Genomic DNA, 144,179 nt, shown 5'->3' on the forward strand with positions numbered 1-144,179 from the left:
AAAGAGGAAACAGTGTAAGGATGTTGAGAAAAAAAGACTGAATCTGGTAAGATAGCGCCACTTCTACAAAATACCTTGTCTGAATGTGATGCCCATTTCACGTTAAGGCCTGTGGACCTCGTACGTTGTTGTGTATACTGAACATATAATTTAACCATATCATGGACCTTGCCACGTCACCAAATCAGGAATTGAATGTTGATAGTCAACTTATATAAATTTTGTTTTGAACATATATCACTATAGGATTAGGTACAGTGTGTCAGACCGAGCATACCACGCCTTCTCCCTAACAAATAAAGTTTGTATGTATATCACAGATCAACTGTTTTCGAAAATATTAAATTATACTGAATTTGGTCCATTATTAACGCACAATGATTTGATATTAGTTCAAGGGAAAGAAATAGAAAAAAAATCCTAGGTATTGTTACTCATAATACTTACAGTAACACGTGATATAACCTATTCAAGACGTGACAACGGTTTATCGAAAGTAAGTGATATCACTCATTCGAATAAGTAAGTGGTACAGCTGACACGAATAACTCTTACAAATGACACCAAAGAGTAAGTTTTACAGCTGACACGAATAAGTAAGTTTTACAGCTGACACGAATAAGTAAGTCCTACAGACACGAATTAGTAAGTCTTACAGCTGACACAAATAAGTAAGTTTTACAGCTGATACGAATAACTCTTACAGCTGACACAAATTCCATAAATGGCTGCCGTTTCTTGAACCGTCAGGAACTATTCCTGGCCTGGATTTCTCGAAATAAATTTAATTCAATACTTGGATTTAAATCTGAAATTTTACTAAGATATAGACAGTTCAAATAAATGAAAACTCAAACTTAAATTTGAGATTTTTCTAGAAATCCAAATCTGGGCTCAAGAATTCCAACATTTTGGTAGAAGTCCGCATGTTCTTCATAACCTTACACATGAAAAAGATGAAGATAACGAACAGTGATCAATCCGAAAAGTACTAAAGCATCATAAGTAGAATAATTGAATTTAACAATCTAAAGCTATAACAAATGAAAAGGGTGACGATAATAAACAGTGATCAATGAAAGATAAAGATAACGAACAGTGATCAATCTCATAACTCCTATAAGCAACACAAAATAGATCGTTGGGTAAACACGGATTCCTGGACTCACCAGAGGTGGAATAAATATAATGTCAAAGAATGATTTACTTTTCGATGGGCAATACACGTGTATTCCTTCATTTTATATCTAATGATAAAGAGATGTTGATATAAGCAATATGCACATTGGAGTTTAAAAGGCCCTTGACCATTCGTGTCTACTATATTCACTCTAATACGTGTATGGTTTTCCCTTTCTTTTTTTTTATCAATTGCGAATATTTGTCAGTTGTTTCCCCTATTTCAAACATAGGTGGCGCAAGACTCGTTTACGTCCTTGTTGACTTCCGGTGTACATAAGATTTATGAGAGATTGTAAGGTTTTTGTTGTGCAAATAGGGAGCGGGGGTAGAATTCCCGAGATATGAAGCTTTTATAAAATTCAACTGGTTCATTGCCGTCATATGTGACAGCGACAACGATCGTTTTAAGTTCCATTCAGCGTCGTGCGCTATAAACTTCAGTCTTCAGTTCAGTCCACGTCCGACTACACAGATATCAGATGACGACTTTATTGCAGAAAGTATTTACGGGGGATTAAACATTTGCTCTGTAGATCGTAATATTCTGCATGAATGTTTTATGCTGAAATTTTATCTATCCTTAGTGATACAGTCATCAATGATCTTATAATTCTATGACCCCCCCCCCCCCCTTCTAGACTAGATCTATAATCGAACAGGGGAAATTTGAGTCATCAATGTATAAACGAAGTATGGTACAAAAATATATTTCAGATGTCATTTAAAAATTAATTTTAGAGTTAACCAAGGTAATCAAAATATGAATTATTACCAGCCCCCCCCCCCCCCCCCCCCCCCACCTCCCTCGGTACGACGACGCGACTGTAATGGAGGGGTGGCTATAATCAGACTGTAACTGTAAGGCAGTGAATATTCCTAGCTCTTGTTTTCGTTTTTGATGACTGGATTGTAAATTAATTTCAACACTTTACTTTCATTGTTAATTTTGTTATAATTCAAAACGTGTTGTAAAATATTGTTTGAATTTCAGGGAAAACGAGTCTAGATTTTTCAATAGTCAATACGTATGGAATTAATCAAAATATGGGATGATATTGTCAAACTTTCATAACTTATCAAAGTTTGCATTATCAAAATAGTTATGTTGTTATGTCATGTTTATCAACTGACCCACGGACAGTCCTAGCCTATTTTAACTGTTGGCGCAAACCAGAAGAAAAATGCAGCTCAAGAGATTAAGATATTTCTGAATTTTTTAGAAATAAAATTTGAATCATATCTACTTTTATCAAAATTAAATGCAAATTCATAAAGCTATAAATTTATCCAAGTGAAGTAAATACAAATTTCACTGTCATATATACAATGTTGTGTTTATATAAAAGCCACACACAGGCCTATTGTTCATTGTGGTTTTTTATTTTTAAAAAAATCATTGCATTGCGTTTTTCAATATTCACTTGTAACTTCGATTTCAATCTGAAGTATGAACATTCAAATTGACCTTCAAATTGAAAAGTGTACTACATTTGTTAAGTGATGTATTTTAGTATAAAATCACTCATACCATGAACTGTCATGGTACAAACATGATAAATCCTTATACGTGAAAGTAAACACGGGTCAAATTATGTAGGCCTACATCAGTTTCCTGCAACACCATGGACAAACGTCATTTGGATACAACCATTCCTATACGCAGGATACAGTCGTGCTTTTCACGCAGAGTACAACCAACTCATAGTATATCGGTCATAGTATATGGATGGAGACGTGAATTTAGAAGTTGAAAGAAAGCTTGAACTTCCGTCTTATTGCAATCCAAATTGTAATATTCAATTAAAATGTAGAAACTCGAAATTTTGAATCATTATTGTACACCTAGCATATGGGGTAGTAAAATTTATTTGACCTGCCAATTTTTATGCTCTCGCTTGCCCTATAATATGGACTAATAAAAAGTTAATCGCAAGGACTGTTTACCTACCGTGACGTCATCACGTAAGTGATATAAGTTAAAACACGCAAATAAACTGTTAAAGAGAAGTTATACATATACATTCACTATTACTACACATTTTAACAGCTTAATAATAGAAATTCAGAGGTATATGGATATATTTCATGATTGATATTCTTAATCCTCGATCGAGAGAGAGAGGGGGGGGGGGGGTCCGCATCTTACTGTTTTAAACATATGTAATTCAACAACTTATAAAGAATTCTGATGTATTGTATATTATATATTCAACCTAAACTACTGTTTAAGCATGTAAACTTAATTATGAAGTAGTTTATAATGAAAAACGTTCAATGTGTATTGAATGTCTTTATTTAATCGATGTGACAGAGAAAATTCGGTTGCAGCTGAAACTCTCAACGTGCTTCCCTTTCCGCCCAGAGAGTCTTGCAATGCGTTTTCTAAGTTCGTCTCTAAGCGCAGTGAGGTCTTACGAACCGTAATCCGCCATCGTTACTAAATATTCAACAACTTTCTAATCTAAACGTGTCCTTCCGACGCTCTCTTAAATCTGAGGTTAGAAACGCCTTGGACGTTAACGGATCGTGCGCCACCTGTAATCAAGGGCGAGTAATTTGAAGTTTTATTTGCCATTGTTTGATATAAAAACACTTCCTTCGCATAAGTAAGGACTATTGAAATTATTGTATGACTACAGTTTGAATTATTGCATGATTACAGTTTGAATTATTGTATGATTACAGTTTGAATTATTGTACTATTACAGTTTAAATGATGCATATCTTTCCTTTCAGACGTGCTCTTTTTCTGGTCCTGGTCTCCTACGTGATGTTCGTAATATACATTTATATTATCAAGGTAACTCTATATTCGCATTTTTATCTGATAAAAGTAGAGAAAGTGTATTTATTTCCATTTATTAAAGTTAACACTAATAAATTATCAAATGAAATATTTAGGTCCTCACACCTTTTAAGAAGCGAGAAATATATATATATATATATATATATATATATATATATATATATATATATATATTGGGATAAATCTCCGATATAATCTTCTAGAGTGCTCGACGTGGCCTCACGGAGCTACATAAATTGACGATCAGATGGAGTTCAATCACATAACATTTATTTCTCTACAGGCTGTTTCGTGAGGGGATGGTTTCCCCTCACTCGTCGGGAGAAAAATGACATCTAACGAAAAACATCCGCGTGGCTGAGAATATGTTACACAGAAACATACTGGATAGTTGCTAAGCATGATTACACACAGGATTGAGTAAATAGAAATTTATGGGAATGACGGCAAGTGCTGACAAGTTCTGAACGCTTATTCAATGAAGATTTTTCGGGATGACATATTATAAAGAATTTCTCTAGAATACAGAGGTTGCACTTTTTTGAAATGTTTGAGTATGATGATGTTTTTCCTAAAATTTCCCACTTGATTTTGTAGTCAATATTTTTGTCTTTCAATGTCCATATGAATTTGCTGAGCTCGGTGGTATTCTTTTTCGTGGAATTACGGAATGAATGAGTGTGGTTGGCGTATCTTAATTTGAACTCGGTGTCTGCTAGTCCCACGTAGCTCTCTTCTTGTCCATTATCGGCTCTGACTCTAGCTAAATACACAATTCCGTGGGCGCGACATTCACCGTTGAGCGGGCATTGGTCTTTGTTTCGGCAATTACACCTGTTACATGTATCTCCGGTCTGGCGCACTTGTTTAATTGAAGCGTTATGCGAGTCAATTACATTTTGTATGGGTGGCATACAACTGTATGATATTTTAATAGTGTTTCTGTTGATAATCGGGCGTAGAACATGGCCTATCGGGAAACACTCATCTATAATTTTGAGAAACTGTTTACCCAAGTTTGTTTTTACGTTACTATCATATGGGGGGTTAAACCATGTGATGTTACGGGAACGATTTCTTCTGCTGTTCTGTTTAGTTTTGGCTGATTCGTCGTATGTTAGCTTGTATTTATAGCCGCTTTCATCAAGTGCTTTTTGGTATATGCCGGCGGCTTTGACGAATTCCTCTTTGTCCGATGAAATTGATGACAATCGGTGATTGATGCCTGATGGTATAGCTTTAAGTATGGAAGGCGGGTGGTTACTGCCGGAGTGTACGTAACGCGGAATGTTGCCGGGTTTCAAATACGGGGAATGTTTACTTGTATGTAAGTTCAACGTTACGTCCAAATAGTTGACCACCTTCTTGTTGGCATCTATAGTGATACGGAGACCATGATCCTCAAATATCTTGCACAGACGTTGTTTTATCTTCTCTGTGACTCGTGCGCTGCATTTCGTAACGCCTAAATAATAAAAAATAATAAAGGAAATCTCTCGCATAATGGAGTTGATAATGAAATCAATAGAACAGAGTTATGCAATTGGATTCAAGATTATGAAACATATACTTGATTATTCTCATAAAACTATGATTTTTGAACAACGTGTTTTTCATGTTAACAAAAATATTGACTACAAAATCAAGTGGGAAATTTTAGGAAAAACATCATCATACTCAAACATTTCAAAAAAGTGCAACCTCTGTATTCTAGAGAAATTCTTTATAATATGTCATCCCGAAAAATCTTCATTGAATAAGCGTTCAGAACTTGTCAGCACTTGCCGTCATTCCCATAAATTTCTATTTACTCAATCCTGTGTGTAATCATGCTTAGCAACTATCCAGTATGTTTCTGTGTAACATATTCTCAGCCACGCGGATGTTTTTCGTTAGATGTCATTTTTCTCCCGACGAGTGAGGGGAAACCATCCCCTCACGAAACAGCCTGTAGAGAAATAAATGTTATGTGATTGAACTCCATCTGATCGTCAATTTATATATATATATATATATATATATACATATATATATATCAAACTCAGAAAACTGCAATTTTCCACAAACACTGTTACATGTATCCGAATTTCATAAAAACTGGTCATAACACTATAATAGTATTGATAATAATTTCCTGAAATTGTTTCTTTACAGAAATGTACAAAATGCATGTGGAAAAAAATAATAAAGGAAATCTCTCGCATAATGGAGTTGATAATGAAATCAATAGAACAGAGTTATGCAATTGGATTCAAGATTATGAAACATATACTTGATTATTCTCATAAAACTATGATTTTTGAACAACGTGTTTTTCATGTTAAATAAGATTTTTACAATAACTATCGGAAAAGAATCAAACCAAAAGTATGTTCCTATCATGCATAAATCTAAATAAACGATTTTGCAACATCTGATGACATCACAGGTGGATGAATTTCATGACGGATGAACGAGACAAATTATATTACGATCTAACAATGATAGACTGCTAACAATGCTAATGATGAATAAGCTACTAATACTGCATATATTGATGGCATAATGAAACTCCAGGGTTTAATGAAAGCAAACAGAAATCGTCCACCAGAAGAGGAATCCTGTGATATTGAGTATGCACTTTCTAAAGCGAAAATAAATAGATCTGCAACCATGGACAATTTCTATCCTGCACACAAAAGTAAGAAACTTTATTATTCTATTTGAGATGATAATTCAAATATTGATGCTTTATTCCGTTGAAAATGAAAAAGTGATAATTATATCAATTTAGATATTCTTGCTTGAATTTGTTTTTATTCTATTTTAGTTACTAATCTTAGTGTTCTGAGATACTGCAGGAGATATTTATGTTTTATGTTCTAATTAAGATACTATACTTTGAGATGCCTTAACTTTTAAGTGAGATTCTAGTCTACGTTTTCCCGTTTTATACTTTAATTGAGATATCAATCATGTTTTCTGTTTTGTTTGAGATACTAATCTTTGTATATATGCTTTATTTTTGTCTAAGATACTAATCTTGGTATTCATGCTTTATTTTTGTCTGAGATACTAATCTTTGTATCTATGCCTTATTTTTGTCTGAGATACTAATCTTCTTATTCGTGTTTTAATTTTGTCTGACTTTTAGATATATCGATGACGTTTTGTCTATTAACAATGATAGCTTTCATTCATATGTCGATTTGATATATCCCTGTGAGCTCGACATAAAGGACACCACAGAGTCGTCCACTTCTGCTTCATACTTAGATATTTTATTGAAAGTAGACATTAACGGCAAACTGACAACTCAACTGTATGACAAACGGGATGATTTCAGCTTCTCCATCGTCAACTTCCCACATTTATGTAGCAATATTCCATTATCACCTGCATATGGTGTTTATATATCTCAACTGATTCGATATGCAAGAGCTTGTTCTGGGTATAGTCAGTTTTTAAATCGAGGTAAGCTACTGACAAACAAGTTGATGGTACAGGGATTTCAACAGTCTCGATTGAAGTCAGCATTTCGCAAATTCTATGGTCGTTATAACGATCTAGTTCGTCAATACAACCTATCATTGGGTCAAATGCTGTCTGACGTGTTTCATACCGATTGTTAAGCCGTTCTTGGCAAACTGATTTGACTGCGGATAACTTCGTTTACCTGATCAGGATATGGGGCGCACGGCGGGTGTGACCGGTCAACAGGGGATGCTTACTCCTCCTAGGCACCTGATTCCACCTCTGGTGTGTCCAGGGGTCCGTGTTTGCCCAACTATCTATTTTGTATTGCTTGTAGGAGTTATGAGATTGATCACTGTTCGTTATCTTCACCTTGCATCTGGTGATCAGTCATCTATAAACTTACTTTGTTAAACACCACTCTGATTCCACGCATAAGTACTCTGAAGTTGAAGTAAAAAGTATTCTAGAGTTCCTCATTGACAATATCTTCGTGGTTTTTGGTGATCAGGTCTTTCAACAGTCTGTTGGAATTCCCATGGACACGAATTGTGCTCCTTTGTTAGTTGACATGTTTCTATATTCATATGAAGCAGAATTTATTAAAAAAAAAACTTGTACGTGAGAAGAAGAAATCTTGCTGTGGCCTTCAATTCGACATCTAGATATATCGACGACGTTTTGTCTATTAACAATGATAAGTTTCATGCATATGTCGATTCGATATATCCCTGTGAACTCGAAATAAAACACACCACAGAGTCGTCTACTTCTGCTTCATACTTAGATATTTTATTGAAAGTAGATATTAGCGGCAAACTAACAACTCAACTGTATGACAAACAGGATGATTCCAGCTTTTCCATCGTCAATTCACAATATTTATGTAGCATTATCCCATTATCACCTGCATATGGTGTTTATATCTCTCAACTGATTCGATACACAAGAGCTTGTTATGCGTATAGTCAGTTTTTAAATCGAGGTAAGCTACTGACAAACAAGTTGATGGTACAGGGGTTTCAACAGTCTTGATTGAAATCAGCATTTCGCAAATTCTATGGTCGTTATAACGACCTAGTTCGTCAATACAACCTATCATTGGGTCAAATGCTGTCTGACATGTTTCATACCGATTGTTAAGCCGTTCTTGGCACACTAATTTTGACTACGGGTAAATCCATTTACCTGATCCGGATATAGGGCTCACGGCGGGTGTGACCGGTTGACAGGTGATGATTACTCCTTCTAGGCACCTGATCCTACCTCTGGTGTGCCCAGGGGTCCCTGTTTGCCCAACTATCTACATTGTATTGCTTGTAGGATTAAAGAGATTGATCACTGTTCGTTATCTTCACCTTTCATTCTCGAATGGTGATAAATCTAATAAATCCTATAAAGGATAACAAATTGAGACAAGAGGAATTATGGACACCTGGAAATACTAGAGGTGAGATCAGGTGCCAAGGAAGATATTTATATCAAATTAAAGTATAAATGAAAGTGAATGATAACAACAGATAAGTAATCGATGCATCTAAATATCGAATTGAAGACCATAGCAATATAAATTTTCTTCTCATGTGGAAGCCTTTAAATAAATAATGCTTCCTAAGAATACATAACAGATCTAAAATGGGATCACAATCCGTGCATGTGGAGATTCCAATAGACTGTTGAAACCTAGTCACCAAGAACTACATATCTATCCCAGCAAGGCCGCCACAGTGTTCTATTACGGGACCTTTGTTATTTCCATTGTGTATCAATGATCCACCCTTACAAACCGTGCCATATAGACTTTTTACTGGCATGCGTTTGACAGAAATGCATCGTCAGTTTTTTTATTCAAATTGACATTTTGGAAGTTGAAACGTGGTGCTCATCGTGCCAATTTATTTTGAATTCATCAAAAATGCATGCTAATGGGTTCACATTACGGAAAATCTAAATTAAATTCACAGTGATTCAATGTTCAATTTTTTATCTTTAATTCTATTGAAAATGTTAGTACTCAAATACTTCTTGGGGCTCATATCGAAACTAAACCAGTTAACAACTCACATAGACTAAAACTTGTAAATCTGTTGCTTCAGAATTACATCTTTTGTGAAGAATTAATATTTCTATTTTTCTGACCAGAAATTATTCCTACTACCATGCATTAATTATTGATTAATAATCAGTTTTTCAATTGAAACCGCTTTTTAGAACTTTAGAAGCCGTTGATTCGACCATTGATGCACTCTCATCACCACTATGTGTATTATTGGTTGGTTGACTATATCTGAACAAACATATTTGTATACATGCATATTATTATATAAAATTTTCGCTGGCATGCGTTCCAGATTTCTCGGTAGAGTTATATTTTACGATCTCTATCACGATCTTTCTTTATCTGTATCTAAAACTAGTGTGTTAAAAATCTTTCCCATACTATGGTGTGATATTTTGGGAAGAAATTCCGTTGACGTACACCACTCACCATCAACATCTAATTAAAATAAAATGTCAAATATCTTATTGTAAGTACGATATCAATCCCCATGCCATGATTGTAGTATTCATTTTTTTCATCATGCGCAATTTATTTTACCCTTGTTCAACATATTTGTGTTTTATCTCAATTTTTCACTGTATTTATTATTGTATGCAAGGTGAAGATAACGAACAGTGATCAATCTCATAACTCCTACAAGCAATACAAAATAGATAGTTGAGCAAACACGGACCCCTGGACACACCAGAGGTGTATGGAGTGTGCATTATTGTAGAAGTTCTATTGTATTGTATTGTATTAATGGAACTACCTTCGTCAAATAAAATATCTTTTTTATTACAATATGGTTGTAAACGTATCGATATTCGACTGCTATGGTAAGTCATGTCGAAATAGATTGTGAAAACATTTTTCAGAATACATCTATTAGTTTTGTGGCAGCTTGTAAAGTAGAAAATTGGTGTAAACTGTTTGGTTCCATCACATCAACATTTCGGTTGAGCATCACTGAAGAGACATTATTTGTCGAAATGCGCATCTGGTGCATCAAAATTGGTACCGTATAAGTTTTACATTTGCAAGATAAAAATATTTTCATTACCATTTTAAAAACTTTTAAACAAGCACAATTCTTACAGTACTGCTGGATCAGCCGTCTGTGATACCTTGGTTTTGTAAGATCTAAGTTTTTGATTAACCGTCCACATGCGTGACTAGATATATATTCAAAGGAAAATAGGAAACATTTAGCTACTACACAATTGTTTCCATACTATAGTATATCATGAAATCGTAAAGATAACGAACAGTGATCAATCTCATAACTCCTTTAAAGAATACAAAATAGAGAGTTGGTCAATCACGGACCCCTGGATATGCCAGAGGTGGGATCAGGTGTTTAGGAGGAGTAAGCACCCCCTGTCGACCGGTCACACCCACCCTGCGCCCTATGTCCTGATCAGGTAAATGGAGTAATCACTAGTGAAAATCAGTATGTGAAGAACGTTCACAGGGATATATCTAGATGTCCAGTTGAAGGCCACAGCAAAATAGTTTTTGCTACACTTTGTTCCCGAATCCTGTGTGCATATTACTTATTGTGTATGTAAATGCTGACTTATTCAAATGAAATAAAGTTTAAACTAAGAACGACCTATCAATCGGTATGAAGCACGTCAGGCAGTATTTTACCAAGTGATAGATTGAATTGGCAAACTAGATCAATATACCGACCATAGAATTCACGACATGCTTAACATCAACTTGTTTGTCAGTAGCCTGTCCGTCCATTTAAAAACTGATCATGTGTGGAACAAGCTTTTTTATTATCGAATGACTTGATATATATTAACACCATATACAGGTGATAAAGGAACAATGCTACATAAATATGGAAGTTGACAACGGAGAAGCGGAAATCATCCCGTTTGTCATAAAGTTGACATATCAGTTTGCCGTAATCATTTTCAATAAAATATCTAAGTACGAAGCAAATGTGAAGGACTCGTGTGACACATTGTAGTTTAATAACCCAAGGTTAACAGTACATGTGTTCTCTATATAACATGCGTATTTGGCAGCAACTTGTTGGAAACAGCTTTGTAACATATGTACCACCGCGGTGGCCGAGAGGTTAGAGCGTTCGTCCCGCATGCGGAAGCCCGGGGTTCGAATCCCGGTCGCGACAGACCTAAGTCGTTAAAACAGGTAGTGACAGTTCCATCGCCAAACGCTCGGCATTATGTGTGAATGTCACGGGTCCTCGGAGATGACCTTAAAAACGGATGACCCGTGTCACAGTAGGTGTGGCACGCTAAAGAACCCTCACTGTTCAATGACCGTAAGCGCCGAGCATAGGCCTAAATTTGAAGCCCTTCACCGGTCTTGGTGACGTCTCCATATGAGTGAAAAATTCTCGAGCGAGACGTTAAGCAAGATACAATCAATCAAGCATGTAACATATGTAGTTTTAATATAGCATCTAGAAAACAAAAACAAGTGTTTTGTGTATAATATTCAGGAGTGGTTTTGGTGGAACGTTGAAGTGTGTGTATTAAACACATGTGTACATCTTGTCACGTGAACATATGCAAAATTATAGGTACATGTAGGGACAACAATTCTTGATAGAAATAGAGAGATAAGGCAACATTTAAATGATATTTTTGATTAAGAGGTTATCAGATTTCTATATTTTTTCTAGACTTCGTTTCCATTGGCGGAAATAACTGGACTTTTGAAGTTACCAAGAAGTGTTTGGACTTGCAATTTACCATCTTTAATCGTTCGATGGAAGAAAGGAGGCAAATAATTCCTGTATGCAGAACTTCAGAGGTTTATTTTGAAACAAAATTCAACTTTCACCAGCCCCTACCTGAGTTTGGATTCCCAAGTCAATGTTTACAAAGGGCACTGCAGAAATTATGCAGGGACGGATTCCTTGTACCCAACGTTCTTCACTATATTTGGTTTGGAAAAAGACATTTTGATTTCGTACATTTTATCTCTTTTTATAGTGGATATAAAAAGCAAAAGCCTTGTCTTATTTTTCTATTCGCTGATGTCCTGCCGTACGGCCATTGGTGGAACTACCTGCTTGTTTTAGTCCCCAATATAATGTATATCAAAGTGAATCAACCGACAGAAATAGCTGGGAAAAGGATTAAATATGTTCAACATGCTGCTGACATTTTCAGAATTTGGATTTTGAAAGGTACCTCTTTGTCATTCAACATCTCTGTACTTCTTCTTCCATTATTTTAGCCATTGCACAACCTACGTCTCTGGGCGTCTGATCCCATCACTGAGGTTTTCAGGGGTCAGTGTTTGCTTTATACTCAATTTTGTATTCTAAGGCATTTATGAGATTGATCAATGCTCATTTTCAATTATTTTGTCAATTCACTGGTCATCCACTGTGCATATAGAATTCAAACAGATTGATATTTATGTTTGAATGATGATTGATATTTATAGTAAATTAATTTCTGCATACTTTACAATACTGATAGAAAAAATTGTAATGCATTCATCTAGACGTTATATTACACCTGCATATAAATCTCGAGACATTAAGCACCCAAAATGTACTTTTATCCTATTTTTACACACATATACACATATCTACATATACAAACATACAAATATACATAAATACTCATACACACACAAAAACATATACACATGTATACACATACGTATACAAACACACACATATATAATATATATGTACATGCATATATATAACATATAACTTTGTTTTCCAAATTAATTTATAATACAATACGCAATTAATTTTATGCAACTCGAACATTTTTTTACGATCTGCATACTGCACATAATTTGATTTTCGTGAAATCTAGATATATTTAGCCATTACATCTAGAATGATTTAACGTGAGCATTTGTCTTTGATAAATAGGTGCAGTGATTTTCGGTTACGAAAAATAATTCTTTAAAGCAATGGATATTTTTTATTCGTATAAATAATTTTTGAACCCACTATTCACATTTGCAGTTCTGCTAAAAGCAATTTAATTTTTTACGAAGTCTTATTTGTTAGAAATCATAATCCTGTGATATAATTTGCCCTATTAGGATTTGTACTCACATTTTAGTATATTTTTAAATTTTTCATTGTTATCATATTTTCTTACAGAATATGGTGGAATATACGTCGACACTGACGAAATACTTTTACGATCGCTAGACGACTTTAGAGATAGCTCATACACTATGGGTCTAGCACACGATGGGTCCGTAGGCAGTGCGCTGATCATGGCTGTTAAAAACGCCCCTTTCTTATCTAAATGGAATGAGAGTTACAGATCGTTTCATCCAAATGAATGGGGAAATAACTCTGTTCTCATGGCAAGGACACTTGCAACTAAATATCCCAAACTAATCAACCTCCAGGACCATCACTGTGTGTTTTTCCCCCATGGTAATTTATTATATGATAGTAATTACAAATGGTCACATAGTTATGCAATTCACGTCTATCATCAAGACCGCATGGATATACTTAACCAGTATGACGGCACAACTATTCAAACATTGAACAATACTTTAGGCGCTGTTGGGCGGTATATCTTGTACGATGATAAAGAGTTATGTGCCTAAAACTACAGAACTGTTATATTTATAGTGCGTAACGCGTATGCGTGCGCGCGCGCGTGAGCTTGTGCATGTGTGTGTGTGTGTGTGCGTGTGTGTGTGTGTGTATGTGTGTGTGTGTGTGTGTGTGAGAGAGAGAGAGAGAGAGAGAGAGAGAGAGAGAGAGAGAGAGAGATTAAATACAACAATTAGACGAATAATCAAAGTACTAAGAGTACTGATAAGCATGTTTTTTAGAAGAATATTATACTTCACCTTTGATATTTTGACCTGGAAATCAATAAAGGTCATATACTCTTTAAGAGCAAAAACTGTCTCAAGTTTACTTACTGTCAAATGCTTCTCAAAATATTGAACAGACGATGTTTCTCGGTATTGTCGTAGTTTGACTCAATAATCAACACGGGTCTCTGTAGGGACAAACACGATGTGAGATATGCTAACTATCAAGCAAGAGGTTCTTTGAATAAAAAGCAGACAACACCTCTATAGACGGAACCAAGATTTTTGTCTGAAACAAAATTACTTCTTTTATAAAATGGTCATAAAAATAGTAACTACAGACAAGTTTTACATGAAAATGTTTAATGCATCTAAATGTAATCACGTAAATAGCAAGACGTGTATCAACTAAATTGCAGGAAAAAATATCAAAGGTTGGAATACCACATGTTTTTATTTGAACTTCAGAGTACTTGTTCGTGGAATCAGAGTGGTGTTTAACAAAGTAAGTTTTTGGATGACTGATCACTAGATATGAATATTTCCTTTTTCCAATTTTGTTGAAGAAGCAACTGTCTATGATGTCAAAAAGTCTAGTCCTTAATCTATCGTGAGGAATGGTCGTGTATAGTATTGAAAAGTCATAGCTTTTGATTTTATTTATTTGGGAAAAGTTTTGCGATTTCAAGTTTACTAAAAGTTCTTTAGAATTTTTAGAATCCACATTTGATTAACACCACTTCTGGCATATGTAGTGTTAGCTAGACCACGTGTTGAGTTATTCATTCATAGAAATCAGTCTGATTTCTTAGCGTAATCCAGCTACCGGATTATCACAGTATGTAAACTTAATTTCAATATCCATTATATAAGGTTAATGTCATTTGGCAAAATATCAATATCTCCCTCAAACTGAAGAAGATTATATTCCAAATACGTAGTTTGTCAGGGAAAATTGCTTGAGCGTAAGTAACACATAATATGTCCTCCGACATCTTTCTACACCTCAAAACATTAAACGATTGTGATTTCAAATACGGTACCAACTTTAGCTGAGAAATTTGGCGTTCATTTGTAGTTCCAAACATATAATTCAACAACACTCTCTTCTCTGACTTTTTCTAGGATTTTCGCATTGGCGGGAATGTCTTACTAAGAACAAGGTACGGTTGTATATATAAAAAGGCCCAAAAAATTTCTCTCCATAAAATGTGTCTGGAATTAACCTTAATCAGCGTTTTAAGAAAGTAAAATAAATGCCAGGTATACTATGTCAACAAAATCAGAATGATAGTCCTAAATGGATAGCATTATGACATCATGAATAAGACATTTCCCGCCTTTTTCTCAAAATAAGCCTGAAAACTTTCAAATGTCATACAAATCATTGCTCAGGAAAAGATGTGCGCATTTGTCGAGCAAAATGAAAATGATATATATTGTGTATTATTTTGAGATGAAAAACATGCTTCAATATGAATTTGCTCGACGCATGCGCTGTGTGTTTTCTAAAAGGAAAACCACCTGAATTTGTGGATATTTTCATTGAAAATGGCATTTTTGCAATTTTATGCCAACTTCAAGCTCTCGTCATATGACACAAATCATTTTGCTGATCAAACTGAGTGAATTTTGGGTTTGCTAAACTATTCCTTAATTGAATGCCAGAATTTGAGCTCCATGTGAAATCATCAATATTTTGGGCCAGATGACTGTAGAAACTGTACCTACTTCTTTAACTGACCTCATTAACTTGATACACTACGAATTTGCCAAATGGCATTAACCTTAGTGAATATTTTAATTATGTTTTAAATAAATATACTATATGCTCGCTGGGATTTCCCACTGATAACAGAATTTATTTTTTAGGCAATAACCCAACGAGTTTCGCCCCTGTGGTTTACATGCTATTGAAAATGGTAAAGAAATGCAATCCTGAAACCCTCTTGAAATTTGTTTCTCCTTTGGAACAATTAAAATGTACGTCGTATATCTTGTAATGAATAATGAAGTTCAATATTCAAAGTTTTAAAACATAACGAAAACGCAAAATTACATCACGAAGGACATTAAAATCATGCATCATTGCTAATTGTCAATGTATCAGGAATGGTTGTATTCCAAGATATACTTTCATAGAATGGTTACATCTAGCGTTTTGATTTCATTATCATTAGGGACTGGTCAATATTTATTGGGGGTTGTGTGTTGGAACCGGTGCAAAATGTGATAGGACGTAATTTTGGACTCGAACCATTTTTATTTTTAACACTGGTAGGAGAGAAATATTTTTATTGCAAATGTATCAATGAAAAGAACATATAGATAACAAAGTATTTCAAACTTTTAATCAAAATTCTAGAACTTATCTATCTTATAAACAATAATATTGAAGTCTATGCATGCTTTATTTTATGTACAAGTTGAATATACTAGAGACAATTTGCAATAAAATACTGGACCTTTGAATTTTAAAAAAAAAATTAAAACATGTAATTAAAATTCACAAAATAAGTATCCAGCTGTGAATAAAGTTACAGCAATTACATGTACGGTTTGCATGGAATATTGATTTCAATCAAAGAAAATAAAAATGGTAAATCATGTTGGTCATATCTTGAAGGATACAGACCAGAATTCAGCTAAAGTCTAAACCCATCTTTAATAATTTGAGAGAAAATGCTGAGATACAGTACTGATGACAGTAGTAGTGAAAGTGAAAAGGAAATTTATACATCATTTTCAAGGAGAAGAGTAAAGATTCCAGAAAAATTCAAGGACTATCATATGTGATCTGTAACAATGATAATGAAGTAAAATGGTTGTTAAAACATACATATATACTTATTTATCAGATAGGAAATACACTTTTTATTACAAATCTGATATAGGACAGCATCTTATTGTGTATTCTTAGGAGATAGGACATAGGGGTTTTTTTTAAATGGTAATATGAAATGCACCGGTCCCAACCCCCAATAAATTAATAATCGTCTTAATTGCATTTGTAATGATGTTGTCTTTTCACTGATGTAATTGAATTTTGGTGGGGTTTCAAAAATATCTAACTGTTGAAGAGTTTGAGCAAGTGGTAGGGGATTTGACCACATGCTTATATCATTCAAACAAGAATTTGTTGCGTCATCTGATAGGCTATACTACTCTTAGAATTATCTGTATAAAGAAAAATATGAGCCACTTTCTCACCCCTCCTCACGGACACCTATACACTTTCCATAGTAAATTGCCATAGGGGTTGGTTGTACTCTGCGTTAAAAGCACAATTGTATCCTGTGTAGGAATGGTTATATCCAAATGGCCACGGTGATAAAGTTAACTCATCTTTACCATTACCCAATCCTCGGTTGAATCCGCGACGTTTCACACCTCGACGTCAACATCACGTCACAATGAGAGCTGATTGTTGAACATTTTCATTTAATAATTACATTCATTCAATCTTTTCTCCTACATTTCTTTTATAATTGGTATTGCTTTCATCATGCAGTAAATACATATTTGTTGCAAACTAGTTCGACCCGGTACTATCTGTCTGCAAAATTATTACCAAATATGGAGTGTCATCAAGGTCAAAGGGTACATTGTATGTTCCATTTAATGTAACAAATGCGTCAACCATATGATATTTTAGATCTTAATTCTAGTTATTACCTGCATATGGTGTTTATATCTCTCAACTGATTCGATACGCAAGAGCTTGTTCCGCGTATGGTCAGTTTTTAAATCGAGGCAAGCTACTGACAAACAAGTTGATGGTACAGGGGTTTCAACAGTCTTGTTTGAAGTCAGCATTTCGCAAATTATATGCTCGGTATAACGATCTCGTTTGCCAATACAACCTATCATTAGGTAAATGCTGTCTGACGTGTTTCATACCGATTGTTTTACCGTTCTTGGCACACTGATTTTGACTACGGATAACTCCGTTTACCCGATCCGGATATAGGGCTCACAGCGGTTGTGACCGGTCGATAGGGGATGCTTACTCCTCCTAGGCACCTGATCCCACCTCTGGTGTGTCCAGGGGTCCGTGTTTGTCCAACTATCTATTTTGTATTGCTTATAGGAGTTATGAGATTGATCACTGTTCGTTATGTTTACCTTGCATTGATCACTGTTCGTTACGTTTACCTTTCATATATAATACTGCATGTACTTAGTAATGAAATATACATTGTGAAAACTGACGGAGCTCTAGGTAGCTCCACAGCCTATGGAAACCCTGTTAAATGATTGTAACAGGACGCATTGATTTGTTGTTGTTGTTTTTTTCTCTTAGTTATACGACAACTGCTAGATGCATAGTTATACGTATCTATCAGTCTGACATAACGCACCTACCGTTTTAACGAATTAACGAATACAGAATCTAAACAGAAAATATTTCCGAAACATAGAGTTACGGGACTTTGTCAAGTATGGGAGATATTTGGCACCTAGTTATACACCTTCCTACCAGATAGAAACAAGGCGCGAAAGGGGGAAGGGGGAGCGAAAGAGAAGAGCAATTAAATCTTTAATTGAGATTCCGTTGACTCTTTCCATAGCTTTTATATCAAGACACATAAAAGCGGAGGTAAGATTTAGAGGGATTTCGGACATATAAATCTGACGTCAGTACACGCTTGACGCTTTTGTCTTAATCATCATACCTCAGGTCTTATACAGGATGTTTATATCTTATATAAGCTTTTTTTTTTTTTTTTTTTTACATGTTTCATTTCTGTGGGGATCCGGGTTAGAATAGTTCCTCAGTACCCCTTACTTATCGTAGGAGGTGACTAAACGGGGCGGTCCTTCGGATGTGATCGTAAAAACCGCGGTCCTTTGTCACAGCAGGTGTGGCACTATAAAGATTCCTCCCCGCTAAAAGGCCGTAAGCGCCGAGCATAGGTCTAAATTTTGCAACCATTCACCGGCTATGGTAACGTTTCCATATGAGGGAACAATTCTCAAGAGGGACGATAAAGAATATACAACCAATCAATCAATTACATGATTCAGTATGTATTGTAATGATATATAATGTTACCAACTTACCACTATCAAGAGCACTGCTTCAAAAGTGGTGGGTTATTTCAAGAGTCTATAGAGCTTTCTAATACCCAATGCAAAACAGAGAGGTAAATGAAATGCAGTGTTATATTTGGGCAAATTTGAAAAAAGGTTTACATTCATATATACTATGGCTAATAGGTTGTTTGTTTGTTTTACATCCTGTCCAGAATCTTTCATTCGTATTCAGATGATGTAGACCTAATGATGCTTAACTCTCAGAAGTCTTTCAACGTGCTAACGCCTGCCGCAACACGGGACCTCCGTTTTCATGGTCATGTCCAAAAGACCCATGATTTTCACTTGCTAATGTCGATTGTTTGGCGAAGAAGCAATCACTACCTAATTTAACGTCTTAGGTTTGACACGGGCATGGCACGAGTGGGACACGGAACTCACGTACTTCCGGTTACGTTGGAAACACTCTATGTACAGCTGAAATGTTTGATTGGTTGATTATTTGAGGTTACAGCTGAGTAGGGATTGAAATGAATCAAAGTTTAAGTTGGGTCGCTTGACCAAAATTTTACTGAATGGCTCGTTAAACATATCATATGGAGTATAATTTCACCATCGAGTCATAAAGGCTCTAAATTATTTCATATGATACTTTGGTGTTTGTAAAATAGAAATATAGGAGTCTTACTTTCTCTGCAATTTGATCCATGATATAAATATATTTAAAATGCATGCTTCAAAGACTCAGATACCCATTCTAAAATTATAAATCGTCATTTGTTAATTTTTGTCTTTTTTAAATCTACAACTAAAATCTTTTTAGAATATGTCAGTTAGAAGAAAATAATTATGTTAGGCAAATACATATGTATAGTTTGAAAGAAATTGAAAACAAAATGACCAAATATCAGAAATATTGGGATTCTTAAACGAACCCCGATCAGAATTTTTAGAATTGGTAATACACATGTATAAACTCGTTAATCAAAAAACAAATTCTCTCGTTGTAAAGTGATTAACTAATCCCATTACTTTATAAAGAAAACTACTTTCTTGATGACAAGTGCATCACACAAGCAGCAATTGGATTATTTCATAATTGTCCATTTTTTTTTTATCGGGATCGGCACTTTGTCCTTTGGTTTGATTCAAATTTGAAAAACAGCAAAATTTCTGCAATTTGGTCATTTCATTTCAATAAGTTTGGAAGATGTGTTTGTTTGATATATCCTATTTCAATCGAAATGTTTCTTGACGATTGTAGCCATATATTTGAAAAATATCAACAAATAAAATTCATCATTTTCATAATTATTTTCTGTTTGAAAAATTAAAGCGTCTACCTGAATATTCTTTGCATGTTCTATTAGATATTTATATCATGCATCAAATCAAAGTGATTTGGATTTTGAAGTCTCTTATTTGTAAATAAAACATCTATTTCGGTATTTCGAGAAAAATACACAAATAATATTAAGTAATTGAGAGTTTGTATCACTCATTCAATGGTGCAATCGTACTTCATACGGGGTGATTTGCGAGCTGTTAAATAAAAGTTTTATTTAGCCACCCAGCGTATGATGAAAATCATATCTTTTTTTCCAAACATGTAAACCTTACTTGATTGAATTGGCCTAGTATTGCAAAACTGTATAAATGTCATGTGTATTTCATGTACCAAATTGTCGATGAGGGAATATACTGAATTTCAACTTTAACTTCGGAGAGGGCAGTAGATATTATTGAAGCATAAAGTATGTTCCCAAAAACACAAATTCACACAGTATTTAAAAATGATATTGAAAATAACCCTCTACTATTGTCTACGATAGATTTAACTCATATTCTGATTTTTCAAAAATGAGAACTTGTTCTTATACCACAAATGTTTACATGTACATATGAAACACTTCTTAAATGCATGCGAGGGTTTTCAATATGAATAAATTTGTCAGTCATTTTCATTTTGGATTATGATATGCGTTTTTGTTTCTTTTCACTTTAGCATCAAATTAAAAGGGACTGTTTCACGTTGTGTGTGTTTTTTTTATATTTATTTATTACGGGCCGCCAAGAGGCGGGCCGTTATTTGATATACATTTGTATATTTAAAGATTTACGCTGTGTTTCTGCGGGATGAAACCGTTTTCTGTGGTATTTGTTGATAAGTTATTTTTTATGTAAAAGCAATTCTCTTTCATCTGACTAACATTCAAATTAAATATCAGTAGCAGTAGTGTTAAATAGATATTTTCAAAAAGGTGTATTAAAATGTTACAATAATTTTATACACAGAATCCACTGTACCTGATATAAACCACATGGCACAACAGAGTAGATGTAGATTCAAAGATGTCTGAAAGTATCGCGATTAACACTTTTAACAGTGTGTACCGGGCACTTGTAACAGTGTGTACCGGGCTTTTTGTGACCCATTTGACGCTTGTGTTAATGTTTTCTTGTGTTTGATGTTAAACATTCAAGATTTAACTCATTTAATGTTGACAGACAAAAATTTGAGCTTCTGAATGCAAGGATAACAATAATAGTTTAGCCTTAATTCTTTGTTATGTAAACAAAGATTAGGGTCTTTTTATGTCTACAAACAAACCAGTGAAATGTTAAGTTTGTAATTCAAAGCATCTTAATATTGCACAGTCATAAAGTTTAGCTTTTAAATGACACAATTCACCAAGAGAAAAATGGGAATGCGACATATATAATAAACTTAGGTCAATATCCATTTCTTTTGAAAACGACGTAAATAATAGCATACCGCAATCTTTGTTTACAAAAGCTCATAATGAACTCTCTAAAATGAGCTTCTGTGATAATGTATAACCTTATTTTTTGTGAAACTTTTGAAACACCCCAGACAGCAGATTTTGATCATTAAAAGCGAAAAACAAAATTTGGGGGAAATCGTGATCAGTCCCTTTAAATCACTGTAGGTAATCAGGCTCCAATGCCATAAACTGAGAATAGACTTAAGTCAAAATTTTAATTTCTTATATCTTAAAATTTATCTAGCACAGGTATTTAAAAAAAACCTGCGGGTTCATAAAAAATTCAAATGCAAACATATACTGAAAACTTTATTTGTTGTTCAAAATTATTTCAAAAGTTACCTGGATTTGAAATTTAAACTTAATGTTAAGAATATTCTCAGTTTATGGACTTGAGGTCGGTTCTTTAAATAATTCACATCATTACATCTAACACAACCACGCAATTACAGCCCATTTTTAATTATTTAACTACATATATATATCTTAAAACCAAAATATTTCCACAAGCCTTCCATGTTAATATCATACGGCAATGAAGCTAAATGATCCAACATTGCACAGCCTTGCTCAAAAGCCTTTATGATCATTATATTTCTGTCAAAATATTTTTGCTGAAAGCCTTGTATAGGTGACCTTGATCATCCTCCACAAATCAACACGATGACTAAACGATTTTAAAAAATGTCTATATCAAACAGTACTATCTATATCATCCCCTTTAAAGTAAATCAGGTTATCTGATAGATCCTCAGATCTAGAATTTCGAAGTTTGATTAATTAAATAGATTCATATTTAGGGACCAGTGCAATACCAAAGTCGTGAAATATTTGTTTAGTTCCAAATACAATCATGTAATTTCCCAATACGTATCAATTATTTTTAAAACTGGTAATAATCTGTCAGAAAAGAAAGCTCTTAAAGAGAAAATCGAAAATATAGACTGGTAATCTCTAAATTGACGATATTTTTTTTAAAGTTAGGAATGCAAATTTCACTTTTCAATAAACTTTACTCTTAATGATGTACAGACTAAAATCGAGGAAGGGAATACTATTATATAACATATTATTATATATTCTTCTGACGTCAGTTACTGCGATGGACTGTTTTCTCATCACGCTGAGAAAGTTACCTGGCTCTATTTTAACACTCCCATTTGGAACGTTTTCTATAAAACGTAAAGATGATAAACAAGAGAGAATTCAAAATCGAGAACAGTAAAAGCACGGAACTTTGGTACCATTTGAGTCCCTGTGTCTTGGGGGAGTTAGCACCCCCGGTTGACCAGTCACAACCACCGTAACTCTCAATCCCAGTCACAAGTGTGATGTGTTCAAATCGAAGCAGGATACTGACAAACAAGTTGATGGTGCTTTGTTTCCAACAGTCAGAATTTCGCAAATTCTGTGGTCGTTATAACGATTTAGTTTGCCAATGCAACCTATTATTGGTTCAAATGCTGTCTGACGTGTTTCATACCGATTGTTAGACCGTTCTTGGCACACTGATTTTGACTAAGGATAGCTCCGTTTACCTGATCAAGATATAGGGCTCACGGGTCCGTGTTATCCCAACTCTCTTTTCTTTTTCTTGTAAGAGTTATGAGATTGATCACTGTTTGTTATCTTCACCTTTCATTTGGAAATTGCTGATGCTTTTTTTGTATAAGACTGTCTTTTCGACATCGATATGTCTAGCCATAAAATTCTGACTACCGCAATGCGCAAATTTTATTTGATCGATATAATTTTTTTCTAATTTCTAATTTTGTTTATATTATGATATGTGTTTTGTATATGAAACATCCCCTTTTTCGGCTGCTACATCACCAATGGTGACATCTCCAAATGAGTGAAAGATTCTTGATCGGGACGTTAAACATTATACAACCAACCAACCATTACCATCATATTTGTATCCGTGAATGGTACAGACACAATTTGAAGTATCGTTAATAGATACACAACAAACATTTGTTTTCAAAATTTAATATGATTATTAAATTTTATTGAAAATTGGAAGTTACAATTGATGCTCCTTAAGGTAAGGTATTTTTCCATGCTCCATCTTCCACTTTTTTACGGCATAGTCACAAATACATGTACACAATTTAATCAACAGAGTACTGAAAATAGCAATATCACGTTCGCAATGTAGAGGTCCGAGAAAAGGGAACCACAAATTAAACCATTTGCCTATACTTAAAGACGAAACTGAGAACAGTCTGCATTCCTTGACCATCATGGCTTCATTCTAATCAATGTGTTGGGGATCCGGGTTAGAATAGGTCCTCAGTACCCCTTGCTTGTCGTAGGAGGCGACTAAATGGGGCGGTCCTTCGAATGAGACCACAAAATCGAGGTCCCGTGTTACAACGGGTGTGGTACGATGAAGATCCCTCCCTGCTATAAAAACGTAAGCGCCGAGTACAGGTCTAAATTTTACAGCCCTTCACCGGCAATGGTGATGTTTCCATATGAGTGAAAGATTCTCTAGAGGGACGTTAAAGAATATAAGGTCAATCAATCATTCTAAATGGGAAAATACTAAACGCTATATACGCTATTTCAACCCTGTATATGATATTTCAACACTGTATACGCTATTTCAACACTATGTACGCCATTTTAACACTCTACGGTATTTTAATATTGTATATGCTATTTTGACACTGTATACGCTATTTTAACACTGTACATTTGTATATGCTATTTTAACACTGTATATGTTATTTTAATACTGTATATGCTATTCTAACATTGTATACGCTATTTTAACACTTTATATGCTATTTTAACACTGTGTACGCTATTTTAACACTACACGATATATTAACACTGTATAGAAATATTTGTCTTCAGTAAGGATCTATTTCTGTGATAACTGACATTACTTCATAAATGTCGTAATAAAGGAAATACACGACAACATTCATCAATTGAAATAATAGCAGTGCCCCATCAAAGTTTTATGGTCATTATAACGATCTAGTTCGGCAATACAACCTACCATTGGGTCATATACTGTCTGACGTGTTTCATGCCGATTGTTAGGCCGTTCTTGGCACACTGATTTTGATAACGGATAACTCCGTTTACTTGATCAGGATATAGGGCTCACGGCGGGTGTGACCGGTCGACAGGGGATGCTTACTCCTCCTAGACACCTGATCCCACCTTTGGTGTGTCCAGGGGTCCGGGTTTGCCCAACTATCTATTTTGTATTGCTTGTAGGAGTCATGAGATTCATCGCTGTTCGTTATCTTCACCTTTCATTCGAGTCGTGGGTTTATCGTTAATGTCGATTTCTATCTTCATATTGCTATATCTATTACTTTACAATGAATGTTCTGCTATACTCCATAGAGGAAAGAAGAAGACCAAGCATGAGATGATATGTCAAAATTCAGTTCCCATTTCAGAAAGATTGTCCTTCCCTCAATACTTTATATTACACATTTTCTATACTGGAGTTTCAGTTGAGTACTTGATATTTCTAGATATCCTCGAAAACAAATGAAAATATGAAATCAGTTTAAGAAGTTAACTCGAATTGTCTTAATTCCTTGGTCATCTTTCAAACGGGCAATTATTTCTGTTCCGGCAAACTCCAGTTCAACAGTACATTCATAATGAACCGGAAACCCGTTCTCAGGCACTTCAATTTCTATTATTCCACCTTCCTCACACCCTTTATCAGTGACATATCTTGGGTTTTCGGACTCGGATCTGAATAAAATGCATCGAATTGGTTGGAATTGCTTATTTTTTCTGCCTTCTTCGTTGAAATATTCTTCCAATTCGTATGAATTAACATCGCCTAGTTTTATCATATCACCTGCATGATAAAGCGCTCTAAAACAATGTTTACACCACACCTTTCCTTCCTGTTTAACTTTCTTCTTTTCATCATCTCCCTTTTCAAAGGGTCTCATTGTTTGGATACCATAAGAGTGTTTACAAACCCTAGCTTTGATTACGTTGTTATCATGTCCATAAAGCACTGCCCCGTTGAGAACGGCTACGGATGAATCAAACGGAACAAATACAGGTATATCTTTAGCATATTTTCGTATTTCTGTCGTCATAGCAGCAGATTGAGCCAAACCTCCTACAGCCAACACACTGCTGATATCCCCATGTTTTTTAAGAATTCGCTCCATATCTTCCAATACGATTTTGGAAATCGGCAAAATGAAATGTTCCACTAAAAATGAGGACGGGAAGAAAAGTTTCCCTCGTTTTTTAACTTGAACACAGGGATACTGACTCTCTGGTTTGCTGAAATGATCTTCTAATTTGCATTTCCATGTGTTTTCTGCCAATTGTTTTAGGGCTGTTGGAATCTGTAAAAATAGAGATTTGTCCTCTTTGGGGTCAATTGGACGTTTCTTTTGCTCGAAATCTCTGATAAATTGCATGTAATCCGCTCTATGTTCTGTTTTAAATTTATTCATGTTCTCTGCTCCAAATACTTCGTCCAACCACTGACAGAATTTTTCATTGATGTGCGTTCCACCGAAAGGTCCTCCGCTAGCTCGTTCTACAATATGAATCTCCTTCTCACTTTTTATATCGATGACGCTGATGTCTGTAGTGCCCCCTGCAAATCAATAAAAAGAATTAAATTTCATGGTATTGTAATTAAATGTGTTGTTTTCATCTATGTTGGGTTTATATTGCACTCTACAGAATATTATCAAAAATCCAGAAAAGGATAAGAAATATTTGATAAGTCTTTACCTCCCATATCAAACACTAAAACTTTCCTTCCTCTCTCTAGGGCTGTATCTCCTTTACCATCTGATTTGCTTGTAGCATCATTTATAGCATGCAATTTCTGTAATCTACAATAGAGAGCTGCAGCCTCTGGTTCATAAACAAACGTCATATCGCCTGACTTTATCCCGGCCTACAAATCACAAATAATATAAGTATTGAATTTATGTTCTCAATCATAGTCTCAATTCTCAATCAATTAAATATCTTGGTTAATAATGTCGAGTTAGAAAATAGTTGTGTGTGGAGCTGGCCATATTGCTCTACACCAAACGAGTACCAACATTAATTGATATATACCCAATAACTTCTTTATCATATAGTTAAATGGTATTGGGTTGTTTATGTTTATGATTTATTAATTTTCAGGAAGCTAGAAGGATGTTGTCTAACTTTTGGCAAAGGGGAATGAAACGGATGCATCATTGGCACTAGTATAAATCCACACCATACCACAGTCACGTTCATCCAATAACATTCATAAATGCAAGAGGAAATGTTTTGAATTTTGAATAATCTTTTTTCCTTAAGGGAGTCTTACTATTTTAAGAAATTTATTTGGTATCCAATAGATAAATCATCAGGACCGGTTTCCACAGCTAACCAAACGTCTGTCTAGAATACAATAACATAAACATGCACCTGGAGTGTCTCGTTACTAATTCATCCCGTGGGGATCCGGGTTAGAAGATGTCCTCAATACTCCCTTGCTTATCGTAAGAGACAACTAAATGGGGTGGTTCACCGGATGAGACAGTATAAAACGAGGTCCCGTGTCACAGCAAATGTGGCGCGATAAAGATCCCTCCCTGCTCAAAGGCCATAATCGCCGAGCATAGGCCTAAATTTTGCATCCCTTCACCGGCAATGGTGACGTCTCCATATGAGTGAAAGATTCTCAAGAGAGACGTTAAACAACATAAAATCAATCAATCGTTTCATATTATGTCATTTTACGAAAAGACCAATGATATCTCAGATGTAGCAAGTCTTTTCTTGAATAATAGTCACTTAAATTGAATGCCAATCAGACAGTGAAACTACCGTATATCGGATAATTCTGTCCAACAACAACTTTTGGTTGTTTTTTGTGGAAGAGGAAATGTCACCAAAATGTAGATTTGTAGATAATTATAATTATGTGAATTGAAAATCCACCGGGAATCACACCAACAATATATCAAGCTACCCTAACTTAGAGAAACCCCGCTATACGGTGGTTTAGCAATCAATTCTCATGGCAATATTCTACTTGTTCTGTGGCTTCTCTGGTAAGTTGTTTAGCGGCATCCGACCAAATGGCAGGAACTGTTAACACCCATATGATGTCTTCATCTCGCACAAGCAATCCCCTGAGGCTTAATTTCTTGTAAAGATCTGCTTTAAGATGCCCAATTATAAAGCTGAGAATGGTCAATCCAGGCATAGTTTTTCCACATTCGTCTTCAATGGTGTCCGTTCGAGATATTTTCTGTAAATACTGTACATTGTTAAAGCCATATAACCTGGGTGGTTTTCTCCAAGGAGCAAAATCTATTTCAATGAAGCTGAATGAGTCATCAAATTTCTTAACAGGTTCATTTAAAGTCAGCATTTCACAAATGCTATGGTCGTTATAGCAATCTAGTTTGCCAATACAACCTATCATTGGGTCAAATATTTTCTGACGTGTTTCATATCGATTGTTAATCCGTTCTTGGCACAATGATTTTGACTACGGATAACTCAGTTTACCTGATCAAGATATAGGGCACTCTGAGTTTGACCGGTCGACAGCGGATGCTTACTCTTCCTAGATACCCACCTCTGGTGTGTCTAGGGGTCCGTGTTTGCCCAACTCTCTATTTTGTATTGCTTATATGAGTTATGAGATATATCACTGTTCGTTATCTTCCCTTTTCACATATATGCCTTAAAGAAATCGCATTTTAGAGAATATGATGGAAAGACGTTATGTTAATATTAAAAAGACGTTGGAGTACCTCATTTACAATATTTAGATAGTTTTCGGTAATCAGGTCTCCCGACAGTTTGTTGCAATTTTCACCCTTCATTGACTGACTTGTTTTTTGTACTCCTATGAGGGAGAATTTATGCGAAAGCTTCTACGTACGAAATTGCCTCAGCATGACATTTAAAGACAACAGAAGTTTTATCTATTAACTATATCTAATTTCATTCATATATGGATTCGATATACCCGAATGAATTCGAAATAAAAGACACCAAGGAGTCTGAATGCTTTACTTAAGAGAGACGTTGAGAGCAAACTAACACCTCTACATTATGACGAGAGGACTGGCATCACCTTCCCCATCGTCAACTTCTCAACTTGATGATCAAGTGAACATAACGAATAGCGACCAACCTCATAAATCCGACAAAGAATACAAAATTAAGAGGAGGGTAAACATTGAACACTGTTCGTTACTTTCACAGTTTTTCATCGCATAGACCACCGTAAAATGACTGAAATATTGCCAAAAAGGCGTACAACCATAATCAATCAACCAATCAATCATCGTATAGAAAGTGTTGTGCATGTCGAATGTACGTATATATATATATATATATATATATATATATATATATATATATAAATGGCATATATATATATATATATATATATACGTACATTCGACATGCACAACACTTTCTATACGATGATTGATTGGTATATATATATATATATATATATATGCACTAAAGTTCCAACAACACCCGATACCTCAAAGTGTCGGATCCACAATGTGATTTAAATATATTTTGGAACTGCATATTTTCCTGCTTTTTTATTAAATTATATATATATATATATATATATATATATATATATATATATATATACATGCCCTTAATGCTAAGTATATATTTACCTCTTTGTAAAGTAGTCTCATTTTGATCTTTGTGAAGAAGAACCAGTCCTGATACTTTCCATTTTCTACAAGACTGGCATACTCCTCTTCTGCTTGATAACCAAAGGAATGGAAAGTTTTGTCGGGATTCAAAAGAACAGAAGACGGAGCTTTCGATGACATTGTTTGTGCACCCTCCCCAGTCCAGTGATTAATCTCAATTTTAAGCGGATCCAGTCGATAATCATTCCGAAAGGAAAAAGCATATCCACTGTATGCTGTTCCAAAGTCTATGGCGACCACCAGTAATTTGCCGTCCAACGAACTCGCTCCTCCTGCCATCACTTGCTTCAAAATAGATCCAAAAAATCAAAAACTATTCGTATCAAGTAATTCACAAAGACCAAAGGGTATTTTACCACATATTAACATACGAATGTACAGTAATTTTATGACTTTATGAAGGAATCGAAATCCCGAAGATGATAAAAAGCAGTGTCTTTCAAACAAAATTCCCAAGCCACTTTAAAATCTTACACTTATATTGTCCCGCTTGAATAAAGCATGTAAACTTTGCCGAAATGAGGTAATTACTAGGGAACCGTGGATATTTTCCAACGTTTTAAAACTTTATGTACCGATAGATAGTTTGTTTCTTCTCAAATATTTAGACATTTAAATCCAGTACTTGGCACGGTTCAAATTTAAACATTACCTTCGAAACACCAGGAAGAAGCAGAAAAAGGTTTGTTTATTTCTTGTGTCCAATCACGTTCTTTATTGGTTTTATTCTTCTACTTGTGCCATCCTTTTAAGATAAGAATATTTTCGGAAACGCCATCATTAGCAGTTATCGCGATACATTTATAAGTATTTTTTTTTTCTATCTATTCACCAGAGGCTAACAGAATTTTAGATTCTTCGAACCCGGTCTTGTGAAGGAAAATGGCATCTAAGGGAAGAAATCCCAAAAAAGGTAAACTTTATACTTCTTTTGTGCGGAGTGAATATTTGCCAAAGTCTATCACATCAGCTATATTGTAAACCTATTATAACGTATTCAACATTTTTTTAATTGATTAAATGAGTCAAAATTAGATACCAGGATATGTTTAATAGTGAAACTTATAATATGCTAATAGGAACATATGTTGTACATTAACAATTAATATGCTATATATGTTTTAATATATGTTTACATATATACCTTCATTAACTCATAAAAATCACACCTCAGATTGATATGAAAATCCATTTGATTATAGCATGTTGTTCTTCAAATTCTTTTGAGTGAAAGTCAGTGATAAGTAGAACCCTCATATCTTGTACCCGCTCTGAGTTTTATTCATTATGAACACTAAGTAGAATGTGGTAATAATCCTAGCTGTAATTTTGATTTGCGCATTGTAATGTGTGACCAGCCATGTGATTTTGGTTCCAAATGAGGAATTTATCAAAAATGAGATTTTCGCTTTAAAATGACACACATGTATGCCTAATTGCGCATTGAAAATTTTATGGTCTTATCTTGCATGGTTTCGGAGATATGACGTCACGAATATGATATATTATGGTGTAGAATTTCATTCATTTAGAAGTAACACTTGAAACTCAATGATGCACACAATTTGAAGTCAATTCTAAACAATGTTACGATATTTATTAAGAACAAACACGTTTTGTCAACATTTTCTCTGGTGTATCATACAGACATTATCTTAACTAACAGTTACCATAGGAAACATTCCCAGAATACTGTCAACATGGCAACCATTACAAATATATAATTATAAATGAAAAATCGTGTTTCTTTAACTTTCTCAGTAAGTAAAATTATTTACAGGTAGAAAATATACGTAGCGCTATGTTGCAAAATATTTCAACTCAATAGATAATAACTACCAATATCCATGCAGTCAAACTCCATACACCATACTATCAAGGTTATACAATTTATCTATATATAATACGGTGAAATACGGCGGCCTAGTATTGTATTAGATGTAGAGAGTTCTCTCTTACAATCATATAATTATTCGTACTTGATTCTAAAGCTTGCATGGTAAGTTTGTATTTTAAACTAACTCATCATGATAGATTTAAAAGCAAATAAGAATGATAACATATAAATGCCTGAAAATTGTTGTATTATACCGGGTATCAAGTTTTATTGTAACTATGATCATTTAATCATGATTAACATTATAATGTATAAGTAACAAATTAACTTTGTGCAACTTTGACTAGTCAATGTTGTCAATTTATAATTGAATTCATTCAATGCAATTAAGTTGCATTTTTCATCGCAATTAATAGGCTCACCAATATTTCACAGACGTACTAATTTGTTTGGGGGGGGAATGAATAAAACTGATACATGTACTTATATTTCAAAGTATATAGTATGCACTGGGACTTATGATACTGTATGATATTGAAGTAAACATTCAAAGCAATTTTCATAAGTAAAATCAAGTGTTATAATATTTTTTTCTCTACTGAAATGATAGGTCGTAATAAATTGCTGTCGTATATTAAATTATAATTAGCACTGACAAATTAAATTTATAAGAATTTAGTTTAATTTTCTCTTTTCAGGCAAAACTGTTTCTATAGACCTGATTGGATTTCGCGTTGATTTATCTTTGCGAATTAAATCTTAATATATATAATCTTTCTATCATGAGACATTAACTGATATTCAAGAATGTAAAATGCCAAATTCCTATGCACAAATGACAAAGCTCCTACACTTCTTTGATGTTTTAAAGAAACGAGTGTCCCAACTTTCTGATCATAATGTTAGTTGTTTGTTAACGTCCCGTCGAGAATTTTTCACTCATATTAAGGTTGATCGATCCTCATGTGATGTTATAGGTTTTTGCAAAAATCTTCATTTAATTAAATTTTGTGCATGATAGAAATATATCTTTCAGAGGAATTTCATTCACTGAATAAAATAAAAAAAAAAATTGGTAAACTTTGATACCGAAAAAGTTTTTATTTTTCATAGATAATCGATTATTTATAATTTTAAAAATGTTGTCAAGGGCAATAATTTCTATGCTTGAATTTACTCTACTGCATGTCTATGACACAATGATTTCCCTAATATCCACAATTCATTTTTATATATCTATGAATTAGCAGTTTTCTTAAACTGTTGACATTTAAAATTTGTCAATTCAACAAGTTTTTATTATTTTCTCTGGGTTTTATATTAAAATCATTAAAACATGTATACATGAATGCTGCCTTAACTGTGACTTGTTTAACCTTTGATGCATGACTTGCTCTCAGCAGTCGACTGCCTCTACTTTCCTTTTTTCTACTCTCAATCTTTTCAAGTTACTAATTGTATGATAAAAATGCCCAAACCTTTCAAGTTTGTAAAACTGTGTTTAAACAGCATTGCCTTTGAACATAAAACGCATTTCAATATAATGAACCTTTAAAAATAAATCGATAAATTCAACTATAGGGCATGTATATGGAAATAACAAGTACGTATTTAGATCCGACACTGTCAGTCTTATTATGATGTACGTCAAAACGTAGACATGATGTTACACATCATCTTAGCCTGCCTTTCATAAACTTCGTTAAACATTTCGCCTAATGGTGCAATGAATTTTGGAGCTAGGAGACCACAAGAATAGGATGATAATCCACTCAAGTTCACAATCATATTCTAAAGTGTGACTTTGCGAGATCTCAGCCATTTTTGACAAGGCACTTCTGGAATTGGCGTCAAAAACTTTTCCTTGTTAGAGGTTTAGATTTAGCTCGGATTATTTCCCGCGCTCTAGTCATTAGAGCTCGCAGTACGAGCCAGCGCTCGCTATTATACATTTCCACAACCATTCATACTCGGACTTGGGGAAGGGCGATACTATTCCAAACACGCACGGCTGGATTTCATCTGTGTCGTTGATGCTTAATGAAGGACGAAGATAACGAACAGTGATCAATCTTATATCCCCTAATAAAATCTATACTTATGAATAAACAAATTTTGCCAATCAACTCCGAAACGTTTGCTCCAGAGTTACTGCTTACACCTTTAATTTTGTTTCGTTTGTGAGGTGAAGTCCGAAAGCTATAACAGAATCTTACTTGAATAGTAAATATAATTATTTAATTCTATAAAGAAAAATCTAAGGGAAAATCCGTACAGGTTGTTGTATTAATGGGCTAGACTGAATTAGGAATAATTTGAAAGAACCCTTAAAGCTGACATGAATTAATAAATATAGTAGAATTCTATATGTCCACCATAGTTCTCTGCTTATCCGCCATATCAGTGGGATATTATATTGTTATATGTATCAGGGTTCGCATGATATATATAAGGGGACGATATTTGCTACGCTTCACTAAACATCAGTGTCTTCGATTTACCTTGTGCGGGTAGCTTCGACAGGTAGCACGTACATCTCCGATATTAATTTATAGGACATCAAGAAGAAATGAAATCTCGTTTGGAACACCACGCAGTGCTCAAAATTACAATAAACATATAGTACAGTAGTAAATCATTCTAAATGCTTTGGATAAATCAATCTAGAATGGTTTTTCTTTACGTCAATGTACGTACATTTGCAGTAAATATGACAAAACTATACAAACACGTGAAGAAATATTTCATCTATTATCTATTGATAAAATGGAATAAGCAAAGGGTATAAAATCTATACCTTTCACACTTACTTCAAGCAAAATGCAAACACCTAAATACTACTGTACTTATGCACATAACATGTATACTCGCCATGAAAAGGCATCGAATGCGGACGACTATTTACCTGCGTCTACTCGTAATATATGTAAAGGACCGCAGATGTACGTGTACACTTGTCGAAAATACTCTTAGTAATAGTAAAACTCCCTTTATGAAGTAAACAACATTGTACAGACTGCGACACACTTAGTCTGTGCCGATCAGCTATCTTCAATCAGGGGAAGTATCAGAGTATGATATTTACCCTGTGCTGTGCATGAATCATTATACCGTATGATTTACTGGTCAGAGTATTGCAGGAAATCATTTAGGTACATAAACTGTTCATGCATATATAATTTGCATACACAATACTGTATCAGAGAGAAAGGGAGAGAGAGAGAGAGAGAGAGAGAGAGAGAGAGAGAGAGAGATTCAAACGATGATCCTGTAATAATCGCGCTCTTATTAAGATACTGATATCGTTAATTCAATAAATGAGAACAGTAACGTAATATTGCTCTCATTAATTGATAGTACAGATTTATTTGATTCATTCAAAGCACGCAATAATTGATAATTAAACATATCTTTAAATAATGTTATTTTCAATTACATGTACTTCATTTTATGCTAATTTGGCGCTCAAAAGATCTTATATATCTATTTTATTTTGTGTTATTACATTTTGCATTGAACTAATGCAAAATGTATTAATTGAGTTTGTCATATTATGCGTCGTTATCAGGTACTTAGAATCAAGGGGGGAGGGGGGGGCAAGAGGGTCTGCCCCCCCCCCCCACTTTTATTAAAAATATCAATTTTTTTTTTATTTTGTAATGTAAATAAAAGATGTATTGGGTAACCCCCCACTTGACCCCAGCTTGAAAGTTCTGATATATTAGTAAAAGACACCACCAATTAAGAAAATGAAGATATTATTGGGCACTCATGGTAGAGGACTCTAACCACCCCATCCCACCCCCAACGATAGAAGAAAATGAAGTGTAGGGGAAATTATTGAGGCAGTCAAATTAAAAGACTCTTTAAAATCGGACAAAACATCTTGGTTTGTTTGGGTTTTTTTTTATTTTTTTTTAGTTTTATAGCTGTTTTCGTTCATCCTTTTTTAATTATTATTTTGAATGGCAAGAAATTTTTAAGAATCCAATTTTCCATTTTTTTTTCTTCCTCTTGCACCCCCCCCCCCGAAAAATGACGATACATGCCTGGTAATTATATTTTGCTTTGCCACACATGCATCTAATTGTATGGTGTAGAATTACACCCATAACCAAATTTTCCTTCATTTACACAATGTAAGGAATGGTAAACCAAAATCACAAAACAAAATGCATGAAGACCAAGATATATATAAGCGTAGGAATTTCATTCACGAATACATATATACATAAAAATAGCATGCATGCCTTGCAGGACTATAGCATATGTGTGTTGTAACATTTCTGTAACATGCAATAATGATTACTTTCAGGCTTGAGTGTAATTTATTCATAAATATTTTCATTTCATAGATCTGGCCCAATGGATGTATACTGAAAATAGACATACCGCTGTACGTCGAAATTTCAAATTCAAATGTATTCGATAAGATGTTAGTATTCATAAATCAGTAAAATTCGTGTTCAGGTTTTATTTGATATGATACAATGTTAATATACTATATACTGCACTAGTAGGATTTGCAAAAGACAAGGGTATAAACATTTTATTTTTAGTAGTATCAATATCTATATGATCACGAAAAGACATTATAAAATTTATATCCGGATTCATATACCGATTTAAATATCAATAAAAACAAAGCTGCATAGTTTGGGGGAGAGGGTTCTAATGAGTCTGATGAAATTAAAAGAAGGAACCCTACATTTGCATTCAAACTAGATGTACTTCAAAATGAATTCATTTCTGCTCTGACTGAAAGCATATTTCTCAATTTTCGGGAACTTTCGGGAACGAATCTTGCACACAAAATAATTAATAGGGGAACAAATAAATTCGAGCTCCTTTGGAATTTAATGAAATGTATATATGCACCTTTCTTTCAACACGAATTGAACTTGTGTAAATGTTGTATCAGGCACGTATACAGGGGTTGAGGTGGACAGGGAGGCTGGTCTGCTCTCCCCACTTTTTGACAATTTTAAAGTTTGCTTGTAAGCTTATATATATATCCGTGATCATTTTTTTTTCCTTCTATGAAATGATTTATTGTACATCGAAGTAGGACGCTCTCTCTCTCTCTCTCTCTCTCTCTCTCTCTCTCTCTCTCTCTCTCGTTTAGTCAATGGACAAAGACCGTAAATAATTATGTGGTTCCTAAAGAGACAATAAAACTATATTTTCGTATATATATTTTTGTCAACACAGTGTGTGCTAGTTTGGTGGGTCTGAATGACAAAATCTTGTTGATGTGAAAAATGTCATTTATTAATGTAAATGACAGATAATATGCAATGGTAAATACAACCAATAATAAACAAGATATACATGATGAAACATCACAATCAACATACATTTAATATCCACAATTATATGGCCCACCAACGATGGGGAACTTAACACCCCCCTTATCAAAAATTAACTAGCTTCAACATCATCTCAAGTTTCATCGATCAACTGTCAACTAGACTATTAGCATATCTACCCCCCCCCCCCCCCAATTAACAAATTATGCATCAGGGTGGGAGGTGGGGAAATTTTGTTTACTCTGGACTTGTCCAACCATTAATTTAGAAATTTCTAGAATGCGCCAATATGCGCCCTCTATATGCAAAGTTGATTAACTCAACAATCAAAATTACCTCCCCTTGCGCTAAACATGAACAGTACAAGAGAGATAACTCTAATAAGATATACAAGCCTACAGTTTGCCAAAAATTAGTTTATTTCATAAACTCTATTTTCCTTTTATATATGTCGTTGTGTAATCAACTGTTTATTATGGATTGCAAATGTAATACCCGTATTTTCAGACACATGTATATTTCCGATCATTTTATATATCCAAGTCTGTATATAATCATCGATTATTTTTTTTAATTGTGCACGCATATCCAACCAGATGCTCAGTGTATATGTACGTACATGATTAGATTCCCAATTTCTATAAACTGCAAAACCCCTGACCAGACAAGCATTCAATACAGAAAAAAAATTCGACTCCGATATCTCCCCTACTTGAAGACACCCTGTTTGGCACGGGTGAAGTTTGTCGCAGTCTGTATAATGGAATGACGTGTTGTAAAGTTCTAACGAGATACAAACGGAGTTTATTTTATCATTTTGTTTCATGGATTTATCAGAATAAAGAGAATCTAATATTTTCGGTAAGTGCACATCTCCGATACCTATTGAATAGATGTCCGCATTTGATACGGGTTTTCTTCTTTTTCTTCTTTATTTTCTTTTTCTTTTATTTTTGGCGAGTATGCCGTGTGCCTTACATATTATGCATATGGCACGCACCTGTATTTTGCAAGAACTGATATCAATAATTCATTTTATGATCTTTGCTTATTCCATTCTATGAGTATGTAATTGGCAAATAATTTTTTCGCATTTATTTGATAAGAAACTGCAAATACTTGCATGCACTTGCAGGTATGCAAGAAAAGCTTCTTTTTTGTTGTTGTCTAAATTATCTAAACATTGGTATACAATAAATATTTTGTAATTTTGAGCAAAGCATAATGTTTTAAAATGAGATTATATTTATTTCTCATTCCCTTTATCTTACTATCGGAGATGTGCACTGGTGGAAGTCCACCTAGAAAAATCACTCAGGTGTGACAATCACATTTGGGGTATATCCGGGTTGAGTAAATTAGGCTACCTGAGAGAAATATGGCGGATAAGATGAGAAATGTATACCTATTTATTAATTCATGTCAGCTTTAAGCTAAAATACAAATTAAATGTACGTTAGAGATTTTTGATTATATTTTATTTGGAATCATTAAATGCGGACGGGTTTCCTTATCAATTCCATGACATTGTCTGCGCATCTATCGGAATTATATGATTACAGATTTTAAAAAAATCAGTTTGACCCTATGGTAATAACTGACCTAGCATATGCCTAAGACACCCAAAACTATTGGACAAAAAGTGATGTTGTTTTTTTATGTTTTTATACATGTGTATTATCTATTAACAATGATACTTTTCCTTTATATGTCGATTCGATATATCACAGTGAACTCGAAATAAAAGACTACAGAGTCGTCCACTTCTGCTTCATACTTAGATATTTTATTGAAGGTAGATATTAATGACAAACTAATAACTCAACGTTATGAAAAACGGGATGATTTCAGCTTCTCCAACGTCAATCCATATTTATGTAGCAATATTCCATTATCACCTGCATATGGTGTTTATATCTCTCAACTGATTCGATACGCAAGCGCTTGTTCTGCTTATGGCCAGCAGGCTACTGCAAAAACATGTTGATGATGAAGGGGTTCCAACAGGCTCGTTTAAAGTCAGTTTCGCAAATTCTATGTCGTTATAACGATCTAGTTTGCCAATACAACCTATCATTGGGTCAAATGCTGTCTGATGTGTTTCATACTGATTGATAGGCTGTTCTTGACACACTGATTTTGACTATGGAGACCTCCATTTACCTGATCAAGATGTAGGTCTCACGGTGGGTGTGATCGGTCGACAGAGGATATTTACTCTAGCTAGATACCCACCTCTGGTGTGTCCAGGGGTCCGTGTTTGCCCAACTCTTTATTTTGTATTGCTCATAGGAGTTATGAGATTGATCACTATTCGTTATCCTCACCTTTCATGTGCAAGTGATTTTGCCTGGACAAAAGATAATTTCGTTACTGGATCCATTTTGACGAGTGGATTATGGCGACATCGAACTCATAGTATTGTTTTAAGATGAACTGTTTCTTTAACATTAAGGTGGAGATCAAAAGCGAGAGAAACTACTCATTGCAGCCATCGATTTTGGGTCAACGTATTCTGGATATGCGTTCTCTTTTAAAGATGATTTCCAAATCAATCCCCTGAAGATTTATACTAACAACTGGTCTGCTGAGCAGTCCGGGGGAATTTCTTACAAAGCACCTACCACTGTTTTGTTGAAGCCGGACCAGACGTTCCACAGCTTCGGTTACGATGCTGAAGACAAGTACGCCACATTGACAGAGGCAGATGAACACGAGGGCTGGTACTACTTCAGCCGCTTCAAGATGAAACTGATGAATGCATTGGTAATAACGCGATATAAATATCTAAGATATCTCTTAAATATCAGTTTCAATCATTACATCATCATTTTGGACTAGTCATACGAATGTGATTATCAAGCATTAATCAAGCTAGAAAGAATGTTGTTTTGTTTTAGGATATTTCTAGAGATCAGTCTGGAAGTGATCGTCTATTTACTGAACTGAAGAGAGACATGGAAATAGATGATATTGATGGAAAAAAGATGTCCTTCATGACAATCATTGCTCACGCTATTCGTTATCTGAAAGAACATTTACTCAAGCAACTAAAGGAGAAGAATGTATTAGACGCCATCACAGTGGATGGAATCTTCTGGGTCATTACAGTTCCGGCCATTTGGACGGACTCGGCCAAACAATTTACAAGAGAGGCAGCAACGGAGGTGAACGAATAGTAGTTAATTTTTTCCCACCCGTGCACCATTCTCATGAAATATCGTATATATTGATATATCCCCGTGAGCTCGAAATAAAAGACACACTTCTGCTTCATACTTAGATATTTTATTGAAAGTAGACATTCACGGCAAACTGACAACTCAACTGTATGACAAACGGGATGATTTCAGCTTCTCCATCGTCAACTTCCCATATTTATGTAGCAATATTTCAATGTCACCTGCATATGGTGTTTATATATCTCAACTGATTCGATATGCAAGAGCTTGTTCTGCGTATAGTCAGTTTTTAAATCAAGACAAGCTACTGAAAAACAAGTTGATGGTACAGGGATTTCAAGAGTCTCGATTGAAGTAGGCATTTCGCAAATCCTATGGTCGTTATAACGATCTTGTTCGTTAATACAACCTATCATTGGATCAAATGCTGTCTGACGTGTTTCATACCGATTGTTAAACCGTTCTTGGCACACTAATTTTGACTGCGGATAACTCCGTTTACCTTATCAGGAAATGGAGATCACGGCGGGTGTGACCGGTCAACAGGTGATGCTTACTCCTCCTAGGCACCTGGCCCCACCTCTGGTGTGTCCAGGGGGTCCGTGTTTGTCCAACTATCTATTTTGCATTGCTTATAGGAGTTTTGAGATTGATCACTGTTCGTTATCTTCAATTTGCATGTTTGCAACTTTGATGTAGTTGTGAAAACTTTTACCTCATGTACTTTTCATTCAAACATTAACACGGTTCTCTTGAATACACTGTACAATTGATCAATCAAGTGACATTGTCTTGAGAAAATTTATCATTTTTACGTTACATAGACAAAATAATATTTTGCTGTTTTTGAACAGGCTGGTATCCATGACGATCAGTTAATGCTAGCCTATGAACCGGAAGCCGCGGCCTTGTATTGCCGTCTTCTCCCTATTGACAAATTTGAAAGTGGAGGAGAACACAAAGAATTGGTGCTTCAGACGTTTGAACGAGGGAAAACATTCATGGTGTTAGATCTTGGTGGTAGGTTTCATTAGAACAATACCCATAATATGTGGTTTCTTTTGGTAGCCTAATTTTTAAGGTGTTCACTACGCAACCGATATAACTGGGTTTGATTTTCGATGCCGGTGCCGCATCAAACGATAGAGATAAGCTTGTGATTTTTTCATTTGCTAGACGCAAGGTATTAAAAGTAAAAATCACTGGGTTTTTTCGGATATAAACGAAGGCCATGTCGGTGGCACGATACCATCCTGTGTACCATGCATGTCAAATTTTGTGAAACTTTATTAAAAATCTGAAGGCTCATCTCTGAAAAAGGAAAAGTTTCGAAAGAGACGTAAATTAACATAAAAACAAACAAAATACGTGTAATGTATGGGGGGAAATTAACAGATGTTACTCGATGTTCTACTCATAGTATTCGCTTTAGAAACCATGAAGACATTCATTTAAGCAGCTTTGCCAGCAAGACCTTCACGGAAAATATCCTTTTTGGTTCCATACATGCAAATGTGCATTTCAAATAAAGATCGTGTCGTAGGGATCCGGGTTAGAATAAATCCTCAGTAGCCCTTCCTTGTCATAAGAGGCAAGTAAACGGAGCTGTCTTTCAGATGAGACTACAAAACCCGAGGTCCCGTGTCACAGCAGGTGTGGCACGATAAATATTCCTTTCATCTAATATCTACATGTAGCCAAGCTTCCCCTAATATTTACGTATTGGGCTAATTATGTACCGTATGTCTCTGCTCTCGCAAATCCTTGGTAATGCATATACATGTATAGCTACATGTATCTAATCCACACACACACACAGATATATATATATATATATATATATATAATCCAAATAGAAAGAGTTGATATCACACAGTCAAATTAATTCAATAAAAAAAAGCAGGAAAATATACAGTTCCAAAATATATTTAAATCACTAGCGCTTTCTGGATTTTAACATCCATCCTCAGGTGAATACAAATTTTAAATCATATATATATATATATATATATATATATATATATATATATATCTTAGCGACATCAAGACCTTTAAATGGATTATTCAACAAAATAAACAGAATGTGCGCGGGGTTATCAAAATATGTTAAAACCTGTGTCATGAAATTTAAAACTATAGAAGGGATGTCTGTTTGCCTTTCGATCCATTTGAAAATTTGATAGGTAGATGAATTTATCAATAGGTTAGTCAAACGCTTAGGTGACGTATCAAGAAATTTGACCGAAAGTCCGAACGTACTTGTAGGGGTCAGGATCATAATTGGTCATCAGTAACCCTTACTTCTCGAAAGAGGGGTGGTCCTTCGAATGATACCATAACAACCGAGTCTCTGTGTCACAGCAAGTGTGGCACGATAAAAAAAACCTTCCTGCTCAAAGGCAAGTGCCAAGAATATACCTTAATTTTCGAGTCTTTCACCGGCAATGGTGACGTCTCTATACCAGTGAACATTTCACAAGAGGGACGTTCAACAATATACCTATAACCATCCACCAGAAAGACCCATGATATCATTATATGATAAGTAATATGTTAGGGTTTAGGAAATATTGATTTACTCAAGCCTATGAATAAAAATCGAAGTCGCTCTGTTTCTGTGCAAGTTCTGATGCTAATTTAACGTAACTTTCTGAAAATTAATTTCCTTTAAATAAATGCTGGTGCCAAGATATATATGATCCAGTATCAGTATTAACAGATGTAGATAACGAACAGTGACCAATCTCATTAACAAAATCAGTATTATGGCAAACACAGACACCTGGATACATCAGGGGAGGGATCAGGTGTCTAGGGGGAGTAATGTGAGACTTATTTTGATGCACCAGATGCGCATTTCGACAAATAATGTCTTTTCAGTGATGCTCAAGCCGAAATATTGGATATCCGAAATAAGAATTAACTTGTGAGAACTAAAAAGAAAAACAGAGTGCCAAACACTAGAGTCTAATTCGTCTAAGGATCAGAGCTATGCATGAAGGAGATAATCCTTAATTTGAAATCAATTTCTAAATTTTATCACAGCAGACCTATCACAGCCTTGGAGCAGTAAGCATTCCCTGTCGATCCGTCACACCCACCGTGAACCCTATATCTTAATCAGGTAAACGGAGTGATCCGTAGTTAAAAATAGTGTGTAAAAAACGGCCTAACAATTTGTGAAACATGACAGACAGCTGTTGACCCAATCTTAGGTTGTATTGGTAAATTACAGCGTTATGACGACCTTAAGATTTGCGAAATGCTTATATTAAACGAGAATGTTGAAACCCCTGTAACATAATCTCATTTCTTATTGGTCTGAGTCCACGGATAACATTTTTACCGTCAGTTTCATTGACCTTAGGTATTTCGATCAGGTGGAACAGGAGATATTCACAATTTAGGAAATTCCCCTGCATTCTTAAGATAACGTCATGTCTATTTGTACATTTCATTGAGTACAACATTACCTTTAAGCGTCAATTATATTTATATATTTATCAGTATTGTATATTTCTCTCTGGTATTAGTGCAGTTCTGGTGCAGTATAAAAGGTTTGTTTCAGGAGGAACGGTGGATTTTACAGTCCAACAAACCACATCGACAGGGAAAATGAAGTCCATCTATGAAGTTTGTGGAGGACCATGGGGAGGAACAAGGGTTGATGAAGAATTCCGCCAATTCCTGATTAAACTTATGGGAGCAGATGTACTAAGTGAATTCAAAGATGAATGCAGATCTGACTACTTGGATCTAATGCGAATGCTAGAAGTTAAGAAACGAAAAGTCGATTTACACTCAAATCACGCAATCCAAATCAGGATTTCACCTGTTTTATTTGAGATTCTAGAAGAACATACCGGATGCAAAATTTCTGAAATAATTTCCCAGTCGCCATACGCCAGTTCAGTGACATGTTCGAATGATAAATTAAACATAGATATCAACTTGTTCAGAAGTTTCTTTAGAAATTCATTACATGATATAATATATCATCTTCGAGGTATTTTAGAGGATCAAAGCTGTAAATCATTGCTTGGAATAGTGGTAGTGGGTGGATTTGCCGATAGTCCCTTTGTCATTGACAGACTCAAGGATGCATTTCCAGGAAAACGTATCATCGTTCCCATGGGGGCAGGTCTTGCTGTAGCCAAAGGTGCTGTGTTATACGGACATAATCCAGATATTATCTGTTCAAGAGTTTGTCGCTATACATATGGGGATGATGTCTGTGAACCTTTTATCGAAGGACAACATCCATATGCTGATATGACCACATTTGATGACATGAAATATTGTAGAAATGTTTTCCGGAAGTTCTTTGAGAAAGGAGAGAAGGTATCACTTGGTGAAAAGCGATCTTTCACCGCTGATTGTGACTTTAGAGATAAAAACAGAGAGTATCAGCGAGAAGAACCGCTGAAAATCAAAGTGTATGTTTCGAAAAAACTAAATCCAATGCTAATTCATGACGTAGGGTGCAGAATATTAGGGGAAATCATTGTAAAATGCGGAAAGAAAAAATGGCCCGATTTGTTCACTTGTACAATAGATATGGAGATCGCAAAAACAGAAATACAAGTGTCTGCAAAGATGAGTACCGGGGATAAAGCTAGCGCAATGTTTAACTTTTTGTGATTTTTCTGTGTCGCATGATTTTATAACTATCTATAAGTACAACTAATAAAATGTATATGTACTTAATTTGACATTTTTCATGTCGTTTGATAATTTTAGTGCTTCCTTGGCCTCGTATCTACTTTGCATATCTGACACTTATTAGAGTGTTGTTGGTTTTTAATTATTTTTATACCATTGCTCTTACCACTTTCCTAATTTCGATCAACTCTTACCCTCGTTTGCATTTAGTTTTGATCGTAGCTTCGCCATATCTCTGTTGTTGGTTTTTCTGTTTTTAAAATGAATTTCAATTGTTTTATTTTAGTTTGGTTTTGATCGATGTTTGGATATGCTTATATATACACTCTTCTTGTTAATTTGTTCAATTATCTATACTTCCAGCTGAAACCTTCTTCGCAGAAAAGTCTTACAATTTGCCTTTTCTGGCTCCATATTCATCATGTTTTTCAAGAGCAATCCTACATTAAAACTTCTTTAAAACACTATACCAAAATATAGTAGAACACAGCATCGCATACCAAATTTACATATTTGCTTTCGCCATGATATCATTCTCAGGCTTTTTATTCAATCATTGTCATTCCGAACATATATCTAACAGTACCAAATTAGCGGGATTTTTTTCCTCAAGAGATCCTTTCAATGCAAATTTTACTTCAAGAACTGCTTTCACGAAATGACGTCACTCTGTCTTTCTTGGGATAATCACAAGTTAGGACAGTATAAGAGTGGCATCGCCCATTAGAATCATCTCTTGATCAGAACAACGCCCAAATGGATTGAAGGAATCACAATGTAACATACACATGTATAATATACCCTCACCAATGACCTCAAGAAAGTGTAAAACAAAATGTTTACCGTAATGGTGTTTCTAACAAAGGTATAACCAATTCAATCAACCAAATTCCAAAGAAAGTAACCCGACAAAGTAACCCGGTTTTCGATGTACAGCATCGAGCATAACTCTTTCTCTCTTTTTCTCTCTTTCTCAGATTCATCACAGGCCTCGTTTCTTTCTAAATGAAGTATTTATCCACATCTGGAGAGGTCAAATATAAGTCACTCAGATGACTCTTGGGCTGTCTTGGGCGTTTTACGACTACAGAACATTTCTACCAGGAATAGTCTGATGACAGCTTCCCAATGATTCGCTGAGTGATTTAGACAATCATAGATTTTATTATAGACAAAGGTCGGCCTGGGGGTCAGCTTCAGTTATATGTAGAGCTCTATATCATTACATTGATGCCATGGAAACAGAATAGAGGAAACCTATACACAGCCAGAAAAAGCCACGAGAAGAAAGATTAGATTTACAGTTCCTAAATACCCGAGGTGACGTGAGTCAGACAAAGAGTTGACAGTAGTTCTTATTGATAGCGAAATATACATGCCAGAAGCCAAAAAACTACTTTCACTTTTACGAAAATTCTGAATTTAACCCCATTGAGAACTTTTCTGCTGACATCATCGAGACCCTTCAGAAAATGTATGGAAACAGTGAAATATGTATCCCAGAGACTTTGTCCATTAAGAGTCTTGCCTGAACAATTCCAGTTGCTGCCCAAAATACCTAAACAGCCTATACCAGGCCGTCCTATAATAGTAAGTGCCATTGGGCACCCACGAAGAAAATATTACAACTGATCACATTTCCGTCCACACGTAGAAAACTTACCATATCATGTGAAGGACAAAACTGACTACCAGAACAAATCTCTCTATTCTAACTATCCAGTACATACCTCCTTGTAGCTGTGGATGCCACATTACTGCTTTCAAACATTTGACATTGTCGGGTTATAGAAGCTTGCAGGGAAGTAAAGAATATTAGAACCGCTCATAGCCCTCCACGGAGTCACTCATTAATCCCCTGGAACAATTCCTGAAATTCAACAATTTCATGTTCAATAGTGATCACTACCTCTAGATTAGTGGCACTGATATGGAAACCTAATTGGCAACTCATTTGGTGTATTTGTCGTTTGGGTCCCTTAGATGACTATGTTTCAAAGATGCTATTGAAATGAAGTAAATTAACAGACGAGAAATAATACATGATTTTATGGACTTTGACAACTCGTTCCAATACTCTATCAAATGAACGGTATATATATATATATATATATATATATCTGATTCCAAGTACACGTTTTCGGATATCATTGCCACGGTGATTGATGGCCAGACGCAGCTCAGTCTCGAAACAAACCCACTGATTCTCAATTATGTTTCCTGTCTTCAACTTGTCATTTACCTCATACACTCATATGTATACCTAAAGGTTTAGACACAGGGATCCGGTGCATCTGTTTTACGACCACACTTTCTCAAGAAAAAAGTCAAATCCATTGTACAATTCTTAGTAAGAAAGTTTATAAAACACCTAATGTGGAATTGAAAGCATAACTGGACAAGACAGACAATCCCTCTTACAATATAGAGAGAAGCAGAAGAACAACAGGGATCCATATGCCACTATTTAGCATTACTTCAACAATATTCTGCCTATTCTATACAAGAACACATAAATGACGGAAGTCTTCAAAAAGTCACTGATGGCTGCCTTCAGACGCCCAAGAAACTTTATGGACACGAAAGTGAGGACTAGATTAGACAGTCAATTGTCGAATGGAATATTTAAAACCTGTCATGAGGAAAAAGTGAAGATAACGGAAATTGGTCAATCTCGTAAATACCTTAATGAGTACGAAATTGAGGAGGGGGCAAATATACACTTCTTGATTGATTGATTGATTGTATATTATTTAACGTTCCACTTGAAAACTTTTCACTCATTTGGACATGTCACAATTGTCGGCGAAGAGCCGCAAAATTTAGGTCTATGCACGACGCTTACGGCCTTTGAGCAGGGAAGGATTTTTATTGTGCTACTCCTGCTGTGATACAGGACCTCCGTTTTTTGCAGTCTCCTTCGAAGGACCGCTCGTTTAGTCGCTTCAAACGACAAACAAGGGTACTTAGAACCTATTCTAACCTGGATGCCCACGGGACTACACTTCTTGAAACACAACAGGTGAAATCAGATGCCAAGCAGGACTAAGCATTCCCTGTTGAAAAAATCACATCCACCGTGAGTCCTATATCCTGATACAGTAAACAGAAAACGTCATAGTCAAAATCAGTAAATAAGGAACGGATGATGATTAGAATGAAACACGTCAAAGAGTACTTTACCTAATGATATGTTGTATTTACAGATTAGATCATTATCACGACCACACAATTTCGGACATACTGACTTTAAACAACATTGTTGAAATCCCTGTGATATCTGATGTATTTCATGCAAATATACCTCTAGCACTAAACCTTCTGCAGTCCTATCACAGGTCAGGGTTAATTGTACTAGATATCTAATCCTGTAAAAGCAGTAGTTAGGAGGTTTTTCAGAAGCAGTATATTGACAAAACAGGACAACTACGTAGACATATGAATAACAAGTGATCCACCATCAAGGCAAAGACAATCTAAGAAGCAGTTTCGAAACACAGCAGCCGTTATGACCATAAATAGAAGGACATAGCAGTCTTGATCACGGCTTTGGGTGGTCTGACGTATTAATACGTTGAAGTAGGTTTGTCCTACTGTTTTGATTAAGCTAAATTGACTTCTTACGAATCATGATGTATCAAACTCGACATTTAGATATATCGACAACGTTTTATATATTAACAATGATCATTTTCATTCACGGCTCAATTGCATATATCTCAGTGAACTCAATAATACAAGACACCACAGAGTCTTCCACATCTACGGATTTCTCTGTTTAACTGATCAAGATACTGGGTTCACGGCGGGTGTGCCCAGTGGACAGGGGATGCGTATTCCTCCGAGGCACCTGATCCCACCTGTGGTATATACGGGGTCCGTTTTTGATCAACCCTTAATTTTGTATTCCTTATAGAAGTCACGAGGTTGATCACTGTTCTTCAGACATTTTGTATTCTCCTTCATACTTATAAATTTTATTGAACTTAGGTATTACCCTCAACTTTTCATATTTGTGTATCAGTATTCCATTATCACTGTATTCAGTGTTTATGTGTCTCAACTGATTTAATACGCAAGAGCATGGTATGCGTATGGTCAGTCTTTAATCTCAAGACTACTAATGTAAAAGGGGTTTCAACAGTCTCGTATAAAGTAAGGATTTCCCAAATTATCTGGTCGTAAAACGATATAATATACCAATACAACTTGTCATTGAGTCAAATGCTGTCTGACATGTTTCACACAAATTGTTAGTCCTTTCTTCACAACCTTCTTATGACTACATATTACTCCGTTTAATCGATCTAGATATAGGGATCACGGCGGTGTGGTAGAGCAACAGCAAATGTTTACTCCTCCTAGGCACCTGATCCCACCACTGATGTGTTCCGGGGTCCGTGTTTGTCCTACACTTAATTTTGTATTATTTATGGGAGTTATGAGATTAATCACTGTTCGGTGCCTTCACCTTTCATCCAAGACCTTTTACATAAAACAAATCCTGCTGTGCGAAGCAGATTTGGAAGGCTCTGCGCTGGTGTGTGTTTTATTTCGAATTTACTGGGATATATCCCAGTATGTCCGACAGATCGGACCTGTTTTAGGTAAGCAATGTTTGATCCAAAAAATGATTACGTAGTTTATTGTAGACAGCAGTTCTAGGTAGTTCAACTGATTTCATTCCTATTATTGCTTTCTACATTTAATTAACTTTTACGTCCTGAGGAAGGAACTCGTTGTCCCAAAAATCATTTCTGTGGAAAAATTCTAAAATTGTTGAACCCATTACTTCTTTATTTTTTATTTCGAATTACTGTTCCCTATCTTTCTAGAAATTATAATGTAATTATGGAAAATATTGTTACAACGGAAACATTTTCACAGCTTTAATCATCAGCATATTCATTAACCACATTATTTCAAAGTTATCATTCAAAATTTAAGAAAAGTTACTCAATATGTGGTACAAACTGCAATTTCGTCTTTTGTTCGATTTTAGAGATGCATTAAATCAAGGGGTTTTCTTTGTTTTTAACAGGTGGAACAGTAGACATCGCTGTGCAACAAACAACACAAGATGGGAAAATGAAAACAATTCATAGGGTTTGTGGCGGACCCTGGGGAGGAACCAAAGTGGATGAGAGCTTTCTCGGCTTTCTGAACGACTTATTTGGACCCAAAGTCGTTTATACTTTAAAAGAGGAATGTAGGTCTGAATATTTAGAGTTCTTGCGAGGATTTGAGATGAAAAAAAGAACAATTGAGAATGAATCCAACAGGAAGGTAACCCTGAAGATCCCCGCAGCCTTTACGGACATTGTGTTGGAAAAAACTGGCACTGCGATCCAAGATCAGATTCAAACATTGCGCTATAACACCGCTGTTTCTTTTGCCGGGGATAAACTTATTATTGAACATGCATTCTTTGAATCCTTTTTCAAGAAGTCAGTAGCTGACATTATATCTCATCTTCAAAATGTTTTGAATGATGAATGCTGTCACAGTCTTGCTGGCATAGTAATAGTGGGAGGATTTGCTGAAAGTGCAATTGTCAATTCCGCGATGAAAAACGCCTTCCCAGATCAAAGGTTTATCATTCCAATGGAGGCAGGATTAGCCGTTTGTAAGGGTGCTGTACTCTTTGGTCACGACCCAGACGTGATTTTTTCTCGAATATGTCGATACACATATGGTGAAAGCATCTGTAAACCATTTGACGAGGCCATACACTCACTTTCAAAGTTTACTACTATTGAAGGATTGCCGTATTGCAAACAGATCTTTAGGAAGTTCTTTACAGAAGGACAAGTGGTTATGCTTGATACTGGAATCGAAATGGAAAGCGAATGGTCGTTTGTTGATGAATGGAGGAAACAAGAACGATTTAAACCAATAACATTACATGTATACATTTCTGATAAAAAATGTCCGATGTATGTAGATGATGAAGGGTGTCGAATGTTGGGTGTGGTCAAAGTAAATTGTGATAATGGTAACTGGCCCGAAAGGGTTTATGTTACAACAAGAATGGAAATCGCCGGAACTGAAATAAAGGTTACTGCCACGATGCATACCGGTGAAAAAGTCAGCGCAACCTTTAATTTTCTATGAAGCCAATCTAGAGAATCATTTAAACAGCTAAAATATTACTGAAGCTGTAGCAAGCTGTATATCGTACAATACATTGTAAAGTGTTACATATACGTAGAATATTGACAGTGAGATTTGACGTAGGAATTGATATAATGCAACAGTTTAGAAATTTATCTAACTTATTTAGCAAAAATGATATCGCAAAAAATTGTTTAATTTCCTTTACGCTAATAAAAGCTAGAAAGATAGTATATGCCAATCAATAATAAATAATGAATTACTAATCTATAAAACCAAAGGTGGCAAAGTTTTTTATTTTCATTGTGTTGTATTATTAATATTATGTAGTAGCATCCACATATCATGAATGTCATAATTGAGAGCATTCCAGATACAACTTCGTGGTTATTGACGCTTACTGGTATTGTATCTTTTACAACATGGAATGACAATAAATCAATCAGTCTAGATATAATTTTTGATAGACGGACATGGCTTACATGAAAGGTGAAGATAACGAACAGTGAAAAATTTCACAACTCCTATAAGCAATACTAAATAAATAGTTGGACAAACACGGACCCTTGGACTCACCAGAGGTGGGATCATGTGCCTAGGGGAGTAAGCATCCCCTGTCAACCGTTGAAACCCGTCATGAGCTCTTTATTTTGATCAGGAAAACGGGGTTATCCGTAGTCAAAATCAGTGTGTTAAGAACGTCGTAACAATCGGTATGAAACACGTCAGGCAGCATTTGAGCCAATTATAGGTTGTATTGACGAACTAGATCGTGATAACGACCATAGAATATGCGAAATGCTTACTTCAATCCAGACTGTTGCAACTCTTGTACCATCAACTTGTTTATCAGTACCTTGCCTCGATGACCATACACGGAACAAGCTCTTGCATATCGAACCAGTTGAGAGATATAAAAACCATATGCAGGTGATAATGGAATATTGCTATATAAGTATGGGAAGTTGACGATGGAGAAGCTGAAATCATCCCGTTTGTCATGCAGTTGAGTTGTCAGTTTGCCGTTAATGTCTACTTCCAATAAATATATAAATAGAAAGCGGAAGTGGACGACTCTGTGGTGTCTTTTATTTCGAGCTCGCAGGAATATATCGAATCGACATATGAATGAAAGTTATTATTGTTAATAGATAAAACGTCGTCGATATATCTAAATGTCAAATTGAAGGCTACAGCAAGAGATTTTTTCTTCTCACGTAGAAGTTTTTGAATGAATTTGGCTTCATATGAATATAGAAACAGGTCAGCTAACAAAGAAGCACAGTTCATGCTCATAGGAATTCCAACAGACTGTTGGAAGATGACTGGTCACTAGATATGAATATTTACTTTTTCCATTTTTGTTGAAGAAGCAACTGTCTATAATATCGTGAGGAATGGTCGTGAGAAGTGTTGAAAAGTCATAGGTTTAGATGTTATTGATTTGGGAAAAGTTTTGCGATTTCAAGTTTACTAAAAGTTCTTTTGCATATTTTAGAATCCACATTTCATTAACACCACTTCTGGCATATGTAGTTGTACAGTAAGTTTGAAGTTTCTCCTTCACAGCTGTTAATATTTTAGTGAGGAGCAAAGATAGAGGCTTGGTAGAGCACTTACTGGATCCAGCAATGTATCTTTGTAAGGATTTTTATGTAGTTTAGGAATCCAGTATAGGACTGGGATATTAAATATGTATAAAACTGAAGCATAGTTTTGAAGAATTTCATCTTTTGAGAGGGCAGTTGGAGTCTAAGTACGATTACCAAAAGTGGAAGTAATGCCAAGTTCGTTTAAAATACAGTAATGATGAGTCTTACAAACAAAGACAATGTTGTCACAAGCTTTGTCAGCTGGAACCAAATTTAACATAATCCTAATTACTATACACAGAAGGATAGATGGTAAGTTTTGTTTTAATATGTCTAATCCGGGATTTGAATATTCCTCTTACGGTAAAACCCATTCTGACAATGTATAAAGTGCTTCTTTTTCATGTTTAGTCTGTCATAATCTCCGACAGAATTCATAATTGAGATGAAGTTCTGTCGACAATTAAAAGACGAGGTTCTCTGTATCTAGGACGTTTTAGAATAAGTGATTTGAGTTCCTCATTTTCAACTATATCAACATCACCAGTAATGACATGTCCAGCTGGACTACATGTATAGTTGAAAGAAGATGAAGAACAAGAACACGATTGTGGATTACGTATAAGATGGTCTATATCTAAGCACTGCAAAGTTTGTTTATAATTAAGAAGTTTTGATGTAATAGTAGAAGTATAGGTGTATGAAATGCAGGATGTAGACTTGAACTTGAAATACGAGGGTTGTTCGATATGTAATGTGTGTTGTACCGCAGCGCGATAACGCTTTGAACGATTTCGTGGATGATGATACTCGTGAATAGCTCTATTCAATACCTTTCCAATGGTATAAACATGAACCTTCAGTTCTACATACTTTTAAACCTATAGTCATACAGCCTATCGTTGACCACTGATGTAAAAATGGTTGGGATACGGGTTGAGAATATTGAAGAAATTAGAGTTTATATAAAAATTTGCATAAAACTCGGTCATTCGGTAATGCAAATTTTTTGTTGAATTGGGGGAAGTTGATGAAGCTGATAAGGCATCTTTTGAGACAGTTCGTAGGTGGAGAAAGAAATTTCTGACTGGCACAGAGTCTGTCAAAGATGCAGCAAAATCTGATCGACCTGTGACTGTAACAGGCAACGCAAATGTCTCAAATGTCAGATAAATGATTGGTAATGATGGCAGATACACGATTCCTGATATTGCAAAATCTGTTGGCATATCGCTATTGCGGTTGCATTTCATTTTGAAACGTATTTTGAAAATACGAAAGATTTCTGCCAGATGGATACCGCATATATTGACAGATGACCAAAAACGGGTACGAGTACAAACCGCTAAGCAATTGCTCAAATGTTTCCCAAATTCAATCAAAGACAATTTGCAAACATTGTTACTGATGACGAAACATGGATTCACTATTTCGAACCAGTACGAAAAATTAGAAACAAAACATGGCTAACTAAACACAGTAGAAGGCCTATAGTTGCCAAAAGAACCATAAGCACAAAGAGCGTTCTTTATTGCATATTCTTCTCATGTGATGGTATAGCCGTACATGTTCCGGTGCCGAAGGGCAAAAGTGTTACGGGTCGGTATTACCGAGATGTTATACTAAACATTTCAAGAAATATTATCATAAACGACGCTCTGTGTCAGGATTTAGGCATGTTCGTTTACTTCAGGATAATGCTCCATCACATACATCTGAGATTGTGAAGCAATTTTTGAAGCCGGAGAAGGTTACCGTCTTGCCATACCCACCATCCTCTCCAGATCTAGCCCCATTCGACTTTTTCCTTTTTCCAAAACTTATCTGGTCGTCGTTAAAGCTGACATGAATTAATAAATATAGTATAATTCTATATATCCGCCATATTTCTCTGCTAATCCGCCATATTAGTTGGAATTTCTATTGTTATATGTATCGGGGTTCGCATCGTATATAAGGGGACGAGCTTTGCTACGCTTCACTTCACATCAGTGTCTTCGATTTACCTGTGCGGGTAGCTTCGACAGGTAACACGTACATCTCCGATACTAATTTCTAGGACATCAAGAAGAAATGAAATCACGTTTTGGAACACCACGCAGTGCTCAAAATTATAATAAACATATCGTACAGTAGTAAATCATTCTAAATATATATATTTGGATAAATATATATAGAATGCCTTTTCTATACGTGAACGTGCGTACATTTGCAGTAAATATGTAAAAACTATACAAAAATGCGGAGAAATATTTCATCTTTTATCTATTGATAAAATGGAATAAGCAAAGAGTATACAATCTATACCATTCACAATTACTTCAAGTAAAAGGCAAAGACATAAATACTACTGTACTTATAAAAATGGCATGTATGCTCGGCATGAAAACGCATCGAATGCGGACGACTATTTACCTGGGCCTACTCGTAATATCTGTAAAGGACCGCAGATGTACGTGTACACTTGTCGAAAATACTCTAAGTAGTAGTAAAACTCCCTTTATTTGCATAATCCATGAAATAAAACGATAAACTCCATTTGCATTCCAACAGTAAACAACATTGTCCATTGTACAGACTGCGACACACTTAGCCCGTGCCGATCAGCTATCTTCAATCAGGGGAAGTATCAGAGTATAATATTTACCCTGTATTGTGCATGAATCCTTATACCATATGATTTACTGGTCAGAGTATTGCAGATTTATAAGTCAGGAAATCATTTAGGTACATAAATTTGCATATACAACACTGTACGAGTGTATGGGATGAGAGAGAGAGAGAGAGAGAGAGAGAGAGAGAGAGAGAGAGAGAACAACGAGAGAGATAACGACGAGAGAGAGAGAGAGAGAGAGAGAGAGAGAGAGAGAGAGAGAGAACACCGATGATCTTGTAATAATCGTGCTCTCATTAAGACAAATGATATCGTTAATTCAATAAAAAGAGAACAGTACTAGTAACTCAATATTTCTCTCATTAATTGATAATACAGATTTATTTGATTCATTTCATGCACGCATTAATTAAAAATTAAACATATTTTTAAATAATGTTATTTTCAATTACTTCATTTTATGCTAATTTGGCGCTCAATAGATCTTATATATCTATGCCATTTTGCGTTATTACATTCTGCGTCGAACTCGAAGCAATTTATACCAATGCAAAATGTAATAATCGAATTTATCATATTATGCGTCGTTATCAAACATCAAGGGGAGAGGACAAGAGTGTCTGTCACCCACCTTTAATAACAATAACAATTATTTGTTAGTTTGCAATTGTAATGCAAATAAAAGATACATTGAGTGACAACCCCTCCCCCACTTACCCCAGCTTGAAAGTTCTGATATAATAGTAGAAAACACACACCACCACCAATTAAGAAAATGAAGATATGAGGCACTCATAGTAGAGGACTCTAACCACCCCATCCGACCCCCAGCGATTGAAGAAAATGAAGTGTAGGGGGAAATTATTGAGGTAGTCAAAGTAAAACTCTTTAACCCTTCACCCCACATTAGGACTTTGAACATCGGACAAAACATCTTGGTTTGTTTGGTTGTTTTGTTTTATTTTATTGCTGTTTTCGTTCCTCTTTTTTAATTATTATTTTGAAGGGCAAGAAATTTTGAAGAATCCAATTTTCCATTCCCCCCCCCCCCCCCCCCCATGAAAAATGACGATACATGTCTGGTTATTACATGTACATTTTGCTTTGCAACGCATGCATGTATACTAATTGTATGGTGCATGTAGAATTGCACCCTTTACCAAGTTTCCCTTCATTTACACAGTGTAAGGAATGGTAAACCAAAATCACAAAACAAAATGCATAAAGATCAAGATATTTTCAAGCGTAGGAACTTCATTCATGAATACATAAATACATGTATTCAGAAAAATCGCATGCATGCATGCATTGCAGGACTATAACATTTGTGTGTTTTAACGTTTCTGTAACATGCTATAATGATTACTTTGAGGTTTGAGTGTAATTTATTCATAAATATTTTAATTACGTAGATCTGGCGCAATGGCCATACCGCTGTACGTAGTAATTTCAAATTCAAATGTATTCGATAAGATGTTAGTATGCATAAATCAGTAAAATTCGTGTTGAGCTTTTATTTGATTTGATACAATGTCAATATACTGTAATGCATTAGTAGGATATGCAGAAGACAAGAGTATAAACATTTTCTTTTTTCATTATCAGTATCAATATCTATATGATCACGAAAAAACATTATATAATTTATATCCGGATTCATTTATACCGATTTAGATATCAATAAAAACAAAACTGCATAGTTTGGGAGAGGGTTCTAATGAGTCTGACGAAATTAAAAGAAGGAACCTAACATTTGCATTCAAACTAGATATACTTCAACATGAATTCATTTCTGCTCTGACTGAAAGCATGATTCTAAATTCGGGAACGAATCTTGCATACAAAATAATTAATAGGGGAACACATCAATTCGAGCTCCTTTGGAATTTAATGAAATGTAGATATGCACCTTTCTTTCAACAGGAATTGATATGTTGTTTCAGGCACGAAAACAGGGGGTTAGGGTGGGCAAGGAAGGCTGGTCTGCTTTCCCCACTTTTTTTGACAATTTACTTTTTTCCCGTTATTCTAATATACAACGTAAGTATTTTCTACATGCACAGTTCAAACTAATATTTTTTTTTAAATTTGTAATGAATTCAATTATAAGCATCAACTCCTGTAAGTTTCCAATATATTGTCAATCACAAATTTTTAAATAGCTGGAAATTTTTAATGCTTGAAAGCTGACATTTATATAAGTGATCAATTTTCTTTCCTTCTGTGAAATGATTTATTATAAATCGAAGTAGGACGGTCGCTCTCTCTCTCTCTCTCTCTCTCTCTCTCTCTCTCTCTCTCAATGAATATGGACATACAGAGACCGTAAATAATTATGTGGTTCCAAAAGAGACGACAAAACTATATTTTCGTTTATGAATTTCCTTTCATATGTGTCTTTGTGTAATGAACTGTTTATTATGATTGCAAATGTAATACACGCATTTGCACACAGATGTATATTTTCGATCATTATTCCCTTATTTGTATATCCAAGTTTGTATATGATCATCGAGAAATTTTGAATTGTGCACGCAATATATCCAACCAGATATTAGATTCCCCATTTCTATAAACTGCAAAACCTCGACCAGACAAGCATTCAATGCAGGAAAAAATTTCGACTCTGACATCTCCCCTGATTGAAGACACACTGTTTGGCACGGGTGAAGTGTGTCGCAGTCTGTATAATGGAATGAGAACGTGTTGTAAAGTTCTAACGAGATACAAATGGAGTTTATCATTTTGTTTCGTGGATTTATCAGAATAAAGAGAATCTAATATTTTCGGTAAGTGCACATCTCCGATACCTGTTGAATAGACGACCGTATTTGATACTTTTTTGGCGATTATACCTTGTACATTGCATATTATGCATATGGCATGCACCTTTATTTTGAAAGAATTGATATAAATAATATATTTTATGTTCTTTGCCTATTCCATTCTATCAGTATGTAATTGGCAAATGATTTATCCGCATTTATTTTATTACAAAATGCAAATACTTGCATACACTTATAAGTATGCAAGAAAAGCTTTTTTTTTTTTTTTCTTTTTTTTTTTGCATTTTTGTCAAACTTATCTAACCTTCCAGAATGTTGCATTAGTATACAATCAACATTTTGTAATTTTGAGCAAAGCATAATGTTTTAAAATGTTATTTTATTTGTTTCTCATTCCCTATATATTACTATCGGAGATGTGCACTGGTCGAGTCCACCTAGAAAAATCACTCAGGTGTGACAATCACATTCGGGGTATATACGGGTAGAGTAAATTAGGCTACCTGAAAGAAATATGGCGGATAAGATGAGAAAGGTGTACGTATTTATTAATTCATGTCAGCTTTAAAAGTCCCAATAAGCCCTTGACTCAGCCATTTGTCAGTGCCTCAGAGGTCTACCTAAATCAGCGTACCGTGACGCATTTTAGAAATCCATTCAGAGTTTGAAATTATCGAATGTATTTCAAACTGCGGAGAATACTATCAAGGGATGTAATGTTCATTTCACTATTTGAGTCGAATGGGTTTGAGTTATCGTACAATACACATTACATATCAAACAGCCCTCATAAGTTGGAATACATGACTGAACCCTTCTATGACGAAGAATGTTGCTTATGTAGACGGCATCTATTCCTTTGTTTGTAAATTTGAGCTTAAGGAACTGGCGGCATGATTTGGAAGGAATATCATCTATGACCCGTGCTATTTTAAAGAGCCTGTGATAGGCAACATTCATAACCATAGAGTTCAGCTTTGAAACACTCAAGCATATATTCTAACAATCCATGATAATTATTATCAATCGTACCCATTCCTAAGCATAACCTACTATATTCTCTTATTATTCATGTAATTGGATGCAAATTTCACTACTATTATTGGGTGACTATCTCTACATGAAAGAGCCAAACCGTTTCCCTCTCGAGCTGGATTACGCGGTAAGCATAAAAAGATTGCACAGACGCCTCGATCGCTATATAAGATAGATAAGGTATACACAAAGACTAGTAACTAAATGTCCATCAATTTCTAGCATCCAATCTGAGATTAATTTCTCCTGATTGACAAGGGTTCACAGACCAGGTAAATTTGAAGGCGGTGCTTATTTTCTCTGTCTTTAAGTGAACCTTTGGTTTCCCCCACATAAATTTACAGGTTAGTGTTATAACTCAATAATAAAAATTTATATTTTAAGACCAATGTTCCATCAACGTTTTATTCAAGACATGGTGTTAATCGTAATTAGGACGTCGGTGACAACCCTCATACTCCTAAAGCATTGAATGATTGCTGTATGAGCAATAACGGAATGCAGAAAAGCAAGCAGGAAGATGATGTGGCCAGCATCAAAACACCCTAATTACAGGAAGGTGATTCTTTAATACTTTGCTTAGTATTAGTATATTTTCATGTTTTATCCAAACAATAATCACATAGTTTATTGTAGACAGCAGCTATAGGTAGTTCACCTGAAAACGTGTACTGATTTTATTCAGGTTATTACTTTCTATATGTAATTAGTTTTTACGTCCTGCGGAGTGGACGCGTTCTCCCAAAAATCATACCTGTGGAAAAAATCAAACTTTTAGAACTCATTTCTTATTTGTTCTATATTTCAAATTACCGTTCCTTATCTTTCTCCAAGTTCCAATGTAGTTATAGGAAAGATTGTCACAACGGAAACATTTTCATCGCTTTAATCATCAGAATATTCAATAACTGCATTATTTGATTTTCATCCTTCAAAGTTTGAGAAAGATCAATCTTTGTATTGTACTAAATTGCAATTTCGTCTTTTGTTCGATTATAGAGATATGTTAAATTAATGGCTTTTTTTAGTCAGCATTTCGCAAATTATATGGTCGTTATAACGATCTAGTTCGTCAATACAACCTACCATTGGCTCAAATGCTGTCTGACGTGATTCATACCGGTTGTTAAGCCGTTCTTGGCTCACAACGGGTGTGACCGGTTGACAGGGGATGTTTACTCCTCGTAGACATCTAATCCCACCTCTGGTGTGTCCAGGGTTCTGTGTTTATCTCTCTACGTTGTATTGCTGATCTTCACCTTTTGTTATTAGCAGTTGGAACAGTAGATATCGTTATACAACATAAAATGGGAAAATGAAGACAACTTTTAATGTCTGTGGCGGACCATGGGGAGGAACCAAAGTGGATGAGAGCTTTCTCGGTTTCTTGGACGACATATACTCAATCTGTTAATACTCTAAAACAGGAATGCACAGTGTAGGTCTGCGTATTTAGAGTTCCTACAAGGTTTTGAGATGAGAAAAGAACAATTCAAAATGAATGCAACAGGAAGGTAACCTTAACGATAATCTTTGAGTATGTGTCATTGTTTCATTCTTAAAAATCTCTTTTAGAGCATCATAAAAATATAGTCCAATTTCATTCCAGAAACTTTGGTAAAATTCATTAGGCAAACTATCGAGACCAGGTGATTTATCACTTTTCATACCAGAAACCGCCTCCGTACATTCTTCGAAAGTTGGGGAAAGTTCCAACATCTCTTTATTTTCATCACTTAATAGTGGTATAGTTACCTCTGACAAACAAGTGTCAATGATTTCATCATCTAAGTTTTTACTAGTATATAAATTTTGATAAAAGTCAACCATTTCCCCCAATATTTTATTAGGTTTTTTTTATCTTTTTATTGTTTGAGTTTAGAATTTCTGTAATGACATTTGAGTATTGATGCTGTTTTTCTAAGTTTAAGAAATAAGAAGTACTTTTTTCTCCATTTTCTATCCATTTAGCTTTTGATCTTATTTGTGCGCCTTTAGATTTTCTATCATAAATACAATCTAACTCTGCTTCTAGAGTTTTAAGTTTTTTGTAATTGAAGTCTTCAGGTCTCCCAGTTTCTAATTTTTTTTATTTCTTGCTTAATTTCTTTAATCCTTTTTTTTAACCGATCTTTGTTTAAATATTGAAAAATTTATCGAAAATTCTTTTACTGCGCGTTTAATTTGTTCCCTTTTATCAATTTGGTTTAATGAATTGCCAATGTTGTTTATGACGTTTTTAATTCCCTTTTTATATTTCTCATCTTGTAAGTGTGATACGTTTAATATCCAGTACCCTGGTCCTCTCTTATCGTTTGAAGTTATAAAGTGAAATTTTAAAAAATCTATGATCAGACATTCGAGATCCTTTGGAGTGAGTACCTGGAATTTTTCTTATTATCACTCCGCTAAATTTGGGACAAAAGTTATCATTAATGAAAACATAATCTATCCGACTTTTTAGATTATTATCAGCATCACCACACATATCGGGATAATTTCTTTTCCAGAAATCAATTAAATCAAAACTATTTACTATATTATTAAGTCAATCTATACTTTTGTCATGTTTATCATTTAATTGACAGTTGAAATCTCCACAGAGAACTATGTTGTCGTTTAAACAATTTTTTAAAATAAAACTTTTTAAATACTTGAAAAAATCACATCTTTTACAGCTCGTATATTAGCATATATTAACAATAGAAAATATACGACCCTTTATATCAACATTCAAAAGAATTTTCCTACCATCTAAAGACCTTTTAACATTCAAAATTTCAATATCAAGATTTTCTCTAAATAAAATTGAGACACCTTTACTAAATACTGAGTCGCTGTAGTTATGGAATGATTTTCTTTTCCAACCAAGATTATATTTACTTTCATACTTTTTAACAAAGTGTGTTTCTTGTAAAACTACAATATCTATTTTCGTTTCTAATAGCCATGAATATAATAATATTAATATTTACATCAGTATTTAAACTTCTAACATTTACTGATATAAAATTTATCTTTTCCATGGTGTATAGTGTCAATATAATGAAATTTTGATATAAATACAATTAAGTACATCAAACAACAATTGGTAGTACTAATGTATCTAAACATCATTACCGTAATTTCAAAATTCAGTCCCTAGTGCAGTCCGTTCAAGTTCGTATCTATTATACGTGTACCGGGAATCAGTTCGGAGTCTATCCATTCGCGGATTCACCAGGGTCAGAGTCATTTTCCGATGACGCATCACATCCTGACGTGGATTCGACTTCCGTTTCAGCGCGCAAAGAGCGAAACATATCGGCGATATTTTTCTGGGATTTACCGTGCCTTTTCTGGTGCCTAAAACTTGGCTTGGGATGACTCCATTGGTCGTTCTTTTTGCATTTTCTGATTATTATTTTTTTTTTTTGCCACTTTATCAATGATTTGTCCGAAGAGATTCTGACCGGGCCAATCAGATGGTTTCGTGTCTTGAGTACCTGTCTGGTCAAGTCCTGTCCCCCACTTGTCATAAAAAGTAGACTCGGCGAACAGGGTATCCTCTTTAACAGATCTTAGCTTTTCTCTGAATCTCTCCACTTGAATGCATTTATTTTCTATTACTTCTTTCATAACATCCTCAGAGGATTCGTTCCACTGATCATTGATTTTCACTTTATCACCAATCCGTTTGGCGGAAAACACATATGTAGCATTTTGAATTGATTTGGCAGCATCCTGGTCCCCACATCTTAAAGCTTTGGAATAGTGGAAAGCGTGTTCCGCGGATTTGTGCTATACTCCAAATACATTGAGTTCGTATGGGGGAAAATTTGAAAGAATATTGTTCTCACCATTGAAAAATACAACATTTTCTTGAATTTGATAAGATGTGCATTTTGAATCTCCTAGTTTGTGACCAGACGTTTTACAGACTCTACATCTAGGTGTGTGTTTACAGTTTTTCGCATTATGCCCCGTTTCCCAGCATTGGTTACACGTAAGCTTTCTCTGAATTTAGGTTGACTGTAGTGGAACAGTAGGAAGCGAATTCCAGTGGAGTAATTTACTCGAGGTAAAACTTTTCCGTTCTCAAAGGGTTCTATATACACAAAGCGGTTCCCATTGAGAATGCTTGTCATTTTGCTTTTCACAGAGTGCCGTATTTTTTCATACAGGATTTTGCTTTTTAACTTGACACCAAGCTTATCCAAAAGCTCGATCACGGCAGACTCATCGATGAAATGAGGTAATCCTCAAAGGCGAATTTTCAATGTGTTGACTGTAGGGTCGTGATTTCCTGATGAATACGGGTTTGTATTTTAAAAAATGACAAGGAAACACTTTGTATGGATATACCCTCCGTAAGTAGTCTTTCCCTACTATTTGGGGTTTTCACATATATACGCTATGGGTTCCTGTCAAGCTGAAGGCAGTGAAGCGAGTTGCCAATAACTTCCATAACACACTCCATTAGCATGAAATCAGTAACCCGATTATCGTCACAGCACTGAACATCAGAGTCCTTCATATATAACGGTTTTATTGTTCTATCGAGCAGCTCGACCATGATGGGCAGTTTACAAACGATACAGGTGAACTCAGGTGATAATCACTCACCTCGTACGACCAATGGATGATATATACAAATCCAAATATATACAAATCCAAATTTGGAAAAAGAAAAAAAAATCACATATATACACTCACATTGAACATCCCTTAAAGTATGTTCTTGCAAAGAATGTTCAAAGTTCCGAAAAACGGCGATAATTGTCAAAAACACAGAAGCAAGGCAAAAACACGTCTACCCTGTTTTGCGTCACGTGACTGAAAAAACTTTATTTACTGTGGGATTTGCATTAAATAAAGATAAGAAATGTATATTTCATTGCACAAGCGACTGAAGTTCAAGAAAGATTTCTAGAATCACTTTGTGTGACACTGGTCTCAAATTCGGAAGAGGCGAAAGTCCAAATATCTAGCCTCGACAGATCTCGCTCAGATTAATAGTTACCCATTACTTTAAGATTTAGTAGTATTAGAGATAGGTGTGTGGTTCACATTATCTGAATTTAATTAAAGTTAGATGTTGAATCTGGTTTCTTACATAACATATGTGAGTAGAAATAACATTTGATTTTAATGAGATTGCGTAGTACCTTTACTTGTTACAAAGTTAATCAGTAGTGTTTTACATATTTGTAATGTAGACTTCTGTTTAATTGTTATTGTTCTTAATATTTTGCTAACTATTGAATTTAGTTCATTGTTCTTGTTTTATGGTTGTAAATTACAGAAAACTGAGTTATTCTCAAGTACTTCATTTTAGAGTTTGATGGGTGTTATTTTATTTATTACTAGATTATTGAAATGACATGTTTTACGTATTGCTAAATTTCTAAAGATGTAAGTTTCTTTATTCATTTGGAATTTAATTGGGTTACAACTGACTGAAATATTGATAAGAAATTTTAAGGGATTAAGAGATCATATATTTCCACAAGTTGGGAATCTGATCAATATAAATTTTTGTTAATTAGTGGAAGTAATTTTATTAAAAGTCACATATTCTGAGTTATCTCTGAATCAGACTTTACAAAAGTAGTTTTTGTGAATTTACTTGGTTCTGAATTTATTTTGGGAGAAATTGAGAGGGAATGAATTAATTCATGCTATTTTGAGGAGGTTATTTTAATTCATTTATCTTGTAATAAAAGGGCTATTGTAATTCAATAAATTGTGAAACTTGAAGCAGACTCTTTATTTTTATTTTGGTACTTAATAGTACCTGGTGTCAGAAAAAACAATTTATCAATATTTGAACTGCACCATCCTGACAGATTGTTCAAAGCTGTTCAAAGTGTAGCGTCCGCACGTTACAGTAATTTGGAGACGGCCTTTTTTCCCAATTTTGATTTGTAATTGTGGTCTATATTTACCACTATGTAGTTCATATATTGATATTGGAGTGTATGAAGATAGTATGTTCAGGTATTTCACAAGTCATAATATGGTCTACATTTGAATGGTAACTTTACTTTTTAAAAGGTTATTGTCCCCCACCGCTATGCGAAAGAGGACATAGAAATACCGGTGTCCGTCCGTCCCACTTCACTTTGTGGACGCAACTCCTCCAAAACCGCTCAACAGATTTTGTTCATAATTTGTAGGATTGTTAGTCACCATGTGTAGTTGATCATATTTTGGCACAATTTTGATTCGACAATTTTGACAGGAGTATGGGACTTTGTTGAATTTGTACATGCTACTCTATAGGAACACTTTGTGGACGCGACTCCTCAAAAACCGCTTAATGGATTTTGTTCATATTTAGTGGGATTGTTAGTGACCATGTGTAGTTGATCTTATTGTGCCACCATTTTGATTCGACAAATTTTATAGGAGTTATGGGACTTCGTTGAATTTGTACATGCTACACTATAGGAACACTTTGTGGACGCAAATCCTCCAAAACCGTTCAACAGATTTTGTTCAAATTTTGTAGGATTGTTAGTCACCATATGTAGTTGACCATATTGCGCCGTCATTTTGATTCGACAACTTTTGCAGGAGTTATGGAACTTTTGTACTTCAACTTTTTTGTGGCGGTGGGGGACATGGCAACATGTAGCAATCTGGTCAGTACTGTTCTCTTCTTTGGATGAGATTTTGCTCCTTGTGATTATTTATGTAGTCCACATGTGGATTGTAGTCAGATTGTTGTACAGTTTTAACCATTTATTTATAAAAATGTTCACATTTGAAACTTAGTTTTACCTTTACTTGTTAGAACATAAACACTTTTTAATATGTATTGATCATATAATATAAACTAGCAATAGTTTTATGGTTTTCAGATTAAAGTCATTTTCTAAAGTGAAAGGTAACTCAAAACATATTCCTTACATATAAAAATTAAATGTTTTACAGTTTAGGATCATTTTCTAAAGTTTAAAGCAATAGTTCTAAAGTTTAACACAATAATAATAAAAAAATCCCAATATATAGTATTCTACATTGAATGATTGCTGTATGAGAAATAACGGAATACAGAAAAGCAAGCAGGAAGATGGTGTGTTCAGCATCAAAACTCACTTATTACAGTAAAGCGATTCTTTCCCAATATTCTGCTTGGTTTTACAATATTGTCATAGCATATACATGTATAAAGCATTTTCATGCATTGGAGTTTGAATAAGGTTATTGTATTTCTCGACATCCTCCAGAATAAAAGAAAATATGAAATCAGTTTAAGAAATCAACTCGAATTGTCTTAATTCCTTGGTTATCTTTCAAACGGGCAATTATTTCTGTTCCGGCAAACTCCAGTTCAACAGTACATTTATAATGAACCGGAAACCCGTTCTCAGGCACTTCAATTTCTATTGTTCCATGCTCTTCACAGCCATTATCAGTGACATATCTTGGGTTTTCGGACTCAGATCTAAATAAAATGCATCGAATGGGTTTGAATTGCTTATTTTTTCTGCCTTCTTCGTTGAAATATTCTTCCAACTCATACGAATTAACATCACCGAGTTTTATCATATCACCTGCATGGTAAAGCGCTCTAAAGCAGTGTTTACACCACACCTTTCCTTCCTGTTGAACTTTCTTACTTTTATCATCTCCCTCTTCAAATGGCCTCATTGTCTGGATGCCGTAAGAGTACTTGCAGATCCTAGCTTTGATTACGTTGTTATCATGTCCATAAAGCACTGCTCCGTTGAGAATGGCAACGGATGAATCAAACGGAACAAATACAGGTATATCTTTAGCATATTTTCGTATTTCTGTCGTCATGGCAGCAGATTGAGCCAAACCTCCTACAGCCAACACACTGCTAATATCCCCATGTTTTTGAAGAATCCGCTTCATATCTTCCAATACGATTTTAGAAATCGGCAAAATGAAGTGTTCCACAAAAAATGAGGACGGGAAGAAAAGTTTTCCTCGTTTTTTAACTTGAACACAGGGATACCGACTCTCTGCTTTCCGGAATTGATCTTCTAATTTGCATTTCCATGTGTCTTCTGCCAATTGTTTGAGGACTGTTGGAATCTGTAAAAATAGAGATTTGTCCTTTTTGGGGTCAATTGGACGTTTCTTTTGCTCGAAATCTCTTATTAATTGCATGTAATCCGATCTATGTTCTGTTCTAATTTTCTTCATATTGTCTTCTCCAAATACTTCGTCCAGCCACTGACAAAAATTTTCATTGATGTGCGTTCCACCAAAAGGTCCTCCGCTAGCTCGCTCTACAATATGAATCTCCTTCTCACTTTTTATTTCGATGACGCTAATATCTGTTGTGCCCCCTGAAAATCAATAGAAATACTTTACAGCTAAGGAATGGTGTTGGTTCATGTGTTTGTATCCAGCTGAATAAAATATCATGTGACACATTAAGAGAAATGACTTTTGAAATATCAAAGACCAGAAATCGATGTCAATTTAGATTAAGAAATCTTTGATACCCTTTACCTCCCATATCAAACACTAAAACTTTTCTCCCTTTCTGGAGGGCTGTATCTCCTTTACCATCTGAATCGTTTGTAGTATCATTTATGGCGTGTAGTTTCTGGTATCTACAATAAAGAGCTGCAGCCTCTGGTTCATAAACAAACATCATATCGTTTGCCTTTATCCCGGCCTACAAATCACAAATAAGACAGGCTTACCTGCGTTTACAGGTGAATATTGACGCGTTGGAAAATAGTGGAGTATGAGAGATTTCTGTTATGCTCAATGAGTGCCAAAATTGATTCATAAAACTTCAATGTGCATGATTGTATTTGAATTGTTTCATGTTGATGATGAATCAAATTTCATTTTATGAACTAATTTCACAAAACTTGATGGCAGAATATAGTCTTGTTTCTACAACGAGATAAAGCAATTGATGCAGCATTGGCACTAATATGAATCCATGCAATATGACAGTCATATATGTGTTCAACTTTCATCTAATTGCATCAGTCAATGTTAGTGAATGTTTTCAATTATAAAGAATCATTTTCAATATTACAAGTTTTAATTGGTATCATTATATCAACATCGAAACCGGCTTCCAATCAAAATCTGGTCGGCCAGCTTATCTGCACATGCTGCATATCATATTGTTTAATGACAAGTTCAATGGTATCACAGATATTGCAGGCTATTCTATAAAAAAAAAATTATTGCCAAGAAACCATTACCTATATGATAAACAGAAATATAGTGAATGTCAAACAGACTGCTAAAATATCGTATATCGCGATCGGATGATTTCGGCGAGCGTGAAATTTTAATTCCGATGGATGAGGAAACATCGCCAAGAAAGAAAGATAGATAAATAGATAGATAGATAGATAAACTATGAAGTTTATATTCATAACATATCAGTGATTTTATGTAGGTGACACAGACGCTGATATGGATGTTGCAGCAAAGATGCAATACCTTTCTAAACAAGTCAACCACCTTAAGGAGGAAGTTGATACCAAGAAACTGAATTCGCGGGTAGCCACGTGGAGAAGTCCAGGAGACCTCGATTCTTTGGGCTTTCCCCAGTTAGATGAAGAAGACATTCGCAACATTACATATGGGGTATACCAGCTTAAACTAGCAAGCAGTTACGCAGCAGAACACTTCCAAGAGGGAAGCGATATTTTGATACACAAAGAAGACCCGCATCTGCTGCGAATCAAAATTCAAAGTAGACATATTTCAGCTAAAACGTATTTTGTTTGGATCCGTTATGATGAGTCAAGTATAACTGCATGGTATTGCCAATGTAAAGCTGGGGCTCGGGTGGTGGGGATTTGTGCTCACATTGCTGACGTGATCTGGTTTCTAGGACTGGGTCACTACAAAGAATCCTTTAAATCTGTTCAAAATTGGGGGAGATATGTTGATGATGCCACAATTTTTCCAGAACCAGTGGACGAATCCGATTCAGGTGATGATCCCATTGAAGAGTGAATGTTAAAGACTGTACGCGAATAGTGATGACGATATGCTTCTAAGTTTCTCCAGCGTGAATAGTGATGATGACATGCTACTAAATTTCTCCAGCGTGAGTAGTGATGATGATATGCTGCTAAGTTTCTACAGCGTGTATTTTTCTTTCTTAAAGAAAGAAGTGTTAAAACATACCATATCTTTGTAACTGGTCGTTTAGATAAGCGCTTCTTTTTTTAATACAAGTGTGTTATTATTGTAAATTTGAGTGAGACAAATTGTAGAATTATTGTAAATTACAGCATATAAAGGTACCTACAGCTATAATGTACCCTATCACTTGGTTATATAGTTATTTAAATTTAGAATACAGTACATGGTGTTTTTCATTTAATTCCGTTCCCGTGCGGTTTCCGTGAGTTTTTTGGGGTTTTTTTTCATTTCAGGTACATACTCGCTATTCTTTTAATACAGATTAATGCAAAGGATTTCACTCCGATGGTATAGAACACATACAAAATGCTGACTGGTAATATTCATTGAATGAATAAATGTTGCTATAGAATCAATAAATACAATTACACAAATCGTCCTTCAAATCGTAACATCCGCCGCATTGTATCATGGTCAATTGATTAAAAGTTTTGAAAAGAGTCAACTACAATTTTGAAACAAAAATCATATTGCACATCGATTAAATAAAACTGGAAATATTTAGCAAATTCGACGGTTTCTATCAATCATAGCATAACCTTCCTGTTTATGACGTCGCGTAAAGTAACGTAAAAATGACACAACGTCATCATAAACTATCTTGTATTTACATACACATTAATCATGAATAAAGCTTCGTATGAACATATGATAATTATTTTATGAAAATACATACCCTATGAAAGAATTTTGAGGAATATTATCCAATTTGGACACGGGGCCGAATTTGGCCTCAAACGAACCGAGTCCTTTGAAGTCCCAAAACGTCTTAAATCAGCACAGTTAAAATGTATGACTTTTCAACACTTTACACGACCATTCCTCAAGATAAATTAAGACTAGATATTTTGACATCATAGACTGTTGCTTCTTCAACAAAAGTGGAAAAAGGAAATATTCATATCTAAAGATCAGTCATCTAAAAAATTACTTTGTTAAACATCACTGATTTCATGCACAAATACTCTGTGGTTGAAATTAAGAGTATGCCGCAGTTTCTCATTAACAATATCTTCGTAGTCAATTGTGATCAGGTCTTCCAACAGTCTGTTTGAATTCCCAAGGGCACGAATAGTGCTCTTTTGTTAGCTGACCTAATTCTTATGAGACAGAATCTATTCAAAGGCTTCTACATGACGACAAAAAATCTTCAACTCGATATTTAGATATGCAAGAGCTTGTTCTGCGTATAGTCAGTTTTTAAATCGAGGTAAGCTACTGACAAACATGTTGATGGTACAGGGATTTCAACAGTCTCGATTGAAGTCAGCATTTCGCAAATTCTATGGTCGTTATAACGATCTAGTTCGTCAATACAACCTCGCATTGGGTCAAATGCTGTCTGACGTGTTTCATACCGATTGTTAAGCCGTTCTTGGCACACTGATTTTGACTGCGGATAACTCCGTTTACCTGATCAGGATATGGGGGCTCACGGCGGGTGTGACCGGTCAACAGGGGATGCTTACTCTTCCTAGGCACCTGATCCCACCTATGGTATATCAAGGGGTCCGTGTTTGTCCAACTCTATATTTTGTATAGCTTATAGGAGTTATTAGATTGATCACTGTTCGTTATCTTCACCTTTCATAGATAAATACACAATTGCAATAAACTGATATTTTGTGACGTCATCAAGCGAGGGATATAAATCATCATACTATTTTGATACTTCTCATCTAAAGCAACATTTGAGGATCTATAGAGTCTGTTACCTTGTTATTTTTCTGAATTACTTACTGGCATTTACATCGATCAAGTAATTAAAGACGAACACATTTTCTTGCGGGATGTGAAAATGCTCTGTGATGACATTTAAGTTAAATAAAGAGTTCTTTTATTCCAGGATATATCAAAACACCAGTCTGGAAGTAATGGTCTGTTTACCGAACAAAAGAGAGACATGGAAATAGGTGATATAGATGACAAAAAGATGTCCTTCATGACAATCATTGCTCACGCAATTCGTTATCTAAAAGAACATTTACTTAAACAACTAAAGGAGAAGAATGTATTGGACACCATCACAGTTGACGGAATCTTCTGGGTCATTACAGTTCCCGCCATTTGGACGGACTCGGCCAAACAGTTTACAAGAGAAGCAGCAACGGAAGTAAACGAGTAGTAGTTTTTCACACCCGTGCATCATTCTCATGAAATAAGTCAATAGTTATATGTTCTAATTTTTCGGAATTTTTATTTTAAAAAAGTAAATATCATCGCATCATGTACCCTTTATCAAACATTAACACACCATGGACAAAATAAAATGTTGGATACATATCACAACATATCACTAAAATCACTTCGGTGATTGAAAACGAAACATTATCTTAGAAGAGTTTCACAGGAAAATCTTAAATCTTTCTCTCTTTTGACAGGCCGGTATCCATGACGATCAGTTAATGCTAGCCTATGAACCGGAAGCTGCCGCCTTGTATTGTCGTCTTCTCCCTATTGACAAATTTGAAAGTGGAGGAGAGCACCAAGAACTTGTTCTTCGGACTTTTGAACGAGGGAAAACATTTATGGTGTTAGATCTCGGTGGTAAGTCTCGTTAACATAATATCGGAGGTACAAAACTTCTCGAGGTAGCCTAGTGGTTAGCATGTTCGCTTTTGCAATCGCGAGACCCGGGTTTGGTTTTCGATCGCGATGCCTCATTAGATTTAAGACGCCAATAATAAGCTGTAGGTTTTCCTTCCCCAGGCGCCCGACGTTATACGTAAATCAATTGGTTAATCATTTAGGGTTTAGCACTGTTTTCGAAATATTTCAGCCATTTTACGGTGGTTAACTGAATGAAATATAATTGGTTTTGAAGACTTTTTGAGCTCCCCTGACGGTTCCAGTGAGCCTATTCTTTTTCGAACATCACACAAACGATATTTTACATGCCACGTGGGTTGTAATCCTTGACATGAGTCACCCTTTAATGTACCATGCAACAGACTTAAAAACTAAAGGATACAAACAAGTGAACGTTATAACATTTTATGAATATAAGCAGTTCTATTAAGATGTATTCAGATTTGGTCATTGGAGCAAGTACTGTCTGACGTGTTTCATATCAATTGTTAAGCCGTTCTTGACACTATTTCTGATTACGGATTTCTCCATTCACCTGATCAAGATATAGGGCTCACGACTGGTGTAACCGGTCGACAGGGGATGCTTACTCCTCCTAGGCACCTGATCCCACCTCTGATATATCCAGGGGTCCGTGTTTGCCCAACTCTCTATTTTGTATTCCTTATAGGAGTTATGAGATTGATCAATGTTCGTTATCTTTACATTTTCATCCAAAATCGTATTTTGGTAAGAATTGTAATAGTATATTTCCAAAAACTTCTTAAATTCATTGTACATTATCAAAATCTTTATTACGTATGGGCAAAAAATCAGAACTTTCTAAAAGAATATTACAGTTAATGGACAGTTACAAGATTCATATTAAGGATGACGTTTTTTGTCAAGTAGGTAAGCATGTATCAATTTGTATTGATATATTCTTGAAATAATCGCTTCGTCCTGTCATTTCAGTGCAAAGTTTACATTTTTATTTACTTTGTTCTGAATAGAATAAGTGAATGTTACGGATATGACGCAGAGCTAAAACAAAAAAGACATCAGATACAACATAATGCTGTTATTGATGACACAATAGGTCAAACTTTATGACACTTCATGTAAAATCTGATAGCTTATTCCCCGTGAGTTAAACAAAATCCTCCAAAGGGGCATGAAACAACATACAAGCAAATAAACAAAATTCAAGTAATACATAATATATGTATGCCTCCTATGAGAAGCAGTGAAAAATAACCCAACACTGTAATGTAGTTTTGTGGAATATGTCATTTATTGAATGATATACGGTAAATTGTTAAGTAAAATGTATAACAAACCATTAAAGGGATGGAGGGTCACTTGAATAAATAATACCTGCTGAACCAAAGTTTGAAACTTTGCTTTTGTTTTGTTTTGTTTATTCCAAATCTAAGATAAACGATAGTTAGGTAAACTAACTTTAAATCATTCTCTTGATACAAATGTCGATCGGTTTCAAAATAATTCATGAATGGTTTTCTTATTGATATATCTATCTCATTTTGCTCAAGAATCAAAAGGAAATATCAGGATGTTGCCTGATGATCTTCTATTAGTATTTGTTAAAAGATTATCAAATTCAATTCTTTTAAGCAGCTTTTTCACATAAATGCCATTAAGAAAATATCTTGTTTTGTGTCATACGTCAAATACCTTAAATTCCTATAGGTTCTATATTAAATTAGATGCAACATTTTAAAGTACTAGACTTTTTAAATATCCTGTCGAATCATATTTATATGAATGGGCTTTAAAAATCTAGTTTCCCCTCGATGAAAACATTTTGAGCTAATTGTATATCATATTTATTGATTACCTCATAAAACTCAATATGAATGTATGCCTCAATGCCTAAATAAGTACCCTTCATATTGCGCATATACTTGTATCACCATCTATTTTCTATATATGAATACAGCGTACCTTGTCCAATTGACTTCTTTTTGAGTCTTTGCTTATCAAAGTAAACATACATGTATATTGAATTTGTTAAACTGTGTTGAAAGCTGTACCATGGTATTCAAAATAAAGAAGCGATGTTTGTTTGTACGGGTTTTTTTAAGTACCATTGAAGAATTCTTCAATAACGAAACGACGTCAATGCGTTATTTATGTTGTTCTGGTGTCACCTGTCGAACCCTTTACAACATATGAACTATTTTTTCATAATGCATTCATTTCATGTCTGCAGAAGGTACATTATAGGTTCGTCATAGAAAGGGAACTATTTCTTATGCAACTCTAAATTCAGAAGATTTAGATCGGTTAGAAGTAACCACTTATTCGTGTACCTTAGTTGAAGCACACCACAAAAATCTGACCTATGTAAGAAAGAGTGAAGGACCCATGACTATCACCCCTACTGTTGTGCATGCTTTGGTCGAAGAAACAATCACTACCTATGTTGTTATCTTAGATGAGAGGTGGAGATAACGAACAATGATCAATCTTATAAATCCCATAAAGAAGACTTTAAGAGTAGGTCAAACACGGAAATAGTATGACACGGCGCCGTGTAAAATATCTAACCAGAGCGTCTCAATTCCGAAGTGAGCGCCCCAACGGTATCAGGACAACTCGCCCCTAAGACAACTCACCCTCAAGATAACTCGCCCCATCATCGGGACAACTCGCCCCTAAGAAAACTCGCCCTCAAGACAACTCGTCCCCTTCTCTTAAGATAACTCTCCCCTTCATATCATAAATGTTTACAATTATTATTTTTGGTCTAAATACAAGAGGTGTATTAGCAAAAATTAATAAATTTCTTAAAGATAGTATATACATCACAAAAAAGACATGTTCACATAAACACCGAACTTTTGTATGCAAGACGAAATATTTTAGTGAAAATTAAGTGTTTGGGTTCAAATTCATCATCACTTTTATGTACATGTAAAATATATAATTTCAGCGTAAGCAAGTAAGCGTTTGGTAGGGAGAGTATTAGCTTGGTCTACGGCTGACGTACTATAATTATCTATAATCTGCGTCTGTTGTTAAATCTAATTGTTTGATTTCCCCCAAGCTGTTATCAATTTACTTCAAACGTTAAGGTACTCATCATCAGAGTACTTTTCACTTTGAAATCGCCGTGTAAAAAGAATCAGTAAAGCAAAGTCGTTATAAAATTTCTAACATGGTAATTTTCTGATTTTTCAACGGGAATTAGTTGAAAAACGCATTAAAAGATAATTACATGTATCAGAATATTCATGCAGCACTTTTACACTTAAATATACTCTATCGATAAAACACACACACCTCCCAACCCCTCAAATATTGTCTCAGTATTGGAGGCATTTAACCAATTACCTCAAGATCAGTAAATATAATTTTCCTTGCTAAATGAATTATGAAAAATATCATTTTTTCTGAAATGCACTAATTAAATATGTGTATAATTTCTATTAGAATTTACCTTTCGTGTTAAAACATGAAATAAAAAGACGTATCTTTATGGGGTTAGAAGTGTAAAAAAAAAATAATAATTGTACAATTACACACACACACACACACACACACACACACAAACACAAAATGAAAATAAGATGTGATAATATATTTATATATAATATTGGGGGCGAGTTGTCCCAAGAAAAGGGGCGACTTGTCCTTAGAGAGGGCGAGTTGTCCAGAGAGAGGGGGGGGTGTCTTGGGGGCGAGTTGTCCAGCATTCGCCCCAACCACTAGTTTATTGTGACATATTTATAACGGAGGTAAATGAAGTTTATTTTGAGAGTAGATAAAGTTTGGGTTTTAAATATCTAATTTCCCCTTGAGAAAAACATTTTGAGCTAATTGTATATCATATTCCTTAACTACGCCATAAAAACTCGATATGAATGCATGTCTCAATGCCTAGAATGTATGTAACATCCTTCATATTTCACATATACTTGTTTAGTCATCTATTTTCTGTATATGAATACAGTGTACCTTGTCGACTCGAATTTGTTTTATTCACTGTCTATCACGGTGAACTGAATGTGCACGTGATTGATCAAAGATGTTGAAACCTGTGCCATGATATTCAAACTAAACAGAGAGAATTTTAAAAAGAAATAATGTTGCTTTACGTACCATTCAAGAATTCTTCAATAGCGAAGTGACGCCAATACCTTTAGATTAAGTATCACCAATATTGACCTATGTGTGACGCTTAAGAGTGAAAGGCCCATGACTACCACTTCTACTGCAGTGCTTTTAACAGTCACCACTGTTGATGTCTTAGATGAGAGATGGAAATAACGAACAATGATCAATCTAATAAATCCCATTAGGAATACACATTTTAGAGTTTTTAAAAACACGCATTTGGCATGATGCGGCGCCGTGTAGAGTATTTAACCGAAGTGAGCACCCCCAACCACCAGTCTATTGTGATAGGTTTACAAAGGAGACAAATGAGATTTCATTTTCAGAGCAGATAAAATTTAAACAGGTTTAGAAGATATATTTTGATACATAAATATTTACTCATTTTAATCGTAGAAATAAAATACAAAGTCATTGTGGCCCGCTACAAATTCTAATGATAATTTGACGGCCGTAGTCATCAACGCATCACACGTTCTCAAAATTGCTTCTATTGAAATCAATGCAGGTGCCAAATATCCATGATACGAACACTAAAGCATGAATAGATTCTGTCAAAACATTTGCTGGCACTTATCCAACACGTTCAGGGGAGTGTTTTGTAAAGAACAAATCATAGAACATACTAGTATGGTGTGTCTGTTACATTTTGAAGAAGACAAGAGTCTGGCTCAGTTTCCCCACTTATTCCGGAACACGTATTTTCTATATAAAACACAAAACCTACAGGTACAAAACGGGAATTACAACTACAACAATACTATACAAAGAGGGATAACTCTAAACATTATTAAATCATCACACCCTTTCCTCTGTTGGATTTGAAATTTAGTTCGTAAGAGGCATTGCACAAATTTGACTACAATTGAATTACAATTGACAATTTTGACAATGATATTTAAAGTGCTTTCAACTATAACAAATAGCAATGGATTTCGGGTATTACTATGAATATACAATTTAAATATTATATGAAATGAATGCTGTACCTGTAAAGAAATTGATAGACATACAAAACAAATATACACTGTCAAACATTGACCTTTATGGTCCGAATGAACAATAAGAGAATCATTATGACCCATCGTTTTTACGCCGATACACATAATTCTTTGGACGAGTTTGTGTTGTTCTCTGACATAAAGGACAAGATGGTGACATATACATTTTCTTTGATTATTAGTGAGATTAAACAATATATTTAGTGGAAATTAAGACAGTTTTCCCACTTTTAACTATTGATATTGACAGGTCATATTTTGACACACTGATTTTGACTAAGGATAACTCTGTAGATCCAGATCAGGATATAGGGCTCATGGTGGGTGTGACCGGTCGACAGGGGATGTTTACTCCTCCTAGGCACCTGATCCCACCTCTGGTGTGTCCAGGGGTCCGTGTTTGCCCAACTATCTATATTGTATTGCTTATAGGAAGTTATGAGATTGATCACTGTTCGTTATCTTCACCTTTCATGAGAATGGAGCTACCTTAAAATGCTTTAATTTCAAATAATCCTTGGTGTTCTTAGTGTGTGATTTTGACTGCTTGATCTTTAGTAGAATATTTTTATTGGTAATTATAGGTTCATCCCTTTTAGTGTTCATACACCTTTCCATTTCTGGTCTATTAGATCACTTTTTGAAGTGTTTCATAAGCTTCACTTGCTCCTTTAACTTGACTGGATTCCACTGCTTTTGAAATTGATTGAACTATAAGGAAGTTGACATACCGTTCTGCAATATTTGCTTCATGAAAATGTTTTTTGAATTGCAAAGGTATTGGATGGCGGGATCTTTAGTCTGGATTTCTATGTCCTGGCTCTTATCTGATCATCAGTTTGTATGGCTGTAGGCACAAGTCCCAGTGCTATATTTTCAGAACAGTCTTAACTTTCTGTAATTTTATTTTTAGCAGTTTGTGGTCTGTTATGATGTTTCAGTGCTGAACCACAAGGGAAAATGTCCACATGCTCGCATGCCCACGCCATAGCCAATTATGTCTGGCTATAGCATGATTCTGTGTATGAATTACATTTCCCATAGCTTGATATTTTGCTCCTAATCTTTTTGGACTGGCACCCATCGAAATGTCTACTTCAACAGACGAGTCGTAGTATGTCATCAATGGTTTTACTTGAAAATTCTTTCAATTTGATGAAATTGTTGTCCATCTTCCCAGTTCCGGTGTCCTTCTGGCGTGTCAGTTGCCTCAGTGGTTTAGTAACTGTTGCATAGTTTTTGGATGAAACGTACTGCGCAGTTTGTTATCCTTAAGAAGCTGTGCAATTTGCTTCATGCAATAATGGTTGTTTGTTTTGAGAGTTTTCGCCTTCTTGGACTTTGGGGAAACTCCATCCTTGGAGAATACAATACCACAAATGTTTTTTCTGGTTTTGTTGAGCTCGAATCTGTCTTTATTCATTTTCGACCATTATACTAAAGAGTTTTGATGGTTTCTACCACGACTTCGTCGTGTTCTTATTGTAGATTTTCCGAACACAATAATTTCATAAGATATATTGTTGGCATTGACAATCTGAATAACACTTTTAATTCTTTCCTCAAACATTTCAATTACTGAGCATATACCAAATTCAGAACCTTTCATTTGAACAATCCAATGTGTGTACATGTATGAAAGGTGAAAATAACGAACACTCATCGATCAATATCATTAATCCTATAAGCAATACAAAATAGAGAGTTGGGCAAACACGGACCGCTGGACACATCGGAGGTGAGATCAGGTGTCTAGGAGGAGTAAGCATTCCCTTTCGACCAGTCACACCCGTCGTGGGCCCTATATCCCGATCAGGCAAACGTGCTCTACAATGAATGATAACTCTAAACACAAATATTAGATCATTACAGTATCGATCTGGGTCCATGTACGACAGTTTTCCGGTCAGTCTCACTTTCATTAGATATTTGCATCTTGGCTGATCATCAAATAGCCAATTATCTTCATGATGATTCTATGTCGTGTAAAACGGTGATCTGAATAATTTACAAAATTCTCCAGATTCTCAAACATACTTCGCATCTATTTCACCTTTTTGCTAACATGAATATAACAACCATTTGGTAAAACAGTTACCTCTGAACGTCACCGACTTTTCGTCAACAGTTTTAAAAATCTTTCCAACGAACTCCTACAACTTTCTCTAGACCAGATCTGACACTTTCCAATCTTTACCATTGATGGAACAATGTTTTTAAAACTGTTCCATCTTACATATTTTGTTTCAAAGCCTCTAACATGGATAAACGTCATGTTTGCACCGGGGTATATTAAATGACATTATTCAATGTTAATTTCATGCAATCATTGAAATTCAGTTTTCATATTTTTTCATCACTTTGATATCACGTGACTGGATATTCAGTATTTTTGGAATAAAGGTATTTTTTCCAAAGATACTTTTGCCAAAACATCAATCATCATAAACACAGTTAACAACAGTGTACTTATCTGACAAATCATAAAATTCAGTAATATGAGAAAGCAAATTTCAATTATCGTCGGAAAGGACACAGTACATATATATATATGTGTGTGTGTGTGTGTGTGTGTGTGTGTGTGTGTGTGTGTGTGTGTGTGTGTGTGTGTGTGTGTGTGTGTGTGTGCGCGATGTGATATAAATGCGAGGGTGTGCGGCAAATAATGCAATGGTGTCGACACGACGAAGTCCAATGGTACATACAATGTACTAATGCACCAAAGTGCGATGGAGTGTAAACGAAACAGTGTTTTTGGTAGAGATTGTACCAACCGTGTGTTATTTCAACAAATATAAGTGCAAAATAATACATGCACAAAATATAAGAATAAGAACTTATTTCATTACCATTTAGTTGTGTTATTAAACTAAATTTTCCAACGCGAAATCGTGAAGAATGTTTTGCATTATAGCAAACTCCCAGGAATTTATTATGTGTACATCAAAAGTAATAAATGATCATGAATTAAAGAATGTTTGGGCGAAGTAGATAGTTTGACATTAAATGTACTTTGCCGTTCTCACAATCCTCAACAATGTAAACCTTGTCGTTGCTGTCGTCCATGTCAATCTTAATCACCCGTGCCTACCTCCAATATATCCCGAACAAATTGGGGCACCGAAATTGGTGTCAGCATTTAGAGCAGAAAGAACCTTCGTTGCGGCAAACTGACGTTGCATTTCATCGGTTTCATTTTGAAAGACGTTAAGAATGGAGTCACAATGACGTGACGTCATAAACGTTGCTGAACCCCGCACCATCGGACTTTGGCGAGACCATCGCACTTTCTCATCCGTTACGTTAGCAAACTATCGCACTTTGGCGCAGACCATCGCACTTTGACGTGACCATCGCACTTTGGAGCGACCATCGCACTATAGAGTCTTAAGAGTCTTACACATATAATAGATAAAGCACTAAAAATGACCAACGACACGAACAACAGTGAATTTTCGAATTTTCAGGACAACATGTCCATTCCTCAGGACGAAGATCAAGGTCTCTTTCTCACTATATACTGTAGATTTGAGCTTGCCTCTAACTTTTGTACATGTACTTGCTGGTGCATGTTTATCAGACTTCAAATCCTGATGACATTCAAGATTCATGTTGCTTTTGAAATCCAAAGGTCAAGGTCATTATCACACTAAATCCCTATCGCAGCCATTCAAAGCTTCATACTTATAAACGGGGACTCCGTGGCTGAGTGGTTAGAGCATCGCGCTCAAAATCACACGGCCTCTCACATCTGTCGGCGCGAGTTCGAATCCCGCTCGTGCCAGTAAGTGAGAAAGTTTCCCAGTTTACTTTCGGAAGGTCGTTGGTCTCTTCCCAGGTACATTGTATCTGGGTTCTCTCATCCACCAATAAAAACTGGGCTCCACCAGATAACTGAAAAAATGTTGAGTGTGGCGGAAAACATCAATCAATCAATCAATCCTCAGGACGATGGAATATTTACATAGAAAAGAAAACTAAATAGAAAAGGAAAAAACTACTACTAAGCTGATAACAAACAAAACGTCTACATATGAAAATTATTGAGTGTAATAATATGTGTAAAGTCTGTTCCCATCGAGCATCAAGACAGATCTGAACTAACTAGTCCTACGCTGGATCAAGTCAAAAACAAAGAACGAGTTAATAGTTTATATCCTTTTTAATTTGACCTCGTATTTACTATAAGATCCGACACTTTGGATGTCGAGTGGTTCTGGATTATAGTGCTTTATATATATATATTTGTTACCGGGTGATAACTCAAACAAGCATACCGGTCACAAGATTTATTTATCACAATCGATCAGAATAACATCATTCACAGATCATCCAAATGTTATCCAATAAATATCATCCAAAAGATTCTACAACAAGTAATAACAAATATTAAACATACACACATTACATATGACACGACATAAAATCACGGACAGACATGACAAAGAAATAATTCCATATTAAGCTTCATTAATCACATAAATAGAATTGTCTTTTCTTCATCAGATCACATCATTAATATAAAATCATAATTAATCAAATTTACTTAATATTCTGCATTTAAACTAAGAACCTGTCCAGAACATATAATGGCAAGACAAACATATCAAACACCACCTAAACAATACATAACACACTCTTACCAAATATGTGGTATTAGAATCCGGATGGATCTATAGTAATGTGTAGATCTGGTGTATATCTATCAATTAATACAAATATATATATTACTCAGATTTCTGAAGCAATACACTCATTATGAAATAAATAGAAATAAAATAATCATACTACTCTTACTCTCACTCACTCTATGCATAAAATCCTTAACATAATTAGTAACTGACCTGATTAGTAGATTGTAGTCTGTAAGTTCAAATGTCCAAAGTTTTCAACTAAAGTATGACACAACTGCCCAATTCAATTTCTAAATTCAAACTGAATCTTACACTGACCAAGAACTGTCATGTGACCAATAATTAAGAAACGAACCGATGAACAATGAAAAACAATCCGTAACCAACCTAAACTATAGCTGGCCATAAGGGAAATATTTAGATATTAAAAGTTGTTTAATACCAACTATGGAAACCTGTTTGTGTATTTATTGCACATATTAAGCTGATATTATTTATCGTAAAATTAAAAACACTGAACACATGTAGTAATATAAATTAAACATTTTATTATTCCAGACGGGTAAGGATGCTTTACCATACACACACACACATATATATATATATATATATATATATATATATATATATATATATATATATATATATATATACTGAGAGAGGATACATCTAGCAGTTCTATATTTTATATTTCTCTCTGCAATTAGTGCAGTTCTGGTGCAGTTTGCAGGTTTGTTTCAGGAGGAACGGTTGATGTTACGATTCAGGAAACCACACCGACAGGTAAAATGAAGTCCATCCATGAAGTTTGTGGAGGACCGTGGGGAGGTTCAAGGGTTGATGAAGAGTTCCTCCAATTCTTGATTAAACTAGTGGGAGCAGATGTACTAAGGGAATTCAAGTATGAATGCAGGTCTGACTATTTGGATCTAATGCGAACGCTAGAAATTAAGAAAAGAAAAGTCGATATTTGCTCTAATCACACAATTCAAATCAGAATTCCGCCAATTTTATTTGACATTCTAGAGGAACATACGGGATCCAAAATTTCTGAAATTATTTCCCAGTCGCCTTACAACAGCTCAGTGGCATATTCCTGCGATAAATTAAACATTGACGTCAACTTCTTCAGAACGTTCTTTAGAAGTTCAGTAGATGATATAGTATATCATCTTCGAAGTATTTTAGAGAGTCATAGCTGTAAAAAAATTGCTTGGAGTAGTGGTAGTAGGTGGATTTGCAGAGAGTCCTTTTGTGATTGACAGACTCAAAGACGCATTTCCGGGAAAACGTATCATCGTCCCTATGAGGGCAGGTCTTGCTGTTGCAAAAGGCGCCGTGTTGTACGGACATAATCCAGATATTATCTGTTCAAGAGTTTGTCGATATACATATGGGGATGATATCTGTGAACCTTTTATCGAAGGACAGCATTCTTATAGTGATATGACAAACATTAACGGCATAAAATATTGCAGAAATGTTTTCCGGAAGTTCTTTGAGAAAGGCGAGAAAGTGTCACTTGGTGAAAAGCGATCTTTCACCGCTGATTATGACTTTAGAGATAAAAAGCGAGAGTACAAGAGAGAAGAACCATTGAAAGTCAAAGTGTATGTTTCGAATAAAATAAATCCGGTGTTTATTCATGACGTAGGATGCAGAGTCTTGGGAGAAATTACTGTGAAGTGCGAAATGAACAAATGGCCCGCTATGTTCACTTCTACAATAGATATGCAGATCACAGGAACCGAGATACAAGTTTCTGCAAAGATGAGCACCGGGGATAATGCTACCGCAAAGTTTAATTTTTTGTGATCAATGATGACATCTCGTTTGATATTAAAATAGATATGTATATATATCTATGTATAAAGCATGGATGTAGTAATGAACTCTTACATAAATATAACTGCCCTAAGTGAAGAAATATTTGATTCGAAGCACAGAAAATTTCACTTTATTTTATTTGGATACCCACTTCCGCCCCTACCCGGGGATGAACTCACGACCTGCTGAACCAAATCTCCTAGCAGCATGTTACCAGCGCGTTATAGACCGCTGGACCATCTAGGCAAGTCTTAAAAACTTGCTTTCGATGAATATGGAATTCTCGCTACGCCGTCACACGCTACACAATCATGGAAAATGGAAATGGGATACAGTTATTTAACGTGCATTTAAGTGGATCATACAAGATATATGTTGATTGATTGTAAATTGATTGATATATATTGATTGATTGATTGCATATAGTTTAACGTCCCTCTTGATTATATTTCACTCATATAGAGACGTCACCATTGCCAGTGAATGACTCGGCATTTATGGCCATTGAGCAGGGAGGGATCTTTATCGTGTCACACCTTTTGTTACACGGGGCCTCGTTTTATGCGGTCTCATCCGAAAGACTGTACCATTTACGACAAACAAGGAGTACTGAAGACCTATTCTAACCCGGATCATGTGTCTTCCAACAGTTTGTTGGAATTTACATCGGCACGAACACGAATTGTGCTCTTCTGTTACCTGACCTGTTCTTATATTCAGATGCAGCAGAGTATATTCAAAAGCTCTTACATGAGAAGGAAAAATATCTTGCTAGGGTGTTCAACACGACTTTTAGATATATTGACGAAGTTTTATCTATTAACAATAATTATTTACATTCATATGTCGATTCGATATATCCCTGTGAACTCGAAATAAAAGATACTACGGAATCCTCAACATCTGCTTCGTACTTAGATATTTCATTGAAAATGAATATTAACAGCAAACTACCAACTCAACTTTATGACAAAAGGGATTATGTCAGCTTCTCCATCGTCAACTTCCAATGTTTATGTAGCAATATTCCAATATCACCTGCATATGTTGTTTATAAAAAGTGAAAATAACGAACATTTATCAATCTCATAACTCCTATAAACAATACAAAATAGAGAGTTGGACAAACACGGACTAATGGATATACCAAAGGTGGGATCAGGTGCCTAGGAGGAGTAAACATCCCCTGTCGACCGGTCACATCCGCAGTGAACCCTATATCTTGATCGGGTAAACCAAGTTATCCCTAGTCAAAATCAGTATGCCAAGAACGGCATAACAATCGGTATGAAACACTCATTGGCGAACTAGATCGTTATAACGACCATAGAATTTGCAAAATGCTGACTTTAAACGAGATTGTTAGAATCCCTGCAACATCAACTGACCATAAGCATAACAAGCTCTTGTGTATCGAATCAGTTGAGATATATAAACAGCATATGCAGGTGATAATGGAATATTGCTACAAACATATGGGAAGTTGACGATGGAAAAGCTAATATCATCCCGTTTATATCTCTCAACTGATTCCATATCCAAGAGCTTGTTCTAAGTATAATTAGTTTTTAAATCGAGGCGTTTAAAGTAAGCACTTCGGAAATTCTCTAGTCGTTATAATGATCTAGTTTGTCAATACAACCTATCTTTGGGTCAAATGTAGTGTGACGTGTTTCGCTCTTGGCACGCTGAATTTGACTACGGATAACTATGTTTACGTGATCGATATATAGGGCTCACGGTTGGTGTGGCCGGTCGATATGGGATGTGTACTCCTCCTGTGCACCTTATTCCACCTCTGCTGCATTCAGGGACCGTGTTTGTGCAACACTGGGTTTTTTTATTCTGATAGGAAAGTGAAGATAACGAACAGTGATCAATCTCATAACTCCTATAAGTAATACAAAATAGAGAATTGGGCAAGCACAGACCCCTGGACGTACCAGAGGTGGAATCAGGTGCCTAGGAGGAGAAAGCATCCCCTGTCGACCGGCCATGAGGAGTTAAGAGATCTATCAATGTTCGTTATCTTCACACTTCATATTAAATGAAAGTCGATATTTAGTCTCTTTGGCAATATATTTCTGTCCGTATTTATCGATAATTGTTTCGGGTTTTTTAACTTCCTTCGAATTATAAGTTTGCTTTTGTCATGATATTTACTATTTTCTAATACAGAAAGAGAGTATGACTTATAATAATTACGATCCATAATAATTAATGGGATACCTTTATCGACTTTCGTAATTTTTAAAGTTTTTCATAGCATAAATTTTTAAAGTCGTTTCTAAAACGATTTTGATGAAGTTGTTCGACAGGAAATTATATTACTGTACTAATGAATTTATCTTAATTATGTTCCCACCTTTATGGGACATATTATCACTTTTGTTGCCTAAAATAGAATTGCCGTCATTTCCCTTATCTAAGAAAAATTCAGCTAATCGGAATATTCTATAAAATGCGTTCGTGTCGTGTTTTTTTTAACTTTCCTCTATATGTTTGTGAGTGGGGTGAGTGTAAATTTAACTCCTTTTTTATGTAATTTAATTTTGTTGTCAGTTAATAATCGTTAAGATGCATTAATCACATAGGCAGGGTACTTACAAACAAGATGATATTACAGTGGGTTTCAACAGTCCCGTTTAAATTCAGTATTTCGCAAATTCTATGGTCGTTGTAATGATTTAGTTTGCCAATACAACTTACCATTAGGTCAGTTGCTGTCTGGTGTGTTTCTTACCGACTGTTGGGCCGTTCTTGACACACTGATTTTTACTACTAATTACTCCGTTTACCTGATCAAGACATGGGGCGCACAGCGGGTGTGACTGGTCGACAGAGAATGTTTGCTCCTCCTGGTCACCTGATCCCACTTCTGGTATATTCAGGGGTCCGTATTTGCCGAACTCTTTATTTTGTATTCCTTATAGAAGTCTTTAGATTGATCACTGTTATGTTCACCTATCATTGCTAAGAATACGATTTAAATACAAATCTGTAGCCAAGACTCCACTTCCGCAGACAAAACTTGAGGTGTGTCCAGATTTGAACGCCTCGAGTGTCACTCTCAGAACCTGAAACATCGCTGATTTTAAAGGGACTAAACAAGAAGTAGATGACAAAGAAGCCAGAGATTACGCTAGGACAATTTCATAAAACTGAGTCTCGATGAACACTTCTACAGGAAGAACGAGCACTGTACTAACAATATCTCCCAGCCTACAGAAAGTTTTGAGCTAGAAAAACTCGACAAGTTTAAGAATTCGTGGGAGTCTCCGATTGGAAAATGTAGGACTTTGGAATCTTATATCGACGCAGTGCACTCTGATATCGAAGATCTCCTGTCTCAACGACCTCACATTTATGGAAACGTCACCAAGGAGGAAAGAGCTGCCCTTTAATCGCTCAAACCATCAACAAATGTACAAAGATGAAGAAATAGAACGTTATGTTTAAGAAGCACTCTGTCCTGCTGACTGCAGACGAAGGTATATTAATCTCCTTCCAAACATCCACAAAGGCATGCCGGGCCTACCCATCGCAATTGCCATTAGACATCCCACCGAGAAAATTTCTATTCTTCAATTTAAATCTCCGACCCCAGGTAGATAGTTTACCGTCATATCACAAAGAAACCACCGATTACATTTAAAATAAGACTCACTCTTCTGACCTCCTCGACAACACATTGTTGGTTTCAATGGACGTCATCTCCTTGTATACCAACATTCCACACAAGGAGGGTATTGAAGCCTGTAAGGACGTTTGGAATATGAGGTCTATTTAGAGACCTTCTTCTGAATCGTTGGTCAAGCTCCTGAAACATGTTCTCAAGTTCAATAAATTCATGTTAAACGGCAACATTAGCTACTTAGTGACACGGCCATTGACACCGAAATAACAACATTTTATGCGGAAACTAATGCGGGCACCAAGGAAGCCCTTAGGTGATTTTGTTTCATTAAAGACATAGGGGTAAAATGGGTAGAAAGTCGGGGAGACCTCAACAACTTTATTGAACCAGTCAATAAAAGATGAAGAACTAGTCAATACATTTCATGATTCCATCAACTTCATTGTTGATATTTCTGCATCCAGTAACGACTATCTAGACACCACGTCTCAGATTGTTGACGAAAATATCGAATTCAGTCTCCACAACAAACCCATTGACTCTCATCTGGATCTCATGCAGTCAGGCTGCCATCCTCCCCATACATTCAAAAGAGTACCTAAAAGTTCAGCCTGCAGAGTGCGTCGCATCTGCTCCACTCATATACTTTATAAAGAAGAGAGCACCCATCTAATGAAACATCAGTAAAGGAGAGCCTATGAAGCCCCAAAAGTGCAAGCAGTTATTGATGAGATGTTAAAATATTAGTAGTTGACAGATTTCCAATGGTAACTACAAACCACTCTCTCTTGAAAAACTTCAACAAAATTCTAAAGAAGTATATTTCCATTATTCATACTAACCAAAGATTCACTGAGGTCTTCAAAGAACCTTTTATTGCTGCCTTCAGACATCCCAGAAATCTTAAAAACACGGTGGTACGAACCAAAGAACAAGGTACGGTTGTATACATAAAAAGGCCCAAAAAAATTCTCTCTATAAAATGTGTCTGGAATTAACCTTAATCAGCGTTTTAAGAAAGTAAAATAAATGCCAGGTATACTATGTCAACAAAATCAGAATGATAGTCCTAAATGGATAGCATTATGACATCATGAATAAGACATTTCCCGCCTTTTTCTCAAAATAAGCCTGAAAACTGTCAAATGTCATACAAATTATTGCTCAGGAAAAGATGTGCGCATTTGTCGAGCAAAATGAAAATGATATATATTGTGTATTATTTTGAGATGAAAAACATGTTTCAATATGAATTTGCTCGACGCATGCGCTGTATGTTTTCTAAAAGGAAAACCACCTGAATTTGTGGATATTTTCATTGAAAATAGCATTTTTGCAATTTTATGCCAACTTCAAGCTCTCGTCATATGACACAAATCATTTTGCTGATCAAACTGAGTGAATTTTGGGTTTGCTAAACTATTCCTTAATTGAATACCAGGATTTGAGCTCCAAGTGAAATCATCAATATTTTGGGCCAGATGACTGTAGAAACTGTACTTACTTCTTGGTAAATTCTTTGCCTAATGGGGGATTTAAAACTTGTTCTCATGACAGAACACAGCGCGAGCACAGACAATTTTAAGAGCACTGTCACCGACCGATTTTAAAATATTCTTGGGGACCTTCTTGTCGCACGGACAACTGCATCTATCTACAAAGTTTGTGACAATCAATAAGTAGATGAAACTGGAGACCTACGTACAAGGATCTGTCATTGAATTAAGAGTTTAAAAATTTGTGGCCGAGCATTTCAATCTCGCAGAACACAAATGGTAAGACATGACAGTAGTGGTTATTGACCGTAATATTCACTGAACCGATGCGGAGACGAGCAAAGAAATTTTACTAAAATCACTCTGCATCAATGGTATGAAACATCGCAATAACTTCACCAGAATCAATGTTACTTAATTTACTCGGTTTAATTGTGAGGAGTTTCTTATTTCTTTTATTTATTTATCGATCTTTTTTCATTTTTCATTTTTTTTTCATTTCGATTAATAATTATCATTATCCATAATTTTACAGCCTTAATTATTTCTTTACACTTTAATGCTATACTTCAACATCAGTATGAAAGGCGAAGATAACGAACAGCGATCAATCTCATAACTCCTTTGATTAATACAAGATAGATACTTGGGCAAACACGGACCCCTGGACACACTAGAGGTGGGATCAGGTGACTAGGAGGAGTAATTATTCATATTTAATCATTCATATTTTTAAAAAAAACAACTCTAAACACTTTTTTGAAATATTTCGACCGTGTTACAGGTCTTCTTCAGCCGTGTTTCTTTATACATGTACATGTATATTCATTTTTCACTACAGTTCTACACTAGTAATTGAGCTTTACACCTCCAGGTGCGAATATTTTTAATAATAACCCCTCGTGGGAATTTATGAACGGGTTTTTTTTGTAGAATGTTTTTCACATTACTTACCAAATACTAGTATTTAATTTACGCATATTCATATTTGACGATGTGTGAGCATTGTTAATTTTATTATTAGACTCTTATTTTTCAAATGCTTTTCGCGCAATATCTACTATGACGTTACTTTTCAATTGTAATACTCACTGTGACGTCATAGTGTTTGTGCATGGATTCTTGTATTACATTGCTATGATAGATAAACACAACTAAAGAAGATTGGTAACACGGTCGAAATATTTCAAGAAAGTGCGATGGTGCAAACTGACGTTGAATTTCTTCGGTTTCATTTTGAAAGACGTTAAGAATAACGTCACATTGACGTGACGTCATAAACGTTACTGAACCCTTCACCATCGGACTTTGGCGTGACGATCGCACTTTGGCGTGACCATCACACTTTGGCGTGACCATCGCACTTTGGAGCGACCATCGCACTTTAGAGTCTTACAAGCACCAAGTTCCAACACCCAATACCTAGAAGTGTTGGACTCACAACGTGGATACATGGTCAAATACAAAGAAATTATACAGAACACTAAAATGACCAACGACATGAACATCCCGATTGTCAAATTTTCGGGACGACCTGTCCCTTCTTCGGAAGAATGAAATAATGTGACCAATATCAACATGAATAATAATAAAACAACAACATACACCTAGCATTACAACTACACTAAATCTACAAACGTGTTTATATATATATTGACACAATATTAACTCATTAACACATTAATTATACCGTCTTTGTGATTTCATAACATCAATGTTTATTACGATGTCATAACAGCAGTGGTGCCTTGTGTTTGCACTTCAAGTTGTTACACACTGAAGAGCAGTTCAACAAGGTGAAAACGCTAAGTGTAATTAAATGTGGATCCTGTTTGTTTTGTCATCGTTGGATGTTGTATAGAACGAATTTGTAAAAGTCAATGAAATAACGCTTTATTCGCTCTTTATTGCAAATTATTGTTCCTTGTTTTCCTCAAAGATACGAGCGTACAATGTTATTCTATGAAAAAATTTCGCGGCGGAAACACTTCATTAATCATCATTTTATTCAATTACATATATTATTCATGATGTCCAAACCAAATCTAAGGAAAGTAGATATATTATGAAAGAAGGTAGTATTACTTAATTGTCTACTTCAGAGGGCTTCTTTTTTTTTTCCTTTTTCACAGGTGGAACAGTAGATGTCACTGTACAAGAAACAACGTACGATAGGAAAATGAAAACGATTTACAAGGTCTGTGGCGGACCCTGGGGAGGAACCAAAGTGGATGAGACCTTTCTCGGTTTCTTGGACGACTTATTTGGACCCGAGGTCATGAATTTTCTCAAACAGGAATGTAGATCTGAGTATTTAGAGTTCTTACGAGGATTTGAGCTGAAAAAAAGAACAATTGAGAACGAATCCATGAGGAAGGTAACCTTAAAGATTCCTGCAGCCTTTAATTATATTGTGTTGGAAAAAAGTGGCACTACGATCCAAGACCAGATTAAAGCATCGCGCTATAACATAGCTGTTTCTTTTGCCGGGGATAAACTTAGTATTGAGCACCCTTTGTTTGCATCATTTTTCAAGACGTCGGTAGATGACATCATATGCAATATTCAAGATATTTTGAAGCATGAAAGTTGTCAAAATATTAAAGGCATAATAACAGTGGGAGGATTTGCTGATAGTGCAATAGTCAACTCTGCTATGAGAAACGCCTTCCCAGATCGAAAGTTTATCATTCCAATGGAGGCAGGATTAGCCATTTGTAAGGGTGCTGTACTCTTTGGTCACGACCCAGACGTGATTTTTTCTCGAATATGTCGATACACATATGGTGAAAAAGTCTGTGATCCATTCGACGAAGCCATACACCCAACATCAAGGCGGATCATCGTTGAAGGATCACCGTTTTGTTCACAGATCTTTAGGAAGTTTTTTACAGAAGGACAGGTGGTTACGCTTGATAATGGAATCGAAATGAAAAGCCGAGCTTCGTTTATTGATGCATGGCGAAAACAAAAACGTTTTGAGCCAATAGAAATATATGTTTACATTTCTGATAAGAAATGCCCAATGTATGTAGATGATGAGGGATGTCGACAGTTGGGTGTGGTCAAAGTAAACTGTGATAATGGTATCTGGCCCGAAAAGGTTTATATTACAACAAGAATGGAAATCGCCGGTACTGAAATAAAGGTTACTGCCACGATGCATACCGGTGAAAAAGTCAGCGCAACCTTTAATTTTCTTTGAAGCCAATCTACAGAATCCTTTAAACGGCTAAAACATCGTTGTGGTTGTATCAAGCTGTATATCGTTCAATACATTGTTCTACATATATGAGATTGGAAGCATACAAAATACTTTGTAGGAATTGATATAATGCAACAGTTTTGACATTTATTTAAGTCAATCAGCAAAAATCATATCTCATATAATTGTTTCATTTCTTTTACGCTAATCGTCGCTAGAAAAATAGTATATGTCAATCAATAATAAATAATGAAGTACTGATCTATAAAACCAAAGGTGGCAATGTTTTGTATTTTCATGGTGTTGTGTTATTGGCATTATGTAGGTCGGGGTTCGAATCCCAGCTGCGACAGACCTACGTCGTTAAAACAGGTAGTGACAGTTCCATCGCCAAACGTTTGGCATCAGGTCTGAATGTCACGGGTCCTCGGAGATGAACTTAAAAACGGATGTACCGTGTCACAGTAAGTGTTGCACGCTAAAGAACCCTCATTGCTCAATGGCTGTAAGCGCCAAGCATAGGCCTAAATTTGAAGCCCTTCCCCGGTATTGGCGACGTCTCAACATGAGTGAAAAGTATTGAGAGGGACGTAAAACAAGATACAATCAATCATTCTAAAATAACAAGTCCATGATGAAAGGTGAAGATAACGAACAGTGATCAATCTCATAACTCCTATTAGCAATACAAAATAAAGAGTTAGGCAAACACGGACCCCTGGATATACCAGAGGTGGGATGAGGTGCACACGAGGAGTAGGATACATTACGTTTAACCCGTGGAGATCCGAGTTAGAATAGGTCCCCAGTAACCCTTGCTTGTCGTCAGAGGCGACTAAATGGGGCGGTCCTTCGGATGAGACCGCAAAAACCGAGGTCCCGTGTCACAGCAGGTGTGGCACGATAAAGATCCCTCCCTGCTTAATGGCCATAAGCGCCGAGCATAGGCCTAAATTTTGCAGCCCTTCACCGGCATTAGTGACGTTTCCATATGAGTGAAATATTCTTGAGAGGGACGTTAAACAATATACAATCAATCAATCAATCAATCATTACGTTTATCATTAAATGGTACATTGTGTTGTATATGTCCAACTGATTAACAGTTTGATATGTACAATTAAGTGACAGTGTGGTATGTACAACTGAGTATTGGTGTGATGTGTATAACTTATAGATTTTGTGATACGTATATCTGATGATACATTGATAGACGTTGTGGTGAAAAGGTGAAGATAATGAACAGTGATCAATCTCATAATTCTTACAAAGAATAAACAATAGAGAGATGGGCAAACACGGACCCATGGAACCACCAGAAGTGGGACAAAGTACTTAGGGGAAATGAGCATCCCCTGTTGACCTTTCACACACCCCGTCAGCCCTACATCTTCATCAGGTAAACGGAGTAATCCGTAATCAAAATCAGTGCTTAAAGAAAGGTCTTACATTACGCAATTTCTGAGTTGCCCAATAGTTATTCCCCTTTGTTGAACTCTTGAGCACGATGGGAGGCAAAATATGTTTTCATGTTTACGTGTGTACAAATGCTTATCATGGCGTTCATATGTTGCCTAAAAGGATGATTAGCAGGCATCATGAAACCACCCGAACTGCAAGAACACACACATTTAGTAAGTTTATGAGTATTTGATAATAAAATAGCTCAAGCAAAAATCGATAATCACCATCTTTCTTTGATTAAACTATCACTCGTGTAGAAGAAGAAATAAATGATAATTTCATATTTAATTTAATGGCCTAATTCAAACACGTTATCCTTGATATGGTCAGATTAATTGATTTAAACAAAATTTACGTCTTCATAACTTTTATCCTTATAATATTAACATTAAGGTGTTGTAGTCAGTAGAAGGAGGTTTCATAGTTAGTATTACATTTTTTCAGGGCCAAAGACTTTTTTAAAAGATTGTTGAAAAGGTGTACTCCATACGGGTTAAGATGTAGCTCGTTTCCTTCCTACTTTTGGAAGTTTTCAATGTTATGAAGGCCCAGTCGGGACATTTTTTTTTTTATTTTCAATTTTGACTCTGTAACAATTCTTTCCCTTCCCATACAATAAGGTTTTTTCATATTTTTGAGTCTTTTTTGTTATTTACTAAAGGGTTAAACTCGGAATACCTTATTATTGATACACATCATTTTTTTCCCACACAACTTTAACACTTTGATTTCTTATTACTTGCTATTTATCAATTACAATATACCTTTGTTATCAATTACAATATAATTCGACCCTATATCATCAATGAATCATAACGTCTTAACTTGTGTTTTCATTTCGATGTGTTGACCACAATTCAGGAATGCTCTTACCTGGGCTGAAGTTTTAGTAGAGTCACTGCACAGACGTTTGGGGTATTCGATCAATTGAGCTACTATCCCTCGTCATACTGGCCCTGGTTACACCTCTTTCTCAATTTCCTATGATAGGAAATTATTTGGCCCTTTATTTGATCAATCTTGAGTGTGTTTTATTCTTCAACGTGTTATGGTATGTTTGGTAAAATAGTCTAGAGTGGTTTTTGATAAGAAGATGAAATGAAAGATGTTCAAAGCAAGAGCAAGCCATGGTTGAACTCTAATCAGAATCAGCCTTTACTATGTTTATACCTCTGAGGTACGGGGACAGTGCTTTGAGTAGTGCTTTGTATATTATGTTGTTTTTATCAACATGTACGTTACAGCTCTAGAGAAATCGCCAGACAACACAGACCATGGTGTACTCAAAATGGCGGAGTCTGTAAGCTTGTTGATGCGTCGTGAGGCTGATTCATGCATCGTGAGTTACATTATCTGTTACACAAATCTTTTTACGATAAAATGAAATCCAACATAAAGTAATCTACTTAATTTGTCTGAGGTTAATTGTTACATGTATTTGTTTTCTGGTCGGGGAAGGGGATCAGGGTGAAAAAAAGGGCTCTTGGTATAAAAAAAAAAAAAAAAAAAAAAAGATAGTGATTCATTGAAAATTGGACTGTCTTGGTTCGATTTACTGATTATTTTATATACTTCCAAGAACCTAAAAGCCAGGAATTATTCATTTACTTGCATGACAATCTGAGCACTCTTTTATATACTTCCACTACCACCACCACCACCACCACGCAATTACCGGTCGCATTGCTCAATGGTAGAGCGTTTGCTTCCTAACCGGAAGCTCATGAATTCGAATCCTCCTCATGCCATCGCCAACCTAAGACGTAAACATTGGTAGTGATTGGTCCTCCAAATGCACTGCATTTACGGGTCTTTCGGAAGGCCCTATGGTGGTAGGCGTTTGCACGCTAAAGAGCCCTCACTACTATGGGGTAATAACCACTAAGCATAGTACTTCATCCACAAGTGGTGTATAATAAGGGTAAAAATTTCTCGGGAGACGTGAAATAATCAGCCAACTACTACCATCCACACTTTCCTTAACATCACACCACCCTACCTACACTTTCGTTAACACCAAATACCACGACGCTTATTTTCATTAACACCACATACCACCACTTATACACCACGTACCACCATTCACATTTCCATAAACACCATTTACACACAGCTAATGGGACATCATATGCTAACACTTGTGTTTTAACACCGGGTGGGGTGTTTTTTTCTACACCAATCACACCACTACCTATACAGGTCTGAGAATTGATAGTTTTACATATCAATATCAACGAAAGAGATAGATCTACCATTATTACTTTACATGTATCACCATCATACTACCACGTACATTTCCATTAACACCATCTATACACCACATACCACCACCTATACACCACATACCACCACCTGTACACCACTACTGGCACATCAGATGCCATCACTTACATCTTCTTTAACATTACTCACACCACTACCTATACAGGTCTGAGAATTGATAATTTTACATATCAATATCAACGAAAGAGATAGATCTACCGTTATTAGTTTGCATGTATTACCATCATACTACCATGCATACCTCCATTAACACCACCATACCACCACTCACAATTCCATTAACACCACATACCACCACTCATACACCACTTACCACCACCTATACACCACTCAAACACCACACACCACCACCTATACACCACATACCACCACCTGTATACCACTACTGGCACACCAGATGTCATCACTTACATCTTCTTTAACATTACTCACAACACTACCTATATAGTTTTGCATTTCTTAGCATAACACTATTAATAAAAGAGATTGATCTACCGTTTTTAGTTTGCATGTGTCACCACCATACAATCACTCACATTTCCATTAACACCACATACCATCACCTATACACCACATACCACCACTCATACACCATCTAAACACCACATACCACCACCTATACACCCCATACCACCACTCATACACCATCTAAACACCTCATACCACCACCTATACACCCCATACCACCAACTCACGGTAACTGTACACCACTACTGGCACACCACATGTCATCACTTACATCGTATTTAACATAACTCACACCACTGCCCATTTAGATCCTAAGTTATGTATTTCTTTGCATCAGAATATTAATGAAAGAGATTGATCTACCGATATTAGATTGCGTGTGTCACCACCATACTACCACCCACATTTTATTAACACCACATATCATCACTTATACACCACATACCACCACTTGTACACCACACACTACCACTTATACGCTAAATAAAACCTACTCCCCACTATTGCCACACCAGTTCCCATGACTTAGGGTTTCTTTAACACTACTCACACTATTACCTATATAGGTCCTTAATTTTGCATTTCTTTCCATACTATTAATTAAAGAGATTGATTTAGCGTTATTAGTTTGCATGTTTCACCACCATAACACCGCTCACATTTTCGTTAACACCACATACTACCACCCAAATGTTCATTTACATCATATACCACCTATTATAATTTTCATTAACATCATATACCACCTATTATGTACCACATACCACCACCTATACACCATATACAACCCCTCACATTCTCATGAATACGACTACTGCCACCGCAGTTGCCACCACTCATATTTACTTTAACAAGGATCCGTGTTTACCCTACTCTCAATTGTGTAATCATTATAAGATTGTTCATTATCTTCACTTTTTCATGAACAATTATGAGACTTCCTTTATTTTAAAAAAAAAAAAAAAAAAAAAAAAAAGATAGTTGATATAGTAAAAAAACCCCAGATCTATAGAGAGAGCAAGTGCTCCGATAAAGGGAACTTTAAAATGCATCTAATGCAGGATACTCTTTTTTCGTTACCCCTTTACACTCTGCTCGCAATAAATATGTCAATTAGATTTACTTATATAACGTAGTGATGATCGGGATCGGGAGAAAATAGAGGGGCGATTTCAAGGTCACAATATGAATTATGACCTTCGCGCAAATATAAAAATGTTGAGTGATTTGATACGAAATTGAAGTAGGGCCTAATATATTATTTGACAAGAAAATCTTTCATGTATACAGCTTATCACTTGATAACGGCAGTCAATATATAACGACAACATATAGACATGAATTGTAAGATGTACGTCGTGACGTACTTTTTCGTTGTGATCCCATAGGGTGCGAAGTGCACAGATAGTTGTTTTCCATAATAGAGTTTAGGTCCAAAGTACTTTTAGAGTAAAAATGAATTATATCTAAATATATAGCGTAAAAATATATGGGATCCGGGTTAGAATAGGTCCTCACTTCCCCTTGGTTGTCGTCAGAGGCGACTAAATGGGGCGGTCTTTCGGATGAGATCGCAAAAACCTAGGTCCCGTGTCACGACAGGTGTGGCACGATAAAGATCCCTCCCTGCTCAAAGGCGGTAAGCGCCGAGTATAGGCCTATTTGCAGTCCTTCACCGGCAGTAATGACGTCTCCTTGTGAGTGAAACATTTTCCAGTTCAACAATAAAAATTCAGTCACATAAGATTCAATACAAAGGCCTAATGCAGAAAGATCTTACTCAAACCACACAATTTAGTGTACATATGAATAAACACTTTGCATGTTATATAGAACTACCGAATAGCTGAGTTCATTGTTTACAAAACAAAGTCAAAGCGATTTTCAGAAAATACCCGCTTTTCCGAGAAATGAAAACGAAACCTGACGCCTTTATATTTTCTAATCATGATGCAATACAACGGGTCAGTAAATTATGTGTGTGTAAATTGTTGATTTAATAAATGTGTAAACTTTCAACCATTGTTCTTTAATTCTTTATTTGAAATTTAACAAAAAGGAATACACCAGGAATATCAACACGTTCACACGCTATCGCCCCAGATTTTCCCCACCTACCCAGCTTGACCTCCCCCACCTGCCCAGCTTGACCTTTCTCGCAGCTGTTCTGCACGCGCAACTATGGTATCTCGTGCGCACGGCTTATTAATTAACTGTTGATTCATGCAAAAATCGGGAGGGGGGGGGGACACTTTACTACTTCTTCAGCATCATATGTATGGCGTTTCCTAATTATAATAACTTTACAGGGGTTCATGTTTTCCAGGGGGATCCAAGGTCATTTATTAGTTACTTTACTATGTACATTTGATAACTTCGCAAATCCCCCCCCCCCCTCTCTCTCTCTCTCTAGATCCGCACATGGCCGGAATCATTGAAATGGTGTTTTGTTTCTTTTTTTATTTGGGAGGTTTTTTTTTAATGCATACAGTGTAGGACTTGTCTAATACACCATTTATAGGCGGATTCAAGAGGGCATGCTTTGTAGCCTACACGGACACAATAGATATGTTGAAGTTCAAATTTTATTAGAATACAAATTGGATGTATGTGAATGCTAAGATATTAATGGTGGTACCCACATCGACAGGGATGTTAGGACAACGAACACCAATGGACGGGTGTTCCCCTTCTAATACAAAGAAAAATAAATATTTTTCATTCATAATTTCTGGCGTTTTGGGCAATAATTTCTTAATTGATCGCTTTTTTCTTTGTAAGATAACAACTAAGATAATCCCCCTCTTCGCAAATTTATGGAAAATACCAAGAAAATTATGTAAATAATGCTAATCTTATGAGTGTTCTGTAGAAGCAATGACGATAGGATGTACCAAGAAGTTTAAAAAAAAAAAAAACGGTTTCGAAAGATGATGACAATTGGGAGCGATGTTTACATAGGGAAGTCTTAATATGATTGAATGGCGTACATGTAATAATGGAATATTATAATACATCTGTAAAATGTGAAAATAGCTTAAGTTTTCACGTTTTGCATATAGTTTACAATGTATTTTTTAGTTTATATATGTAGACTTTGTAGCATCTCTTTCGAAAAAGCGAAAATGACTCCTGATTTTTTTTTTTAACTACACACACACCTTGCTGATTTTCATCAATGAATTTCGTATTTCTCGCGAGGACTTCTTTCACAGTTGGATTAATAACCCGTTGATCTTTTTTAACATGTGGCATTTTTTTTTATTCAAGAAAGGGGGCCTATTCCAATAGACTTCCACCTTCTGGATCCAACAATGATCATTGCATATCTGGAAATCGTCCGACTGAGGGGAGCTATTCCAATCTAATTGCTAGTACCTTTCCCTCTGTGATTGTCCATTTCATATTTTCGATTTCACCTACATAACCGTTAGACCAGTCAGTTTCGATCTAATTTGGTACATGCAGTTTGTCCTCAGTAAAGTTCTAAACATTCATACGTTCTTTATAACAGTATGCTAGTGCTCTTATGCATTTGCATGTTTACATACAGGTTTTCCCCATTCATTGTGTGAGAGAGAGAGTGTGTGTGTGTGCGAGGGTGTGTGTGTGTGTTAAAAAACTGCGCTGAATATGGTGTATATGAACAAGGTAATTATCCTTGTGTTGTATACTTTCAATTTATAATACGGTCACAAGAGGAAATTACATCATCGTTATGTGGAAACTTTACAGCCACATACAATTTAAGTAGAAACAGTGAGAAATGACCAGTGACCCAGGAGCAGGATTGGCCAACAATGGCTTAAAAAAATTTATTACAAGTTATTGGTATTTATTGAAATCGTTTGAATTGGGTAAGCATTGTATATAACCTATAAAAGCCTTCGTTGGAAACCCACGGGCAGTCTCGCACACGTGAGCCAACACATTGAACTTTTCTCATTTTAATGAATTATCCACCAATGAGAAAGTGAAACTCGGTATGAAAACGAAGATCATGTTATGAAAAAAAGCAGTTGTTTAAGATAAATCCGTAAGAATTAACACGATTGGAGAATTTTCCTTCACAAAAGTGTGAAGAAGCCAATCGGATTAGGGCATAAATTAATCATAAGAACAAGAAAAATTTAATGAGTTGGCCCACGGTCAGTAAGCATGTGCGAGACTGTCCTAAGGATAGCGGCAAGATTAAAACTTGCATCGCCTTTTATCTTTTCTTCAATATGAAGCCCTATGACAACTTATTAATTTCACTTTCTTTCATATTTCTTTTTTTTATACTAGTATCTCTTGATATCGATAAAAATCTCATAAACATGTATGATATCAGTCTGCAATTATCCATAACGCACTATCTATCAATCACTTAAACAATTTTATTGATACATTGGCTGATTTAATTCTATATCAGTACAACAACCTCCACAGTTTTTCTTTTAGTTTTCCATACAGTTCCCGGCCAGATGAAGCACAGTCTGGTATTTGCCAGCCATTTTCTTCCATCAGAATGCGACAAATACTATCGAAATCCGGATCATTTGTATTTAAATTAGGGTGGTTAAAAGTACACTCATTTTTGCATGCATTTAAAAACCGACCATTAGACAGCCACAAATAATCACTGGTGCCATAATCTTCTGGTGACGTGTACATTATAACTGGATGTCCATGGAGTACGTGCTCGTTTCTTGACCTTCGAATCGGATGCAAATTCCAAAGAAGCTGGATGTCGTTCAATTCCTTCTGATAAAAACACATAAGAATACCAGATATTAAGTCGTGCGCACGAGATAATAAGTCGTGGGCACGAGATATTATGTCGTGCGCACGAGATGTTATGTCGTGCGCACGAGATGTTATGTCGTGCGCACGAGATGTTATATCGTGCGCACGAGATAATAAGTCGTGCGCACGAGATATTATGTCGTGTGCACGAGATATTATGTCGTGCACACGAGATGTTATGTCGTGCGCACGAGATAATAAGTCGTGGGCACGAGATATTATGTCGTGCGCACGAGATAATAAGTCGTGCGCACGAGATAATAAGTTGTGCGCACGAGATAATAAGTCGTGCGCACGAGATATTATGTCGTGCGCACGAGATAATTTTTGCCTAGTATCTTTGGAAAAAAATATACTGTGCCCTAAATATACCACCGTACGCAACTGTTGTTTTCAGAAAATCAGTTTCTCTCACGGTAAAACACCAGGGCCCTTATTCACAAAATATCTTATGACTAAGATGGAAAAAAGAATTCTGTTTGATAATCAAATACCGATCACAAGGTCATAAGTATGTATTCAACTTTTATAAACCATGGATGTACTTTACATATTAATTAAGAAAGTCTACAAGAAATGAAAAATAAGGAAATTACAGTGTTTGTAAATTTTGATCTTAGTCGTAAGATATTTTGTGAATAGGTGCCCTGGTGTTCAGCACGTGGTCAGTAAATTGTTCAAATTGTTGATTTGATAAATTTGTAAACTATTTTCAATCTTAAAGCTGACATGAATTAATAAATACGTACACCTTTCTCATCTTATCCGCCATATTTCTTTCAGGTAGCCTAATTCACTCTACTCGTATATACCCCAAATGTGATTGTCACACCTGAGTGATTTTTCTAGGTGGACTCAACCAGTGCACATCTCCGATAGTAATAAATAAGGAATGCGAAACAAATAAAATCACATTTTAAAACATTATGCTTTGCTCAAAATTACAAAATATTTATTGTATACCAATGCGACATTCCGAAAGTTTAGATAATTTAGAAAAAAAATGCAAAAAAAAAAAGCTTTTCTCTCATACTTGCAAGTGCATGCAAGTAGTTGCAGTTTCTTATGAAATAAATGCGGAGAAATCATTTACCAATTACATAATGATAGAATGGAATAAGCAAAGAGCATAAAATATGTTATTTATATCAATTCTTGCAAAATACAGGTGCATGCCATATGCGTAATATGTAATGCACATGGCATATTCGCCAAAAAAAAAAAACGTATCAAATACGGACGTCTATTCAACAGGTATCGGAGATGTGCACTTACCGAAAATATCAGATTCTCTTTATTCTGATAAATCCTCGAAACAAAATGATAAACTCCATTTGTATCTCGTTAGAACTTTACAACACGTTGTCATTCCATTATACAGACTGCGACACACTTCACCCGTGCCAAACAGGGTGTCTTCAATCAGGGGAGATGTCAGAGTCGAAAATTTTTCTTGTATTGAATGCTTGTCTGGTCGAGGTTTTGCAGTTTACAGAAATCAGGAATCTAATCATATACACTGAGCATCTGGTTGGATATATTGCGTGCTCAATTCAAAATTTATCGATGATCATATACAAATTTGGATATACAAATAAGGGAATAATGATCGAAAATATACATCTGTTTAAAAATGCGTGTATTACATTTGCAATCCATAATAAACAGTTGATTACAAATACACATATAAAAGGAAATGTATAAACGAAAATATAGTTTTATTGTTTCTTTTGGAACCACATAATTATTTACGGTCTCTGTATGTCCATATTCATTGATTGAACAAGAGAGAGAGAGAGAGAGAAAGAAAGAGAGAGAGAGGCTGTCCTACTTCGATGTACAATATATCATTTCACAGAAGGAAAGAAAATTGATCACTGATATAATGGTAAGCTTACAAGCATTAAAAAGTTCCAGCTATTTAAAAATTTGTTACTGACAATATATTAAAAACTTACAGGAGTTGATGCTTATAATTGAATTCATTACAATTTTTAAAAAAAAAATATCAGTTTAAACTGTGCATGTAGAAAATACTGACTTTGTATGTTAGAATAACGGGAAAAAGTAAATTGTCAAAAAAGTGGGGAGAGCAGACCAGCCCAGCCTCCCTGCCCACCCCAACCCCTTGTATACGTGCCTGAAACAACATATCAGTTCGTGTTGAAAGAAAGGTGCATATCTGCATTTCATTAAATTCCAAAGGAGCTCGAATTTATGTGTTCCCCTATTAATTATTTTGTATGCAAGATTCGTTCCCGAATTTAGAATCATGCTTTCAGTCAGAGTATATATATACGAAAATATAGTTTTATTGTCTCTTTAGGAACCACATAATTATTTACGGTCTTTGTCCATTGACTAAACGAGAGAGAGAGAGAGAGAGAGAGAGCGTCCTACTTCGATGTACAATAAATCATTTCATAGAAGGAAAAAAAAATGATCACGGATATATATGTAAGCTTACAAGCAAACTTTAAAATTGTCAAAAAGTGGGGAGAGCAGACCAGCCTCCCTGTCCACCTCAACCCCTGTATACGTGCCTGATACAACATTTACACAAGTTCAATTCGTGTTGAAAGAAAGGTGCATATATACATTTCATTAAATTCCAAAGGAGCTCGAATTTATGTATTCCCCTATTAATTATTTTGTATGCAAGATTCGTTCCCGAAAGTTCCCGAAAATTGAGAAATATGCTTTCAGTCAGAGCAGAAATGAATTCATTTTGAAGTACATCTAGTTTGAATGCAAATGTGGGGTTCGTTCTTTTAATTTCTTCAGACTCATTAGAACCCCCTCCCCCAAACTATGCAGCTTTGTTTTTATTGATATCCAAATCGGCATATGAATCCGGATATAAATTATATAATGTTTTTTCGTGATCATATAGATATCGATACTAGAAAATGTTTATACTCTTTTCTCTCATATCTACGTATGTAAGATACAGATATTCTATGAAAGAAAGGTATGTAAGATATTTCTATCTTTCATATCACGTGACGTTTATCTTACATATCCCGTGACGTCATAATCAATACACAACTAGCTTGCCAAACTCCCAAACTTCCACCAGAGTTCGTTTGCTCACAAACCAAACTCTTCCACTTAGGCATTATGGGATAGCGATTTCTTAGGCCCGGTATACTGTGATGTCACTGTAGAATGACGAAAAAACATAACGTCAAACGTAAACAACTTTCAAAACAAGAACGTAAACATCAAGTTCATTACTTTACACAATAATTTGAACAGAGTCTCCCTACTTTTTAATGATCTTTTGATCATTTTATGTTTAAAATAAAATCCATACTTTTATATTAATGCTCTTAATATCAATACCTTCAAACTTTTAACTGCGAACTACTTCTTTAGTGTTATTTGCCTGCGTGATAATCGCGGACTCACAATATACAAATCTGTATATTGTGGTGCGTCACATAGGAGAGGTCTATTCGTAGGTAACGTAATGAGGCCTCGACGGGGAGTTTGGCCAAACATCTTATCGAATACATTTGAATTTGAAATTTCGACGTACAGCGGTATGTCTATTTTCAGAATATATCCATTGCGCCAGATCTACGAAATGCAAATAATCATTATGGCATGTTACAGAAACGTTAAAGCATACATATGCTATAGTCCTGCAATGCATGCATACGATTTTTCTGAATACATGTACATGTATGTATGTATTCGTGAATGAAGTTCCTACGCTTAAAACTTTTGGCCTTTATGCATTTTGTTTTGTGATTTTGGTTTACCATTCCTTACACTGTGTAAATGAAGGAAAACTTGGTAAAGGGTGCAATTCTACACCATACAATTAGTATGCATGCATGTGTTGAAAAGCAAAATGTACATGTAATAACCAGACATATATCGTCATTTTTCATGGGAGGGGGGGGGGGTACAACAGGAAGAAAAAAATGGAAAATTGGATTCTTCAAAATTTTTTGCCCTTCAAAATAATAATTGAAAAAGATGAACGAAAACAGCAATAAAATGAAATTTAAAAAAAAAAAAAAAAACCAAGATGTTTTATCCGATGTTCAAAGTCCTAATGTGGGGGTGAAGGATTAAAACAGTCTTTTACTTTGACTGCCTCAATAATTTCCCCCTACACTTCATTTGCTTACATCGTTGGGGGTGGGATGGGGTGGTTAGAGTCCTCTACCATGAGTGCCTCATAATATCTTCATTTTCTTAATTGGTGGTGGTGTGTGTCTTCTACTATTGTACAAGAACTTTCAAGCTGGAGTCAAGTTTGGTGGGGTTGGGGTTGTCATCCAATATATTTTTTACTTGCATTACAAAATAACGGCCTATCACTTCTAGTTCGAAACCCGCTCGCGCCGGCAAGTGAGAAAGTTTCCCAGTTTATTTTCGGAAGGTCGGTGGTCTCTTCCCAGGTACATTGTATCTGGTTTCTCTCTTCCACCAACAAAAACTGGGCGTCACCAGATTACTGAAAAATTGTTGAGTGTGGCGGAAAACATTAAAAAAAAAAATAACAAAAAATAACAAAAAATGGATATTGTTATCAAAGATGGGGGGCAGACACTCCTGTCCCCTCCCCTTGATTCTATGTACCTTTGTACTTGACCTTTGTATTTGGGAGAGGGCCTATATAGGCTATGGCTGTTGCCCAATCCTGTTGAGTTTCTCAATAAAATATGTTTAAATAAAAAAATTATATGTGCTTGATAACTACGCATATGATAAACTCAATTACTACATTTTGCATTACTACAATTTGCGTCGAGTTCAACGCAGAATGTAATAAAGCAAAATGGGATAGATATATAAGATCTATTGAGCGTCGAATTAGCATAAAATGAACAAATTGAAAATAACATTGTTTAAAGATATGTTTAATTTTTAATCATTGCGTGCTTTAAATGAATCAAATAAATCTGTATTATCAATTAATGAGAGCAATATTGAGTTACTGTTCTCTTATATTGAATTAACGATATCATTTGTCTTAATAAGAGCGCGATTATTACAAGATCATCGTTTGAATCCCCCCCCCTCTCTCTCTCTCATCCCATACACTCGTGCAGTGTTGTATATGCAAATTATCTATGCACAAACAATTTATGTACCTAAATGATTTCCTGATTTATAAATCTGCAATACTCTGACAAGTAAATCATACGGTATAAGGATTCATGCACAATACAGGGTAACTATTCTACTCTGATACTTCCCCTGATTGAAGATAGCTGATCGGCACGGACTAAGTGTGTCGCAGTCTGTACAATGGACAATGTTGTTTACTGTTGGAATACAAATGGAGTGTATCGTTTTGTTTCATGGATTATGCTAATAAAGGGAGTTTTACTACTACTTTGAGTATTTTCGTGTACACGTACATCTTCAGTCCTTTACAGATATTACGAGTAGACTCAGAGTGTGAATGGTATATATTTTATACCCTTTGCTTATTCCATTTCATCAATAGATGTAAATAATAGATGAAATATTTCTCCGCGTTTGTGTATAGTTTTGACATATTTATTGCAAATGTACGCACATTCACGTAAAGAAAAGGCATTCTATATTTATTTATCCAAAGCTTTTAGAATGATTTACTACTGTACGATATGTTTATTGTAATTTTGAGCACTTCGTGGTGTTCCAAACGAGATTTCATTTCTTCTTGATGTCCTATAAATTAGTATCGGAGATGTACGTGTTACCTGTCGAAGCTACCCGCACAGGTAAATCGAAGACACTGATGTGAAGTGAAGCGTAGCAAAACTCGTCCCCTTATATACCATGCGAACCCTGATACATATAACAATAGAATATCCAACTAATATGGCGGATTAGCAAAGAAATATGGCGGACATATAGAATTATACTATATTTATTAATTCATGTCAGCTTTAACCGAAATCGTTTTATAAAACTACCAAATAGCCAAGTTCATTGTTTATGAAATACCCGCGTTTCCGAGAAATGAAAACGAAACCTGACACCTATCTATTTTCTGTCAGCTGTTATGTGTCAGAGTCATTTCTTATCTAATATGCATATAATGCATTCATATATGCATGTATGCATTATTATTTCATTTTATTTCAATTTAACATCAATGTTATGTGTATTGAATTACATAATCCTTTAATGGATCTGCAATTCAATATTCGGTCAGTCAAGCATGACACTTAGTGAGTTCTTTGGTTTGGAGTGCTTGAGGTGCCTAATTATGTCTTGGCCAAGTTGTCCATAAGTCTTTTGATTTCATTGGTGTTTTAGTTTTGTGTCTTGCGTTTTTATTGGTTTTGGGATTTGTTCCCTCCAAAAGTTCTTTGTGTCAGTTCATTCTTTGTCTGAAATTTGAAGTGACCAGTCCATAAATCAGTGTATAAGTTTTGAGTTGACATAGACCTAATAGTACTACCTGAGACTGACTTTTCCTCTCAATCGGTAAGTTACTAATTACTAATGATAATATACTTCTAATATATATCTAAAATGGTAAATCCTATAATTCTGCATTAAGATTAATTTCCTATGCACTTCATCCTGAGTAAAAGTATATAGTGAGAGAGAATCATTTATTTTAACTATAAAGTGTAAATACATGTAGTTCAATTGTCTCACTATGATGTATCTTATTAATGCCCATCTTTTTATGATAATTGCATTAGCAGCTAGTTGTAAGTTATTTGATTAACTTGCAGGTTTGAACTTTATATGGTGACATTTATTAATCACATTGGCAGTTCACCATTGTATATATTGGCCTATTCCCATAGAATGGTATGTTTGAGTATTTTGAGTTACTGACTTAAATATTTCTCATAGTGGATATTTTATATCAAAGTAATAACTGTAAAAGTAAAAAATGAAAGAGATATCTCTTTAAGTGAAAGAGATAGCCCTCTAAGTGAAAGGGATGTCTCTTAAAGTATAAGAGATATCTCTAAGTGAAAGAGATATCTCTTTAAGTGTAAGAGATATCTCTAAAAGTAAAAGAGATATCTCTAAAAGTGAAAGAGATATCTCTCTAAGTGAAAGATATAGCTCTTATTTAGAGAGATATCTCTTAAGATTAAGAGATATCTCTCATTTTAAAGAGATATCTCTTTTAAAATAAGAGATATCTCTTTAATTTAAAGAGATATCTTATTTTTCGAATAAATAGTAAAAGGGCTTGCCATATGCTATCCCAACCTTTGTTAAAAGGGGGAAGACACACAAAAAAATGTGCCTTTTATGATCAGTGCAGAACGTGATAGTTTCGATTATGAACATGGATGTCAATAGGAAGTTTAATTATTAATGAGTAATGCATACTATTTAATCGATTTGTGTAAATGGTATTTTTGTCAGTTTGTTTTTTAAAGGCACCACAATATACTGCATATAAAATGCACGCTGTTTCCGCGCTAAACGAGGATCGCATTCACAGCACGATATAAACAATACTAAAAACGCACGCGGAAATCATTTTTAACAATATAACTGATAATTCTCTTAACGCAAAATCATAAATGTATGCCACCAAATAGCTCTCTTTATCAATATCTATCTCTATCGTATCTATTTGCCGGACATAAGTAGACTAAATAAGAAATGTGATCAAGTGTCCAATAAAAGTGACATCTTGTACAATTAGATATTTTGGAATGTTCATTCAAATTTTAAACACATCTCTCTCTCTCTCTCTCTCTCTCTCTCTCTCTCTCTCTCTAAGAAGTCGGTGGTCTCTTCCCAGGTACATTGTATCTGGGTTCTCTCTTCCACCAATAAAAACTGGGCGCCACCAGTTAACTGAAAAATTGTTGAGTGTGGCGGAAAACATCAATCAATCAATCAATCAATCTCTTTCATGGCTACGTCAACAAGCGAAAATTGAAACGGTATGCATGTGTTTTCGGCTAGCATGGAGCTTTATTAAATGTTTGAAAACATGTCTTGACAGAAGTATACCGGGGGAAAACGTTTAAGACAGCAGTGTAAGATACAGTGATAAAGACTACAGTCGTGCGCAGAAAAGATGGAAGTCGCAGATTTCGTTGCTTTAAATTAACACCACATGTCTCCTCGTGCACATGCAGAGTGGTTGAGCCACGGATAAAATATTCTAAAATGTGAATTCATGCTATTAAAGTAGAGAGATCAATTAGATAGTGCACATCAGACAAAACATTAGCTGCTGCTCTGTAGCTCTCTGGAAAGGGGGGGGGGGGGTTGTTGTTGTTGCAGTTCCGCCTCTTATGAAAACCTTCAATTTATCAGACACTTTAGATAAATTAATTTATAAGTGTAAAGTGTCAGAGCTTTGTATGTTTTACTTTGTAAGTCTACTTTTATGTTCTGTAACGTAAAATATGTACACCGACATACTTCTCTCTCTCTCTCTCTCTCTCTCTCTCTCTCTCTCTCTCTCTCTTCTAGTTTGATATGGTCTATATATCTAGGTTTTAATCAGTGTAAATCTACACAAAACTTGAGTTAACTTTTTGTGATGCATAAAAAGAAAGCAACACCCTATGTAAAAGAACAGAACGAGCATAGAAACAGCAGGGAAACTGTATCTAGTAATATAAACAAATATAGATATGTAGCTAATCTGTGAAACAATCTTAACAATAAACGATCATTGGAATGTTAAAATAAGCATCATTATGACTTGAAATCATAAATTCTGAATAATGCGGAAACATTACCATTTTTTGTATTTAAGTTCGTCCATATTTTCTGGCATCATTTAGGATCAAATATTCTTAATTAGCAATGAAAGCAGCAAGGGTGAAATATTGCCTTTTAATCATCTAAAATTCCTTCGGCTTTCTTGCATAAAGTGTTAATTTTTTTCATTTTTTTTTTTAATGTATCACTTGGAACTCTATCACAGTTTGGTCTAAAGTGTGGATAATTAAACAATGACAGATCATATATTACATGAGAGAGAGAGAGAGAGAGAGAGAGAGAGAGAGAGACGCGGCAGTGAAATAGTTATTTGTGCGCATTGTTCATTTTACATTTGACCCCCCCCCCCCCTTACAAGTTGAAATGTTGTAGCCTAAGCAAAAGAAAAATTGATGTGTATTTAGATATGCTCCACCCCCTGTCCACTTCACCGATTTTCGCTTGTTGAAATGAAGTGACATTCTGTACAGATATCTGTTGCTTTGGTAGAAAGAGCTGTCAGTGTAACTATAGCCCCGTTCACATGTCCTGATTTACTCACGGGATGAAAATTCTGCATACATGCAAAATTTGCACCCGGGTGTAAATTTGAGCGTGTGAACGGAATTGCATATGTGCAAAAGTAATTATACATATGTGCAAATATACACCCGGGTGTAAATCTTCACCTACTCAGACCAGATGCAAATTTACTTTTGCATATATGTATATTTACTCCTGGTGTATTTTTCGTCATGTGAACGCACACACCGTATACAACGTCACACTCGAGGGCTCGTCACTGTAGATCATGAGGGCTCGGCTTCGAAGCGGAGCAAACGCAGTATCACCGAGTATGAGATCGGTTTTCTCATAAAATACACCGTGTTTCTGCAAACATCATATTGCATAGAGTGTCGTAGACATATCTTGATCAATCAAATTTGTCACCGAAGACTACGCAGTAAGGGAAAATCCTCCTTCTCAATCGAAAATAATCCGCCATCTTTATCAAACTTCGAGAATCATTGCCATTTGACCCTAATTTGTTAAGTACCATGTGAACGCTTAGCAAATATACTTTTACACACGGGTGCAAATTTTGCATATATGCAAAATTTGCACCCCGTGAGTAAATCAGCGCATGTGAACGGGACTTTAGACTGTGTGGTATCGAGTTCAGAGTCTATTCTGAGCATTGTTTTCATGAGTACTATTTAATCTTTCAAACCTGCTTTTCAGTGGATGAAATGTTCGAGAAATAAGAAATCTCTCCTTCCTTATTTATCTTTATATTTGTTTATCTATGTCATTTGATAGATATTTGAAATGGGGTATGGGTTTCTTATTATATAGAAATATGGAAATGTTAATGAATTCATAATAAATAACCAATGTTTCTCTACCAATTATAATGATAGCCATTTCCTCATGAATGCGCTTGCGTATGAATCTTGGTACATATAATACGTCTATCATTCCGACTAATATGAAGACAGAGAATACATCAGGGTATGAACTGCACGACTTTACACAGGTATGCTTATCATGAAGCGTTACAAAAGATGAAATTTATTTCTTGAGTATATTGAATGAACAAGTGGGTCCTCACAAAATTGACTAGTATGATGGAATAGTGTATTGAAGTGTAGTAGCACATATTATTATACATTGTAGTGTATCACATATTATTTAAAGTCTATAGCTCTATAGTTTTAGATAGTACACGAACACTCAGAAATATATATATATCATAAAATCATACCCATTATGATGTTAAAAAATTGATTGTTGGTTTTTTTTTTTTTGGTTTTTTTTTTGTTTTTGTTTTGTTTTTTGGGTGGTTTTTTTTTGTTTTGTTTGTTTGTTTTTTTTTTTTGGCGGTTTGGCCTATGTACATATGTGCTGGGTCTTAATATCCTGGTACCGGGTCCTGTTAAATTGCATTGTTATCCATCAAAACACTTCCTGGTTACTTTCCCAAAAGTGCTCCTATTGAAGCAAGCTTAGTACTGAAATAACTACTTATATATGATGGTCTTTAATGCCGAGATGATTAACGTAGATAAAAACCCGATAGTCCCAATGAATCGCTTTGAATGAGCGTTGTTGTATCTAACCCCATTACGACAATCGACTTTGTAATGGCGAACTTTTGCATCATGCAGTGTTAGTAGAAGCATCTCTGGGACTGTTTCACGATGTCTCGGAACTTCGAATCTCCGATCAAATATATGAAAGGGTTGATGATATTGTTTATAAAAAATGCTCTGGCTAAAAGCGGAAGAATTCCCAAGACAACAGGGCTCGCCTGGAAAATGTTTCCTCTTTTGAATGTAGATATGGCATCCAGGATACAATCGGGCAAATTGCACAAGATGAAGGCCACTGTGATTGCAAGCATGAGTTTCGTGATTCTGGGATTCATTTTGTTGAGTCTGTCACTCAGTTTCCGAGCCTTTTGCTTCTCGGCGTGTTTTCGAAGGGAGAAGATCACCAGACTGTACAACACGGCCAGCGACAGAAACACTGTGACGTACACAGTAAACAGAATGGTAGTATATATAAAGGGGTATCTGGTATTCCGAACGTCGTCATCGATAGAACAATCAAAGCCAGTAATGTTCCCTGGAAGATACAAGTGTTTCATTCCTTGTATGATGGCGTTTGGCCATGAGAAGGCGATGGCCAGAGCGATTGCTGCAGTGCAACACAAACGAGCTTGGAGCACACCTATGGGCTTCGAATATGGGTGACAAATGTTCTTGTATCTACCCACTGCCATCACAACAAGAACAAACGCAGATCCGATTCTGAGGACATGGCCAAAGAAACGTCCACATTTGCAGAATCCCTCGTAATAAAACATCACAGGGTACACATTGTCAACGACCTCAAGAGGCATTGGGATGAGGCAAGAGAGAAGGTCAAGCACTGCTAGAGTTAAGATGTACAGTCTGAACGTGGACGGTGGGTATTTCAGGGAGTATGCAACAATGACCACTGTGTTTCCAATCAGTCCCACGGTAATCAGAATGACGAGGAAGATGACCGTTGGGAGGCGCTGTTCAGCTGTTGATGCATTGATTTCTTCTAGGGTCTGATAAACTCTAGACGTGTTAGAAATTATCCCAGTCGAATTGTCCATCATTCCTTGGTTCTACAAAATAGAATTAAAATAAAATGACAATTGTTCTGGTGAGTAGATGCAAAACATTTAAAGAAATTACCGGGTAATGAAAATCAATGATAGATACACAAAGTACATCAATTTTCATGGAAATATGTAGGAAACTTTCTAGGGAGTTTTTCTACATTAATTTTGTTATTAAATTCAATGTGGAAATCCAGATTTGGGTGGAATGCAAGAATAAGGATATGGATGCAGTGAGGAAAATTCACTAGAGTAATGATAAATGATAATAAAAACTAAAAAAAACTAGTTTTTGAGAATTCACTGTCCTTAAATTAATGAATTGTGAAAAAGTCCGTATTCATGTAAGATCGTCGTTAAAGAGCTCTCGCTGCTACGGCCCTGAGCACTGCCGTAAGTTACTAGTGAAATAAAAAGTAATCGACGGATCTTAAAACAAACAAACCAAACTTTTCATCGTGCAGATAAACACTGGTCATTAAAACGCTAGTACCAGCCTTTATGACATACCAACCCTTACAATATACCAACCTTTTACGATATACCAACCCTTACGACATACCAACCTTTTACGATATACCAATCCTTACGACATACCAACCTTTTACGATATACCAACCCTTACGACATACCAACCTTTTACGACATACTAACCCTTACGACATACCAACCTTTTACGACATACCAACCCGTACGACATATTAACCCTTTCGACATGGGCCTTAAAGCTGACATGAATTAATAAATATAGTATAATTCTATATGTCCGCCATATTTCTTTGCTAATCCGCCATATTAGTTGGATATTCTATTGTTATATGTATCAGGGTTCGCATGGTATATAAGGGGACGAGTTTTGCTACGCTTCATTTCACATCAGTGTCTTCGATTTACCTGTGCGGGTAGCTTCGACAGGTAACACGTACATCTCCGATACTCATTTATAGGACATCAAGAAGAAATGAAATCACGTTTTGAAACACCATGCAGTGCTCAAAATTACAATAAACATATCGTACAGTAGTAAATCATTCTAAAAGCTTTGGATAAATAAATATAGAATGCCTTTTCTTTACGTGAATGTGCGTACATTTGCAATAAATATGTCAAAACTATACAAAAACGCGGAGAAATAATTCATCTATTATCTAGATCTATTGATGAAACGGAATAAGCAAAGGGTATAAAATCTATACCATTCACACTTACTTCAAGCAAAATGCAAATACATAAATGCTACTGTACGTATAAAGAAGACATGGTTATGTACGCTCGTCATGAAAAAGCATCGAATGCGGATGACTATTTACCTGGGTCTACTCGTAATATCTGTAAAGGACCGAGGATGTACAAATGTACGTGTACACTTGTCGAAAATACTCAAAGTAGTAGTAAAACTCCCTTTATTAGCATAATCCATGAAACAAAACGATACACTCCATTTGTATTCCAACAGTAAACAACATTGTCCATTGTAGAGACTGCGACACACTTAGCCCGTGCCGATCAGCTATCTTCAATCAGGGGAAGTATCAGAGTAGAATAGTTACCCTGTATTGTGCATGAATCCTTATACTGTATGATTTACTTATCAGAGTATTGCAGATTTATAAATCAGGATATCATTTAGGCACATAAATCCTTTGTGCAAAGATAATTTGCATATACAACACTGCATGAGTGTATGGAGAGAGAGAGAGAGAGAGAGAGATTCAAACGATGATCTTGTAATAATCGCGCTCTTATTAAGACAAATGATATCGTTAATTCAATATAAGAGAACAGTAACTCAATATTGCTCTCATTAATTGATAATACAGATTTATTTGATTCATTTAAAGCACGCAATAATTAAAAATTAAACATATCTTTAAATAATGTTATTTTCAATTACTTCATTTTATGCTAATTCGGCGCTCAATAGATCTTATATATCTATGCCATTTTGCTTTATTACATTCTGCGTTGAACTCGACGCAAATTGTAGTAATGCAAAATGTAATAATTGAGAGTTTATCATATGCGTAGTTATCAAGCACATAGAATTGTTTTTTTATTTAAACATATTTTATTGAGAAGCTCAACAGGATTGGGCAACAGGCATAGCCTATGTAGGCCCTCCCCCAAATACAAAGGTCAAGTACAAAGTACTTAGAATCAAGGGGAGGGGACAAGAGTGTCTGTCCCCCACTTTTGATAACAATATCCATTTTTTTTCTAATGTTTTCCGCCACACTCAACAATTTTTCAGTTATCTGGTGGCACCCAGTTTTTGTTGGTGGAAGAGAGAAACCAGATACAATGTACCTGGGAAGAGACCACCGACCTTCCGAAAGTAAACTGGGAAACTTTCTCACCAATCGGCGCGAGCGGGTTTCGAACCCGCGCCGACAGAAATGAGAGGCCGTTATTTTGTAATGCAAGTAAAAAATATATTGGGTGACAACAACCCCCCCCCCCCCCCCAAACTTGACCCCAGCTTGAAAGTTCTGATATAATAGTAGAAGACACACACCACCACCAATTAAGAAAATGAAGATATTATGAGACACTCATAGTAGAGGACTCTAATCACCCCATCCCACCCCCAACGATGGAAGAAAATGAAGTGTAGGGGGAAATTATTGAGGCAGTCAAAGTAAAAGACTCTTTTAACCCTTCACCCCCACTTTAGGACTTTGAACATCGGATAAAACATCTTGGTTTGTTTGGGTTTTTTGTTTTATTTTATTGCTGTTTTCGTTCATCTTTTTTAATTATTATTTTGAATGGCAAGAAATTTTGAAGAATCCAATTTTCCATTTTTTTCATCCTGTTGTACCCCCCCCCCCCCTCCCCCCCATGAAAAATGACGATACATGTCTGGTTATTACATGTACATTTTACTTTTCAACACATACATGCATACTAATTGTATGGTGTAGAATTGCACCCTTTACCAAGTTTTCCTTCATTTACAGTGTAAGGAATGGTAAACCAAAATCACAAAACATAATGCATAAAGGCCAAGATAGTTTTAAGCGTAGGAACTTCATTCACGAATACATAAATACATGTATTCAGAAAAATCGCATGCATGCATTGCAGGACTATAACATGTGTGTTTTTACGTTTCTGTAACATACCATAATGATTATTTTCATTTCGTAGATCTGGCGCAATGGATATATTCTGAAAATAGACATACCGCTGTACGTCGAAATTTCATATCCAAATGTATTCGATAAGATGTTAGTATTCATAAATCAGTAAAATTCGTGTTGAGGTTTTATTTGATATGATGCAGTGTCAATCTACTGTAATGCATTAGTAGGATATGCAAAAGGCAAGAGTATAAACATTTTCTAGTATCGATATCTATATGATCACGAAAAAACATCATATAATTTGTATCCGGATTCATATGCCGATTTAGATATCAATAAAAACAAAGCTGCATAGTTTGGGGGAGGGGGTTCTAATGAGTCTGATGAAATTAAAAGAAGGAACCCCACATTTGCATTCAAACTAGATGTACTTCAAAATTAATTCATTTCTGCTCTGACTGAAAGCATGATTCTAAATTCGGGAACGAATCTTGCATACAAAATAATTAATAGGGGAACACATAAATTCGAGCTCCTTTGGAATTTAATGAAATGCAAATATGCTCCTTTCTTTCAACACGAATTGATATGTTGTTTCAGGCACGTATACAGGGGGTTGGGGTGGGCAGGGAGGCTGGGCTGGTCTGCTCTCCCCACTTTTTTGACAATTTACTTTTTCCCGTTATTCTAACATACAAAGTCAGTATTTTCTACATGCAGTTTAAACTGGTATATATATATTTTTTGAATTTGTAATGAATTCAATTATAAGCATCAACTCCTGTAAGTTTTTAATATATTGTCAATAACAAATTTTTAAATAGCTGGAATTTTTGAATGCTTGTAAGCTTACCATTATATCAGTGATCAATTTTCTTTCCTTCTGTGAAATGATATTGTACATCGATGTAGGACAGTCTCTCTCTCTCTCTCTCTCTCTCTCTCTCTCCTGTTCAATCAATGAATATGGACATACAGAGACCGTAAATAATTATGTGGTTCCCAATGAAACAATAAAACTATATTTTCGTTTATACATTTCCTTTTATATGTGTCTTTGTGTAATCAACTGTTTATTATGGATTACAAATGTAATACCCGCATTTTTAAACAGATGTATATTTTCGATCATTATTCCCTTATTTGTATATCCAAATTTGTATATGATCATCGATAAATTTTGAATTGAGCACGCAATATATCCAACCAGATGCTCAATGTATATGATTAGATTCCCGGTTTCTATCAACTGCAAAACTTCGACCAGACAAGCATTCAATGCAGGAAAAATTTTCGACTCTGACATCTCCCCTGATTGAAGACACCCTATTTGGCACGGGTGAAGTGTGTCGCAGTCTGTATAATAGAATGACAACGTGTTGTAAAGTTCTAACGAGATGCAAATGGAGTTTATCATTTTGTTTCGTGGATTTATCAGAATAAAGAGAATCTAATATTTTCGGTAAGTGCACATCTCCGATACCTGTTGAATAGACGTCCGTATTTGATACGGTGTTTTTTGTGGCGAATATGCCATGTGCATTAGATATTATGCATATGGCATGGACCTGTATTTTGCAAGAATTGATATAAATAATATATTTTATGCTCTTTGCTTATTCCATTCTATCAGTATGTAATTGGCAAATGATTTCTTTGCATTTATTTCATAAGAAACTGCAAATACTTGCTTGCACTTGCAAGTATGCAAGAAAAACTTTTTTGTGCATTTTTTTTCTAAATTATCTAATTTTTCGGAATGTTGCATTGGTATACAATAAATATTTTGTAACTTTGAGCAAAGCATAATGTTTTAAAATGTGATTTTATTTGTTTCGCATTTCCCTATATATTACTATCGGAGATGTGCACTGGTCGAGTCCACCTAGAAAAATCACTCAGGTGTGACAATCACATTTGGGGTATATACGGGTAGAGTAAATTAGGCTACCTGAGAGAAATATGGCGGATAAGATGAAAAAGGTGTACGTATTTATTAATTCATGTCAGCTTTAAAACAGCAACAGGGAAGAAGGCACGGATACGTAATAAAAGAAGTGCAAAACACGATAAAGTCAATTTTCTTCCTTCACTTAAGAACTTATTCTGCATCAGGAAGCTTGAATTTATATTAGATATTGTCATACGCCAAAACACTCTCCTTGTACAACAATTGTCTATCGACTGTATAATGAAACGGTCAGTCGGAAAGATTTACGAAATTAATAGTAACCGTGATCACGATATATCATTTCACACACACACACACATACACACTACAACACAACACACACACACACACACACACACAACACACACACACACACAAACACACTTTAACATACCTTATAGTAAGCTACGCCAGAATACTTCAACTCTGATAACTGCTCCGTCTGCACTCGCGAAACACTGATATGACACAGAAAACATTTTAACTGATTATGCAAAATTGTGCATTTGAATAAGTTTTTCGCCTGTTGAACATGTACCAATAGGGTATATCGCTCTGTGATCGAAATTTCCAAACTAATGAAAATATTTAGTGACTCGACAGCTGTTAGCAAGTGTAATGAATACACCGAGCAGGAAATAGATCGAAGCTTAAACGCGGGAAATTAGCTATTATCATTATTGTATCAGTATCGCCTATTTGAAACAATCAATTAGTCAGTTATGTGTTATTGAGGCTTTACCTGCAGTAGATGGAGAGAGCGAAGACTCTGTACATATTTTTTTAGCAGTTAAACACATAATTTCGATTGATGGGACTAAAAAGGGGTTAACTAGCGGCGATAACCCCACAGAACTAATTTGACTGATTTTTCAATGTCGATTAGAGTACGCAATCTGCGTCCCGTACACGTTTAAGGTTATTGCATTAAATGTACATTAAAACGTAGTCTTTATAAAGAATGTTACGCCTTTTTCTCTGCAAGCCTCAAATGACATGATTTAGGAACATGACACACATAATTTTATGGTTGTTATAAAGACTTAATTTGTAAATACAAGCCGTCACTGGGTCGAATGCTGTCTGACATGTTAGGCCGTTCTGTACATATTGATTTTGACTAAGGATTACTCGGCTTACCTAATCAAGATATCGGGACCACAGCGGCTGTGACGGGTTAACAGGAGAAGCTTACATTTAGACACTTGACTCTACCTCTAGTGTATCCAGGGGTCCGTGTTTGACCTACTCGCAATTCTGTATGACAAATAGATATATCGACATTGTATACATGTATATTAACAATACTCACTTTCATTCATATATCCATTCGATATATCCCAGTGAAGTTGAAATAAGCGACACCGCAGAGTCTTTCACATCTGCTTCGTCCTTAGATATTTTATAGCCTAGGTCATGCAAGCCGTTTGACTTCCCACTCAAATGCCTTGGAGCGTTCTATTTAAAAATATTACACCGCGAGGGGGCGCTATCGAAAAACGGAAATGGCGACACCGAAGAAAACAAAGACCACAGCTGTTGTTCCAAATGTCAGTTTATGTGTCGCTTGTTCTAAAGAAAGCAAACGTTGTGTTTTTGCAAGTTCGAAACTTGGTCCTTCATTAGAGAAACCAGTGACGATATGACCAGAATTATGCTGACTTCACGAGAACTAGTATTACTATGCAGGTCTTCTTCAAACATTAATTGCGGTAGAATCGTATACAATAGCGATTTCCCATAGCCTGTTGGTAATACTGCCAACACGTCTGACCTGTTTGCTAATTTAAGTAAACACTCTTTCTGTAAAGGTTTCAGGGAGAATTCGATTTTTAACTTTGTTTATCTTCTGTTCGACTGCGTCCGTCATCGTTATGCATCAACCAATCAGCTGCTTTATCAGAATTCGGATAAGCCTCGTTATGGAGTGTAAATGTTTATCGTAGAATGCTCCTAGACGTTTGTCTCGTAGAACACTGCATTGACAAACGTGTAGGTGACCTAGACTAAGATATTTTATAGAACCTACATGTAGATGTTAACTCAACTTTATGACAAACGGAATGACTTCAACTTCTCCACCGTCAACCTCCCATATTAATGTAGCAATATCCCATTATCACCTGTATATGGTGTTTATGTCTCTCAACTGATTCGATACGCAATAGCTTGTTCTGCGTATGTTTAGTTTCTAAATAGAGGCAGGCTACTGACAAACAATTTGATGGTGCAGAGGTTTCAACAGTCTCGTTTAAAGTCAATATTTCGCAAATTCTATGGTCGGTATAACCATCTAATTTGCCAATACAACCTATCATTGGGTCAAATGAAGTCTGATGTGTTTCATACCAGTTGTTAGGCCGTTCTTTACACACTGATTTTGACTACGAATTACTCTGTTTACCTTATCAAGATATAGGGCTCACGGCGCGGGTGTGACCGGTCGACAGGGGATGCTACTCCTCCTGGACACCTGATCCCGCCTCTGGGGTGTCCACGGGTCCATGTTTGCCCAACTCTTAATTTTGTATTACTTATAAGAGTCGTGAGATTGATCACTGTTCATTATCTTTACCTTTTCACGATTTAGCTGAGTAAATTGGTAAGTTGGATTCTTTGAAGCGAATTTCTTCTAAATTAATTGTAATGATTAAGCCTTACAGAGTTTGTCAGCTAGAGTCAGTACATACTCTCTAATTCTTTCATCAGTTCTGGTTTACTAAATACATAAGATAAATGGTTCGCATTTTTGTTTTAACATATCCAATTTGAGATTCCGATATATCTCTAATACTTTATATCCTCTCTGACAAGGTATTCCCCTTCATATTTAGCCCATCTGGCGAAATCCTGGACATATTTCATCTTGGAAATTTTCTGTCGCCATTTCAAAGAGCGGGACTACCTGAACTCCAGACCTTTTCAACTGTGATTTTGGGTCCTCGTTTCCAATTATATTTACATCATCAGTACCTACGTGTATGGCTGTGTTATATTATGAAGTAGGAGGAGGCGGTTTGTATCCAGGCGCTGGTCCTCTTAAAACGCAAACTTTAGAACAAATATATACTGGCAACTACTTATCATTAAAAACATATCATGTATGTGTTTTGAAAATGTACTTCTCTGTTTAAATGACATGTGAATTATACGATAAATTAGTTTAGCGTTAGCGTTAGCGTTAGCGCTCCATGAAGTATATGTCGGTGTGGAAAGGTATCATATAATTTCAAAAATCTGATATTTACATCTTAATAATTTTGATTGCAGTTTAATAAAGTCTAGTCTACATGTAGATTAGATCCGTGTGTTCATACCCAGTGATTAGTCTACATGTAGATTAGATCCCGTGTATTCATACCCAGTGATTAGTCTACATGTAGATTAATCCATGTATTCATACCCAGTGATTAGTCTACATGTAGATTAGATCCCGTGTATTCATACCCAGTGATTAGTCTACATGTAGATTAGATCCGTGTATTCATACCCAGTGATTAGTCTACATGTAGATTAGATCCCGTGTATTCATACCCAGTGATTAGTCTACATGTAGATTAGATCCCGTGTATTCATACCCAGTGATTAGTCTACATGTAGATTAATCCATGTATTCATACCCAGTGATTAGTCTACATGTAGATTAGATCCCGTGTATTCATACCCAGTGATTAGTCTACATGTAGATTAGATCCGTGTATTCATACCCAGTGATTAGTCTACATGTAGATTAGATCCCGTGTATTCATACCCAGTGATTAGTCTACATGTAGATTAGATCCCGTGTATTCATATCCAGTGATTAGTCTACATGTAGATTAGATCCCGTGTATTCATACCCAGTGATTAATCTACATGTAGATTAGACCAGTGTATTCATACCCAGTGATTAGTCTACATATAGATTTAGATCCCGTGTATTCATACCCAGTGATTAGTCTACATGTAGATTAGATCCCGTGTATTCATACCCAGTGATTAGTCTACATGTAGATTAGATCCCGTGTATTCTTAAGCAGTGATAAGCCTATTTCAAAAGTTGGGTTTCAAAAGTTGAGATAGTGACCTTCAGTTTCAGTCAGTAAACTACTGGTAAAACTCAGTGAATGTGAATGTTGTACAATATCATTATAGCGTTTATTTGGACATGTCCATTACTTGGTCATTTATTTATTGGATTAGATTGATGGACAAGAACGAGACAGAACCAGGTGGTATTCACCAATGTTAGCTGTCTACCTTGTTCCTTTTCTTTCATACCTCTCCTGTAATGGCTAATAGTGGTCTTTCATTCAGACAACAAAGTTAAAGGCAAATATGTACATGGTGCAGGGGTTCAACAGTCTCGTTTAAAGTCAAATTTCGCAAATCCTATGGTCGTTATAACAAGCTAGTTTGCTAATACAATGTATCATTGGGTCAAATATTGTCTTGACTTATTTCATACCGATTGGTAGGCCGTCCTTGACACTGATTTTGACTGCGTATTACTTCGTTTGCCTGATCAAGATATGGGGCTCGCGGCATGTGTGGCCGCTTGGCAGAAGATGTTTGCTCCTCTTGGGCACCTGATCCCACCTCTAGTGTGCCCACGGGTCCATGGTTGCCCAGCTCTTTGTTTTGTATTGCTTATGGGAGTTACATGTATGAGATTGATCACATTTTGATCACTGTTCGTTATATTCGCCTTTCATCCAATAAATACTCTCTCTTTAAACAGTTTTATAAAGCCTTTAATATTTTTTTTTTATAATCCCCCATTTTAATTAATGTATTTCAGCATTTACATGCCCTGTTAACCACTTGCATGTATTAAAACTGCGCTCCTACAACCGTTTCTTCGTACTACTTAAATCAGGACAAAATTCTAAATCTAAACGCTCCTTTGGTGATTCATTCACTGGATTGTGACCCTCGTTGCTTTCTTTATCAGACGTCAGATTTATTGTTAGATTCGTTCACTGGCGAGTGATCATTTTCCTTTCCTTTACCAAACGTGTGTTCCTCATTCTCTGCCTCAGAATCAATGACGTCAGATTCATCGTTAGATTCATTCACTGACGTGTGATCATATTCCTTTTCTTTATCAAACGCGGTTTCTTCGTTCTCTGTCTTAGATTCAATGACGTCTGATTTAACGTTCGGTTCATTCACTGACGTGTGATCATATTCATTTTCTTTAGCAAACGTGAGTTCTTCGTTCTCTTTCTTAGATTCAATGACGTCAGATTTATCGTTGGGTTCATTCACTGTCGTGTGACCCTCTTCGTTTTCGTTATCAGACATGTAACCCTCGTTCTCTTTCAGCTTAGAATCACTAAAATCTTCGTCAGACTGCCTGTTTGAATTTTCGTTTGAAAACTTTATTACATCACTCCCCTTTTCCTTCAGTTCAGATCTTTCGAATTCTTGAGACCTATCCCTTAACTTCTGATCTTTGTCTTCTTCTGATACACGATCCCCTGAAGAAGCCTTCTCCCTCGTTTGAGGAGCAGTCTTCTTCTGCTCCTCTTCCTCCACTATCTCACCCTCTTCTTCCTCCTCAATGTCACTGCCTTTCTCACCAGTCTCTTCCCTGATGGATCTCTCCAGATCCAACTGGAATTTTGACATCTTTTTCTTAGCCTTGTTTCTTTCTGACCTTTCAACATAAATAAATAAGCACTTTCACAACAGTTTAACAACTAATAGAGAAACTGAATAGCAATTATTCTTTTTCGAGAAGCACAATTTGATAATGTGTTGGTAAATCTATACGTCCATAGCATTTATTATATCATTGTTTCGATACCATTCATTTTTACAAGTGTGGACCCAGTCAACTGCGTCTTGGTTTCCAATATCTTCCAGAGCGTCAACGAGATTCGTTAGAGCTTTCATGCGGTCTTCTTGTCGTTCACGTGCCACGATTAACATCTGAGTAAGTAACAAACATAGTGTTACAATATGATGGTATATATATGGTTACAATCTCTCTAGAGAAAAGCTACAAATCTCAATGTCATTATCGGTTTATAACAGTAGTACAACATTGCGATGGCAAAACTCCAACCACGTGTAAAGAAAACAGCTATAGTTGTTACACCCTGTTGACTGAAACTGCGAAACAATTTTGAAAAGAATGTAAAAGTTTAAGAACTGCAATCGCAAGTCCTACCTGGAGTAAGTAGTTTTTACATTGTTTAAATGCTCACAGTAATTTGAATGTTTTGGCCTTGAAGAAATACATTCACAACATAATCAGTTTCATCAAAATATTTTATCTAATTTATAGAATGTTTGCTATTCAGAAATGTGGCTTGCTTAAAGCATATGAAAAGGTGACGATAACGAACAATAATCAATCTCAGAATTCCTATAAAGAACATAAGATTTAGTGTTGGGCAAACACTGATATATGGACATATCAGAGGTGGGATCGGGTGCCTAGGAGGAGTAATCATCCCCTGTCGACCGGTCACACCCGCCGTGAGCGCCATCTCTTGCTCAGGTGAACGGAGTAATCCGTAGTAAAAATCAGTATGTAAAGAATGGCTTAACAATTGGTATGAAACATGTCAGACAGCATTTGACCCAATGACAGGTAGTATCTCTAAATTATATCGTTATATCAACCAGTGAATTTGTGAAATACCGACTCATACTGATTTATATATAGTGTGATATAAACTTTGAAGGTGTGTATTGTTTTAACAGCTCAACACGAGCACTGTGTTACACAATTATTTTTTTTTTCTGTTGTAGATGGAAACAGTGCTTCTTTCTGAAACAATAATTTCCTTGATACAATCAGAAGGATCAGAAACAAGTTATACAACTTACATATTCTTATTCGCAAGATTTACAAAATTTCCTTTGCTTGATATTGAAAATTATTTTCCCTTGGCATATTGGATATTTCCATCAAATGATGTACATGTGGCTCCACCTTCATGTGGCTTATCAAAACAAATTGTTCAAAGAACAAAAACTATGTTGATTACCACTTGATGCAAATTAATTTAATCAATTACCAAAGAAAATATACTTTTTAAAGATGTCATACTTACAAAAACAAAAGTTTATATCAACATCAGAAAATTGTACATTCTCATTAAACGGCATAATAAAAGTATATAATCAAAGTACTGAAGGTACTGAAACGAGGTGACGTTTGGCAGTGACTTCAGCTTGTCTTTGGACAAGAGGCATCATTTCTACATTTGCCATTGAAACTACATACAATTCAAAAGCTGCACCCTCTTCACGCCCAAAGAGCTTTCTCAAAAGAGCTTGTAAATTTGAAAAACCACTGACTGTCAACAAAACAGAGCAACCGTCTGCCTTAACATTTGCGTTTGCATCACGTGCATGTGGATCGAAAACATGGAACAGATTGCCTGAGCAGAATACAGCAACAGAACTGCCATTGCATATAAATATACCTCCATCTTTGGTATTTGCGAAGCATAAATTCAGTGCTGTAGCAAGAGAGAGGAAAGGGCCGTTATCTTTAAAAGTGGATTGTATTTCCCCTGCATAAACTGGTAAACCAGACACATGAAGCAACTGATTTTGAATGCAAACATTTTTGGGCAAGTCCTCTGGGTTAAGATGTTCATGTGGACAGGCCTGTCTTGCATGCTTGTATAAAACATCACCTTTTTCGAGAACAAAATGAATATCATTCGCATCCCAATCTCCAAACAATTTTTGGTTAACTGCATTAAATGCAATGCACACAAGTGAATTTGCTACACATTGTTTACCTCTGCTATATTCTGAGAAAGTTTCTGACCCTTGATGAAAGTTGGCAGACACGCACTTCAAAATTATGGGATCTTTTCTTACATTGTGACTTTTTCTTTTTTTGACAGATTTTGGGCTCTCCCTTTGATGATTTTTTCTTTTTTTGCTACCCTTCATATCTGATGACGACAACAACTGTCAACTCTTGAAATAACTCATTCAATTCTTGAGTCAAAGTTAAACCAGTCCAAGAAAATTTCCACTCTTGAAATATCAACTCTTGAAAACAAGTGTCAACTCTTGAGATAATTCATTCAACTCTTGAGATAAATCATATTTCGTGACAAAGAAATGTAAACTTGATTTCCAATATATTACTTCCAATGGAGTTCTTTTCTTGAATAACAAATATATTCACAAAAACACGTTCATTTATATTTCTTAATCAATGTTTACAGTTATCTGACTTGACCATGAAAGAGCGCGGGAAATGGCGCTCGGCCCTTTCGATCGAAGATTACATGTTTACACCCAGATTTAGTATTAAAATCTCAAAAAATGCGTCCAAAAGAAATATTTTGGTAAAATTGTACGAAATTAACACATTGGGTTTCAGATAATTACCCAGGGCCGTACATTACATGGAGGCGGAGGAGGCAGCTGCCTCCTCCAACTTTTGAGCCAAAAAAAAATTAAAATTTAAAGTTCATTAGAATTTATGTTGTTTCCAATAACTAAGAACATGATACCTCCCTTAAAAAGCATTCCAAATCTTTCTTTTAGAATGAGTTAGTCAAGTAACATCTTAAAAGGCCCTAGAATCAAGGATTTTGCACGAAACGTGTTCAGTGTGCACAAAATGTGCTCAGACCCCCGCCTAATTTCCTGTCTCCTCCAAATTGAAGGTTAACTCACGGCCCTGATTACCTTGAGTTAATGCGTTGGCAAGAATATAACAGTTCTCTCAGGCAAGACATTTTCTCCTTGTTGATAAACAGGATAGCGTGGCGCGTATGGATACAGAGAAATAGTGCAGAGTTTAATATTAAAATTCTAATTACACACAATTTCTGCTTGATAAATACAACAGATCACATACAAGGAAGACTTCTTCAATCTGACATAAAACAGAATTTATATATAACAGTTTAATAAAAATGGAACATAGTATCAATGTGAACTATTTTTTGATAGGCGATAAATCGGCTAATTAACATAATTTTCAGACATAAGAGGAGACAGCTGTTTACCCAGAATTCCTAGAGAAAAATAGACCATGTTTTCCCCGTCTATATGTGAAAATGCGAATGAATACAGAAGCAATGCAAATCGTTTCCTACAGTCCAATTCTGTTTTTCTAAGATCTTGGAATAAAATGTTGGCAAACGACAAATAATTTTGATCTTGTTTACAAACCTAAACACTAATTCGCGATTCCTTTTGATGTGTGGACTTTGTTTCATATCGAAGGGATAAAAATTGCGATTTCATAAATTCTTATTTAACTCGCTTATCGTAGAGGGTAAACATATGGATCCTATATCAATCTCAAAGTGAATTGTGACAGCTTTTACGTTGCATTAGCATATGTGACAACAAATTTCTTATATTAAAAATCAAAGTGATTTCGCAAATGGTAGTGATTAAAACAGGGCGCCATTGAAGCTGGGGTCTGACATACGAGGCTGACTTACGTCACCTCGAAAAACTAGTTTAAATGACAAAATTTTAATTTCAACAGTCTCAAAATAGGCTACATGTACTTTATAAATATATGTATAAATTAATTGTGCATATCAAGGAAATAATAGTATAATAGAGAAATACCAGCAAAGGAGTTATTGCCCTTGACAACATTTTTGTAGTATAGATAATTAATTATTATGGAAAATATAAACCTTTTCAATATCAAATAGTTTACCCTTTTCATCATAACCAGTAAATAAAACTCCTTCGAAAGATATATTTCTATCATGCACAAATTTTAATGAAAAAAAGATATCTACGCATCCAAAGACAGCACACGAAGATGGAACTACCTTTAGTATTTAACGTAGATAAAGGGCTGGGTTCTTAATGCGCCATATGCCACGTCATAATTATTTTTGTTAATTTTGACTGAAAAGATATCAATGAGTGATTTGAATGATGAAAACAATAATCACCCTTAATACTCTGTACTGGAAGTTAGGAAATGTTGTATCAGCAAATATGTTAGAGGTCTGATTTTCTGGAATTCCCAGAAGTACTCCCAGGTTCCGAAAATCCTGGTTAGCATAATTCTCCACAAGAATAACAAAAAATTCATCAGACATAGGCTCAGGATAATCTGTAAGATAGAAACAAAGGATAGCAACATTACTTAACAAAATTAATTTATTATCACTATTGTAATTTTATATAGCGATTTATCTAATTAATACATTTACCCTAAAGTGCTTTACATTTAAAACAAACTACAACTAAAGAACAATGAATGCATAAAGAAAAAAAAGACATATAATGATATCAAATTGAAATAGCTAAGAATAGGCAAAACTATATAATTGTGTTCTTTTTAATTCAATCTATATATGAATTCATAAAACTCGGAATGAACAACAGAATAAATGTATAACATCTACTTTAGAGAATCAAACACCTACGTTCATTTTTGGATACTTCTAACGTCCCTTTAATGACATTTTCAGCCCACTTGTAAAACCTATCCCCTTTTTCTATTTCATTTTCTTTCAACCTGTACAAAAATAAATGAAGATACATAAATACGAGTCCAGGAAATGTTCAATATGTCGCAGTGGGTTCTGGAACTGAGGTCCTTACCACACCCTCAAATCCTCATGGACCACTTCAGAGATGTCGTTCCGCCCCACCCTGGACAGCGCCGTCACGAGGTCCAGAACACCCATGTCGTCAAGGTGTTGAGAATGTTTCCGCCACTCCAACAGAATCTGTAACAATATACCTGGCATGTAATCACTTTGGACAGGAAATGCAAATATCAATATACGCTTGTTGTCTTAGTGTGCATTTTTCATCGTTCTTGAGGATACTTCATAGAAAGAAAAAATTAATGTATGGTTTGATATGAATTGTTTGGCTTTGTTTGATTGTAAAAAGTACAAATATAAAAGCCCTCCCTATATAAATTTTCCCACTATTTTGGACTTTATTGAGAAATCACGGGAATAAATTACATTTCATATCGTAAATAGCATTCATTTTACTTTCAGGAATATAAATTTAGTTTTTATTTTCAATATTTTGAAAAATATTTGTATGAACTTAACTATTTCATTATTTGTACATGTATAGATATATAATGTAATTGATCTGCATAGATTGTTACGTATATTGTTATACAAATCCAAATGTTTATAAATTTGAACAATTTTATTATGTCTAATTAATCAACATCACCGGTATAAGTATAGATTTTCTGAGAGTCACGATTTTCACGCTTGTAATAATGTCCATTTAAATTCTGATATAATTCCTCTCAACACAGTAATTAATTATTGACAATACAGATATTGTCTTTACCATCTGCTTGTATGTAGCCAGCTATTTTCACCTCCATCAAAAGTTCACTTTAAAAGTTTGAAATTTCATGACTATAAGCAATGCAAAACAGATATGGATATTTCTTCAACTGTGTCATCGACCATCAGTACCTAATATAATGACGAGTATGCACTATTGCCACATGAAATATGATAGAACCCGTAATTAACATGTGGCTACATTTATTACATTTGACAGTATTACATTCCGCGTCCAGATTAATCCAAAATGGAATAAATCAATAGTCCAGACAGACATACAGACAGGATAAAACCAATATGCTTCGATCTAAAGGGGCATTTAAGATTCCGAATGAAAATCAAGTATCACCGGGATTATATTGTGTACGTTTCATTACATTTTGCGCTGAGATCGAAGAGTAATGTAAATAATGGTCGAAAGGTGTCATTTGGAAAAAAATATAAGAGCCCACAAAATACCTCCCTATAACAGTTATCGATTTAGACATTGTTATTCAGAGTCGAGATTAATGCAAAATAAACAGTTGATAATGCAGAATGTAATCAATGAAGTTTATCACATTTTGCTAAGTTTGAATATACTTATGGTCTCCGAAATGCTGACCTTGAGAATCTTCTTTTCTACAGAGGTGGTGCTAGTTGTTGACTTGGTGCGAATCGTGTCTACTTTGTGAAATGGAATACCAAGCAGGACGGAGAACTGGAACCATTCATGTCCCAGTCGTGATGCTATGTCTTTCAACAATTTTTCGCGTGTAAAACCTTCAGTGCAAAGATAATAAATGTAAATCAAGGAAATTGTCAGTTGTTTCTAACGCACAAGAGTAGACAGGGAATCATACCTTTGAATGTGTCTTCTTTCTTACTGACTTCCTTTTGTTTCATATCAGAAAGAAAGAGAAAGATGCTGGTCAGGCCTTTTTTCTCCGGAATCTCTACCAAATCTAAAGAACCGAACGCGGGTTCTTCCTTATTTGCCAACGATATCACTAACTGTTGAAAATTTTCTCTTTTGGAATGGAACTGGAGTTTGGTTGTACCAAGAGATTTGATGTTTCCTGATAAGACAATATCATATTCTTGTTTTTCGTATGTTTCGAAATCGCCCGTATATTCAGGACTTAACACCTTAAAGTCCTGGGACTTCCAATGGTTCAATCTATCGTTGATTTTCTGAGGTTGTGTGCACTCCAACACTGTCTGATAAAAGTTTCCAGTTAATGGTTTAATGACAGCAAAGAACTTCACTATTTTGGCTCTTTTCCATGCTTTAGTATGAAGCTCACTCACTTGGTGTTTTAAATCTATGTCCGCAGACCCCTTTCTTTTTTCAGCTAAAACGTGTCTGAAAATGGTGAAAGTATTACTTGACTACTAGTGTATAAAGTGATTGTTAAATGAATAAAAAGTATTGCTAGTAGAATTATACTGTTGTGTATGGTGGGGTTTTTTTATATTATCTTTTCTTTACGTACGTTGAAAAATGAGACAGAGCACTTGAAACTCTTCCTTTTTTTGCCCTGGGATCTTTGTCTAAAATTTCCCAAATATTCTCGTCCAAAGGTATATCCGGATTGAAGTCCTCTGGTATATCTGCTGCCAAAACGCAAAGTTGGCCCTCATTTTCAAACTCGTGGGGTAGAGGCGAAGTAAAGGTTACGCCATTGTCCCGGAAGTGGTTACACCCCATACTGTGGTGCAAATCGTAGAAGTGGCCAATTGAAAGCACATCCTTGTACTTCTCAGGTTTATATACCGGGGTTGGAATGACCTAAAGAGAATATTAAAACTACATTCCTTCACAATAATACATAAGGAAGGTCTACAATGACGTAAAACATACGCCAGCTTCTAATCGTGCGTTGTACGTTCCTCATACCGCTGTGTAGCAACACTCGCGTTCAAATCTTTAGCTTTATGTTGTCAACACATACATTGTACGATATGTAATGAAGAATATGCTTTAAAAATGCTGTCACTATTACCTCTAGATTGACTGTTCCCGACTCGAATGTATCAGGGGCAATTTTTATGGAAATGAATTTATCCACCGTCGACGGAACCTCCTTGCCAGTGACAGTTACATCGAATTTCTCTACTTTAGGGACAGTGATGAGAATGAAGGATTTTATTTTCGTTATATCCAAACGTATTCTTAACTTCCATCGCAGAACTCCTACATGCTGAGAAACCAGGCAAAGCACAATTAATACAAATTCTGTTTTATATCAGTTTCAAAAATTCACCAAAATATGCATGCTCTAAATTGAGACTTGCCTCGTTTAACGTTGTTGGACCTCCGAGTATTGCAGATGGGTCACCTATGACACCTTGATTGGTTTTTATTAGGATTTTTTCGTAGGGATCATTGTTGTCATATAATGGGACTTCTAAGTCTACCATTCCTCTGACGTGTACAGTGGAAGTAATGCACTCAAACGCATCGCTGATCAGGATTTCCTTCCCATCAGGCCTCAGCGAGTCCATACAGAATTCCGGACGAACGCGTCTACACAAGAAGCTGAGACTAGTCAGTTTGAAATCGTCCGTAGTGAATATCTTCAGATCAATGTCTCTCAGGTGGGTAACCTTTCCTGGGAGCAGTTCATCGTGCTGTATAATAACATCTCTATAATGAAAAGGTGAAGATAACAAACAGTGATCAATCTCATAACTCCTATAAGGAATACAAAATTAAGATTCGGGTAAACACGGACCCCTGGACACACTAGAGATGGGATCAGGTGCATAGGAGGAGTAAGCATCCCCTGCCGAAGGTGGGATCATAAATTAAGAGGTAAACATTGAAAATCTTTGTATAATAGTATACCTATAATAGATTAAACAGGAATATAAATGCACTTGTAGCAGTCAATGTTAGAACATTCAATAGATAAAAGAATCAAACCAATTCTCGTCTCTAACATCTCAAGATTTAAACAGTATTATACGAATTTGTAGTCTAGCATGCAAAATGGCTTACTTGTTTTTAATACCATCTAAGACTTTTCGTGACTGAGTAGCGATTTTCCGGAAATCTGCATTTTTGTTACTGGAGTATGGAGACAGTCCTTTCTGTGAAAGTTACGATAATGATTAAAATAAACTTTGGTTTGATATATGGGAAAAAAGTGTCAATGTTTAATGTAAATAGTTTCGTTTGATATTACAACATACTTGTTTTCATGATCAATACTTTGGTTTGATATAAAAACATATTCATTTTGTTTATGATGGCTACTGGGTTGTTGTTTTTTAAATATAAAATGATCACGATGAATACTTTGGTTTGATATAAAAACATATTTGTTATACAGAGTTGTCTTTCTTTCGAAGATACGTATTATGATTGCTTATCCATTTGAGTACAAATTAAATATCAAAAACTTGGAAGCATGATTTCAGACCGCTAAAGCAAACCACAATTATCACCCTATGGAAAAAAAACCGCTCCACCGTAGAATGGTTTAATATAAAAACACACTTCTTTTGTACATGATTAATACTTTAATTAAAATAGAAAGATACCTAATGCACATACAGTTAAACTTCTTTCATATTAACCAATTGACCGTTAACAAGCACCTTATTCTTGGAATCAGCGTTTGCTCCACAAAAGATGAGAATTTCTGCTGTCACCAAATTATTGCGATCTGCTGCATAATGCAGAGGTGTACACCCTTCCTGTAATCAAAAGATTGCACAACAAAATTCAGAGCGTTCGGGCCGATTTATACTTTTTGACAATCTAAGAAATGTCAAGATTCTGATATCTTTAATGTCAAATCAAAAATTGCTAAGGAAAAGAAACACAACTGAAAATAATTCTAGCTTTAGGTTTTTGTGGATTGTACAGCGAACCACCCTCACATTATTTGTTTGTCACAATATTTGTTTGTCGCATTATTTGTTTGTTACAATATTTGTTTGTCACATTATTTGTTTGTCACAATATTTGTTTGTCACATTATTTGTTTGTCACAATATTTGTTTGTCACATTATTTGTTTGGGTAATCTTGATGTACTCTGAATATTGATGGGTTGTAAGGCGTAGAAACAATGAGATTGTGTGTTATTTTTGTAGCGTTGTTAGTGTTTGGTAATTGTACTGGACTACGTAATATGTACGAAATCCTGGACGTCTGTGGGATTCTGGTTAGTAAGTAAAGTGCTCTATAGGAACAATATATACATACCGCAGCCTTCATACGGAATGCTACTTTTAGTGCTATATATAGTAACATATTTGGGAGTGTTCGATGTTATTTTCAGTGGTATAGCACTTACCACGTCCTTGATTTCTATACGTACGGTAACAACACACATATAACAATTACTTTATACATTGTATTGTATCAGTGCTATAGATATAGTCACATGATTGGGAGTGTTCGATGTTACTATCAGTAGTACAACACTTACAGCGTCCTTGACGTCTACCGGAGACTGGTACGCCAGTAGAAGCTTCAGCGTCTCCGTGTCTCCCGCTGCCGCCGTGTAGTGAAGAGCCGTCAACCCGAGCTGAAAGGGAGATAAAAACAAAATACAACTTTTACTTCAAAGTCATACACTTTCTAAACAGAGAGTTAATTTTCCTAACTCTCTGGTATTTAGGGTACTTTTCCCCGCAGGAATATTGGTTAAAGGTATTTGTTTATTCGATGCCACCATTTCATACTTTTTCCAAAGAAGGAAGCATTACCCTTCTATTTTCCACTGGTCAAACCAATGAGCTGCAAATAAGACGCATAACAATTTTCACTGGTCAAAACAATGAGTTGTAAACGAGAAACAAATAATGTTTTAATCTGAGCCTACTCTCGAAATTCTGTGAGAAGACTTTACTTTGGCATAAGCCTATCCATATATATTTTTCATATTTTATGATCGTAATATTAGATCTACATTTCGTGTTTTGGAAGAGTTTTCCAATAAAATCGATAGTGTGTTATTTTTTCATGAATTCTAAACTTCCTGATTGATAGAATGATAAACAATATAAAACAATCAAATAAAAACATGTTTTATTATCATTCTATCTACACTTTAAAAAAGCTTTTAAACTGTAGAAATTCTAGTCTAAAATCAATTTTGCCATTGATATGAATATTCAATCTTGAAAAGAGAAAAGCAAACTAGCCGGGGACAAATTAAATATTACAATCGTTAGCACAAATGTGAGAGAAGAGCAAACCTGAACGAGTGTAAAGCGTAAAACCTTGACAACCCCTGAAAACTACCACTCCAAACGTTCGAGCACAAGTACATTTGATTCAACAATAGTATTTTGCTTAATAAGCATACTTGGAGAACGGCTATATGGGCAATTTTGTCAATATTTGGTTTCAACATTTAGCATGATACAGTGAAGATAAAGAACATGGATCAATTTTATAAATCCTATGAATAATACAAAATTAGAGTAAGGCTAACACGAACCCTTGGACACACCAGAGGTGAGATCAGGTGCACAGGAGGAGAAAACATTCCCTGTTAATCGATCCCATCTGTTTCTTTCCATAAGCTATATATAGTTTGATTAGCCAGTGTGTATATATTTAAGAAAGTCTTTTGGAAGAGTTTTCTCCCAAATCCCTTATCAAAAGAAAGACCATGTTTTACGTAGGAATGGCACTATTTCAGCCATGCCTTAGCACTGAAATTGATCAAACTGCGTGTATGTCATGTGGTTGTGATGTCAGGAGACCATCGTTGTATAAAATGTACCATTTAAGTTTATACGATAATGTATAAAATGATGCAATAAATATTTAGTTCCGAAAATTGATGAAGGTAAAAATTTGACCGGTTCAAAATAATCGATTACAGGGAGAATCACGTCTAGGGTCGCCACATTCCATCATTCCCGGAATGTTGTACAGGTAATGTGTTATCACAAATACACATTCTTTCCTTTAGGCAAATTATGAATTACTTGATTATGAATCACAAATTTGAAATAATCTTATTTTGACGTTTCAAAGGACGAATCAAATCTTGGATTTTTCTTCTCTATGAAATACCGTAGTAATCAAGCAGACAAGATATTTTCACGAAATTAAACTTTTCTTGACTTTTATTATTAACATTAGACTATAATTTTCGCACTTTCAAAAACCTCTCTAGCTTATATTTAATTAATTTGGACGCGTCCATGTGATATAAACTTTTAGTGAATTAATATTGTTCATTTTATATATCACCCCCGCATATCATTTTTATTAAATTCAGTGATTATCGTTAGAATACATCGAGTGTTACTATTTCTTTATGATTTAATTGTGTGATAAATGAAAAACATACAAACGTATGCACAATCTAATAATTAAAATTAGATCCTTTGATCCACTCATCTACTATCGCTACACAAGATTGACGTAAGCATTGCCTTTAAACAAGTAGGGGTTGTCTGTCTTGGAACGACATGGCTACGTTACAGCAAGCAGTTAATGCATGTATAAATATTCACATTCGCGGCAGGCAAATTCTAACGAGATTACGTGTTTTTTATTTCACTACATTCCATCACCATTACAGATACATATTAAGATATTATGTTAATTTCAAAACATTTCATCATCATCATCATCATAACTGGGTTTTTTATCCCGTGCGCTTACTAAATGAATCGTAGTATTGCTTGCCGTTATAGAAAAGATTCAGGAAGCTTATAACCAAGTTGATGGAGCTCTTCCGTGACAAGTAAGTCAATGAAACAAAATAATAATTAATGTACATATTTTCATGTTAAAACATGTGTATGTTAGCAAGTTACTTGTCACTTGTTTATCTGACCTAATTTACTAATAGACAGTTGATAGTAAAATTTACGCCCACATTGGTTCGATCATGCTATACGTATGATGGTGTATATGATAAAAGCCCTTTCACCGAAATACATATTTTTTCCTAATGAAGCGCCAGGTGATAAAAATGGTGAGGTCTGTGCCAGAGTGAACAATAATAAACTTGAGTTTTTGTGTCTGAAACGGTGAGTTGTAGTTTTAAAAATCGAATTATCTATAAAAATTCATTTGAAGTATGGGTAGATAACAAACCATTGATTTATTTCACTACTTCGAAGAAATTTGCCGCGATAAATCATTGCATGCTGTCTTAGGTAATTATGGCGAATCCTAATGAATCCCGGAAGCTTACAACAATCTGGTTTTCCTTTCCCCCAGCCGTTTTTCAGACATTCATCCACCTACTTATAGTGGAGAGCCTTCTTAATACGGTCAACTCGCAAGAGTGGATCCAGGAATTGCAGTGGAGGGTCGACCTCTTGAGGCCCCCAATGGGTCCAGGGGGCAAAGCCCCTGGAACTCCTGGAGTTTACAGATTTTATAGGGCTTGAAATATGTTTTCTATGTAGTAATTTTTACTATATTTCTCTAATTTTTAATCAGATGAAAGTAATAAAATGACGCAAATTTTAAGGGGTTTTAGAAAAAATATTAGTTCTCCCAAAAAAAGCAATTAACTAAATCAAAAGAATTTGTCATATCATATATTTCTCTGAGAGTAGAAGAAATTGTTGCTTCTTTTATCGTTCACATTTCTCTAAACAAGAGACCACGTTTTACCTTTTTTGAAAATTTATGGGGCGAGGCGCCGGTTGCGCCCCTCCTTAAATCCGCCACTGACTTGTAAGTTTGATCAGTGCTCCATGAACGAATAGGAAGAGAAGCCTTATGACGTCGCTGTAATCAATACGTCTACATCAGATATGTTACAGGGATTATGGAGGTCAAGGATACAGGATAATGAGACACTGGTGTAGAACCAGATCCTACACATGAATGAGAAGTTATATCATGACAAGTTTGCATATAATGTAATGTAGCGGGAAAACGAGTTGGCAAGTGCAGCAAATATTTGAGACTTGTTAAGGCAGAGAAGTTTTAAAAGGAGATATATCTGGAGTACGTCCAGAGAATGAATACATTGAGACGAATGAAATTAGTCTGTTTAATTAATTCTTCTAGTAACATACATCCGCTAAGTACAAGCTTACATACAGACGCTAGATATTAACTTACATACAGACGCTAGGTACTAACCTACATACACATGCTAGGTACTAACCTACATACAGACGCTAGGTACAAACCTACATAGATATTAACCTACATACAGACGCTAGGTACAAACCTACATACAGACACTAGGTACAAACCTACGTACAGACACTAGGTACAAACCTACGTACAGACGCTAGGTACTAACCTACATACAGACGCTAGGTACAAACCTACATACAGACGCTAGGTACTAACCTACATACAGACGCTAGGTACTAACCTACATACAGACGCTAGGTACTAACCTACATACAGACGCTAGGTACTAACCTACATACAGACGCTAGGTACAAACCTACATACAGACGCTAGGTACAAACCTACATAGGTATTAACCTACATACAGACGCTAGGTACTAACCTACATACACATGCTAGGTATTAACCTACATACAGACGCTAGGTACAAACCTACATACAGACGCTAGGTACTAACCTACATACAGACGCTAGGTACTAACCTACATACACATGCTAGGTATTAACCTACATACAGACGCTAGGTACTAACCTACATACACATGCTAGGTATTAACCTACATACAGACGCTAGGTACTAACCTACATACAGACGCTAGGTACTAACCTACATACAGACGCTAGGTACAAACCTACATACACATGCTAGGTATTAACCTACATACAGACGCTAGGTACTAACCTACATACACATGCTAGGTATTAACCTACATACAGACGCTAGGTACTAACCTACATACAGACTCTAGGTACAAACCTACATACAGACGCTAGGTACAAACCTACATACAGACGCTAGGTACTAACCTACATACAGACGCTAGGTACTAACCTACATACAGACGCTAGGTACAAACCTACATAGGTATTAACCTACATACAGACGCTAGGTACTAACCTACATACACATGCTAGGTATTAACCTACATACAGACACTAGGTACAAACCTACGTACAGACGCTAGGTACTAACCTACATACAGACGCTAGGTACAAACCTACATAGGTATTAACCTACATACAGACGATAGGTACTAACCTACATACACATACTAGGTACTAACCTACATACAGACGCTAGGTACAAACCTACATAGATATTAACCTACATACAGACGCTAGGTACAAACCTACATACACATGCTAGGTACTAACCTACATACAGACGCTAGGTACTAACCTACATACAGACGCTAGGTACTAACCTACATACAGACGCTAGGTACAAACCTACATACAGACGCTAAGTACAAACCTACATACAGACGCTAGGTACTAACCTACATACACATGCTAGGTATTAACCTACATACAGACACTAGGTACAAACCTACGTACAGACGCTAGGTACTAACCTACATACAGACGCTAGGTACTAACCTACATACACATGCTAGGTACTAACTTACATACAGACGCTAGGTACAAACCTACATAGATATTAACCTACATACAGACGCTAGGTACAAACCTACATACACATGCTAGGTACTAACCTACATACAGACGCTAGGTACTAACCTACATACAGACGCTAGGTACTAACCTACATACAGACGCTAGGTACAAACCTACATACAGACGCTAAGTACAAACCTACATACAGACGCTAGGTACTAACCTACATACAGACGCTAGGTATTAACCTACATACAGACGCTAGGTACAAACCTACATACACATGCTAGGTACAAACCTACATACAGACACTAGGTACAAACCTACGTACAGACGCTAGGTACAAACCTACATACAGACGCTAGGTACTAACCTACATACAGACGCTAGGTACAAACCTACATACAGACGCTAAGTACAAACCTACATACAGACGCTAGGTACTAACCTACATACAGACGCTAGGTATTAACCTACATACAGACGCTAGGTACAAACCTACATACACATGCTAGGTACAAACCTACATACAGACACTAGGTACAAACCTACGTACAGACGCTAGGTACAAACCTACATACACATGCTAGGTACAAACCTACGTACAGACGCTAGGTACAAACCTACATACAGACGCTAGGTACTAACCTACATACAGACGCTAGGTACAAACCTACATAGGTACTAACCTACATACAGACGCTAGGTACAAACCTACATACACATGCTAGGTACTAACCTACATACAGACGCTAAGTACAAACCTACATACAGACGCTAGGTACAAACCTACATACACATGCTAGGTACTAACCTACATACAGACGCTAGGTACTAACCTACATACAGACGCTAGGTACAAACCTACATACAGACGCTAGGTACTAACCTACATACAGACGCTAGGTATTAACCTACATACAGACGCTAGGTACAAACCTACATACACATGCTAGGTACAAACCTACATACAGACGCTAGGTACTAACCTACATACAGACGCTAGGTATTAAACTACATACAGATGCTAGGTACTAACCTACATACAGACGCTAGGTACTAACCTACATACAGACGCTAGGTACAAACCTACATACACATGCTAGGTACTAACCTACATACACATGCTAGGTACAAACCTACATACAGACGCTAGGTATTAACCTACATACAGACGCTAGGTACTAACCTACATACAGACGCTAGGTACTAACCTACATACAGACGCTAAGTACAAGCTTACATACAGACACTAAGTACAAACCTACATACAGACGCTAGATATTAACCTACATACAGACGCTAGGTACTAACCTACATACAGACGCTAAGTACAAACCTACATACAGACGCTAGATATTAACCTACATACAGACGCTAGGTACAAACCTACATACAGACGCTAGATATTAACCTACATACAGACGCTAGGTACTAACCTACATACAGACGCTAGGTATATTAACCTACATACACATGCTAAGTACTAACCTACATACAGACGCTAGGTACTAACCTACATACACATGCTAGGTACAAACCTACATACAGACGCTAGGTACAAACCTACATAGGTATTAAACTACATACAAACGCTAGGTATTAACCTACATACACATGCTAGGTATTAACCTACATACAGACGCTAGGTACAAACCTACATACACATGCTAGGTATTAACCTACATACAGACGCTAAGTACAAACCTACATACACATGCTAGGTACTAACCTACATACAGACGCTAAGTACAAACCTACATACAGACGCTAGATATTAACCTACATACAGACGCTAAGTACAAACCTACATACAGACGCTAGATATTAACCTACATACAGACGCTAGATATTAACCTACATACAGACGCTAGGTACAAACCTACATACACACGCTAGATATTAACCTACATACAGACGCTAGGTATTAACCTACATACAGACGCTAGGTACAAACCTACATACAGATGCTAGGTACTAACCTACATACACACGCTAGGTACAAACCTACATACAGATGCTAGGTACAAACCTACATAGATATTAACCTACATACAGACACTAGGTACAAACCTACATACAGACGCTAGGTACTAACCTACATACAGACGCTAGGTACAAACCTACATACAGACGCTAGATATTAACCTACATACAGACGCTAGGTACAAACCTACATACACACGCTAGGTACAAACCTACATACACACGCTAGGTACAAACCTACATACAGATATTAGGTACTAACCTACATACAGACACTAGGTACTAACCTACATACAGACTCTAGGTACAAACCTACATACAGATGCTAGGTACTAACCTACATACAGATGCTAGGTACTAACCTACATTCAGACGCTAGATATTAACCTACATACACATGCTAGATATTAACCTACATTCAGACGCTAGATACTAACCTACATACACATGCTAGGTACTAACCTACATACAGACGCTAGGTACTAACCTACATACAGACGCTAGGTACTAACCTACATACACATGCTAGGTACTAACCTACATACAGACACTAGGTACTAACCTACATACACATGCTAGGTATTAACCTACAAACAGATGCTAGGTACTAACCTACAAACAGATTCTAGGTACTAACCTACGTTCAGACGCTAGATACAAGCGTTTACTTTTACATCTGTTTAATCTCAACCTACGTACATTTTGCTGCTCTAATTGTCCTCGACATTTTTTAATGCATAATAAAACTAGTAACATAAAACAACTTATTTGATCATATATCTGAATACATTATCGAATTGCGTTTACAGCATTTACATCCGGTTTCACAGTGTGTTACGTCATATCTTTTCATAATTATTGGAATCTACATAAAATACAAAGTATAATTGTGAATATTCGTGTGTCAGAAATGTCTACGAAGTGATGATTTAAAAACAATAGCAAGGTGCTCATGGACCGTAGTTGCGGATCTGGAGGGAAGTCATTGGGGTTATACCCCCCCCCCCCCCCCCCCGTCCCTTTTGCTTGGTCATTTTTAACAAAAATGGCCATTTTGTACCATGGTCTGTAGCACACACCCCTCTTCCTTTGGAGGGGTGCATTATGTACCCTCTTAGGAAGCAACCCACTTTTGAAAGTTTAATTTCTAGATCCGCCCTATGACCGCATGTTCATATAATCATGGGAAAACTGACTTACATCTGTTTATCATCAGAATACCTTGTTGTAAAGAACACATAAGATGTTTGCCACGACTTTCAGAATCGGTTGATTAGCAATATTAAAAATGTTCACTTAAAAAGACGAGGAAACCGACTAAGTACGAGCTAGATATACCAATGTTAAGTGTGAGGAATGTGTACACTAATAGGGTCGTGTATTCTATATCGAGGTGAAAAGTGTGACGGATAGGTTTGTTTTAACTGTCTGCATGAACGAGACTAATTAGCTAATTGACTCGTGTTAATTGATACCTAATGTTGATGTCATGCAAATGAGCCTTTTGTTTCTCAAACTTACCGTCTGTTTCATTGCACATGAATTTTATTTACACCTGTGTATTTTTGCAATGAATTCATTAGACGTTTTGCATAGATTACGACAGTTTTATATTTAGTGATGATCATGTCGGTACTGCAAATACATGTGTGTTAAATGTGTTTGAAAAAGAACGAAGAATGAAAGAAAGGTGTACATATTTCCGACTTAAAAATAAAAAGTTTCTCGATTTAATAAAAATTGTGTTGGACTTTAAATTTTGTTGTTTTTCCAAACCCGGAAATAACAAAATTAAATCCAAAACAAACTTGAATAGGTTGGTTCTACAGTATGGTTATAAACAAAGACAAGAATCACTAGGTCCAGTGTATGCGTCTGAAATTCTGTCATCATCCGGGGACAGTATTAGATAGAAACAGGTTGGTGCTCTAGTATTACCCATGCCAATTCCTCCACTGTACACGACAACGAAAGCCGCGATTGTGTGCTTAGTACTTTTCACACCAAACAGTAAATTTAAGGGCAGCTGGAAATTTGATAGGGACTGGTTAAGATAGGATTTTAAATTGAACTTAGCTACATTTCAACGAATTTACAAAATGTATCCACTGAGCTGTGTAGCATTATCAAGAAAGAGAAAGTAGATATATAAGAAAGGACCAGGTGCTTGTTTTCATATTGATCAATGACATCATTTATAATGATGATCTTTCATATCACACAACAAGCACTCTTAATACAAAATAATATATCTGTATCCACTAATACATGAAAATATAAAATGCTGGAAACTTATTCCAGAATTCTATTTGGAGTTCTCTGAAGCACCATAAACTGACAGTTTACATGCATAAAACCATAGTGGATACAGACTCACGAGCAAAACGCAAATACATGATATGACATGGTATATTAAAAATTATAGTATGATTAGTCAAATACTATGTAATATGATGGCAATAATTCATAGTGAAAATGCTGGCGGGTGCTATGTAGGGTTTATGTTTGATATATCTGACAGATATATTCGGGTTTGAGATTTCCAGTAAACCTGTTTGATATATCTTACAGATAATATAATCGGGTGCCTAAGAGGATCAATCATCGCCTGTAGACTGATCAGACCCGCTGTGATTCATATATCTTGATCAGATAAACAGAGTAATCCGTAGACAAAAATCAATATGTAAAGAACGGTCTAACAATTGGTATGAAACACGTCAGACAGCATTTGACCTAATGACAGGTTGCATTGGCCTACAAGATAGTTATAACAACCACAGAATTTGCGAAATGCTGACTTTAAACCTTTCAGACCTTTCACGAGACTGTAGAAACCCCTGTAACATCAACTTATTTATCATGTCAGTAGGCTGCCTCAATTTAAAAACTGATTATACGCAGAACAAGCTCTTGCGTATCAAATCAGTTGAGAGACAATGTTCAATAAAATATCCAAGTACGAAGCAGATGTGGAAAACTCTGTGGTGTCTCTTATTTCAAGTTCATGGGGATATTATATCGAATCGACATATGAATGAAAATAAAGATTGTTATTAGATGAAACGTCGTCAATATATCTAAATGTTGAGTTGGAGGCCACAGATAGAGATTTTTTCTTCTCAGGCAGAAGCTTTTGAATAAATTCTGCCTCATAAAATCATAAAACAGATGTGCTAATAAAGGAGCACAATTCGTGACCATGGGAATTCCAACAGACTGTTGGAAGATCTGATCACCAAAGACTACGACGATGTTGTCAATGAGGAAATCCAGCATATTTTTTATATCACATATTATGATCGGTTTAGGATTGCCAGAAAAACTGTTTTGTATAAATGCAATGCATAAAAAAGAATGCTTCTTATATCTCTTATACAAAGTTCAGTTGATATAAAAAAGAAATGTTTTTCCTTGTACCAGAAGTAGAAGTTCATGAGTTAATCACAGTGCTGAGGTTTTCATTCTTCATTGTTTTACTATCTTACTCACCGCATTCTTTTCTGTGACATCTGCTCCATTTTGTAAGAGTAACTTTTGAACCACGTGGTTTCTATTTTTAGCTGCTTTGATTAGAGGTGTCGATCCATCATTCTGAAATTTTTAATTCATATATAAAACTCGTCCCGGGCGACAAGGAAACCGTGAAAATTAATCAGTTTACATGTGTGTATAGATTATACAATTTTTGTATAAATGTCATTCTATGAATTCTTATCAGAAGTGTTACATTTTGTAAGTCTTCTTACCTGAAATCACACAAATTACAATTAAAACGACTGTGTATTGCACTACCCTTTCTGGGGCACCATACTTATCAGAATTTCATTCACAAAAAAGCAGTCCCATATAATTTGTCCCAAATGTTTAGTCAATTGCAGTGCATGACTTCATTTTTCAATATACTCAAAAGTCAAAATCTAATTTTGTGAACGTTATCCTCTCAGAAACATGGAGTTCAGCTTTGGGCAAACACAATTTTTTTATAACTCAAGTACACTGTAAAATCAAATCTATGGCAA

General features: G+C 35.6%; 7 protein-coding genes and 1 long non-coding RNA gene across 14 annotated transcripts in view; 4 read left to right on the forward strand and 4 right to left on the reverse strand.

Moving 5' to 3' along the window:
- Positions 1 to 6,436: 6,436 nt before the first annotated feature.
- Positions 6,437 to 14,371, forward strand: LOC125670759 (uncharacterized). The gene is made up of 3 exons (XM_048906123.2): positions 6,437 to 6,668; positions 12,148 to 12,657; positions 13,603 to 14,371. Exons 1-3 carry the CDS (start codon positions 6,533 to 6,535, stop codon positions 14,064 to 14,066), a joined length of 1,110 nt encoding a protein of 369 aa, XP_048762080.1. The 5' UTR covers positions 6,437 to 6,532; the 3' UTR covers positions 14,067 to 14,371.
- A 9,710-nt stretch (positions 14,372 to 24,081) lies between these two features.
- Positions 24,082 to 30,605, reverse strand: LOC125670756 (heat shock 70 kDa protein 12A-like). Of its 3 annotated transcripts, none has more exons than XM_056163661.1 (5): positions 30,458 to 30,605; positions 29,764 to 30,090; positions 28,140 to 28,358; positions 26,852 to 27,020; positions 24,082 to 26,711 (listed from the first exon to the last, which is right to left on the reverse strand). In XM_056163661.1, exons 2-5 carry the CDS (start codon positions 30,082 to 30,084, stop codon positions 25,639 to 25,641), a joined length of 1,782 nt encoding a protein of 593 aa, XP_056019636.1. In that variant the 5' UTR covers positions 30,085 to 30,090; positions 30,458 to 30,605; the 3' UTR covers positions 24,082 to 25,638. The 3 variants fall into 3 exon arrangements, with proteins under 3 accessions (XP_056019636.1, XP_048762077.1, XP_048762076.1); XM_048906120.2 differs by lacking the exon at positions 30,458 to 30,605 and adding an exon at positions 30,280 to 30,360 and having other exon boundaries at positions 29,764 to 30,086; XM_048906119.2 differs by lacking the exon at positions 30,458 to 30,605 and adding an exon at positions 30,280 to 30,350.
- On the forward strand, positions 30,439 to 91,865 carry LOC125670755 (heat shock 70 kDa protein 12A-like). Of its 4 annotated transcripts, XM_056163659.1 has the most exons (6): positions 30,439 to 30,487; positions 30,641 to 30,718; positions 39,407 to 39,717; positions 39,852 to 40,118; positions 40,988 to 41,153; positions 49,837 to 51,363. In XM_056163659.1, the coding sequence occupies exons 2-6, from the start codon at positions 30,688 to 30,690 to the stop codon at positions 50,907 to 50,909; spliced, it is 1,848 nt and encodes a 615-aa protein (XP_056019634.1). In that variant the 5' UTR covers positions 30,439 to 30,487; positions 30,641 to 30,687; the 3' UTR covers positions 50,910 to 51,363. The 4 variants fall into 4 exon arrangements, with proteins under 4 accessions (XP_056019634.1, XP_056019635.1, XP_048762074.1 ...); XM_056163660.1 differs by lacking the exons at positions 30,439 to 30,487; positions 39,852 to 40,118; positions 40,988 to 41,153; positions 49,837 to 51,363 and adding exons at positions 70,929 to 71,195; positions 71,464 to 71,629; positions 90,518 to 91,865 and having other exon boundaries at positions 30,546 to 30,718; XM_048906117.2 differs by lacking the exons at positions 30,439 to 30,487; positions 49,837 to 51,363 and adding an exon at positions 43,702 to 45,130 and having other exon boundaries at positions 30,546 to 30,718.
- Positions 65,798 to 68,255, reverse strand: LOC125670760 (heat shock 70 kDa protein 12A-like). Its single transcript, XM_048906124.2, has 2 exons — positions 67,409 to 68,255; positions 65,798 to 67,242 (listed from the first exon to the last, which is right to left on the reverse strand). The coding sequence occupies exons 1-2, from the start codon at positions 67,554 to 67,556 to the stop codon at positions 66,170 to 66,172; spliced, it is 1,221 nt and encodes a 406-aa protein (XP_048762081.2). The 5' UTR covers positions 67,557 to 68,255; the 3' UTR covers positions 65,798 to 66,169.
- A 14,953-nt stretch (positions 91,866 to 106,818) lies between the features above and the next one.
- LOC125670393 (uncharacterized) lies at positions 106,819 to 124,888 on the forward strand. Its single transcript, XR_007368180.2, has 4 exons — positions 106,819 to 107,034; positions 123,244 to 123,356; positions 123,458 to 123,598; positions 124,181 to 124,888. It is a non-coding gene; the product is annotated as an uncharacterized LOC125670393 (long non-coding RNA).
- Positions 111,268 to 121,978, reverse strand: LOC125670391 (C3a anaphylatoxin chemotactic receptor-like). The gene is made up of 3 exons (XM_048905522.2): positions 121,884 to 121,978; positions 117,831 to 117,894; positions 111,268 to 112,405 (listed from the first exon to the last, which is right to left on the reverse strand). Exons 1-3 carry the CDS (start codon positions 121,961 to 121,963, stop codon positions 111,416 to 111,418), a joined length of 1,134 nt encoding a protein of 377 aa, XP_048761479.1. The 5' UTR covers positions 121,964 to 121,978; the 3' UTR covers positions 111,268 to 111,415.
- The window catches only part of LOC125670390 (uncharacterized), a 23,655-nt gene continuing 1,628 nt past the window's right edge, over positions 122,153 to 144,179 (reverse strand). The window contains exons 4-18 of one of the 2 annotated variants that reach the window (XM_048905521.2): positions 143,650 to 143,751; positions 133,133 to 133,231; positions 132,295 to 132,393; positions 131,693 to 131,784; positions 130,987 to 131,338; positions 130,695 to 130,892; positions 130,185 to 130,480; positions 130,000 to 130,054; positions 129,552 to 129,909; positions 129,314 to 129,471; positions 127,988 to 128,115; positions 127,810 to 127,901; positions 127,330 to 127,493; positions 123,228 to 123,352; positions 122,153 to 123,077 (exon numbers count right to left, since the gene is read on the reverse strand). In XM_048905521.2, coding sequence (XP_048761478.2) covers positions 122,366 to 123,077; positions 123,228 to 123,352; positions 127,330 to 127,493; positions 127,810 to 127,901; positions 127,988 to 128,115; positions 129,314 to 129,471; positions 129,552 to 129,909; positions 130,000 to 130,054; positions 130,185 to 130,480; positions 130,695 to 130,892; positions 130,987 to 131,338; positions 131,693 to 131,784; positions 132,295 to 132,393; positions 133,133 to 133,231; positions 143,650 to 143,751 — 3,030 coding nt within the window. In that variant the 3' untranslated portion in view covers positions 122,153 to 122,365. Of the gene's footprint in view, positions 123,078 to 123,227; positions 123,353 to 127,329; positions 127,494 to 127,809; positions 127,902 to 127,987; positions 128,116 to 129,313; positions 129,472 to 129,551; positions 130,055 to 130,184; positions 130,481 to 130,694; positions 130,893 to 130,986; positions 131,339 to 131,692; positions 131,785 to 132,294; positions 132,394 to 133,132; positions 133,232 to 143,649; positions 143,752 to 144,179 lie in introns of both variants that reach the window. The other variant, XM_048905520.2, reaches the window with a different exon arrangement.
- LOC125668193 (uncharacterized) overlaps positions 135,281 to 144,179 on the forward strand; it is a 70,165-nt gene continuing 61,266 nt past the window's right edge. The window contains exon 1 of the mRNA XM_056163664.1: positions 135,281 to 135,412. The gene's annotated coding sequence lies outside the window, so the exon portion shown is untranslated. The remainder of the gene's footprint in view (positions 135,413 to 144,179) is intronic.

This window comes from Ostrea edulis, chromosome 4, assembly GCF_947568905.1.
Source record: "Ostrea edulis chromosome 4, xbOstEdul1.1, whole genome shotgun sequence".
Classification (NCBI taxonomy): Eukaryota; Metazoa; Mollusca; class Bivalvia; order Ostreida; family Ostreidae; genus Ostrea; species Ostrea edulis.

Excerpts from the sequence above, each read along its gene's own strand:
- LOC125670759 (XM_048906123.2), top strand. The coding sequence starts at position 6,533 with ATGAAACTCCAGGGTTTAATGAAAGCAAACAGAAATCGTCCACCAGAA. Across the intron at positions 6,669-12,147 it reads TTTCTATCCTGCACACAAAA|ACTTCGTTTCCATTGGCGGA; the intron begins GTAAGAAACTTT and ends TATTTTTTCTAG. Across the intron at positions 12,658-13,602 it reads CAGAATTTGGATTTTGAAAG|AATATGGTGGAATATACGTC; the intron begins GTACCTCTTTGT and ends ATTTTCTTACAG.
- LOC125670756 (XM_056163661.1), bottom strand. The coding sequence starts at position 30,084 with ATGGCAGGAGGAGCGAGTTCGTTGGACGGCAAATTACTGGTGGTCGCC. Across the intron at positions 28,359-29,763 it reads TGAGACTACTTTACAAAGAG|AAAATATCTCGAACGGACAC; the intron begins GTAAATATATAC and ends CAGTATTTACAG. Across the intron at positions 27,021-28,139 it reads CCAGAGAAGCCACAGAACAA|GCCGGGATAAAGTCAGGCGA; the intron begins GTAGAATATTGC and ends TGTGATTTGTAG.
- LOC125670755 (XM_056163659.1), top strand. The coding sequence starts at position 30,688 with ATGGCATCTAAGGGAAGAAATCCCAAAAAAG. Across the intron at positions 30,719-39,406 it reads GGGAAGAAATCCCAAAAAAG|GTGGAGATCAAAAGCGAGAG; the intron begins GTAAACTTTATA and ends TTTAACATTAAG. Across the intron at positions 41,154-49,836 it reads CATGGTGTTAGATCTTGGTG|GTGGAACAGTAGACATCGCT; the intron begins GTAGGTTTCATT and ends TGTTTTTAACAG.
- LOC125670760 (XM_048906124.2), bottom strand. The coding sequence starts at position 67,556 with ATGATGTTTGTTTATGAACCAGAGGCTGCAGCTCTTTATTGTAGATAC. Across the intron at positions 67,243-67,408 it reads TTTAGTGTTTGATATGGGAG|GGGGCACAACAGATATTAGC; the intron begins GTAAAGGGTATC and ends ATTGATTTTCAG.
- LOC125670391 (XM_048905522.2), bottom strand. The coding sequence starts at position 121,963 with ATGCCGCGAGCCCCATATCTTGATCAGGCAAACGAAGTAATACGCAGT. Across the intron at positions 117,895-121,883 it reads CAAGGACGGCCTACCAATCG|TGTTTCGCGAGTGCAGACGG; the intron begins GTATGAAATAAG and ends GTGTCATATCAG. Across the intron at positions 112,406-117,830 it reads CTGGCGTAGCTTACTATAAG|AACCAAGGAATGATGGACAA; the intron begins GTATGTTAAAGT and ends TCTATTTTGTAG.